This window comes from Myotis daubentonii, chromosome 11, assembly GCF_963259705.1.
Source record: "Myotis daubentonii chromosome 11, mMyoDau2.1, whole genome shotgun sequence".
Classification (NCBI taxonomy): Eukaryota; Metazoa; Chordata; class Mammalia; order Chiroptera; family Vespertilionidae; genus Myotis; species Myotis daubentonii.
In genome coordinates, this window is record NC_081850.1 from 79903585 (window position 1) to 80026312 (window position 122728).

General features: G+C 59.3%; 6 protein-coding genes across 22 annotated transcripts in view; 3 read left to right on the plus strand and 3 right to left on the minus strand.

Annotated features, from left to right (window-relative positions):
• LOC132212517 (bile salt-activated lipase-like) overlaps positions 1–10965 on the plus strand; it is an 18729-nt gene extending 7764 nt beyond the window's left edge. The window contains exon 12 of one of the 2 annotated variants that reach the window (XR_009447757.1): positions 10919–10965. The gene's annotated coding sequence lies outside the window, so the exon portion shown is untranslated. Of the gene's footprint in view, positions 1–10845 lie in introns of both variants that reach the window. The other variant, XM_059658408.1, reaches the window with a different exon arrangement.
• LOC132211744 (bile salt-activated lipase-like) overlaps positions 1–10965 on the plus strand; it is a 12174-nt gene extending 1209 nt beyond the window's left edge. The window contains 15 exon segments of the mRNA XM_059656240.1: positions 1–30; positions 5058–5205; positions 5315–5380; positions 5383–5473; positions 5567–5689; positions 5861–6058; positions 6914–7044; positions 7390–7497; positions 7612–7729; positions 8282–8465; positions 8636–8670; positions 8673–8838; positions 10110–10307; positions 10559–10811; positions 10813–10965. The exon segment at positions 1–30 is cut by the window's left edge and continues 56 nt beyond it. Coding sequence (XP_059512223.1) covers positions 1–30; positions 5058–5205; positions 5315–5380; positions 5383–5473; positions 5567–5689; positions 5861–6058; positions 6914–7044; positions 7390–7497; positions 7612–7729; positions 8282–8465; positions 8636–8670; positions 8673–8838; positions 10110–10307; positions 10559–10811; positions 10813–10875 — 1912 coding nt within the window. The 3' untranslated portion in view covers positions 10876–10965.
• Positions 10966–15937: 4972 nt separating this feature from the next.
• On the plus strand, positions 15938–67296 carry LOC132212513 (bile salt-activated lipase-like). The gene is given in 12 exon segments (XM_059658403.1): positions 15938–16044; positions 61762–61921; positions 62461–62583; positions 62770–62967; positions 63498–63628; positions 63788–63895; positions 64015–64132; positions 64997–65174; positions 65360–65563; positions 66237–66434; positions 66942–67161; positions 67163–67296. Coding segments are annotated over 12 exon segments (1812 nt in total). The 5' UTR covers positions 15938–15978; the 3' UTR covers positions 67271–67296.
• LOC132212511 (bile salt-activated lipase-like) lies at positions 41128–47655 on the minus strand. 2 transcript variants are annotated; one of them, XM_059658398.1, is made up of 11 exons: positions 47524–47655; positions 46574–46733; positions 45917–46039; positions 45534–45731; positions 44810–44940; positions 44540–44647; positions 44303–44420; positions 43260–43437; positions 42866–43069; positions 41989–42186; positions 41129–41484 (listed from the first exon to the last, which is right to left on the minus strand). In XM_059658398.1, the coding sequence occupies exons 1-11, from the start codon at positions 47587–47589 to the stop codon at positions 41256–41258; spliced, it is 1713 nt and encodes a 570-aa protein (XP_059514381.1). In that variant the 5' UTR covers positions 47590–47655; the 3' UTR covers positions 41129–41255. The 2 variants fall into 2 exon arrangements, with proteins under 2 accessions (XP_059514382.1, XP_059514381.1); XM_059658399.1 differs by lacking the exon at positions 42866–43069 and having other exon boundaries at positions 41128–41484.
• Positions 67297–71940: 4644 nt separating the features above from the next.
• Positions 71941–110491, minus strand: RALGDS (ral guanine nucleotide dissociation stimulator). 12 transcript variants are annotated; one of them, XM_059658424.1, is made up of 18 exons: positions 110357–110491; positions 84458–84568; positions 83440–83633; positions 82855–82953; positions 81918–82111; positions 81211–81701; positions 80307–80522; positions 79919–80022; positions 79495–79579; positions 78946–79014; positions 78465–78551; positions 77944–77976; positions 77538–77659; positions 77263–77358; positions 76834–77035; positions 76425–76667; positions 75413–75527; positions 71941–72920 (listed from the first exon to the last, which is right to left on the minus strand). In XM_059658424.1, the coding sequence occupies exons 1-18, from the start codon at positions 110372–110374 to the stop codon at positions 72745–72747; spliced, it is 2655 nt and encodes an 884-aa protein (XP_059514407.1). In that variant the 5' UTR covers positions 110375–110491; the 3' UTR covers positions 71941–72744. The 12 variants fall into 12 exon arrangements, with proteins under 12 accessions (XP_059514407.1, XP_059514406.1, XP_059514402.1 ...); XM_059658423.1 differs by lacking the exon at positions 110357–110491 and adding an exon at positions 98142–98285; XM_059658419.1 differs by lacking the exon at positions 110357–110491 and adding an exon at positions 97077–97290 and having other exon boundaries at positions 82855–82950.
• Positions 110492–111798: 1307 nt separating this feature from the next.
• On the minus strand, positions 111799–119698 carry GBGT1 (globoside alpha-1,3-N-acetylgalactosaminyltransferase 1 (FORS blood group)). 4 transcript variants are annotated; one of them, XR_009447759.1, is made up of 8 exons: positions 119560–119691; positions 118442–118610; positions 117857–117922; positions 115473–115523; positions 115352–115387; positions 115032–115166; positions 113331–114078; positions 111799–113267 (listed from the first exon to the last, which is right to left on the minus strand). XR_009447759.1 is itself a non-coding variant. In XM_059658428.1 (7 exons), the coding sequence occupies exons 2-7, from the start codon at positions 118516–118518 to the stop codon at positions 113394–113396; spliced, it is 1050 nt and encodes a 349-aa protein (XP_059514411.1). In that variant the 5' UTR covers positions 118519–118610; positions 119603–119698; the 3' UTR covers positions 111799–113393. The 4 variants fall into 4 exon arrangements, 3 of the variants coding, with proteins under 3 accessions (XP_059514411.1, XP_059514410.1, XP_059514412.1); XM_059658428.1 differs by having other exon boundaries at positions 111799–114078; positions 119603–119698; XM_059658427.1 differs by having other exon boundaries at positions 111799–114078.
• Between the last annotated feature and the right edge of the window lie 3030 nt (positions 119699–122728).

The window sequence follows — 122728 nt, forward strand, 5'->3', positions numbered from 1 at the left end:
GGGCTCCAGCCCGTCTACCCTTCAGGACCAGTGAGTCTATATTGGTCACAGCCCGAGATGAGGGCCTCAGACCTCACAGCCCTGGGTTCCTCTGGGCCAGCGGGGTGGGGGCAGGAATCAGCAAGTCTATCCTGCCAACCCGCACTCACCCGAGACTCCTCAGACCACGTGCGGGCAGGCGAGGGGGGCGGCCCAGCGCCTGGTCCTGGGTGAAATGGAGCCTGTGAAGAGCGGCAGCTCCTGGTTCCCGGGGCCCAGCTGTCGCCTTAAATGAGCTGCATCACAAATGCTTCCTGTTTCTCGCTCAGCACGGCCAGGGGGGAACCTGAGGGGGCGGGGGTGGTGAAGGATTAAAGAAGGACAGACAAGCCCTAATCAGTTTGGCTCAGTGGATAGAGCATTGTCCTACAGACTGAAGGTTCCCATGTTCGATTGGGGTCAAGGGCATGTACCTTGGTTGCGGGCACATCCCCAGTGGGGGGAGTGCAGGAGGCGGCTGGTAAATGTTTTAACTCTCTATCCCTCTCCCAGCCTCTCTGTACAAAAATCAATAAAATATATTTTTTAAAAGAATAGAAGAAGACGACAGACAGGAGAATAAAGCTGGGGCTGGGTGGGGTACTGCTCTCGGATGGAGCGACAGGGCCACAGCCTGCAAGCTGAGTCTTTCTTTAACAGCCAGTTTCCACGAGGCAAAGTAAGGGCTCAAGATGTTTACAGTGTCTCACAGGTTTGGAGTCTACTCAATTACATGCACCTGAACTCTATCAATGCTGCACCTCCTGCAGCCTCTATCACTGTGCCACCTGGGACCACAGGTTCAGACCATAAGGTCAAGTGTATAACTATAGCCTTTGGTTATAACTGTGCTGGGAGGGCTTTGTCCTCCAAGCCGGGACTTGCACGTGGCTTTGCCACGAGAGAACCTGCCCTCTCATGAGTTCAAGGTTTGATCCTGTCCAAACGCTGTAACCGCTCTCCACACTTCCCCAGACACACCGCCGACAGAGAGGCCTTCCCAGGACGGGTTCCAATCCGGTAAGGAAAAGCCCGGGCCCCTGAGAACACAATGCGAAGTCCCCGACAGTCCTCCCAGCCTCGCCTCCCCAGTGGCAGCTGTGATCTGTCCACACTCCCCCACTTAGTGCAGGTGGGTTCCTACTGAACTTGAAATCTACGAATTCCTCATGGTGGCCAGCAGAAACCACAAGCCCAGCCAAACTCCTCCCTCTTCCGCCAAAGGAAGGCAGCCCCGTCCTGGCTCAGGAGGTGGTCCTTGCAACTGTTACTTTTTAAATATCAGGGAAAGCCCTAGCCGGTTTGGCTCAGAGGACAGAGCATTGGCCTGAGAACTGAAGGGTCCCGGGTTGATTCTGGTCAAGGGCACCTGCCTGGGTTGTGGGCTGGATCCCCAGTGTGGGCTTGCAGGAGGCAGCTGATCAGTGATTCTCTCTCATCATTGATGTTTCTAATTCTCACCCCCTCTCCCTTCTTCTCTGAAATCAATAAAAATATATTTTTTAAAAAACCATCGGGGTAAAATATACATAACAGAAAATACTCTAGTTGAACAATTATAAGACTTCAATTCAGTGATATTAATTGCAATCACACTAATGTGCAATGATAACCATTATGTAGTTTCAAAACTTTGCATCACTAAAACAAAAACTTTGTACCATTTCACAGTAACTCCCTTCCTCTGAGTCCTATTAATATATTCTACCTCCTGTCTCAATCTATTTGCCTATTCTAAATATTTCAGTCTCTTTTTAAATTGATTTTCTTTTTAGAGAGAGAAGGAGAGAGAGAAACATAAATCTGATAGATACACTAGAGGCCCGGTGCACAAAATGCATGCACTGATGTGTCCCTAGACCTGGCCAGCGACCAGTGCCGATTAGGGCCTTCCTTCCCCCGTGCCCCCGCCTGCATGCCCTGCTGGCTGCTGACTCGGGCCTTCCTTCATTCCACGCTGCTCCCTGGTGGTCAGTGCACATCATAGCCAGCGGCCGAACTCCTGGTTGGTCAAAGTCCCGTGGGATCAATTTCCATATTAGCCTTTATTATATAGGATGGATCAGCTCCCTCCTGCGTGCCCCCTACTGGGGATTGAGGCCTGCATGTGCATTGACTGGGAATGGGAAGGGTGACCTGTTGGTGCATGGGAAGACGCTCAGCCAACTGAACCACACCCGCCAGGCTATTTTGTTTATTTTACTTTTTAAAATGTATGTATTTTTTATTTCAGAGAGGAAGGGAGCAAAGAGAGAGCCAGAAACATCAATGATGAGAGAGAACCTTTGATTGTCTGCCTTCTACACACACTCTACTGGGAATCAGGCCCACCACCCTGGCACCTGCCCCTGACTGGAATCAAACCTGAGACCCTTCAGTCCAAGTTCGAACCACTGACCCAAACCACTGACCCAAATAGAACTTCCGGATTCATCTCTTCCCGCCCTCCCTCCACTTTCACACCAAGATCTGTCCTTCTGTTCGATGCTTCCATGTCGATGGTTCTGTTTTATTTGTCTATTTATTTGGTTCTTTAGATTCCAAATGAGTGAGATCATGTGACACTTGTCTTTCTCCCACTGGCTCACTTCACTCAGCATAATAGTCTCCAGGTCACTCCAGGCTGTCTCAGCGGGTCAGTGTTCCTTCCTTTTTACAGCCGCATAGTATTCCATGGTGTGAATGTACCACAGCTTTTTATCCACTCATCTACTGATGAGCACTTAACAAACGCACCCTCAAACTCTTTGCCCCCAGGTCCTCACCCACAGGCCCAGCCTGCCCGGCTCCTGCTTCCCACTGTGGGTCCCTCCCCACCTGCATCCCAGGAGACCTGGGCTCGGGATCCGCAGGCAGCCAGCGTGGCCGGTGTCTGTGGATGCATGGGGTGCTGAGGACAGCCCCAGGCGTGACGTGAGCCGGGCTGTGGCCTGTGTACAAGCACGGCTACTGGTAGCAAAGGGCTGAGGGGCCGGGGCGAGGGGCCGCTGGCCTGGCAGGGCTCTGCGGTCCCCGGGCCCTGAGCGCCCCCATCCCTGGAGAAGGCAGTGCTGCCAGCTCCACAGAGACAGGAGCCCGGGGTTTGTCCATGCAGCTTCCTCTGGTTCCCGTGTGAGACACCCTCCCCGAGCCACACGCTGCCTTTCTGCTCTCACACACTCTGCTCAGACCTCTCTCCCTGTCCCTTCATGTCTCCATTATCTCTGTCTCTCCCTCTGTCTGTCTCTCTCTCTCCCTCCCTCTGTCTCTCTGTCTCTCCTTCTGTCTGTCCCACCCTCTATGTCTCTCTGATGCCCAGGTCGCAGTGCACTTCTGAAGCCAGGCCCTTCCTCTTCCTCAGGGAAGCCATCAGGCTGGGCGGGAGCCCCCCTCCCTCCACACCTGTGCCCACCTGAGCCTCCAGTCCTCCCTCCAGGGCTGCTGGTACTGAGTGTGAGGGGTGCCCTCCCTGAGGACAGGATCGCCCTGTGCTGCTCTGGGTCCCCACACCCAGCTCAGACTGCACAACCATGGGCCCTCGGACCCAGGCTCAGCCACGTGGCTGCCCAGGAGCACACAGCCCTCTCTGTCCGGAGGCGACATGCCCAATCCCCTGTGAACTCCCTTTGCTGGGCTCCGGAGCTCCAGGAGGGGGCCAGGCCAGGCCTGGAGGGAAGCAGGCCCCCTTCTCTGAGGGTGAGCCCTGGCCAGGGGTGGGCAAACTTTTTGACTCGAGGGCCACAATGGGTTCTTAAACTGGACTGGAGGGCCGGAACAAAAGCATGGATGGAGTGTTTGTGTGAACTAATATAAATTCAAAGTAAACATCATTACATAAAAGGGTTCGGTGTTTTTTTTCAATAGTTTTGTTCATTTCAAACGGGCCAGATCCGGCCCGCGGGCCGTAGTTTGTCCACGGCTGGCCCAGGCCCTTGTCAATGAGCCACAATTGCACCCGCCAAGGCCCCAACCCTCAGCCCCTGGCCTGGGCCACCTGACTATTTCCAGTTACCTGCCCAGGTGCACTGAGGGCACCAGACACCCACGAACAGCAGATCACGGGCAACTCGGACCATCCCTGCACCTGTGCACGTGTGTGTGTGTGTGTGTGTGTGTGTGTGCGCGCAAGAGCACACACACCTCTGTGACCTTGGCCTTGCCTGACCAGCCAGGAAAGGGCAGCTATGCGTGTGTGTGTGTGTCTGAGAGTGTGTGTGTGCCCACACCTGCATGACCTTGGCCCTGAGCCTGGCTGGAATGCAGCTATCATGGCCCCAGGTATCCTGCCTGGAGGGAGGGGCAGAGGGAGGGGAGGGGAAGGGAACCATCCACAGGCAGGTGCCAGCCCCAACTCCCGGATGTCTCCCGGATGTCTCCCGGATGTCTCCCGGATGTCCCGCCCCATAAATACCCCTGCTCAGAGGCAGGGGCCCCGAGACAGGCACACGCACCATGGGGCGCTTGGAGTTGCCTGTCTTAGGCCTTGCCTGCTGCTTGGCAGTAGTGAGCATCGCAACGGTAAGCGAGAGCCCAGCGGGCGAGGAGGGGCCCCTGTCTGCTCCCCTAACCTGGCCAGGGAACTGGTTCAGACACCTTGGAGGGTAGGTGTGGGGGTGAAGGGGGGCAGGCAGGTGAGGCGCTGGCAGGAGGAGCCCCCGAGAGCCCACACCCAGCAGGCACTTTCCTGGCCCTTCCTCTGCTCCTGCATCTGCGCTCACATGATGGTCCAGACGCAGCTCAAATACAGGACGCCCGAGAACTTGGACGTCAGAAACCACGAATAAGTTCTGGTACAGGCGCTCTCCAGGGCACACAGGGTGCACTGACGCCAAACACAAACAAAACCCCAGGGTCACTGGCGTCCTCAGTGCTGATTTGCGGAGTCCGCCTTGGCCACCAGGGCCCTCAGGGTGTTCCTCTGTCCGGGGATGGCCATGGCCCCGCACAGAAGGGAGCTGGGCCCTGAGCAGGCCAGCAGGTTGCCCATCACAGCCCCCAGCGTCGGAATAGGAGTCTGGACCTCGATCTATTTAACCTGCAGCCTGGTCATCGGTCCCCAGTCCCCGAGAGGGCAACACCTACCAGCTTGCCATTGGCCGGGGCCTCTCCAGGGTCACTCAGGAGTCTCAGGGCAGCTACAGGGTCTCCTTCCTCAGGGCCCTGCCACGGGGCGAGGAGCGGGGCTTCCACAGGAACCCACAGCTACAGGTGGGTGAGACTAGGGGCCCCACCAGGAAGCTGTCCTGGACTCCTAGAGCCAGCAGGGGTGGCCCCACCCCACCCAGCCTGCACCCCCTGAGCCTGGCCCTCTCCCCAGCTGGGCGTGGTGCACACGGAAGGGGGCTTCGTGGAGGGTGTCAATAAGAAGCTGGGGCTCTTTGGCATCGGCGGACCCTCTTTGACGTCTTCAAGGGCATCCCCTTGGCCGCCCCACCCAAAGCCCTGGAGAACCCCCAGCGGCACCCTGGCTGGCAAGGTGGGAGTGGGTTGGTGAGTGCCTGGCTGGCCCAGTGCCTGGGGTGGCTGGTGGGGCCACCATCCTCATGCCAGCCCCTCTGCCCTCCCACAGGGACCCTGAAGACCAAGGACTTCAAGCAGCAATGCCTGGAAATCACTCTCACCCAGTTAAATACCAAGGGCTCCGAGGACTGCCTCTTCCTCAACATCTGGGTCCCCCAGGGCCAGAAGGAAGGTGCATCCCCCCACCCCGTGCCCTCCAAGTCCCCGAACCTGCAGAAAGAGGCCCAGCCCTGCCCAGCTCCTTGGCTGTGTGTGGGCTCCAGAGCTGAAATTCCCTGAAACAAGCACCCAGAGAGGATAAGGAGGGGCAGCTGGGGTCACGGGGCCTGCTCTCCTGTCTCAGTTTCCCAGAACCTGCCTGTCATGATCTGGATCTACGAAGGAGGCTTCCTCATGGGGTCTGCCAAAGAAAAAAGCTTCTTCAATAACTATGAGTATGACGGGGAGGAGATCGCCACGCGGGGAAATGTCATTGTGGTCACCTTCAACTACCGCCTCGGGCTGCTGGGCTTCCTCAGCACTGGGGATGCCAACCTACCAGGTGTGCTGGGCGCCTTGGGCCAGGGTGAAGGAGCAGTTGGGGGTCCCTTCAGCACTGCTTTCTCCCAACAACTCCCAGAGAGACCCAGAATTCTACTGGCAGAGCAGGAAGCTGGGGCTGGACAGTGAGACACAGGAGCCCATCGGCAGCTAGAGTGAGAGAAGAGGCTGCCAACCAGCCTGGCAGGGACCCAGAGACACTAGGGAGCAGGTACAGGGACCCAGAGACATCAGGGATCAGGGACAGGGACCCAGGGAGACCAGGGAGACCAGGGAGCAGGCACAGGGACCAAAGGAGACCAGGGAGCAGGGACAGGGACCCAGGGAGACCAGGGAGCAGGAACAGGGACCCAGGGAGACCAGGGAGCAGGAACAGGGACCCAGAGACACTAGGGAGCAGGAACAGGGACCCAGAGACACCAAGGAGCAGGGACAGGGACCCAGAGACACTAGGGAGCAGGAACAGGGAGCCAAGGAGACCAAGTAGCAGGGGCAGGGACCCAGAGACACCAGGGAGCAGGAACAGGGACCCAGGGAGACCAGGGAGCAGGGACAGGGACACAAGGAGACCAGGGTGTGGGAAAAGGGACCCAGTGAGAGACAGAAGATGAGACACTGAGGTGGTGTCTAGCGGGACACAGGGCCATGGGACAGACAAGAGGGATGGTGTCAGGGAGAGCGATGAGCAGCCTGGCCCTCCTGCTCCTGGTCCCCTACCTGAGCCCCACACCCCCTCCAGCACCTCATTCAACCAGGTTCCTGGGGACCCGCCCTGCGCCATCCTGGGGCTTGACAGGGGCCTCCACATGGAGGACACTCTCCTACCACCCCAGTCCCTGATGGGCTCTTTCCCCAGGTAACTACGGCCTTCGGGACCAGCACATGGCCATCGTGTGGGTGAAGAGGAACATTGCGGCCTTCGGGGGGGACCCCGACAACATCACCATCTTTGGAGAATCAGCCAGAGGTGCCAGCGTCTCTCTGCAGGTCTGGGGACCCTGGGAGGGCAGGTCCTCCTCCCAGGATGTTGCGGGGGGGACCTGGAGGGTAGGTTATGAGAGCTGGGGGAGCTGATGGGGCCTCGGGGAGCAGATGGGAACTGGGGAAGCTGATGGAAACTGGAGGAGCTGATTGGGGCTGGGGGAGCTAATGGTGGCTAGGGGAGCTGATGGAAACTGGGGGAGATGACAGGGTGTGGAGAGATGATGGGGGCTGAGGGAGCTGTTGGGGGCTGTGGGGAACAGCATGAAGCTGCCAGTCTGGTTGTCCCTGGTGGCGCCCCGGTGAGCTGGAGAGGCGAGGCCATGGTGATAGGACCTCTGTGTGTCGCAGACCCTCTCTCCCTCTAGCAAGGGCCTCATTCGGCGAGCTATCAGCCAGAGCGGCATGACGCTGGTCCCCTGAGCCATCCAGAAGAACCCTCTCTCCTGGGCCAAGGGGGTAAATGGGAGCTGTGGTGGGGGAGTGGGGAGTGTTACCTCCTGTCCATGCATTGTCCCAATCCTCATGGCTCCCCGCACTGGCTTCACCTACCTGTCTCCTCCCAAACCCCAGATCGCCAAGAAGGTGGGCCGCCCCTTGGACAATACCGCCAGGATGGCCAAGTGTCTGAAGGCCACCAACCCCCGGGCCCTGACACTGGCCTATAAGATGCCCTTGTTGGGCCAGAAGTGTGAGTGGGGACTCCATATGGGGGAACAGCCATGCTCCCAAAGATGTGAGGAACTCCGGGTCTGCGGCCTGGCCTGTCACCCGCTCACTGGCGTCCCTGGGAGCCCAGTGCCGCCAGGGCCCTTGTTGCCTCGTGGCCTCGAATGGCTGTGCTGAGGGCGCCATCCCTCTCTCTGAGCCTCCCTGTGTCCTGACCCCCTTGGGAAGCTGGTGCACCTTTTCCTCAAAAAAATGGCCAGAAACAGTCATTTGCACCAAATTTTAGGGGCCTCAGATCCAGTGGCTGTCAGTGGGATGGTTTGGCCCCAGGGAGCCTGTGGCAGTCTGCACACAGTCTGGGTCGCCACACTGGGGCGTGCTGATCTCTAGTGGACCGGGCCAGGGAAGCTGCTCCACACCCGCAGGGCAGCCCAGGCCTTAGAACTATCCAGGCCCCATGTCAGGGGGACAGGCTGAGGACCCTGGTCTGGATTAGATGAGACAGGGCTGCCCCCGGGTCTAGGGCCTGGCACGGGGGTTCTGAAAGGTGTGAGGACCCCTGCTCTCCACACAGACCCCTTCCAGAACTATTTGGGCCTCCTGCCTGTCGTGGATGGAGACTTCATCCCCGATGACCCCATGAACCTTTTTGCCAACGCAGCCGACATCGACTACATCGCTGGCACCGACATGGACGGCTACATCTTTGCCAGCGTTGACTTGCCAGCCATCAACGTGGACTTGCTGACTGTCACAGGGTAAGTAGGACGCAGAGCCCAGGGCAGTGACTGGGGACCTCTTTGGGAGGCATCAGCTAAAGGAGGAGGCCAGTAGGTAGAGGGGGCCATTTGCAGCCCCAGGCAGGGGGCCGGGGGGTTGCCTCCCACTGGCCGGGGAAAAGGGTCCAGTACCGGCTTGGTCCCTGCAGGGAGGACTTCTTCAAGCTGGTCAGCCAGGTCACCATCGCAAGGGGCCCAGAGGTGCCAATGCCACGTTTGACTTCTACACGGCGTCCTGGGCAGAGGACTCCTCCCAGGAGGCCAAGAAGAAGACGGTGGTGGACCTTGAGACCGACGTCTACTTCCTGATGCCCACGAAGATGGCCGTGGCCCAGCACAGAGCCAACGCCAAGTGAGGGCCCCGGCAGGGGAACCCATCTGGGTCACACACCTACCCAGCGAGGCCTCCCCGGGGGGTGGTTCAGGGGGTCAGGGAGGTCCAGGACAGCCGTGATGGGGGCCCAGAGGTGCCTGCTCCATCTGCCTTGCCCAGGCCTGATGAGACTGAGAAGGCCTCTCCTCACCTCCCAGCTCAGGGGCCTTTACAAAACCTTCCTCATGTTACAGGGAAGCCCCCCGGTGGGCTCGGGCTGCCGGTCCCTGTTTCCAATCACAAAGGCTTGGTTGAACATATGAAGCGTTTATTGAGAAGGCCAGCCCACCAAGAAGACAGGGTGCTTGAAAGCATTCAAATCCTGTCATCCAGCAGGTGCAGGGGACAGGACTAAAAAGGGGATGGGCTGGGGTGCTATGTGCAGCCCTGGGGGTCCCCAGACGTCAGCTATTGTAGTCATCACATGATGAGATGATGGGGATGAGATGATGGGGATGAGACGAGGGGGATGAGATGATGTTTTGACTTCTGGTGGGTCAGTGTGTCCCTGCTTATCGGTTCTGCTTGCTGGATTCACAGCTGAGTCACCTCCATCATTGCTTTGCACAGGCCTTCAAAGGAAACTTAAGAAAACCTTAACCCCCTCTTCACATAAGTATGTGTGTTCTAAGATTGAAAATAATAGGGTTACCGTTCAGATTAATTTAGGTGCTCTATCTATCAGGTTATCAGTCCCCCATTCCCTCAGCCCATAGGCCTCCCTGCAGTGTCTGCAGCCTCCCCGCACCCCCCAGGCCAAGGGGGACAGAACACGGGATGATGGTCTCTGTTGTGGGTTTGGAGTTTGCCAACATTCATAACAACTTTGGACTGCGGCCACCTGGTAAACCTCCAAAGAAAATAAAAAGTACATTAGGGATGCCAACACGGAAGGGAGAGAAAACACCTAGGAAGTGTAGGATGAAAGCTTGTAGCAACTACATGAACTTGTGTTGTTCATTGGGCGGGTCAGGTATATGCCCGACGAAGAACATAAACTCATCTGCAGAGAAAAGGAAGGAAGACGCCTCCATAGGCTTTGGGGAGGGAAGTGTGGATACACGTGAAATCCCAGAACCACAAACCCCACGGCCTTCCCTTCCCCGGTGCAGGGACCCAGGTCCCTCCTGAGTCTGGGGATTTCCCGGTTCCTCCCTGCTCTCCCCAGGGCCTCCCTCCAGGGCCCAGCTCTGGACTGGGCAGCCCTGGTGAACTCCCTGCCAACCTGGGCCGTGTCCCTCCCTCCTCAGGAGTGCCCGGACCTACTCCTACCTGTTCTCCCACCCGGCTCGCAATCCGTTGTACCCGAGCTGGGTGGGCGCCAACCACGGTGATAACCTTCAGTACGTGTTTGGGAAGCCCTTCACCACCCCCCTGGGCTACCGGGCCCAAGACAGGACTGTCTCCCGGACCATGATGGCCTACTGGACCAACTTTGCCAGAACTGGGTAAGGCGGGTGAGGCTGGGCCAGGCCTCCTGCCACCTGGGCCCACATGCCTGTCCCCTCACGTACACTTAACCTCCCTGAGCCCCAGTACCCCCGTGTGTGAGGATAGAGCTCCTGGTTGAGCGCGGATCATATACATGCCAAGGCTGTGCCCAGGAGACAGTGAGGTGCCCTGTTGGTTCGGGTCAGCATGGAGGTCTCCAGCCTCCTGTGAACCCTCAGACCCCACACAGCCTTTTCCTCATCTGCAGGGACCCCAACCAGGGCCACATGGCTGTGCCCACCCAATGGGAGCCCTACACCCAGGAAAACGGCAACTACCTGGAGATTAACAAGAAGATGGATGGCCAGTCCATGAAGCAGCACCTGAGGAGCAGCTACCTGCAGTACTGGACCCAGACCTACCAGGCACTGCCCACCGTGACCGGGGACGGGGCCGCGCACATGCCCCCCTCAGACGACTCTTTGGCCATCACCATGCCCCCCTCGGACAACTCTGAGACCGCCCCCTGAGCTCCCCACTGGTGACTCTGAGGGCGCTCAGATGTCCGCAGCCATCGGCTTCTAATGTCCTGGCCCCAGAGGCCACAGGTGAGACCCAGGGAGCCCACCACCCTCCCCAGCTCTTCCTGAATAAAGCCGCTTCTCTCTCTGGCAACCCTCTTTGCCCTCATGACCTTAGCTGCCCCCACAGTCTCTGCCTGTGTTTGGCTCAGGAAGGTGGGTGCCCCCCTCAATTCAGAGGAGACAAGAGGGTCAGAGAAGGGTCAGCCCTGAGAGGGGCCCCGGGCCCCATGGGCAGTTGCCTCCGGACCAGTGGACCCAGCCTCGGCCAAGACTTCAGGATGCAGGGAGCGGGCTCTGTTTAACGGGACTGGCCTGGGAGAGAAACGAATTGCCTCCAGCTGGATCCCAGGAGAGATAGTACCCTGGGCTCAGAGCAGAGGGTACAAGGGCTGGGCCTTGGGTGCCCACCGGCAGGGCCAGGGGTGCTGCTCATTAGAGTCTGAAGCGGAGCAGAAGGCAGAGGTGAGACGCAGGGCCTTGGCCACCTCAGCAGGGTCTGGGACAGGGCACCTCCTGCACCGAGGGCTCCCCCATCGTGACCTCACATGGCCTGGGCGGTGGGCACTGTGGACACTCCCATTGTAGACAGTTACTGTGAGATATGCTCACCTTTCAAGCGAGACCTTGAATGCGCTCTGGAGAGCGGGTGTCTGCCCATTGCACAGGCTCACCTGGGGCGGGAACACAGTCCACTTAATCGGCCGTCCTCCGGTTCCTCATTGGCTGCGTGCTATGGGCTCAGCTGTTTCCTGACACGTCCACTAGGTCCTCCCACTGGGACATTTAATAAAAATGGGCTGAGGCCTTTTCTAGTTGCCTCCCCCTCCCCCTGTCTAGCTGAGGCCGGTGCCTGGAGGGTCTCCCACATGATGCCGGCCCACGCCCACAGGGCCTTGGTCTCCCATCCTTGTTGCTCCTCCTCTCTTCTCTGTGCCTGGGGAGGTTCAGGCACTGCTTCCATCAGAAGCTGGCCATGCTGGCCCATGTCCTACAGCGCCAGGGCTCCAAGAGGGCTCACGTGCCCCAGGCCCTCACAGCGAGGACTCAAGCCCAGGTCTGAGACTCCAAAGCTCACCAGGTCAGCTCAGAGCAGGCGTGAGGGCTCAGAGGAGAGAAGGTTCCTGCTGGGGGTGTGTGCATGGCAGGGGCAGCTCAGGACACCAGCCGGCCACCCTGATGCACACGGTCCAGTGTTTCCCTGGCCAGGCGGTGGGAACAGTGGGCAGTGTGGGTGGTGTTCCCCCTGCCCGCCCTGCCCCATCCTTCCACCTCCCCCATGAGAGGATCCAAGCGCCCACCTCCCCATAGCAGAACCACAGCACAGCCCTGGACAGCGAGGGCAGCCAGCCAGGGGCTGCGGGCTCTCAGGGCTCCAGCCCGTCTACCCTTCAGGACCAGTGAGTCTAAACTGGTCACAGCCCGAGACAAGGACCTCAGACCTCACAGCCCTGGGTTCCTCTGGGCCAGCGGGGAGTGGGCAGGAATCAGCACGTCTATCCTGCCAACCCGCACTCACCTGGGACTCCTCAGACCACGTGCGGGCAGGCGAGGGGGGCGGCCCAGCGCCTGGTCCTGGGTGAAATGGAGCCTGTGAAGAGCGGCAGCTCCTGGTTTCCGGGGCCCAGCTGTCGCCTTAAATGAGCTGCATCACACATCCTTCTCGGGACACAGCGCCGCCAGAGAGACCTTCCAGGACGGGTTCCCGGAGGGTTCTGTTGTATCATAAATCAGCGAGTGAGATACAGGACCCCTTAATGAGCCAATTAATTAGGAGTCATTTATTGCGCGCGGCCCAGAGGGAGGTGTCTCTTCCAAATCTCTAAGCCACACATACAGGAAGTTTCCCGTATGTATTCTTTTTGAGCCTCTTTGTTTGCAGATATTACAGAGAACTCTGTGTGAGTTACTGTTGGAGACACTTGTAACCTTGAATACAGAATGAGTTAGTACCTGGCATACGAGTAGGGGAATTGTTATCAGTATTAGTCTATATTAGTCTATTACATTGGATGGCTAGCTTGCAAGGTCAGTTACGTTTATCTTTTTCTATTGTTTGAACTGAAAACAAAGTAATAAGAGACGGTCTTAAAGTGACAGAATTTACAATGACAGTTTACAGGACTAGGGACTACGTCACAATAGCAGAGAGCTTCAAACAGCAGTTTTGTTATACAACATGGAGGTTATAATTCTTCAGATCCAATCCCGTAAAGGAAGGCCCGGCCCTGGAGAACAGAATGCGAAGTCCCCGACAGAGGCCCCTGGCCAGCGCTCCCCGCCTCGCCTCCCCAGTGGCAGCTGTGATCTGTCTACACTCCCCCACTTAGTGCAGGTGGGTTCTGTTCTGAACTTGAAATCTACGAATGGCTCCTGGTGGGCAGCAGAAGCCACAAGCCCAGCCAAACTCCTCCCTCTTCCTCCAAAGGAAGGCAGCCCCATCCTGGCTCAGGAGGTGGTCCTTGCAAGTGTCTTTAAAAATCGGGGTAAAATATAAATCACATAAAATACTATGGTTTAAGGATTTATGAGTTCAATTCAGTGATATTAACTGCAGTCACACTATTGTGCAACCATCACCACCATCTAGTCCCAATTCATTGCATCACTCCAAACAGAAAGTGTGTCCACTGATGAGTATCTCCCCTCTCCCAGCTGCTGCTATTCAACTTCCTGTCTCAGTCACTGCCTAGTCTAAACATTTTTCTTTATTATTGATTTTCTTTTCAGACAGGGAAGGAGAGAGAAAAACATGGATCTGATAGATACACAGATCGGCAGCCTCCTGCACGCCCCCTACTGGGGAGTGAGGCCCGCATGTGCAGTATTGTCAATGCGAAGGGTGACCTGTTGGTGCATGGGAAGATGGGAAGGCGCTCAACCAATTGAACCACACTGGCCGGACTATTTGAAATTGTGTTGTTGAGAGTATTGCAGATGTCTGCCATTTCCCCTCTCGGCCCCTCTCCACTCAGCTCCCATCCCAGCCCTGTCTCTCCCCTGTCTATTGTCTATGAATATATGCCTAATGGTTCTGATTAATCTCTTGCTGCCCTCCCTCCACCATCACTCCGGGATCTGTCCTTCTGTTCCATGCTTCCATGTCGATGGTTCTGTTTTATTCGTCACAGTTTATTTGGTTCATTAGATTCCACATGAGTGAGATCATATGACACTTGTCTTTCTCCCACTGGCTTATTAAGCTCAGCATAATACTCTCTAGGTCCGTCCAAGCTGTCTCAAAGGGTAAGAGTCCCTTCTTTTTCACTGCCATTTAGGATTCCAAGGTGTGAATGTACCACAGCTTTTTATCCACTCATCTGCCAAAGGGCACTTGGGCTGTTACCAGATCTTGGCTATTGACAATAACGCTGCTAGGAACATGGGGGTGCACACATCCTTTCTGATTGGTGCTTCAGGATTCTTAGGATATTCCCAGAAGTGGGATCACTGGGTCAAACGGCAGTTCCATTTTTAATTTTCTGAGGCAGCTCCATACTGTTCTCCATAGTGGCCGCACCAGTGCGCATCACACCAGCAGTGCACGAGGGTTCCCTCTTCTCCACACCGGCCAGCACTTGTCGTTTGTGGACTTGCTGACGGTGGCCATCCAGGCCGGTGTCAGCTGATTAACACTGCGGTTGTAATTTGCATCTCTCTGTGATGAGTGGCCTCCACGGCCATCTGTACATACTCAGAATTACTTCCTAGAGAACAGGTTCTCAGAATTGGACTAGCTGGCCAAAGGCCTGTTAACAAACACACCCTCAAACCCTTTGCTCCCCGGTCCTCACCCACAGGCCAAGCCTGCACGGCTCCTACTTCCCACTGTGGGGTCCCCTCTCCACCTGTATCTCAGGAGACCTGGGCTCGGGATCCGCAGGCAGCCAGCGTGGCCGGTGTCTGTGGATACATGTGCTGCTGGGGACAGCCCCAGGTGTGACGTGAGCCAGGCTGTGGACTGTGTACAAGCACGGCTCCTGGTAGCGAAGGGCTGAGGGGCCCGGGGGAGGGGCCGCTGGCCTGGCAGGGCTCTGCGGTCCCCGGGCCCTGAGCGCCCCCCATCCCTGGAAAAGGCAGTGCTGCCAGCTCCACAGAGACAGGAGCCTGGGGTTTGTCCATGGAGCTTCTTCTGGTTCCCGAGTGAGACACCCTCCCCGAGCCACACACTGCCTTTCTGCTCTCACACACTCTGCTCAGACCTCTCTCCCTCTGCCTCTGTGTCTCCATTGTCTCTGTCTCTCCCTCTGTATGTTTTTCTGTCTGTCCCACTCTCTATCTCTCTCTAATGCCCCAGGTTGTGGTATTTCTGAAGCCAGGCCCTTCCTCTTCCTCAGGGAAGCCCCCAGGCTGGGCGGGAGCCCCCTTCCCTCCATAGCTGTGCCCGCCTGAGCCTCCAGTCCTCCCTCCAAGGCTGCTGATGCTGAGTGTGAGGGGTGCCTTCCCTGAGGAAAGGATCTCCCTGTGCTGCTCTGGGTCCCCACACCCAGCGCGGACTGCACATCCGTGGTCCCTCGGACCCAGGCTCAGCCACGTGGCTGCCCAGGAGCACACAGCCCTCTCTGTCCGGAGGCGACATGCCCAGTCCCCTGTGAACTCCCTTTGCTGGGCTCCGGAGCTCTAAGTGGAGGCCTGGCCAGGACTGGAGGGAAGCAGGCCCCCTTCTCTGAGGGTGAGCCCAGGCCCTTGTCAATGAGCCATAATGCAGGGCACTGTGCACTCAGCCGAGTCCCTGTAGCCCCTTCCCAGGTCACCTGACCATTCCCAGTAACCGGCCAGGTGGGCTGAGGGCACCAGCCACCCGGATCTGCGGGTCCTGGCAAAGGTGGACCATCCCTGCCCGGGAACAGTAGCTATACATGTGTGTGTGTGTGTCTAAGTGTGTGTGTGTGTGCCCACACCTGCATGACCTTGGCCCTGAGCCTGGCTGGAAAGGGCAGCTATCCTGGCCCCAGGTGTCCTGCCCGGAGGAATGGGCAGAGTAAGGGGAGGGGACGGGAACCATCCACAGGGAGCTGCCAGCCCTGGCTCCCGGATGTCTCCCGGATGTCCCGCCCCATAAATACCCCTGCTCAGAGGCAGGGGCCCTGAGACAGGCACACGCACCATGGGGCGCCTGGAGCTGGCTGTCTTAGGCCTCGCCTGCTGCTTGGCAGTAGTGAGCGCAGCAACGGTAAGCAAGAGCCCAGCGGGCGAGGAGGGACCCTGTCTGCTCCCCAAACCCGGCCTGGGAACTGGGTCGGGCACCTCAGATGGAAGGTAGGGAGGGTAGAGGGGAGGGGGGCAGGCAGGTGAGGCGCTGGCAGGAAAAGCCCCCGAGAGCCCACACCCAGCAGGCACTTTCCTGGCCCTTCCTCTGCTCCTGCATCCACGCTCACGCTGTGGCCCAGGCGCAGGTCAAATACAGGACGCTCGCAAACCTGAACATCAGAAACCACGAATAAGTTCTGGTACAGGCGCTCTCCAGGGCACACAGGGTGCACTGACGCCAAACACAAACAAAACCCCAGGGTCACTAGTGTCCTCAGTGCTGATTTGCGGAGTCCGCCTTGGCCACCATGGCCCTCAGGGTGTTCCTCTGTCCGGGGATGGCCATGGCCCCGCACAGAAGGGAGCTGGGCCCTGAGCAGGCCAGCAGGTTGCCCATCACAGCCCCCAGCGTCGGAACAGGAGTCTGGACCTGGGTCTAGTTCAACCCGGAGCCCGGCCCCCTGAGGGCGACACCCACCTGCTTGCCAGTGGCCGGGGCCCCTCCAGGGTCACTCAGAAGCCCCGGGGCAGAGACGGGGTCTCCTTCCTCAGGGACCTGCTACGGGGCGAGGATCGGGGCTTCCACAGGAACCCACAGCTACAGGCGGGCGTGACTAGGGAACCCACCTGGAAGCTGTCCTGGACCCCTAGAGCCAGCAGGGGTGTCCACCCCACCCAGCCTGCGCCCCACCCCACCCAGCCTGCGCCCCCTGAGCCTGGCCCTCTCCCCAGCTGGGCGTGGTGCACACGGAAGGGGGCTTCGTGGAGGGCGTCAACAAGAAGCTCGGCCTCTTCGGCATCGGCGGCCGCTCTGTGGACATCTTCAAGGGCATCCCCTTCGCCGCCCCGCCCGAGGTCCTGGAGAACCCCCAGCCGCACCCCGGCTGGCAAGGTGGGAGTTGGTGGGTGGGTGCCGGGCTGGCTCAGTGCCTGGGGTGGCTGGTGGGGCCACCATCCTCACGGCAGCCCCTCTGCCCTCCCACAGGGACCCTGAAGGCCAAGGACTTCAAGCAGCAATGCCTACAAACCCCTCTCATCCCGTTAAATACCAAGGGCTCCGAGGACTGCCTCTACCTCAACATTTGGGTCCCCCAGGGCCAGAAGGAAGGTACATCCGCCCACCCCATGCCCTCCAGGTCCCTGAACCTGCATGAAGCGCCCAGGCAGCCAGAGGCCCAGCCCTGCCCAGCCCCTTCGCTTGTGGGGGCTCCAGAGCTGAAATTCCCTGAAACAAGCACCCAGAAGAAATAGGGAGGGGCAGCTGGGGTCACGGGGCCTGCTCTCCTGCCTCAGTTTCCCAGAACCTGCCTGTCATGATCTGGATCTACGGTGGTGGCTTCTTCTCCGGGTCCGCCCAAGAAAAAAGCTTCTTCAATAACTATCACCACGATGGGGAGGAGATCGCCACGCGGGGCAATGTCATTGTGGTCACCTTCAACTACCGCCTCGGCCCGCTGGGCTTCCTCAGCACTGGGGACGCCAACCTGCCAGGTGTGTTCGGAGCCTTGGGCCAGGGGTGAGGGAGCAGTTGGGGGGCCCTTCTGCACCGCTTTCTCCCAACAACTCCTGACAGTCTCCCAGAAAGACCCAGAATTCTACTGGCAGAGCAGGAAACTGGGGATGGACAGTGAGACACAGGAGCCCATCCGCACTGTAGCGAGAGAAGAGGCTGCCAGCCAGCCCGGCAGGGACCCAGGGAGATCAGTGAGCAGGCACGGGGACCCAGGATGACCAGGAGCAGGGACAGGGATCCAGGACAACCAGGGAGTGGGGACAGGGACCCAGGATGACCAGGGAGTGGGGACAGGGACCCAGGACGACCAGTGAGCAGGGACAGGGACCCAGGACGACCAGGGAGTGGGGACAGGGACCCAGGACGACCAGTGAGCAGGGACAGGGACCCAGGACGACCAGGGAGTGGGGACAGGGACCCAGGACGACCAGTGAGCAGGGAAAGGGACCCAGGACGACCAGGGAGTGGGACAGGGACCCAGGACGACTAGGGAGTGGGGACAGGGTTCCAGGATGACCAGTGAGCAGGGACAGGGACCCAGGATGACCAGGGAGTGGGGACAGGATTCCAGGAAGACCAGGAAGCACGTACAGGGTTCCAGGGAGACCAGAGAGTGTGGACAGGGACCCAGGGAGAGACAGAAGATCAGACAGTGAGGTGGTGACTCATGGGACAGGGAGCCATGGGACAGACAGGAGGGACAGTGTCAGGGAGAGAGATGAGCAGCCTGGCCCTCATGCTCCTGGTCCCCTACCTGAGCCCCACACCCCCTCCAACACCCCATTCAACCAGGTTCCTGGGGACCCGCCCTGCGCCATCCTGGGGATTGACAGGGGCCTCCACATGGAGAACACTCTCCCCCACCCCAGTCCCTGATGAGCTCCCCCACCCGCCCCAGGTAACTACGGCCTTTGGGACCAGCACATGGCCATCGCGTGGGTGAAGAGGAACATTGCAGCCTTCGGGGGGGACCCCGACAACATCACCATCTTTGGGGTATCAGCCGGAGGTGCCAGCGTCTCTCTGCAGGTCTGGGGACCCCTGGAGGGCGGGCCTTCCTCCCAGAGTGTTGGGGGAGCTAATTGGGGCTGTGGGGAACAGCATGAAGCTGATAGTCTTGTAGTTTCTGGGTGAGCCTGGGTGTGGCAGGAGAGGCGAGGCCATGGTAACAGAACATCTGTGTGTTGCAGACCCTCTCTCCCTACAACAAGGGCCTCATCCGGCGAGCCATCAGCCAGAGCGGCACGGCAGTGGCCTCCTGGGCCATCCAGAGGGACCCTCTCAGCTGGGCCAAGCAGGTAAAGGGGAGCTGGGGTAGGGGATGGGGGAGGGTTACCTCCTGTCCATGCCCTGTCCCGATCCCCATGGTCATCTGCCCTGCAGTGACATCACCTACCTGTCTCCCCCGAACCCCCAGATCGCCAAGAAGGTGGGCTGCCCCCAGGACGATACAGCCAGGATGGCCAAGTGTCTGAAGGCCACCGACCCCCGGGCCCTGACGCGGGCCCATAAGATTAACCCACTCGGCAAGGCGTGTGAGTGGGAGCTCCACATGGGGGGCCGGCCATGCTCCCCAAGAAGGGAGGAAGTGCCGGGTCTGCAGCCTGGCCCATCACCCGCTCACTGGTACCTGTAGGCAGCAACATGCCACCATGGCCCTGATGCCTGTGTGACCCCACTGGCTGTGCTGAGGGCGTCATATCCTCCCTGGGTCCTGACCCCTTTGGGAAGCGGGTGTGCATTTGGGCATACCCCCAACCATGCCACCTACAATCATTTGCACCCAATTGTAGGGACCAGACCAAGCGCCTTTGAACTAGTACCAGCAGTCACCTCTGGTGGTCTGTCAGTACTGAAAGGTTGGTGACCGCTGACCTAGCCGACTGCTGACTCTCCTGAGCCAGCCATGCAGTCTCTTAAGGGGACATTCAGGCTTCCGGGGGGAGGACGGGCAATGCGGACCTGGCACAGTCCCTGGCTCACAGACCAGCACAAGCCAGCCCTCACTCCAGCGGTTCCTCAATTGCTCTTGGCCTTCCTCCTCCCAATTCTGGCCGAGCAAGAAGAGAGGGAGAGAGGGATGCCCACTCCAGGACAGGACAGGCGCGCCTCAGGCCCAGTGGCTGTCAGCGGGACGGTTTGGCCCCAGGGAGCCTGTAGCAGTCTGCACACAGTCTGGGTTGCCACACTGGGGGGTGCTGACATCAGCAGGTGGGGTCAGAGAAGCTGCTCCACACCCGCAGGGCAGCCCAGGACATAGAATTGTCCGGCACATGTCAGGGGACAGGCTGAGGACCCTGGTCTGGATCAGAGGAGGCAGAGGACCCCCAGGCAGGAGGCCTGGCAGGGGGCCTCTGGAAGGTGCTAGAACCCGCTGCTCTCCATGCAGCCGACATATTGGTCCTTGTCCCTGTCATTGATGGAGACTTTATCCCTGATGAGCCCATCAACCTTTTCGCCAACACGGCCGACATTGACTACATCGCTGGCACCAACAACATGGATGCCCACTTCATTGTCAGATTATTCGTACCGGCTGTCGACATTGACCTGTTGCCCATTACGGGGTGAGTAGGGCGCAGGGCCCAGGGTGGTACCTGGGGGCCTCTTGGAGAGGCATCAGGTGAGGGAGGAGGTCGACAGATGTAGCGGGCCATCTGCAGCCCCCTGGGGTGGGGTGGCGGTGGAGGTGGGGGTATATATGGGTCTCCTCCCACTAACTGGGTACAGGGTCCAGTGCTGGCTTGGTCCCTACAGGAAGGACTTCTACAAGTTTGTCAGCTGGGTCACCATTGCCAAGGGGCCCAGAGGTGCCAATGCCACCTATGACTTCTACTCGGCGTCCTGGGCCCAGGACTCCTCCCAGCTGGCCAAGAGAAAGACGGTGGTGGACTTTGCAACCGACTACTTCTTCCTGATGCCCGCGAAGATAGATGTGGCCCAGCACAGAGCCAATGCCAAGTGAGGGCTGGGCCAGGGGAGGCCTGGGTCATGGACCTGCCCAGCAAGGCCTCCCAGTGGGCGGCTCAGGGGGTCAGGGAGGCCCGGGAAAGCCGTGATGGGGTCCCAGCAGTGCCTGCACCATCTGCCTTTCCCAGGCCTGACGAGACTTGAGAAGGCCCCTTCTCTCCTCCCAGCTCAGGGGCCTTTATAGAGCCCTCCTCAGCCCAAAGGCCTCCCCGGGCAGCGCCTACAGCCTGCCGCCTCCCCACACTGAGGGGAACAGAACAGGGGATGCTGGTCTCTGTTGTGGGTTTGGAGTTTGCCAACATTCAAAACAACTTTGGCCTGCGGCCACCTGGTAAACCTCCAGTGAAAACAAAAAGTAAGTTAGGAATGCTGACACGGAAGGGAGAGAAAACGATACCATCTGCTGAAGATCACAAATTCATTGCAGAGAAGAGGAAGGAAGACACCTCCATAGGCTTTGGGGAGGGAAGTGTGGATACACTTGAAATCTCAGAACCCACAACCCCTTGGGCTTCCCTTCCCCGGTGCTGGGATCCAGGTCCCTCCTGAGTCTGGGGATTTCCCGGATCCTCCTGCTTTCCCCATGGCTTCCCTCCAGGGCCCAGCTCTGGGCTAGGCAGCCCAGGTGAGTTCCCTGCCAACCTGGGCCCTGTCCCTCCCTCCTCAGGAGTGCCCGGACCTACTCCTACCTGTTCTCCCACCCCTCTCGCAAACTATTCTACCCCAGCTGGGTGGGCGCCGACCACGCCGATGACCTCCAATACGTGTTTGGGAGGCCCTTCGCCACCCCCCTGAGCTACCGCGCCCAAGACAGGACTGTCTCCCGGACCATGATCGCCTACTGGACCAACTTTGCCAGAACTGGGTAAGGTGGGGTAAGGCTGGGCCAGGCCTCCTGCCACCTGAGCCCACATGCCTGTCCCCTTACGTACACGTAACCTCGCTGAGCCTAAGTACCCCCTGTGTGTGAGGATAGGATGTACTGGAAGGGCCCTGGCTGGTTTGGCTCAGTAGATAGAGCCTGGACCAGTGTCCTGAAGGGTCCCGGGTTTGATTCCCGTCAAGGGCAGGTACCTCAGTTGCGGGCTCAAACCCCGGCCCTGGTGGGCGTGTTGGGGATGTCACTCTCACATCAATGTTGCTTTCTCTCTGTCTCTCCCCCTCCTTTTCACTCCATTGAAATAAACAGAATAATATCTTTAGTGCGGGTAAAACTAAGGAGGGGAGTCTGGCTGGGCCTCAGTTCACACACATGCCCAGCCCGTGTCCAGGAGACAGTGAGGCCCTGGTGGATCGGATCAGCATGGAGGTCTCCAGCCTCCTGTGAGCGATCAGACCCCACCCGGCCTTTTCTCTCATCTGCAGGGACCCCAACCAGGGCCACATGGCTGTGCCCACCCAATGGGAGCCCTACACCCAGGAAAACGGCAACTACCTGGAGATTAACAACAAGATGGATGGCCAGTCCATGAAGCAGCACCTGAGGAGCAGCTACCTGCAGTACTGGACCCAGACCTACCAGGCACTGCCCACCGTGAACGAAGACGAGGCTGGCCCTGTGCCAGCCTTGGACGACGCTGAGGCCGTCCCCTGAGCCCCCCACTGGTGACTCTGAGGGGCTCAGATGTCCGCAGCCATCGGCTCTAATGTCCTGTCCCAAGAGCCCACCTCCCTCCCCAGCTCTTACTGAATAAAGCCGCTTCTCCCTCTGGCAACCCCCTTTGCCCTCATGACCTCAGCTTCCTGTACAGTCTCTCCTCGTGTCCTGCTCAGGAAGTGGGGTGCCCCCCTCATTTATACGGAGGAAAGAGGGTCAGAGAGGTGTCAGTGCCAGGGCGGACCTCAGGCTGCTGGTCCTCATTGGTGCCCCCGACCCCATGGGCAGTTGCATCTGGACCAGTACAATGGACTCAGCTTCGGCCACACCCTCAGGGTACAGGGAGCGTGCTCTGTTTAAAGAGAATGGCCTGGGGAGGAAACGGTGTCACCTCCAGCTGGATCCCAGGCAGAGACTGTAGGGCATCCCGCTGGGCTCAGAGCAGAGGGTACAGGTTTGGGCCTTGGGTGCCCACCGGCAGGGCCAGGGCTGCTGCCTGCTGGATCTGGCAGAGTCTGGAGGGGAGCGGCAGCAGAGCTCAGATGCAGGGCCATGGCCACCTCAGCAAGGTCTGGGACAGGGCACCGCCTGCACCGAGGGCTCCCCCATCCTGACCTCACATGGCCCGGGCGGTGGGCACTGTGGACACCCCCATTGTAGACAGTTACTGTGAGACAGGCTCACCTGTCCGAACTCAAATAGGGACTCGGAGACAGAAGTGCGGTGAAATCCAGACCTTGACTGCGCTCTGGAGAGCGGGTGTCCGCCCATTGCACAGGCTCACCTGGGGCGGGAACACAGTCCACTTAATCGGCCGTCCTCCGGTTCCTCATTGGCTGCGTGCTATGGGCTCAGCTGTTTCCTGACACGTCCACTAGGTCCTCCCATTGAGCCATTTAATAAAAATGGGCTGAGGCCTTTTCTAGTTGCCTCCCCTCCCCCTGTCTAGCTGAGGCCGGTGCCTGGAGGGTCTCCACCATGATGCCGGCCCACACCCACAGGGCCTTGGTGTCTCATCCTCGTCCCTCCCCATCCATTCAGAAGCTGGCCATGCTGGCCCATGTCCTACAGCCGCTGGGCTCCAAGAGCGGTCACGTGCCCCAGGCCCTCACAGCGAGGACCCAAGCCTAGGTCTGAGACACCAAAGCTCACCAGGTCAGCTCAGAGCAGGCGTGAGGGCTCAGAGGAGAGAAGGTTCCTGCTGGGGGTGTGCATGGCAGGGGCAGCTCAGGGCACCAGCCGGCCACCCTGATGCACATGTTCTAGTGTTTCCCAGGCCAGGCGGTGGGAACAGTGGGCAGTGTGGGTCGTGTTCCTCCCGCCCTCCCTGCCCCATCCTTCCATCTCCCCCATGAGGGGATCCAAGCGCCCACCTCCCCATGGCAGAACCACAGCACAGCCCTGGACAGCGAGGGCAGCCAGCCAGGGGCTGCGGGCTCTCAGGGCTCCAGCCCGTCTACCCTTCAGGACCAGTGAGTCTAAACTGGTCACAGCCTGAGACGAGGGCCTCAGACCTCACAGCCCTGGGTTCCTCTGGGCCAGGGGGTGGGAGGGCTCAGGAATCAGCACGTCTATCCTGCAAACCCACACTCACCTGGGACTCCTCAGACCACATGCGGGCAGGCGAGGGGGGCGGCCCAGCGCCTGGTCCTGGGTGAAATGGAGCCTGTGAAGAGCGGCAGCTCCTGGTTCCCGGGGCCCAGCTGTCGCCTTAAATGAGCTGCATCACACATCCTTCCCGGGACACAGCGCCGCCAGAGAGGCCGTCCCAGGACGGGTTCCCCGAGGGTTCCAATCCCGTAAAGGAAGGCCTGGCCCTGGAGAACAGAATGCGAAGTCCCCGACAGAGGCCACTGACCAGCACTCCCCGCCTCGCCTCCCCAGTTGCAGCTGTGATCTGTCTACACTCCCCCACTTAGTGCAGGTGGGTTCCTACTGAACTTGAAATCTACGAATTCCTCATGGTGGGCAGCAGAAACCACAGGCCCAGCCAAACGCCTCCCTCTTCCGCCAAAGGAAGGCAGCCCCTCCTGGCTCAGGAGCTGGTCCTTGCAACTGTTTTTAAAAATCGGAGTAAAATAGAAATCACATAAAATACGATAGTTTAGCGATTTATGAGTGCAATTCAGTGATATTAACTGCAGTCACACTATTGTGCAACCATCACCACCATCTAGTTCCAAATCATTGCATCACTCCAAACAGAAACTTGTCTCCAGTCATCAGTATCTCCCCTCTCCCAGCTGCTGCTGTTCAACTTCCTGTCTCGGTCAATTTGCCTCGTCTAAACATGTTTTCTTTATTATTGATTTTCTTTTTTAGAGAGGGAGGGAGAGAGAGAGACATGGATCTCTCCCCTGGGACTCCTCAGATGATGTGCTGTCAGAGTGAGGGGGGTGGTCCAGCACCTGGTCCTGGGTGAAATTGTTACAGAATTTACAAGGCGACCCGCAGGGGTACCAGGAAACACCATTTATTTTCAGATGTTTCACATGGACCAGTATAGGCCTCAGGGGACGCTGTTTCTCTCCAAATCCTGAGCAAGTCAATATGGAGGACGCTTTCCCTTTATACCCTTAGGTTTCTTTGTCTCCCAAATATGGGCTGGGACTTCCGGACCTTCGGCGGGCTCTGCAAAAAGCCTCCTGTGCTGGGCTGAGGGCAGTGGGACCACATCTCAAGGCCTGGCCTGGCGCCAGCACTGATGACTCCCTCTGGGGGTTGTGTGTTGTTCATGGTTCATGGCCTCTCTAAAACGTGGGTAGTCCTTAGGTAAACAGGTCTTGCAGGACCAGATAAGTAAAGGAGGGCCAGTGACTAGACCAGTGATGGCGAACCTTTTGAGCTCGGTGTGTCAGCATTTTGAAAAACCCTAATTTAACTCTGGTGCTGTGTCACATATAGGAATTTTTTGATATTTGCAACCATAGTAAAGCAAAGATTTATATTTTTGATATTTATTTTATATATTTAAATGCCATTTAACAAAGAAAAATCAACCAAAAAATGAGTTCGCATGTCACCTCTGACACGTATGTCATAGGTTCGCCATCACTGGACTAGACCATAGATTAGCAAGAATGTGTATTAAATTACTGGTACATATTCAGATTCCTAACCCCCTGAAAATGTCTCATTTTCCCCATAATTCTTCCCTCCTCCTTGATCCTCAAGCTGATTCTCAGCCCTAGGGATTTAATAGAAGACTCAAAGCAAGGGAGTAGGGTGTTCAGCAACTCAGGATTTTTCCATCTTTATTACCTAAGGATTGTACTGGCAGTCCAGAGACCTGGTCTGGAGTAACATCTGGGGCTTCAGGGCTTCCTGGTTCTGTCTCTATTAGCTGTTTTAAGCCTGTTGGCTTTCTTTGAGGAAGGGACAGGGAATGTGCACAGGTTTCTTCATTTCCGGCTTCAGAGCTGGTGGAGTGGTGAGAATCACGTCTCAGGGTCCCATCTATTTCTTCTCCAGTTGGACCATCGTCCTCGCTCTGCTCATGTCTGTCTAACTGCCTAACCATCCCCTCAAGGTCCCTGGCTCTGAATTCTTTCAGGGAAAACGTACATCAGTGGGCTCCTCTGGCTACTCCATGCTGAAGAGGGATGGAGTTTTCTTTCAGAGCCAAGAGATCCTCCTGTCTGTCACAGGGACGATGAGGCCTGGGCAGAGAAGGAAGTGGGCTTGTGGCCTGGCGGAGACAGACTGTATTATAAAATTTAGTATTATTGAGCAATTAGAACTGCAAGAGTTACAACCAATGGTCTGGTGGAAGGGAAAGAAAACATTTCAGTTCTAATTACTTCTATTGAAATAGAATTGTTCTCCTTAAATTCACCCTTTTATTAAAACAGCCAAATAAGACTAACTTATTTATTGCATTCAATTTGGCCTGATTGCTTGCATAAATACAACAGGAATGGTAACTGACCACCTTTGCCGGAATTTCATGATTGAGTCTCAATGGGCCCCGTAGGGCACGGAAGCCATGCCATCCAGCTGCCCTCAGGCCTGCCTGCAGTTACTGCTGGGTTAGGTGAGTTCCTCATCTTCAGTGGCTGTACCCGGGCCCATGCCCTAGTCTTCAAGGCTCATTTCAGCAGCCCTCCTCCTCATCGCAGCCTAGAGTGTATGTGTGTGTGGGGGGGGGTGGGGGGGGGTTGTTCTGCAGGGACGCAGAGGCGCCCTTGTCCCTCCCCTTCCACTCAGGCCAACTGACAGCGATGGCAGGGTATGGGCCTGACGCTCCAGCGCCAGCCATTTTTAGGGCTACTGAGCAAAATATCAAGCTTTCTCTATGGCACTGTTTTGGCTTGAAGTCTTTTTATTTTTACCTAGGTCACAGGGGTTTATAAAAATTAAATGATTTAATTTATGCAAATGAATGCAGATCCGTGTCTGGCACACATTAAGCTCTCAATGTTAGCGATTTGAGCTTTTTCTTCCAGTTCTTTCGAAATCCTGGGGCGGCTGGAAGGGTCAGGATTACTGGTGAATTTCAGTGGCCTGAGGTCTGGGCGGGCATCGCTGCGTGCTGACCACCGACTGCGGCCGCAGCACCCACAGTCCTTCCAGGTGAGGCCCCAGCGCCCAGACTGATGCCCCCGACGCCCTCCCCAGAGGGACTGCGCAGCCGCCGCTCGGGCTCCTGGCCCATCGATTTTTCTGTTGACTTTTTCTGGCTTCAAGTCTTTAGAATCCAGACAGGTCTCTTTAAAACATGACACTCAGTCAAAGTTTTCGGTCAACAAAACCACCATTGGAAACCGGTCTTACTGAATTTATGCAAAGAAATGTATTGCCATGAATCATTTATTAAGAATTGCCAAATTTCGGAGGGATCATATAGGCAGAAAAATACACTGACCTGCTTTAAGATTTTCTGATTTTCCTTGCCAGTCCTTCCTATGGACTCTTCAAAAGATGTAATATTTTCCAAAGGCATTATAATAAAGCAATAACTGTCTCCAAACGACAAGAAGAAATTTAAAATGGCACGGTTATGGATTCCATTATCATGTAAATGACATGGAATGTTGTCCTTTCTGTGAAACCCAACATTCTGTAATATTACTAGAGGCCCAGGGCACGAAATCATGCACCGGTGGGGTCCCTCGGCCTGGTAGGCAATGGGGGCCTTCTCACCCAGTCCCAATCGGGGCCAGCTGTCTGAGGGGAGGGACCGCAGGAGGTCGGCAGGCCACGGGAGGTTGGCTGTGGGAGCACACTGACCACCAGGGGACAGCTTCTGGGTTGAGTGTCTGCGCCCTGGTGGTCAGTGCGCGTCATAGCAACCAGTTGACAGGTCGTTCGGTTGACCGGTCATATGGTCACTTAGGCTTTTATATGTATAGACTAGAGGCCCGGGGCATGAAAATTCATGCACTGGATGGGGAGTCCCTCAGCCCGGCCTGCCCCCTCTCACAGTCCGGGAGTCCCTCAGGGGTGGGAGGCAACCCGGCGATCAGGGGTAGGTGCCATCCACACCTCTGCTGCTGCCACTGCTGGCAGCGCACGTTTCGGCAGGCCCTCATTACATGAGCCTCGGGCGGCCCTTTGTGGCTAGGCAGCAGCCTGCGCCTCGGGCCGGCCCTGGGTGGCTGGGGGGCTGAGGGGACTGGGGGACTCTGGAGGCAGGTGCGCGGAGTCCCTTGCAGGGCTGAGGGGACTGGGCGCCGCCATCTTGTGGTTATGTGTGCCATCATCTTTGAGGGCGTGGCAGTCAATTAGCATCTTCCCTCTTTATTGGCTGTGGGTGCCGCCATCTTTGCAACCTGCTGCTCAGTCGTTTGGTTGTCCCTCACTAACACCCTGCCGGCCTGGTCACCCCATGCAGGCTGTTTGGTCGTCCATTTGGTTGCGATGGTTGCTTAGGCTTTTATATAGAGACATAATTAATAACCATTAGTTATAACAGTTATAACTGTTCCTATGTACCGTTAGTATAAAATTTTACTTTATGAGAAAGAAAACAAACATTTGAGGCATTTCAGAGCCTATTGGGATGATTTAAAGCTAATTTTAGATTAAGAGAAAGTTTCTTAAAATTCAAACCCTTGAAGGATTGTCAAACTTGATTTTACCAAAAGATTAAATATTAAAGTGTATTAGACAGGAACATAGGCCAACAAACTTCAGTTCCTATGATTGGAATATGGTCCTTTTTTATTAAATACCTGATTAATATAATTATTTTACTAGAAAAGAACTGACCAAAATAAGGCTTATTTCCTAACTTTATTTGTCCTTGGGTGTGGACAGCAAATGACACTAATTGGATTTCTTCTATTAGTCTCTCTGATCACTTTGGCATAAGTTACTGACCCTCTGTTTAGGGAGGCAAAATGCAAATCATTGACTTTTAAGTGTCCTTGGTTTAGGGAAGACAGAGTTTTCTAGGTGGTTGCAAATTGCTGTTTAAACATCTCAGTTTCCCTGTTCTGCTTGTCCTGGATTACTGGCCTGTCTCTTTTAATAATTTCCTTGTAACATTTCTCTTTTTCTTCTTATTACATATATAACCTTCACAAATTTCACACTTCCAAATTAGCCTTCAAACCTTCCTTCTATGTCCTTCAAAAATGCATAACCATGCCTCAGTCTTTCCATTAAGTATTTCTACTTTAATATTCTTTCTTTCTGGCATACCATCAGAAACTTGTACTGGCCTTCTCTTTTTTTTTCTTCTTTGAAATGTATTAGAATTGTTCACTTTTAGAAATGTTAATTTTTCAATGATTACCAGAAAATTATCAGTTGGCATTTCTCAGATTAACATTTATGAATGCACTTTAAATGCACTTTTGCTTTTAAGAAAATATACTTTAACAAAGTACAAGAGACCTTCTGTGATAAAAACTAAAAGCTGGCAAATTAAAACGTGTAAGATTATGTAAGTTTTGTTTTTGCCTTTCTTATTTTTATGTACATAGATATTCTGAGCTTCTTTTAACAGCTTTTCTGCACTTCTATCCTTCCAGTTCTCTACCTTTGCAGTTTTCTTGAGATGTCAGGCAAATCCGACCAACTGGGTGCAGGTGGGCTAGACTGAGGGGTCGTCGGTGAAGAGAACAGGGAGAGATAGGTTTTTATTGATTTTTGCTGGCTGCAAGCTGCTCTGCTGACGTAAAGTTCTGGTCCATCCTTGGTTCCTCCCATGCCAGGTGTCTTCTGGTTATCTGAGCTATGATGTGTTCAAGGCTGCAAGCTCTCTGCAAGATATCTGCTAAGCACAACGTGTCTTTTTCTGCCCCGTTTTATTTTATTTAACCCTTTCAATGTACACTAATAAAAGACAAAGGTGCTAATTGACCATACCTTTGCTATGCCCAAGCCACGCCCACCAGCCAATCAGAGCGACTATATGCAAATTAACCCAACCAAGATGGCGGCCAGCAGCCACAGACCTGGAGCAAGCAGGAGGCTTGGTTGCCCTGGCGATGGAGGAAGTGCAGCTTCCCGCCTGCCCTGAGCTAGCTGTGGCCTCTGCTCATGGCAACAAAGTTTCAATTATAGAAGGCAAATAAATCCCAGATACCTGCTTCCAGCCAGCCTTCACTGGGAGCTTGGGTGGCTGGGGGCCATGGCCAGCCTGCAAACAACCATCAGCCCCTCACCCAGACTGGCCAGGCACCCCAGCAGGACCCCCCACCCTGAAGGGGCTGTGGCAAGCCTGCAAACGGCCCTCAGCCCCTCACTCAGGATGGCCAGGCACCCCAGCAGGACCCCCTACCCTGAAGGGGCTGTGGCCAGACTGCAAACAGCCATCAGCCCCTCACCCAGGCTGGCCAGGCACCCCAGTGGGGATCCCCACCCTGAAGGGTCTGTGACCAGCCTAAAAACTGCCATCAGCCACTCACCCAGAGTGGCCAGGCACCCCAGCAGGACCCCCCCACCCTGAAGGGGGTGTTGCCAGCCTGAAAACAGCCCTCAGCCCCTCACCCAGGCTGGCCAGGCATCCCAGTGGGGACCCCCACACTGAAGGTGCTGTGGCCAGCCTGAAAACGGCCCTCAGCCCCTCACCCAGGCTGGCCAGGCACTCCTCTTATATAATAAAAGGGTAATATGCAAATTGACCCTAACAACAGAACGACTGGGAATGACTGGTCTCTATGACACACACTGACCATCAGGGGGCAGATCCTCAATGCAGGAGCTGCCCCCTGGTGGTCAGTGCACTCCCACAGAGGGAGCTCTGCTCAGCCACAAGCCAGGCTGACGGCTGCCAGTACAGCGGTAGTGGTAGGAGCCTCTCCCACCTCCTCAGCAGCACTAAGGATGTCTGACTGCACCTTAGGCCTGCTCCCCGCTAGCAAGTGGACATCCCCCGATGGCTCCTGGGCTGCCAGAGGGATGTCTGACTGCCAGCTTAGGCCCAATCCCCCGAGGAGCGGGCCTAAGCCAGCAGGTGGTCATGCCCCGAGGGTCCCAGACTGCGAGAGGGCACAGGCCGGGCTGAAGAACCCCCCTGAGTGCACAAATTTTTGTGCACCAGGCCTCTAGTGTATATATATAAAATCTCATTGTCAAGGTTGTTCAGGATCTGGATCTTAGGGTCCCCTGAACCAGCAGTGCTGCATTAAGCAAAGGCTCCCTCCCGAACCTCAGAGCGTCCAACTGTCACTTCCACACCAATTTCATAAATTCTATATCCTATAACATTTGGTGCATTGGCCCAACAGTTCCAAAGGGTCTGGCCAAGAGTAAGTTCTCATTTGATTTTTTTAGTCTTGGTAAATTCAGAAAACCCTTCATTGCCTTGCTGAATATTGAAGGCCTTATTCAGATTCTGAGTCTGGGGAACTGGTCCCCTAATCCCTTTAATTATTCGTTCCCTAAGAGATCTCTCATGTATCTCCTTCTTAATTTCCATTAGCACACATTCTCAGGAAGCAGGTTTACAGGAACGACTTCCCATGTTTGCAGCCAGATGGCACAATCTCCTCACAGTTAACAGAGACACAGGACAACACAAGGTAGCTTGGCTTCACCAGGCTCTCACACTCACATTCACAGAACAGTCAGTCCAAGTTGTGACTTTCACCCACAGAAAGTCCCTGAAGCAAATATTTTGCCTAAGTAGTGATCAGCTACTTCTTCTGTGCCTAAAGGCAGGCCTGACCACGGACTGGTCCCCTGGGGAAAAATTCACCCAACAGACGACAGATGTCTGGTGCAGAAAAGGGCTTTCTTGTCCTCTTAGGAGGACAATTCAAGTGGGTCTTGTTGTTAAGATTCCACTGGGGCTCCTGGGTTTGGAAATTTTACATCTGCTGGAAGCACACCAGAGCCAGCCAGGTGCTCCCTTTCCCAGATAGCCGTAGCCGACTTTCAAATCACTCCCCTTCTTTTAGTCTAGCTAGTCAACTGAGCCATGTGGGTCTTCCAGCAGAGGTTTTAACTCTTTTTTTTTTTTTTTTTTTTTTTTTTTTTTTTTTTTTTTACTGCTCCAACTCCTTTCGCAGCCTAGAAAAACTGGTTTCCTAGGCATCTCTGCCCTTACAGGGAGAAACAGGACTGGCTCCTTCCTCCAATAGAAAGCACTGTCCATCTCCTCTTGAGTGACTGGACTTTTATTATTACCATATTTATAATTATTACTAAAAAGCTTCATCCAAATTCTTCATCTTAGTTACATTCATTTATTATATCTTAACAACGTTGAGATGTTTAAAGCTAATTATTACCTAAAGCATTTTCTTGACCAATGACTATGATTGCCCTTTCTGTTCAAAGAAAGAATACACTAATTTTGCTGGGAGCCGTATGCCCATGAACAAGAACCACCCATTATCATGGAAGTTTTAATCTTGTTACCCGACCCAGCCAGCATAGCTTCATGTATTTCCTGATCTAATATCAAGTATATTGTATTGGTCTAATTTAGTTCAAAAATATTTCTTTTGGGGAAGAGAGTAGATCTTTGGGTCACCTCAGGGCCCTTGAGATGTTGCAAAGCTGTCTTTCAGTTAAATTCTTGAAATATTACATACATAAAAGCTGTAAAATGTACCCAATTTAAATATTATTACAACTTAAACCATTTGTAACATTAAAGATTTGGACTTGACCACAGAATCAATCCTTTTCTAGTCCGGCCAATAAAATATTATATCTTAAAGTTCCACTGCTGAATATTCTGATGTAGCTTACGAAGCACCCAGGTACCACATTCTGCTAAGCTCAGTGCCAGAAACCTCATGTTTCTCTACTTTAGAGTACAACGACATCTTTTTTTTTGTTTTGCTTTTTTGGTTTTGTTTTTACTGCTGCTCTTATCTTTCCCCCTCTCCCCTTCCCTTTCCGTATTAACCATTTACTCTGTCCTTAGCAAGGGATATACTGGCCTGTTAGTTACACACAAGCAATAAACTAGCTAGTGGTTCTTGGTTTAAATTTCCCTGAGATCATTATGACGCTTTTCCAACTCTTGAAAATATTTAACTTTAGAACTTATTTCTTCTCTCTCTTTGCATCAGGTGGGGAAAATAATGACTTGTTAATCAGAAGCAGTCTTGGAACTAGCCGGCCTTTGTTTTAAACTTTCCTGGGTTGCAATCTTTATAAATTTTACACTTTTAAATTAACGTTAGAACCTTAAAATTTTAACCCAGTATAACAAAATCATAAATCAAAGAACAGCAAATTAAAGTCCCTACTTTACAGACATAGACAGAAATTTCATTAGCTAACAGTTTCTGGCGGGCTAATACCCTGAAAGACCAGATGATCCCCAAGAATAAGGATTCTTGGCAGCTGCTGGGACACCCTGCAATCTCTATGAGGGCTTAGCCTCACCACACACAACTAGGCTTCCCCTAAAGTGGGACTTGCCCCATCTTTAAACAAATTAAACAACAAAGAAACATAAAACATTAAAACATTAACAAACACTCTCATGTTTCCCATCCTCATCCATAAGCTGGGGGCCCTTGATTTCGCGGAGAGACATCTACATTGCAGGCAGCGTTCTGAGCCCTTCTCAGTTTTCTTTAGCACACATTCTAATGAAGCATGTTTACAGGAACGACTTCCCATGTTTGCAGCCAGACGGCACAATCCCCTCCCAGTTAACAGAGACACAGGACAACACAAGGTAGCTTTGCTTCACGTAGGCTTTCATACTCACATTCACACCAGTCAGTTCCAGTTGTGACTTTCACCCACAGAAAGTCCCTGAGGCAAATATTTTGCCTAAGTAGTGATCAGCTCCTTCTGCGCCTAAAGGCAGGCCTGACCTTGGACTGGTCCCTGAGGGAAAACTCACCCATCAGACATCTGGTCCAGAAAAGGGCTTTCCTGTCCTCCTTGGAGTCCACTGGAGTGTTAGCGGTGGCCCCAGTCGCCAGGGCCCAATGACGACTGAGACCCAGTAAATCACTGGAGCAGGCTTTCCCATCATCATGGGCTTGGTTGAGTGGGCCCACCCGCCTGTTCTCATGAGGCGATGCCTCAAGGGGGCAAATTCGGCTGTGTCTTCTCGGTCAGGGGACCATATTTATGTTACAGAATTTACCAGGCGACAGAAAAATATGCAGGAGTGCCAGGAAAAAAGCATTTATTTTCACCTGTTTCACATGTACCAGTACAGGACTCAGGGGAGGCCGTTTCTTCCAAATCCTAAGCAAGTAAATATGGAGGAAGCTTTCCCTTTATACCCTTTTGGTTTCTTTGTCTCCCAAATATGGGATGGGACTTGCGCACCATTTGTGGGCTTTGCAAAAAGCGTCATGTGCTGGGAAGGGGGGCAGTAAGACCACATCTCAAGGTCTGGCCTGGCGCCAGCACTGATAACTCCATCTGGGGGTTGTGTATTATTCATGTTTTATGGCCTCTCTAAATGTGGGTAGTACTTAGGTAAACATGTCTTGCAGGACCAGATAATTAAAGTAGTGGCAGTGACTAGACCAGCCGTGGACAAACTACGGCCCGCGGGCCGGATCCGGCCCGTTCAGCTGTTCTATCCGGCCTGCGGAGCCGAAATAGGGGAGGGTTCTCTTGTTCTCCCCTCCGCTCCTTCACCAGCAGCAGTTTTAACATGGCAACGTCGGGAAACACGGCCGCAGCTCCTTCTCCTGAGTCCAGTTTAAGAACCCATTGTGGGCCTCGAGACAAAAAGTTTGCCCACCCCTGGGGTGGGGAGCAGGTGGCCAGATGCCCTGTTCTCACTTACAAAGAAGCCTGTGGGAAAGATCAAGGTCGCTGCCCAGAAAGAGGACAGGCAGGAAGGCAGAGGCCTGACGCCCAAGCCACGGTACTGGAGCGCTTTGCAGTGTGCAAACTTGTCTCTCCCTGCAGCCCAGGCTGTGTTTAGCTTACTGCTTAGAGCCAAAGGGATGGCAAGGCAGGAGAGGGTAAAGGGAAGGCACTCTCCCTGGACCGGAGAGCCTTCAGGACTTTGAGAGTCTCCAGGAGACAAATCTGACTGAGGCACTGGCCGAAACGCCGGATGGGTGGACAGGAGACTGCAGGATAAACTTGCTAATGTGGACTACAACTTTCTGGGGAAATGTCCAAGCCCAGTTATATAGGGGTTAAGCTGCCTGTGTACAGAAAACAACTTTTCCCTGCCAGAATGCATGTTAGGGAAATTGGACAGACTGTGTTTGTGGCTAGAAAGAAAAACTGGCCGCCACGCGCAGCCCTGACAGGGGCCTGCAGAAAACTGTGTAATGGACTTAGATGATGCCTGCGTCTTCATGGACATGATTCCGGAGAGACAAGGATAGATTTGCTTTGTGTGGGAGGGTCAAAAGTGGACTTTAGCTACCTCCCTGAGATGTTTGTATAGCCTACCGTGTGTCATGTTTGGTGGCAGAAAATTTGGCTGCCTCAGGTGGCCACAGTGCCAGCATTGTACTTCATTATGTTAATATGTTATATTGATCTTTGATTCTTTTACAGATTTTAATGCAGATGGCAGCAATTACTATAGACCTATGTTGGTCTACAGGCTTTAGTAGTCTTTGGGAGTAACTGGGGAGTGTCAAGTTTCCCACACTGAGCGCCATTGTTATAGCCATATATTAGCTGTCCTAGAAGGGGGTTACACATTTTAATTTTCTTCTTGTCATTTAAAAACAGGTACTATTTTGTTATAAAATATTTGGAAACATATTACTCTGGGAAGTCCATGAAAAGGTCTGGCAAGGAATATCAGAAGATCTTAAAGCAGGTCAGTGTATTTTTCTCCCTATCGGATCCCTCCGAAATTTGGCAATTCTTAATAAATGAATCATGGCAATGCATTTCTTTGCAAAAATTCAATAAGACCCATTTCCAATAGTAGTTTTCTTGACTGAAAACTTTGACTGGAGTATCATGTTTTAAAAAGCCCTGTGTGGACTTTAAATACTTGAACCAATAACAGTGCCATAGAGAAAGCCTGATATCTTGCTCAGCAGCCCTGAAAATGGCCGGCTCTGAAGCATCAGGCCCATACCCCGCCATCGCTGTCGGTTGGTCAGAGTGGAAGGGGAGGAACGAGGGCACCTCTGCGTCCCTGTGGAACCCCCACACTCTCTAGGCCGCGATCAGGAGGAAGGCTGCTGAAATGAGACTTGCAGCCTAGGGCACTGGTTGGCAAACTGCGGCTCGCGAGCCACATGGCGCTCTTTGGCCCCTTGAGTGTGGCTCTTCCACAAAATTCTGACTTCTGCACATGGGCCACGAAGTTTCAATCGCACTGTATGTGCACGCCCGCATGTGGTATTTTGTGGAAGAGCCACACTCAAGGGGCCAAAGAGCCACATATGGCTCACAAACCACAGTTTGCTACCACTGGCCTAGGGCATGGGGCCGGGTGGAGTCTCCGCAGGTGAGGGATTCACCTAACTCAGCAGATACTGCAGGCAGGTCTGACGGCAGCTGGATGGCCTGGCTTCTCTGCCATATGGGGCAATTAAGACTCAATCATGAAATTCCGGCAAAAGTGGTCAGTTACCATTCCTGTATTTATGCAAACAATCAGGCCAAATTAAATGCAATAAATAAATTAGTCTTTTTTTGGTTCTTTTAATAAACATAAAGGTGATTTTAAGAGATAAATTCTATTTCAATACAAGTTATTAGAACTGAAATGTTTTCTTTCCCTTCCACCAGACCATTGGTTGTAACTCTTGCAGTTCTAATTGCTCAATAACACTAAATTTTATAATACAGTCTGTCTCCACCAGGCCACAAGCCCACCTCCTACTGTGCCCAGGCCTCATCGTCCCTCTGACAGACAGGAGGATCTCTTGGCTCTGAAAGAAAACACCATCCCTCTTCAGCATGGAGTAGCCAGAGGAGCCCACTGATGACCGTTTTCCCTGAAAGAATTCAGAGCCAGGGTCCTTGAGGGGATGGTTAGGCAGTTAGACAGACATGAGCAGAGCGAGGACGATGGTCCAACTGGAGAAGAAATAGATGGGACTCTGAGATGTGCTTCTCACCACTCCCACTGCTCTGAAGCCGGAAATGAAGAAACCTGTGCACATTCCTGCCGGGGTCCAACCCCAGCGGGTCCAGGGGTCCCCAAAGGTGTGGACGGAGTCGGCGAAGAAGGAATGACACGGAGACAGCGTTCAGTTGATCAGCAGCCTAGCCAGGATCTCTAGCCCGGATCTCCAGAGAGGTTCTGCTTCGGATCTCCAGCGAGGTTCTGTAGCCATGTTCCCTCGCTAGGTTCTCCAGCCAGGTTCTGTCCAGGCTCTCCAGTCAGGTTCAGTGTCCAGGTTCCAGTCAGGTTCTCCTGCCAATCTCTGTAGTCAGGTTCAGTCCAGGATCCCTTGCCATGTTCTCCCGCTAGGCTCTGTCTCTAGGCTCTGAGGCCAGTCCCTCTCCAGGATCCTCCGGCATGCTCTCTCCAGCGAAGTTCTTCTGTCTCTAGTTCTGTGTTCTAAATTCTGTCTGTTGTTGTCTTGTTGCATCTGTATTTATACTAGTTGATTCTAATCCTGTCAATTTCTATTACAAAGGTTAGGGCGTTTCTTATCTCCATTCCAGGGAGAAAAGATTATGTAGTTTAAGCATGATTGTTCGTAGTTAAAGGGATTAATTACCCGCCTGGCACTTAGTTGAGGGGTTTTATTCCCTCCCTAACTTCAGGGGAAAATCCCTACCTGGGGATTCAACCTTTCTCGGAGAGGTGACCTTGGTTAAAACACAGCGCCAAGAAGGTGAGCAAGCATATTAAGAACCGTATGCCATATATGCCAGGTCCCTTGAAACAGCAAGGATGGACCGGCTCCCGGCACATTCCCTGTCCCTTCCTCAAAGAAAGCCAACAGGCTTAGAACAGCTAATAGAGATAGAATCAGTAAGCCCTGAAGCCCCAGATGTTACTCCAGACCAGGTCTCTGGACTGCCAGCACAATCCCTTAGGTCAGTGGTTAACAAACTCAGTAGTCAACAGAGCCAAATATCAACAGTACAACGATTGAAATTTCTTCTGAGAGCCAAATTTTTTAAACGTAAACTATATAGGTAGGTACATTGTTATGAACTTAATTAGGGTACTCCTATGGCTTAGGAAGAGCCACACTCAAGGGGCCAAAGAGCCTCATGTGGCTCGCGAGCCTCAGTTTGCCGACCACGGCCTTAGGTAATAAAGATGGAAAAATCGTGAGCTGCTGAACACCCTGCTCCCTCCCTCTGAGCCTTCTATTAAATCCCTAAGGCGGGGGTGGGGAAGGGGGGATGATGATGGGGAAATGGGAAACTTTTCGGGGAGGGGCTAGCAATCTGAATCTGTTCCAGTAACCTAATGCACATGCTTGTTAGTCTATACCAGTGGTCGGCAAACCGCGGCTCACAAGCCTCACGGGGCTCTTTGGCCACTGTAGTGTGGCTCTTCCACAAAATACCATGCGTGGGTGTGCACTACAGTGCCATTGAAACTTCCTGGCCATGCGCAGAAGTCTGATTTAGGCCTCGGCGAGTCTATTTTGAAGAAGTGGCATTAGAAGAAGTGGGGGGTGTCCGTCGGTCGGTCGGTCCATCGGGCGACAGGAGATGCAGCACAAGCGGGCCACGGGATACGCAGCGCGGGGGAGGCGCCAAATATCAACAGTACTTAAACTATATAGGTATGTTAATAACAATGTACCTACCTACATAGCTTAAGTTTAAAAAATGCGGCTCTCAAAAGAAATTTCAATCGTTGTACTGTTGATATTTGGCTCTGTTGACTAATGAGTTTGCCGACCCCTGGCCTATACTCTAGTCACTGGCCCTCCTTGAATTATCTGGTCCTGCCAGACCTGTTTACCTAAGGACCACCCCCGTTTTAGAGGGGCCATGAACCATGAACAACACACAACCCCCAGAGGGAGTTATCAGTGCTGGCGCCAGGCCAGGCCTTGAGATGTGGTCCCACTGCCCTCAGCCCAGCACAGGAGGCTTTTTGCAGAGCCCGCCGAAGGTCCGGAAGTCCCAGCCCATATTTGGAGGACAAAGAAACCTAAGGGTATAAAGGGAAAGCGTCCTCCATATTGATTTGCTCAGGATTTGGAGAGAAACAGCATCCCCTGAGGCCTATACTGGTCCATGTGAAACATCTGAAAATAAATGGGGTTTCCTGGTACCCCTGCGGGTCGCCTTGTAAATTCTGTAACAATTTCACCCAGGACCAGGCGCTGGACCGCCCCCCTCACTCTGCAGCACATCATCTGAGGATTCCCAGGGGAGAGATCCATGTCTCTCTCTCTCCCTCCCTCTCTAGAAAAGAAAATCAATAATAAAGAAAACATGTTTAGACGAGGCAAATTGACTGAGACAGGAAGTTGAATAGCAGCAGTTAGGAGAGGGGAGATACTGATGACTGGAGACAAGTTTCTGTTTGGAGTGATGCAATGATTGGAACTAGATGGTGGTGATGGTTGCACAATAGTGTGACTGCAGTTAATATCACTGAATTGCACTCATAAATCGCTAAACTATCGTATTTTATGTGATTTCTATTTTACTCCGATTTTTAAAAACAGTTGCAAAGACCAGCTCCAGAGCCAGGAGGGGGCTGCCTTCCTTTGGCGGAAGAGGGAGGCGTTTGGCTGGGCCTGTGGTTTCTGCTGCCCACCAGGAGGAATTCGTAGATTTCAAGTTCAGTAGGAACCCACCTGCACTAAGTGGGGGAGTGTAGACAGATCACCGCCACCACTGGGGAGGCGAGGAGGGGAGCGCTGGCCAGTGGCCTCTGTCGGGGACTTCGCATTCTGTTCTCCAGGGCCGGGCCTTCCTTTACGGGATAGGAACCCTCGGGGAACCCGTCCTGGGACGGCCTCTCTGGCGACGCTGTGTCCCGGGAAGGATGGGTGATGCAGCTCATTTAAGGCGACAGCTGGGCCCCGGAAACCAGGAGCTACCACTCTTCACAGGCTCCATTTCACCCAGGACCAGGCGCTGGGCCGCCCCCCTCGCCTGCCAGCACGTGGTCTGAGGAGTCCCAGGTGAGTGCGGGTTTGCAGGATAGACGTGCTGATTCCTGCCCCCTCCCCGCTGGCCCCGAGGAACCCAGGGCTGTGAGGTCTGAGGTTCTCTTCTCGGGCTGTGACCAATTTAGACTCCCTGGTCCTGAAGGGTAGACGGGCTGGAGCCCTGAGAGCCCCCAGCCCCTGGCTGGCTGCCCTCGCTGTCCAGGGCTGTGCTGTGGTTCTGCCATGGGGAGGTGGGCGCTTTGATCCTCTCGTGGGGGAGGTGGAAGGATGGGACAGGGAGGGTGGGAGTAACACCACCCACACTGCCCGCTGTTCCCACCGCCTGGCCAGGGAAACACTGGACCGTGTGCATCAGGGTGGCCGGCTGGTGTCCTGAGCTGCCCCTGCCATGCACACCCCCAGCAGGAACCTTCTCTCCTCTGAGCCCTCACTCCTGCTATGAGCTGACCTGGTGAGCTTTGATGTCTTAGACCTGGGCTTGAGTCCTTTCTGTGAGGGACTGGGGCATGTGACCCGTCTAGGAGCCCTGGCGCTGAAGGACACGGGCCAGCATGGCCAGCTTCTGATGGAAGTGGTGGCTGAACCTCCCCAGGCACAGAGAAGGGAGGGGGAGGGATGAGGATGGGAGACCAAGGCCCTGTTGGGCGTGGGCCGGCATCATGGTGGCGACCCTCCAGGCACCAGCATCAGCTAGACAAGGAGAGGGGGAGGCAACTAGAAAAGGCCTCAGCCCAATTTTATTAAATGGCCCAATGGGAGGACCTAGTGGACTTGTCAGGAAACAGCTGAGCCCATAGCACGCAGCCAATGAGGAACCGGAGGACGGCTGATTAAGTGGACTGTGTTCCCGCCCCAGGTGAGCCTGTGCAATGGGCGGACAACCGCTCTCCAGAGCGCAGTCAAGGTCTCGCTTTCACCGCACTTCTGTCTCCGAGTCCCTATTTGTGTTTGAACAGGTGAGCATGTCTCACAGTAACTGTCTACAACGGGGGTGTCCACAGTGCCCACCACCTGGGCCATGGGAGGTCAGGATGGGGGAGCCCTCAGTGCAGGAGGTGCCCTGTCCCAGACCTTGCTGAGGTGGCCATGGCCCTGCGTCTCACCTCTGCCTCCAGCTCCCCTCCGGACTCTGCAAGAGTCAGCGGGCAGCAGCCCTGGCCCTGCCGGTGGGCACCCAAGTCCAAGCCTTGTACCCTCTTCTCTGAGCCCAGCGGGATGCATTGCTGTCACTGCCTGGGACCCAGCTAGAGGCGATTCCGTTTCCCTCCTAGGCCATTCCCTTTAAACAGAGCACGCTCCCACACCCAGCGGTCATGGCCAAGGCTGGGTCCATTGCACTGGTCTAGAGACAATTGCCCATGGGGTTAGGGGCCCCACTCAGGGCCCACAGCCTGAGCTCCGCCCTGGCGCTGACACCTCTCTGACCCTCTTTCCTCCGCTTAAATGAGGGGGCCACCCCACTTCCTGAGCAGGACACGTGCAGAGACTGTACGGGCAGCTGAGATCATGAGGGCAAAGAGGGTTGCCAGAGGGCAAAGCGGCTTTATTCAGGAAGAGCTGGGGAGGGAGGTTGGATCCTGGGACAGGACATTAGAGCCGATGGCTGCGGACATCTGAGCCCCTCAGAGTCACCAGTGGGGGGCTCAGGGGACGGCCTCAGCGTCGTCCAAGGCGGGCACAGGGCCAGCCTCGTCTTCGTTCACGGTGGGCAGTGCCTGGTAGGTCTGGGTCCAGTACTGCAGGTAGCTGCTCCTCAGGTGCTGCTTCATGGACTGGCCATCCATCTTGTTGTTAATCTCCAGGTAGTTGCCGTTTTCCTGGGTGTAGGGCTCCCATTGGGTGGGCACAGCCATGTGGCCCTGGTTGGGGTCCCTGCAGATGAGGAAAAGGCCAGGTGGGGTCTGAGGGCTCACAGAAGGCTGGAGACCTCCATGCTGACCTGATCCACCGGGGCACCTCACAGTCTCCTGGACTTGGGCTGGGCATGTGCGTGAACTGAGGCCCAGGCAGTACTCCAACCCTTAGTTTAACCCGCAACTAAAGATATTATTCTGTTTATTTCAATGGAGAGTGAAAAGGAGGGGGAGAGACAGAGAGAAAGCAACATTGATGTAAGACACACATCCCCAACACGCCCACAAGGGCCGGCGTTTGAGCCCGCAACTGAGGTACGTGCCCTTGACGGGAATCAAACCCGGGACCCTTCAGGACACTGGCGCAGGCTCTATCCACTGAGCCAAACCAGCCAGAGCCCTTCCAGTACATTCTATCCTCACACACAGAGGGTACTGCAGGTCACGGAGGTTAAGTGTACATGAGGGGACAGGCATGTGGGCCCAGGTGGCAGGAGGCCTGGCCCAGCCTCACCCGCCTTACCCAGTTCTGGCAAAGTTGGTCCAGTAGGCGATCATGGCCTGGGAGACAGTCCTGTCTTGGGCCCGGTAGCTCAGGGGGGTGGCAAAAGGTCTCCCAAACACGTACGGGACATCCTCGGCGTGGTCGGCGCCCACCCAGCTGGGGTAGAATGGTTTGCGAGAGGGCTTGGAGAACAGGTAGGTGTAGGTCCGGGCACTCCTGAGGCGGGAGACACGGCCCAGTTTGTCAGGGAGCTCAGCTGGACTGCCCAGCCCAGAGCTGGGCCCTGGAGGGAAGCCATGGGTATTGCAGGGAGCACCCGGGAATCTCCAGAGTCAGGAGGGACCTGGGTCCCTGCACCAGGGGAAGGGAAGGCCCAGGGGTTGTGGGTCCTGGGATGTCAAGTATATCCACACTTCCCTCCCCAAAGCCTATGGAGGTGTCTTCCTTCCTTTTCTCTGCAATGAATTTGTGATCTTTATCAGATGGATGGTATTGTTTTCTCTCCCTTCTGTGTCAGCATTCCTAATTTACTTTTTGTTTTCACTGGTGGTATACCAGCTGGCCACAGGCCAAAGTTGTTTTGAATGTTGACAAACTCCAAACTCACAACAGAGACCACCATCCCCTGTTCTGTTCCCCTCAGTGTGGGCATGCGGGCAGGCTGTAGGCGCTGCCAGGGGAGGCCTGTGGGCTGAGGAGGGCCCTGTAAAGTCCCCTGAGCTGGGAGATGAGGAGGGGCCTTCTCAGTCTCTACAGGCCTGGGCAAGGCACATGGTGCAGGCACTGCTGGGACCCCATCACGGCTTTCCCGGGCCTCCCTGACACCCTGAGCCGCCCACTGGGGAGGCCTTGATGGGCAGGTCCATGACCCAGGCCTCCCCTCCCCGGCCCTCACTTGGCATTGGCTCTGTGCTGGGCCACATCTATCTTCGTGGGCATCAGGAAGTAGTAGTCGGTTGCAAAGTCCACCACCGTCTTTCTCTTGGCCAGCTGGGAGGAGTCATTGGCCCAGGACGCCGTGTAGAAGTCAAAGGTGGCATTGGCACCTCTGGGCCCCTTGGCAATGGTGACCCAGCTGACCACCTTGTAGAAGTCCTTCCTGTAGGAATCAAGCCAGCACTGGACCCTGTACCTGGCCAGTGGGAGGGGACCCACATGCACCCCCACCTCCAACCTTACTGCACACCAGGGGACTGCAGAAGGCCCGCTACACCTGTCGACCTCCTCCCTCACCACATGCCTCTTCCAGAGTCCCCCAGGTACCACCCTGGGCCCTGCGCCCTACTCACCCCGTAATGGTCAGCAGGTCAATGTCGACAGCCGGTACGAATAATCTGACAAGGAAGTGGGCATCCATGTTGTTGGTGCCAGCGATGTAGTCAATGTCGGCCGTGTTGGCGAAAAGGTTGATGGGCTCATCAGGGATAAAGTCTCCATCAATGACAGGGACGAGGACCACCACGTCGGCTGCATGGAGAGCAACGGCTTCTAGCACCTTCCAGAGCCCTCCTGCCAGGCCTCCTGCCCCGGGGGCCCCTGCCTCCTCTGATCCAGACCAGGGTCCTCAGCCTGTCCCCTGACATGGGGCCGGATAATTCTATGTCCTGGGCTGCCCTGCGGGTGTGGAGCAGCCTCCCTGGCCCCACCTGCTGATGTCAGCACCCCCCAGTGTGGCAACCCAGATTGTGTGCAGACTGCCACAGGCTCCCTGGGGCCAAACCGTCCCGCTGACAGCCACTGGGCCTGAGGCCGCGCCTGTCCTGTCCTGGAGTGGGCGTCCCTGTCTCCCTCTCTTCTTGCTCGGCCAGAATCGGGAGGAGGAAGACCAAGCGCAATTGAGGAGCTGCTGGAGTGAGGGCTGGCTTGTGCTGGTCTGTGAGCCAGGCCCTGTGCCAGGTCTGCATTGCCCTCCCTCCCCACGGAAGCCTGAATGTCCCCTGAAGAGACCGCAGGGTGGCTCAGGAGAGTCAGCGGTCAGCTAGGTCACCGGTCGCCAACCTTTCAGAACTCACGGACCACCAGAGGCGACCGCTGGTACTAGTTCAAAGGTGCTTGGTCTGGTCCCTACAATTGGTTACAAATGACTGTACGCAGCATGGTTTGGCGTGCGCCCAAATGCGCACCCGCTTCCCAAAGGGATCGGAAACTTGGAGGATAAGACGGTGGGATGGCGCCCTCAGCACAGCCAGTGGGGCCACACAGGCATCAGGGCCATGGTGGCATGTTGTTGCCTACAGGTGCCAGTGAGCGGGTGATGGGCCAGGCTGCAGACCCGGCACTTCCTCACTTCTTGGGGAGCATGGCCGGCCCCCCATGTGGAGCCCCCACTCACACGCCATGCCGAATGGGTTAATCTTATGGGCCAGTGCCAGGGCCCGGGGCTCGGTGGCCTTCAGACACTTGGCCATCCTGGCGGTATCGTCCTGGGGGCAGCCCACCTTCTTGGCGATCTGGGGGTTGCAGGGAGACAGGTAAGTGAGGCCACTGCGGGGCAGACGGCCATGGGGACCAGGACAGGGAGTGGACAGGAGGTAAACCTCCCCCCTCCCCCACTGCAGCTCCCCTTTACCTGCTTGGCCCAGCGGAGAGGGTCCCTCTGGATGGCCCAGGAGGCCACTGCCGAGCCGCTCTGGCTGATGGCTCGCCGGATGAGGCCCTTGTTGTAGGGAGAGAGGACCTGCGACACACAGAGGTTCTGTTACCATGGCCTCGCCTCTCCTGCCCACACCCAGGCTCAGCCAGAAACTGCAAGACTGTCAGCTTCATGCTGTTCCCCACAGCCCCTATCTGCTCCCCCAGCACCCTGGGAGGAAGGCCCGCCCTCCAGGGGTCCCCAGACCTGCAGAGAGACGCTGGCACCTCCGGCTGATTGACCAAAGATGGTGATGTTGCCGGGGTCCCCCCCGAAGGCTGCAATGTTCCTCTTCACCCACGCGATGGCCATGTGCTGGTCCCAAAGGCCGTAGTTACCTGGGGCAGGTGGGGGAGCCCATCAGGGACTGGGGTGGGAGGAGAGTGTCCTCCATGTGGAGACCCCTGTCAAGCCCCAGGATGGTGCAGAGCGGGTCCCCAGAACCTGGTTGGATGAGGTGCTGGAGGGGGTGTGGGGCTCAGGTAGGGGACCAGGAACAGGAGGGCCAGGCTGCTCATCTTCCTCCCTGACACCGTCCCTCTTGTCTGTCCCATGGCTCTGTGTCCCCCTAGGCACCACCTCAGTGTCTCATCTTCTGTCTCTCACTGGGTCCCTGTCCCTGCTTTCTGGTCTCACTGGGTCCATGTCCACACTCCCTGGTCCCCCTGGAACCCTGTCCCCACTCCCTGGTCATCCTGGGTCCCTGTGCCTGCTCACTGGTCTCCCTGGGTCCCTGCCGGGCTGGCTGGCAGCCACTTCTCTCACTACAGCTGCAGATGGGCTCCGGTGTCTCACTGTCCATCCCCAGCTTCCTGCTCTGCCAGTAGAATTCTGGGTCTCTCTGGGAGACTGTCAGGAGTTGTTGGGAGAAAGTGGTGCCGAAGGGTCCCCCAACTGCTCCCTCACCCCTGGCCCAAGGCGCCCAGCACACCTGGCAGGTTGGCGTCCCCAGTGCTGAGGAAGCCCAGCGCCCCGAGGCGGTAGTTGAAGGTGACCACAATGACGTTGCCCCGCGTGGCGATCTCCTCCCCGTCGTGGAGATACTGATTGAAGAAGCTTTTTTCTTCGGCGGACCCGCTGTAGAAGCCGCCACCGTAGATCCAGATCATGACAGGCAGGTTCTGGGAAACTGAGGCAGGAGAGCAGGCCCGGTGACCCCAACTGTCCCCTCCCCATCCCTCTTGGTGCTTGTTTCAGGGAATTTCAGCTCTGGAGCCCCCACAAGCGAAGGGGCTGGGCAGGGCTGGGCCTCTGGCTGCCTGGGCGCTTCATGCAGGTTCAGGGACCTGGAGGGCATGGGGTGGGCGGATGTACCTTCCTTCTGGCCCTGGGGGACCCAGATGTTGAGGTAGAGGCAGTCCTCGGAGCCCTTGGTATTTAATGGGATGAGAGGGGCTTGCAGGCATTCCTGCTTGAAGTCCTTGGCCTTCAGGGTCCCTGTGGGGAACAAGAGGGGCTGGTGTTGATGGGGAAAATGAGATATTTTTGGGGTGCTAGTAATCTGAATCTACTCACTGCCCCTTTAATTATCTGGTCCTGCAAGACCTGTTTACCCAAAATACTACTCCATTTTTGAGAGGCCATCACCATCCCCAGATGGAGTTATCAGTGTTGACGCCAAGCCAGGCCTTGAGAGGTGGTCCCACTGCACCCATCCAGCGCTTTTGCAAAGCCTGGGAAAGGTCCGGAAGTATGATTCATATTTGGGGGACAAGGATGCCAAAAGGGTAGAAAAGAAAGCTTCCTCCATATTGGGGGCTCGGGATTTGGAGAGAAACAGACTCCCCTGAGTCACTGGACCGGCACATGTGAACTGTCTGGAAATAAATGGGTTTTTCCTGTGCCTCCGGTGCTCCTGCATATTTTTTCGGTCGCCTGGTAAATTCAGCAAAAGCATGAGGATGGTGGCCCCACCCGCCACCGCAGCCACAGGGCCAGCCCAGCACCCACCAACCACCCACCGACTCCCACCTTGCCAGCCGGGGTGCGGCTGGGGTTTCTCCAGGACCTTGGGCGGGGCAGCGAAGGGGATGCCCTTGAAGATGTCCACAGAGCGGCCGCCGATGCCGAAGAGGCCGAGCTTCTTGTTGACGCCCTCCACGAAGCCCCCTTCCGTGGGCACCACGCCCAGCTGGGGAGAGGGCCAGGGTCAGGGGGCGCAGGCTGGGTGGGGTGGCCACCCCTGCTGGCTCTAGGGGTCCAGGACAGCATCCAGGTGGGGTTTCCCTAGTCATGCCTGCCTGTAGCTGTGGGTTCCTGTGGAAGCCCCGCTCCTCGCCCCGTAGAAGGGCCCTGAGGAAGGAGACACCGTCGCTGCCCCAGGGCTTCTGAGTGACCCTGGAGGGGCCCCGGCCACTGGCAAGCAGGTGGGTGTCGCCCTCAGGGGGCCGGGTTCCGGTTTGAACTTGACCGAGGTCCAGACTCCTGTTCCAATGCTGGGGGCTGTGATGGGCAACCTGCTGGCCTGCTCAGGGCCCAGCTCCCTTCTGTGCGGGGCCATGGCCATCCCCGGACAGAGGAACACCCTGAGGGCCCTGGTGGCCAAGGCGGACTCCGCAAATCAGCACTGAGGACGCCAGTGACCCTGGGGTGTTGTTTGTGTTTGGCGTCAGTGCACCCTGTGTGCCCTGGAGAGCGCCTGTACCAGAACTTATTGCTGGTTTCTGATGTTCAAATTCGCGGGCGTCCTGTATTTGAGGTGCGCCTGGGCCACAGCGTGAGCGTGGATGCAGGAACAGAGGAAGGGCCAGGAAAGTGCCTGCTGGGTGTAGGCTCTCGGGCCTCTTCCTGCCAGCGCCTCACCTGCCTGCCCCCTTCACCTCTATCCTCCCTACCTCCCCTCCGCAGTTCCCTACCCAGTTCTCAGGCCTGGTTTGGGGAGCAGACAGGGGCCCCTCCTCACCCACTGGGCTCTCGCTTACCGTTGCTGCGCTCACTACTGCCAAGCAGCAGGCGAGGCCTAAGACAGCCAGCTCCAGGTGCCCCATGGTGCGTGTGCCTGTCTCAGGGCCCCTACCTCGGAGCAGGGGTATTTATGGGGCGAGACATCCGGGAGACATCCGGGAGCCAGGGCTGGCAGCTGCCTGTGGATGGTTCCCTTCCTCTCCCCTCCCTCTGCCCCTTCCTCCGGGCAGTACACCTGGGGCCAGATTAGCTGCCATTTCCAGCCAGGCTCAGGGCCAATGTCATGCAGGTGTGGGCACACACACACACACACACACACACACACACACGCGTGCACGCAAGCACACATTCAAGGCTACTGTTCCCAGGCAGGCATGGTCCACCTTTGCCAGGACCTGTGGATCCGGGTGGCTGGTGCCCTCAGCCCACCTGGCCGGTTACTGGGAATGGTCAGGAGGCCCTGGGCAGGGGCTACAGGAACTCAGCTGGGTGCACAGTGCCCTGCATTGTGGCTCATTGACAAGGGGCTGTGCTCACCCTCAAAGAAGGGGGCCTGCTTCCCTCCAGGCCAGGCCAGGCCCCACTTCGAGCTCCGGAGCTTAATAAAGGGAGTTCACAGGGGACTGGGCATGTCGCCTCTGGACAGAGAGGGCTGTGTGCTCCTGGGCAGCCACGTGGCTGAGCCTGGGTCCGAGGGACCACGGTGTGCAGTCCGAGCTGGGTGTGGGGACCGAGAGCAGCACAGGGTGGTCCTGCCCTCAGGGAGGGCACCCCTCACACTCAGTACCAGCAGCCCAGGAGGGAGGGCTGGAGGCTCAGGTGGGCACAGGTGTGGAGGGAAGGGGGCTCCCGCCCAGCCTGGGGGCTTCCCTGAGGAAGAGGAAGGGCCTGGCTTCAGAAGTGCACCACGACCTGGAGCATCAGAGAGAGATCGAGGGTGGGACAGACAAAGACATACAGAGGGAGAGACAGAGATAATGGAGACACACAGAGACAGAGGGAGAGAGGTCTGAGCAGAGTGTGTGAGAGCAGAAAGGCAGCGTGTGGCTCAGGGAGGGTGTCTCACTCGGGAACCAGAGGAAGCTGCATGGACAAACCCCGGGCTCCTGTCTTTGTGGAGCTGGCAGCACTGCCTTTTCCAGGGTTGGGGGCACTCAGGGCCCGGGGACAGCAGAGCCCTCCCAGGCCAGCGGCCCCTCAGCCCTTTGCTACCAGGAGCCGTGCTTGTACGCAGGCCACAGCCTGGCTTACGTCACCCCTGGGGCTGTCCTCAGCACCACATGGATCCACAGACACCGGCCACGCTGGCTGCCTGCGGATCCCGAGCCCAGGTCTCCTGTGATGCAGGTGGAGAGGGGACCCCACAGTGGGAAGCAGGAACCTGGCAGGCTGGGCGTGTGGGTGAGGACCGGGGAGCAAAGGGTTTGAGGGTTCATTTGTTAACAGGTCTTTGGCCAGCAAGTCCAATTCTGAGAACCTGTTCTGTAGGAAGTAATTCTGAGTATGTACACAAGGCCATGGAGGCCACTCATCACAGAGAGATGCAAACTACAACCGCAGTGTTAATCAGCTGACACCTGCCTGGATGGCCACTGTCAGCAAGTCCACAAACGACAAGTGCTGGCCGGGTGTGGAGAAGAGGGAACCCTCGTGCACTGCTGGTGGCATGCGCACTGGTGCGGCCACTGTGGAGAACAGTATGGAGCTGCCTCAAAAATTAAAAATGGAACTGCCGTTTGACACAGTGATCCCACTTCTGGGAATATCCTAAGAATCCTGAAGCACCAATCAGAAAGGGTGTGTGCACCTCCCATGTTCCTAGCAGCATTATTGTCAATAGCCAAGATCTGGAGACAGCCCAAGTGCCCATCAGTAGATTAGTGGATGAAAAAAGGCTGTGGTACATTCACACCTTGGAATACTAAATAGCAGTGAAAACGAAGGAACTCTTACCCGTTGAGACAGCATGGAGGGACCTGGAGACTATTAAACTGAGTGAAATAAGCCAGTGGGAGAAAGACAAGTGTCACATGATCTCACTCATGTGGAATCGAATGAACCAAATAAACTGATGAATAAAACATAACCATCGACATGGAAGCATGGAAAAGGACAGATCCCAGAGTGGAGGTGGGAGGCAGGGCAGGAAGAAATTAAAAGATGGGGCGGGAACCGAGACAACTTGTGAGCTGTATAAAAGTGTTAATCAAGAACTATTAGGCATGTATTCATTGACAATAGACTCGGGAGAGGCTCGGCTGGGGTGGGAGCTGGGTGGAGAGGGGCAAAGGAGAAATGGTAGACATCTGCAATACTCTCAACAACACAATTTCAAAGTAAAGAAAGTAGCCCGGCCAGTGTGGTTCCATCGGTTGAGCGTCTTCCCATGCACCAGCCAGTCACCCTTTGCATTCCCAATACTGCACATGCAGGCCTCAGTCCCCAGTAGGGGGCGTGCAGGAGGCTGTTGATCTGTGTATCAAATCCCCGTTTCTCTCTCTCCCTTCCTGTCTGAAAAGAAAATCAATAATAAAGAAAAATGTGTAGACTAGGCAGTGACTGAGACAGGATGTTGAATAGCAGCAGCTGGGAGAGGGGAGATACTGATCAGTGGACACAAAGTTTCTGTTTGGGGTGATGCAATGATTTGGAACTAGATGGTGGTGATGGTTGCACAATAGTGTGACTGCAATGAATATCACTGAATTGAATTCATACATCGTTAAACTATAGTATTTTATGTGATTTATATTTTACTCTGATTTTCAAAAACAGTAGCCAAGACCACCTTCCTTTTTCAGAAGAGGGAGGAGTTTGGCTGGGCCTGTGGTTTCTGCTGCCCACCAGGAGGAATTCATAGATTTCTTTTTTTTTTAATTAAATCTTTATTGTTCAGATTATTACATTTGTTCCTCTTTTTCCCCCCATAGCTCCTCTCCACCCGGTTCCCACCCCCTCTCCATCCCCCCCGCCCCACTGTCCTCATCCATAGGTGCACGATTCTTGTTCAGTCTCTTCCCGCATCTCCCACACCCCTTTCTCCCCCAAGAATAGTCAGTCCACTCCCTTTCTATGATCCTGATTCTATTATAATCACCAGTTCATTCTGTTCATCAGATTATTTATTCACTTGATTTTTAGATTCACTTGTTGATAGATGTGTATTTGTTGTTCATAATTTGTATCTTTACCTTTTTCTTCTTCTTCCTCTTCTTAAAGGATACCTTTCAGCATTTCATATAATATTGGTTTGGTGGTGATGAACTCCTTTAGCTTTTCCTTATCTGTGAAGCTCTTTATCTGACCTTCAATTCTGAATGATAGCTTTGCTGGATAAAGTAATCTTGGTTGTAGGTTCTTGGCATTCATCACTTTGAATATTTCTTGCCACTCCCTTCTGGCCTGCAAAGTTTCTGTTGAGAAATCAGCTGACAGTCGTATGGGTAACTGACTGTCTTTCTCTTGCTGCTTTTAGGATTCTCTCTTTGTCTTTTGCTCTTGGCATTTTAATGATGATGTGTCCTGGTGTGGTCCTCTTTGGATTCCTTTTGTTTTGGGGTTCTCTGAGCTTCCTGGACTTGTAAGTCTATTTCTTTCACCAGGTACGGGAAATTTTCTGTCATTATTTCTTCAAATAGGTTTTCAATATCTTGCTTTCTCTCTTCTTCTGGCACCCCTATAATTCGGATGTTGGTATGCTTGAAGCTGTCCCAGAGGCTTCTTACACTATCTTCCTATTTTGGGATTCTTTTTTCATTTTGCTTTTCCGATTGGGTGTTTTTGCTTCTTCATATTTCAAATCTTTGACTTGATTCTTGGGATCCTCTAGACCGCTATTGGGAGTCTGTATAATATTCTTTATTTCAGTCAGTGTATGCTTAATTTCTAGTTGGTCCTTTATCACAACCTCGAGGGTCTCATTAGATTTCTTGAGGGTCTCATTAAGTTTATCGGTGGTTTCTAGAAAATTCTTGAAAAACCTTAAAGGTATGGTTTTGAACTCTATATCCAGTAGTTTTCTTTCCTCCATTTCTGTCATCTGTGTCCTGTTTCTTTGTCTCCGCATTTTTTCATGCTTCGCTGTGTCGATAGAGTGGCTTTCTGTGCTAGGTGTCCTATAGGGCCCAGTGGCTCAGCCTCCCCAATTACCTGTGGTAGACACTCTTGGTGCACCCCCTTGTGGGCTTTGTGCACAGTCTTGTTGTAGTTAAGCCTTCATTGTTGTAGTTAACACTGGGAGGGATTGCCCTCCAGGCCAATTGGCTGTGAGAATCAGCTGTGTCTGCAGTGGGAGAACTTCTGTGCTGGAAACACCCCTCTGGGGCAAGACTTGCTTCAGTGGGGCTTTGGTGCTCACTGAGTCTGCCCCCTGAGTGTGTCCTTTATGGATCTGAGGAGCTGCAATCTGGATGGTCCCACTCTGACCACTGTCTCCTGGATCTCTAAGGAGGTGCTAATCTAGCCTTTGCCTGAGGCTATCCAGCAGGAGCCAGCTGTGAAGCAATGCAAGTTGCCATAGGGCCTTGGGCCAGCTGCAGTTTGTTAGGTAATTATGAGATTGCAAAGGGCCAGGCCTTTCATATGCAAAAGCCTCCCTGCTCAGCTCGGGTGGGGCAGGGTCCCAGGGGATTAACAGGGTGGAAGGAGCAGTTATGGCTACTCAGTCCTGCCCTCAGAGGCCCCACTTCTCAGTGTCTCGACAATCGCTGCAAACACACCCGAGAGAAAGCTGCCCTGGAGTTCCGACTGATGCCAGACAGTCCAGTTCCTCCCGTATGAGTCCGGTTCCCCAGAGACTCGCCTGGAACTGGAGCTCAGAGCTTGAGACTCCCTCCCAATTGAAAAGGACAACCGTGTCCTCAGCCGCCAGCCCTCTCCGCATGCACCTCATACCTCTATATTTTACTTCTGCACCACTCCTCCTCTGAGTCTCAGTATGCTTTTCTCTTTCCTTCTAGTTGTAGAATTTCCACTCAGCCAGCCTTCCTGTGGTTCTGGGTGATGTCCATTCCATCTTTTAGTTTTATTTTTGAAATGGTTGTGGGAGGCAACAATCTCCAGTATTGACCTAGGCCGCCATCTTGGTTTCTCGGAATTCATAGATTTCAAGTTCAGAACAGAACCCGCAAGCACTAAGTGGGGGAGTGTAGACAGATCACAGCTACCACGAGGGAGGCGAGGCGGGGAGCACTTAGTTAGGCGGACTTCATATTCTGTTCTCCAAGGGCCCAGCCTTTCTTTACCGGATTGGAACCCTCCGGGAACCCTGTGTAGGGAAGGCCTCTGAAGCGGTGTTGTGTCCTGGGATGGATTTGTGATGCAGCTTATTTAAGGCGACAGCTGGGCCCTGGGAACCAGGATCTGCAGCTCTTCACTGGCTTCATTTTCATGAGGAAAGTGACACACTTGTGGGAGTCTAGCAATCTGAATCTGTGCCAGTAACCTAATGCACGATCTTGTTAGTTTATAGTCTAGTCCGGGGGTGGGCAAACTTTTTGACTCAAGGGCCACAATGGGTTCTTAAACTGGACCGGAGGGCCGGAACAAAAGCATGGATGGAGTGTTTGTGTGAACTAATATAAATTCAAAGTAAACATCATTACATAAAAGGCTACGGTCTTTTTTTTTTTTAGTTTTATTCATTTCAAACGGGCCGGATCCGGCCCGCGGGCCGTAGTTTGCCACGGCTGGTCTAGTCACTGGCCCTTCTTTAATTATCTGGTCCTGCCAGACCTGTTTACCTAAGTACTACCCCCATTTTACAGAGGCCATAAACCATGAACAATACACAACCCCCAGATGGAGTCATCAGTGCAGGTGCCAGATCAGGACTTGAGATGTGGTCTCACTATCCCCAACCCAGCACATGAGACTTTTTGCAAAGCGCACAAATGGTCTGGAAGTCCCATCCCATATTTGAGAGACAAAGAAACCAAAATGGTATAAAGGAAAAGCTTCCTCCATATTTACTTGCTCAGGATGTGGAGAGAAACAGCCTCCCCTGAGTCCTGTACTGGTACATATGAAACAGCTGAAAATAAATGTTTTTTCCTGGCACTCCTGCATATTTTTCTGTCGCCTGGTAAATTCTGTAACATAAATATGGTCCCCATGACCGAGCTCACACAGCCGAATTAGCCCCCTTGAGGCATCGCCTCATGAGAACAGGCGGGTGGGCTCACTCAACCAAGCCCATGATGATGGGAAAGCCTGCTCCAGTGATTTACTGGGTCTCAGTCGTCATTGGGCCCTGGTGACCGGGGCCACCACTAACACTCCAGTGGACTCCACGGAGGACAGGAAAGCCCTTTTCAGGACCAGACATCTGACGGGTGAGTTTTCCCTCAGGGACCAGTCAAGGTCAGGCCTGCCTTTAGGCGTAGAAGGAGCTGATCACTACTTAGGCAAAATATTTGCCTCAGGGACTTTCTGTGGGTGAAAGTCACAACTGGAACTGACTGGTGTGAATGTGAGTATGAAAGCCTACGTGAAGCAAAGCTACCTTGTGTTGTCCTGTGTCTCTGTTAACTGGGAGGGGATTGTGCCGTCTGGCTGCAAACATGGGAAGTCGTTCCTGTAAACATGCTTCGTTAGAATGTGTGCTAAAGAAAACTGAGAAGGGCTCAGAACGCTGCCTGCAATGTAGATGTCTCTCCGCGAAACCAAGGGCCCCCAGCTTATGGACGAGGATGGGAAACATGAGAGTGTTTGTGAATGTTTTAATGTTTTATGTCTCTTTGTTGTTTACTTTGTTTAAAGATGGGACGAGTCCCACTTTAGGGGAAGCCTAGTTGTGTGTGGTGAGGCTAAGCTGTGATAGAGATTGCAGGGTGTCCCAGCAGCTGCCAAGAATCCTTAGTCTTGGGGATCATCTGGTCTTTCAGGGTATTAGCCCGCCAGAAACTGTTAGCTAATGAAATTTTTGTCTATGTCTGTAAAGTAGGGACTTTAATTTGCTGTCCCCTGATTTATCATTATGCAATACTGCCTTAAAATTTTAAGATTCTAAGGTTAATTTAAAGGTGTAAAATTTATAAACGTTGCAACCCAGGCAAGTTTACTCCTCGTGAGGTGAAGCGAGAGGAAAAAAAATGAGTTCTAAGGTTAACTATTTGCAAAAGAGTTGTAAAGTCATTTAAATCTCAAGGAGATTTAAACAAAGTTATTTACAGCACCATTTCTCCCTTCTTACCAAGGATGGAGGGAATGGTTAATGCAACAAGGGACAGGAGGCAGGATAAAAACTGGGGGGGGGGGGGGGGAGGCTTTCACATTTAAACAGAGAGGCGAAGGTTTCTGTCTCTGAGCTTGGCAGGCAAAGGCTAATGAGTGCTTGTTAGACTGTGTAGAAATGTTCAAGCAGGGAAACTTTGGGATATAGTATTATATTGGCCAGATTAAAAAGGGTTAATCCTATAGTCCGGAAAGAAAAGGCCAGTACAAGTTACTAAGGATATGGCAGAGAGGAAAGACTATTAGAGTAGAGATACTCAGTAGAAGGATTGAGGCATGGTTATGCATTTTTGAAGGACATAAGAAGAAGGTTTAAAGACTAATTCAGAAGTGTAAAATTTATGAAGTTTATGTATGTGATGAGAAGGCAGAGAGTAATATTTTAGTAGCAGGCAGAAAAGAAGCAGTCAGAACAGGAGCCAGGTGGAGGAGAGACGGGGCTAAAGTCTGCAGCTGCTCTGGTGATTTGGAGCTGGTTGCAAGGCAGACCAAAGACTCAGCTCCCAAGAGCCAGGTGAAAGAAGGTGGAGGGGCTGGATGCCCAAGCCGTCTGCAGCCACCTGGAGAAGCGGAAGCTGCAGCAAGAGGCCTGGGATGCCAGTGAGCCGACACCCAAGTTGCTGCCCAGTGAGGTATAAGTGTTGTACAACATGCAACAAAAGACTTAAGCGTTTGGTTTGCTGGTTAAAGGGTGACAAGCAGTGAGCCCTGGGATCTGTGAAAGCGGGCAGCCTTGGAGCTAGTGAAACCTCCCTGTTTGCAAATGTGCTGAAAGTGTTAAAACTGCAGCACTTCAACTGCAGTTACTAGTACAGGGAGGACTTACTAGGAGTATAGAGAGAAAAGACATTCCCTTTGAGTGAGAGGGCTTCCAGTACTTTGAACTCTCCCAGAGAAGCAGATTTAACCCCTAAGACTAAGCGGTGGGTCAAGACACCGGGTTGGTGGGGGGGGGGGGGGAAGGTAGCGGAGATGGGGGTGGGGAGCAGATGGCCAGATGCCCTGTTCTTACTTACAAAGAAGCCTGTGGAAAAGATCAAGGTCGCTGCCCAGAAAGAGGACAGGCAGGAAGGCAGAGGCCTGACACCCAAGCCACGGTACAGGAGCGCTTTCCAGTGTGCAAACTTGTCTCTCCCTGCAGCCCAGGCTGTGTTTAGCTTACTGCTTAGAGCCAAAGGGATGGCAAGGCAGGGGAGGGTAAAGGGAAGGCACTCTCCCTGGACCGGAGAGCCTTCAGGACTTTGAGATTCTACGGGAGACAAGTCTGACTGAGGCACTGGCCGAAACGCCGGATGGGTGGACAGGAGACTGCAGGATAAACTTGCTAATGTGGACTACAACTTTCTGGGGAAATGTCCAAGCCCAGTTATATAGGGGTTAAGCTGCCTGTGTACAGAAAACAACTTTTCCCTGCCAGAATGCATGTTAGGGAAATTGGACAGACTGTGTTTGTGGCTAGAAAGAAAAACTGGCCGCCACACACAGCCCTGACAGGGGCCTGCAGAAAACTGTGTAATGGACTTAGATGATGCCTGCGTCTTCATGGACATGACTCCAGAGAGACAAGGACAGTTTTGCTTGGTGTGGGAGGGTCAAAAGTGGACTTTAGCCACCTCCCTGAGATGTTTGTATAGCCTACCCTGTGTCATGTTTGGTAGCAGGAAATTTGGCTGCCTCAGGTGGCCACAGTGCCAGCATTGTACTTCATTATGTTAATATGTTATATTGATCTTTGATTCTCTTACAGATTTTAATGCAGATGCCAGCAATTACTATAGACCTATGTTGGTCTACAGGCTTTAGTAGTCTTTGGGAGTAACTGGCGAGTGTCCAGTTTCCCACACTGAGCGCCATTGTTATAGCCATATATTAGCTGTCCTAGAAGGGGGTTACACATTTTAATTTTCTTCTTGTCATTTAAAGACAGGTACTATTTTGTTATAAAATATTTGGAAACATATTACTCTGGGAAGTCCATGAAAAGGTCTGGCAAGGAATATCAGAAGATCTTAAAGCAGGTCAGTGTATTTTCCTCCCTTTCGGATCCCTCCGAAATTTGGCAATTCTTAATAAATGAATCATGGCAATGTGTTTCTTTGCATAAATTCAATAAGACGGGTTTCCAATAGTAGTTTTATTGACCGAAAACTTTGACTGGAGCATCATGTTTTAGAAAGTATTGTCTGGACTCTAAATACTTGAACCAATAACAGTGCCATAGAGAAAGCCTGATATCTTGCTCAGCAGCCCTGAAAATGGCTAATGCTGGAGCATCAGGCCCGTACCCCGGGCATCGCTGGTGGTTGGTCAGAGTGGAAGGGGAGGAACGAGGGCACCTCTGCGTCCCTGTGGAACCCCCACACTCTCTAGGCCACGATGAGGAGGAGGGCTGCTTAAATGAGACTTGAAGCCTAGGACATTGGTTGGCAATCTGTGGCTCTGGAGCCACATGGGGCTCTTTGGCCCCTTGAGTGTGGCTCTTCCACAACATACCGACTTCTGCACATGGGCCACGAAGTTTCAATCGCACTGTATGTGCACGCCCGCATGTGGTATTTTGTGGAAGAGCCACACTCAAGGGGCCAAAGAGCCACATATGGCTCACAAACCACAGTTTGCCTACCACTGGCCTAGGGCATGGGGCTGGGTGGAGTCTCTGCAGGTGAGGGGTTCACCTAATTCAGCAGATACTGCAGGCAGGTCTGACGGCAGCTGGATGGCCTGGCTTCCCTGCCATACGGGGCAATTAAGACTCAATCATGAAATTCCGGCAAAAGTGGTCAGTTACCATTCCTGTTGTATTTATGCAAACAATCAGGCCAAATTAAATGCAATAAATAAATTAGTCTTACTTTGGCTCTTTTATTAAACATAAAGGTGATTTTAAGAGATAAATTCTATTTCAATACAAGTTATTAGAACTGAAATGCTTTCTTTCCCTTCCAGCAGACCATTGGTTGTAACTCTTGCAGTTCTAATTGCTCAATAACACTAAATTTTATAATACAGTCTATCTCCACCAGGCCACAAGCCCACCTCCTACTGTGCCCAGGCCTCATCCTCCCTCTGACAGACAGGAGGATCTCTTGGCTCTGAAAGAAAACTCCATCCCTCTTCAGCATGGAGTAGCCAGAGGAGCCCACTGATGACCGTTTTCCCTGAAAGAATTCAGAGCCAGGGTCCTTGAGGGGATGGTTAGGCAGTTAGACAGACATGAGCAGAGCGAGGACGATGGTCCAACTGGAGAAGAAATAGATGGGACTCTGAGACGTGCTTCTCACCACTCCACCAGCTCTGAAGCCGGAAATGAAGAAACCTGTGCACATTCCCTGTCCTTTCCTCAAAGAAAGCCAACAGGCTTAGAACAGCTAATAGAGATAGAATCAATAAGCCCTGAAGCCCCAGATGTTACTCCAGACCAGGTCTCTGGACTGCCAGCACAATCCCTTAGGTCAGTGGTTAACAAACTCATTAGTCAATAGAGCCAAATATCAACAGAACAATGATTGAAATTTCCTTTGAGAGCCAAATTTTTTAAACGTAAACTATATAGGTAGGTACATTGTTATGAACTTAATTAGGGTACTCCTAAGGCTTAGGAAGAGCCATACTCAGGGGGCCAAAGAGCCTCATGTGGCTCGCGAGCCTCAGTTTGCCGACCATGGCCTTAGGTAATAAAGATGGAAAAATCGTGAGCTGCTGAACACCCTGCTCCCTCCCTCTGAGCCTTCTATTAAATCCCTAAGGTGGGGGTGGGGAAGGGGGGATGATGATGGGGAAATGAGAAACTTTTCGGGGAGGGGCTAGCAATCTGAATCTGTTCCAGTAACCTAATGCACATGCTTGTTAGTCTATACCAGTGGTCGGCAAACCGCGGCTCGCGAGCCACATGGGGCTCTTTGGCCACTGTAGTGTGGCTCTTCCACAAAATACCATGTGTGGGTGTGCACTACAGTGCCATTGAAACTTCCTGGCCATGCGCAGAAGTCGGATTTAGGCCTCGGCGAGTCTATTTTGAAGAAGTGGCATTAGAAGAAGTGGGGGGTGTCGGTCGGTTGGTCGGTCGGTCGGCTGATGGGAGACGCGGCACAAGCGGGCCACGGGATACGCAGCACGGGGGAGGCGCCAAATATCAACAGTACTTAAACTATATAGGTATGTTAATAACAATGTACCTACCTACATAGCTTAAGTTTAAAAAATGAGGCTCTCAAAAGAAATTTCAATCATTGTACTGTTGATATTTGGCTCTGTTGACTAATGAGTTTGCCGACCCCTGGCCTATACTCTAGTCACTGGCCCTCCTTGAATTATCTGGTCCTGCAAGACCTGTTTACCTAAGGACCACCCCTGTTTTAGAGGGGCCATGAACCATGAACAACACACAACCCCCAGAGGGAGTCATCAGTGCTGGCGCCAGGCCAGGCCTTGAGATGTGGTCCCACTGCCCTCAGCCCAGCACAGGAGGCTTTTTGCAGAGCCCGCCGAAGGTCCGGAAGTCCCAGCCCATATTTGGAGGACAAAGAAACCTAAGGGTATAAAGGGAAAGCGTCCTCCATATTGACTTGCTCAGGATTTGGAGAGAAACAGCGTCCCCTGAGGCCTATACTGGTCCATGTGAAACATCTGAAAATAAATGGGGTTTTCCTGGTACCCCCGGGGGTCGCCTTGTAAATTCTATAACAATTTCACCCAGGACCAGGCGCTGGACCACCCCCCTCACTCTGACAGCACATCATCTGAGGAGTCCCAGGGGAGAGGTCCATGTTTCATTCTCCCCATCCCTCTCTAAAAAAGAAAATCAATAATAAAGAAAAAATGTTTAGAATAGGAATATTGAATGAGGCAGCGAGAAGAACAGCAGCAGCTGGGAGAGGGGAGATACTGATCAGTGGACACAAAGTTTCTGTTTGGGGTGATGCAATGATTTGGAACTAGATGGTGGTGATGGTTGCACAATAGTGTGACTGCAGTGAATATCACTGAATTGAACTCATAAATTGTTAAACTACAGTATTGTATGCGATTTACATTTAACCCCGATATTTAAAAACAGTAGCCAGGACCACCTCCAGAGCCAGGATGGGGCTGCCTTCCTTTGTCAGAAGAGGGAGGAGTTTGGCTGGGCCTGTGCTTTCTGCTGCCCACCAGGAGGAATTCATAGATTTCAAGTTCAGAACGGAACCCGCCTGCACTAAGTGGAGGAGTGTAGACAGATCACAGCTTCCACTGGGAAGGCGAAGCGGGGAGCACTCTGTTGGGTGGACTTTGCCATCTGTTCTCCAAGGGGCCCGGACTTCCTTTACCGGAATGGAACCCTCCGGGAACCCTGTGTGGGAAGGCCTCTGAGGCGGTGTTGCGTCCTGGGATGGAGTAGTGATGCAGCTTATTTAAGGCGACAGCTGGGCCCTGGGAACCAGGATCTGCAGCTCTTCACTGGCTTCATTTTCACGGGGAAAGTGAGGCGTTTGGGGCGCGTTAGCACGCTGAATCTGTGCCAGTAACCTAACGCACCTTCTTCTTAGCATATTGTCTAGTCCAGCTGTGGGCCAACTACGGCCCCCGGACCGGATCCGGCCCATTTGAAATGAATGAAACTATTGGGAAAAAAGACCGTACCCTTTTATGTAATGATGTTTACTTTGAATTTATATTAGTTCACACAAAAACTCCATCCATGCTTTTGTTCCGGCCCTCCGGTCCAGTTTAAGAACCCATTGTGGCCCTCGAGTCAAAAAGTTTGCCCACCCCTGGTCTAGCCCCTGCCCAGAGCCACCGGACCATTCCCAGTGACTGGCCAAGGTGGGCTGAGGGCACCAGCCACCCGGATCCGAGGGCGTGGCAAAGGTGCACCATACCCGCCTGGGAACAGTAGCTACGTGTGTGTGTGTGTGTGTGTATGTGTGTGTGTGTGTGTGTATGTGTCTAAGTGTGTGTGTGTGCCCACACCTGCATGACCTTGGCCCTGAGCCTTGCTGGAAATGGCAGCTATCCTGGCCCCAGGTTTCCTGCCTGAAGGAAGAGACAGAAGGAGGGGAGGGGAAGGGAACCATCCACAGGCAGCTGCCAGCCCCGGCTCCCGGATGTCTCCCGGATGTCCCGCCCCATAAATACCCCTGCTCAGAGGCAGGGGCCCTGAGACAGGCACACGCACCATGGGGCACCTGGAGCTGGCTGTCTTAGGCCTCACCTGCTGCTTGGCAGTAGTGAGTGCAGCAACGGTAAGCAAGAGCCCAGCGGGCGAGGAGGGGCCTCTGTCTGCTCCCCAAACCCGGCCTGGGAACTGGGTCGGGCACCTCGGATGGGTGGTAGGGAGGGTAGAGGGGAGGTGGGCAGGCAGGTGAGGCGCTGGCAGGAAGAGCCCCCAAGAGCCCACACCCAGCAGGCACTTTCCTGGCCCTTCCTCTGCTCCTGCATCCGCACGCACACAATGGTGCAGGTGCAGCTCAAATACAGGACGCTCGCAAACTTGAACATCAGAAACCAGGAATAAGTTCTGGTACAGGCTCTCTCCAGGGCACACAGGGTGCTCTGACGCCAAACACAAACAACACCCCAGGGTCACTGGCGTCCTCAGTGCTGATTTGCGGAGTCCGCCTTGGCCACCAGGGCCCTCAGGGTGTTCCTCTGTCCGGGGATGGCCATGGCCCCGCACAGAAGGGAGCTGGGCCCTGAGCAGGCCAGCAGGTTGCCCATCACAGCCCCCAGCGTCGGAACAGGAGTCTGGACCTCGGTCTAGTTCAACCCGGTGCCTGGCCTCCGGCCCCTGAAATGGGCGACCCCACCTGCTTGCCAGTGGCCGGGGCCCCTCCAGGGTCACTCAGGAGCTTCGGGGCAGCGACAGGGTCTCCTTCCTCAGGGCCCTGCTACGGGGCGAGGAGCGGGGCTTCCACAGGAACCCACAGCTACAGGCGGGCGTGACTAGGGAACCCCCACCTGGAAGCTGCCCTGGACCCCTAGAGCCAGCAGGGGTGGCCCCACCCCACCCAGCCTGCACCCCCTGAGCCTGGCCCTCTCCCCAGCTGGGCGTGGTGCCCACGGAAGGGGGCTTCGTGGAGGGCGTCAACAAGAAGCTCGGCCTCTTCGGCATCGGCGGCCGCTCTGTGGACATCTTCAAGGGCATCCCCTTCGCCGCCCCGCCCAAGGTCCTGGAGAAACCCCAGCCTCACCCCGGCTGGCAAGGTAGGAATGAGTGGGTGGGTGGGTGGGTGGGTGCTGGGCTGGCCCCTTGCCTGCAGTGGCGGGTGGGGCCACCATCCTCAGACTGTTGCAGAATTTACCAGGCGACCGAAAAAATACGCAGGAGCACCGGAGGCACAGGAAAAACCCATTTATTTCCAGACAGTTCACATGTGCCGGTCCAGTGACTCAGGGGAGTCTGTTTCTCTCCAAATCCTGAGCCCCCAATATGGAGGAAGCTTTCTTTTCTACCCTTTTGGTATCCTTGTCCCCCAAATATGAACCATACTTCCGGACCTTTCCCAGGCTTTGCAAAGGCGCTGGATGGGTGCAGTGGGACCACCTCTCAAGGCCTGGCTTGGCGTCAACACTGATAACTCCATCTGGGGATGGTGATGGCCTCTCAAAAACGGGAGTAGTATTTTGGGTATCAGGTCTTGCAGGACCAGATAATTAAAGAGGCAGTGACTAGATTCAGATTGCTAGCACCCCAAAAATATCTCATTTTCCCCATCAACACCAGCCCCTCTTGTCCCCCACAGGGACCCTGAAGGCCAAGGACTTCAAGCAGCAATGCCTGCAAATCACTGTCACCATGTTAAATACCAGGGGCTCCGAGGACTGCCTCTACCTCAACATCTGGGTCCCCCAGGACCAGAAGGAAGGTACACCCGCCCACCCCATACCCTCCAGGTCCCCGAACCTGCAAGAAGCGCCCAGGCAGCCAGAGGCCTAGCCCTGCCCAGCCCCTTCGCTTGTGGGGGCTCCAGAGCTGAAATTCCCTGAAACAAGCACCGAGAGGGGATGGGGATGGGACAGTTGGGGTCACCAGGCCTGCTCTCCTGCCTCAGTTTCCCAGAACCTGCCTGTCATGATCTGGATATACGGAGGAGGCTTCCGCATGGGGTCTGCCCAAGGAGAAAGCTTCTTCAATAACTATGACCACGACGGGGAGGAGATCGCCACGCGGGGCAACGTCATTGTGGTCACCTTCAACTACCGCCTCGGGCCGCAGGGCTTCCTCAGCACTGGCGACGCCAACCTGCCAGGTGTGCTGGGCACCATGGGCCAGGGGTGAGGGAGCTGGCAGGGGCCCTCAGCACCGCTTTCTCCCAAGAACTCCTTACAGCCTCACAGAGACCCAGAATTCTACTGGCAGAGCAGGAAGCTGGGGGTGGACAGTGAGACACAGGAGCCCATCTGCAGCTGTAGCAAGAGAAGAGGCTGCCAGCCTGGCAGGGACCCAGGGACACTAAAGAACAGGGACAGGGACCCAGGTAGACCAGTGAGCAGGGAGAGGGACAGGGACCCAGTGAGAGACAGAAGATCAACCACTGAGATGGTGCCTAGGGGGACACAGAGCCATGGGACAGACAAGAGGGACAGTGTTAGGGAGAGAGATGAGAAGCCTGGCCCTCCTGCTCCAGGTCCCCTACCTGAGCCCCCACACCCCCTCCAGCACCTCATTCAACAGCCTCCTGGGACCTGCCATGCGCCATGCTGGGGCTTGACAGGGGCCTCCACATGGAGGACACTCTCCCCCACCCCAGTCCCTGATGGGCTCCCCCACCCGCCCCAGGTAACTACGGCCTTTGGGACCAGCACATGGCCATCACGTGGGTGAAGAGGAATATTGCAGCCTTCGGGGGGGACCCCGACAACATCACCATCTTTGGGCAATCATCTGGAGGTGTCAGCGTCTCTCTGCAGGTCTGGGGACCTGAGAAGGCGGGTCTTCCTCCCAGGGTGTTGGGGGAGCAGAGGGGGGCTGTGGGGAACAGCGTGAAGCTGACAGTCTTGCAGTTTCTGGCTGCCTGGGTGTGGGCAGGAGAGGCAAGACCATGGTGACAGGACCTCTGTGTGTCGCAGGTCCTCTCTCCATACAACAAGGGCCTCATCCAGCGAGCCATCAGCCAGAGCGGCTCGGCAGTGGCCTCCTGGGCCATCCAGAGGGACCCTCTCCGCTGGGCCAAGCAGGTAAAGGGGAGCTGCAGTGGGGGAGGAGGGAGGGTTACCTCCTGTCCATGCCCTGTCCCGGTCCCCATGGCCGTCTGCCCTGCAGTGCCCTCACCTACCTGTCTCCCTGCAACCCCCAGATCGCCAAGAATGTGGGCTGCCCCCTGGACGATACCGCCAGGATGGCCAAGTGTCTGAAGGCCACCGAGCCCCGGGCCCTGACACTGGCCCATAAGGACATCCCTTTCGGCAAGGCGTGTGAGTGAGGGCTCCACATGGGGGGCCGGCCATGCTTCCCAAGAAGTGAGGAAGTGCCGGGTCTGCAGCCTGGCCCATCACCCGCTCACTGGCACCTGTAGGCAACAACATGCCACCATGGCCCTGATGCCTGTGTGGCCCCACTGGCTGTGCTGAGGGCGCCATCCCGCCGTCTTATCCTCCCTGGGTCCTGACCCCTTTGGGAAGCAGGTGCACATTTGGGCATACCCCCAACCATGCCGCGTACAGTTATTTGTAACCAATTGTAGGGACCAGACCAAGCGCCTTTGAACTAGTACTAGCGGTCGCCTCTGGTGGTCCGTGAGTTCTGAAAGGATGGCGACCGCTGACCTAGCCGACCGCTGACTCTCCTGAGCCACCCTGCGGTCTCTTCAGGGGCCATTCAGGCTTCCGGGGGAAGGGGGGGCAATGCAGACCTGGCACAGGGCCTGGCTCACAGACCGGCACAAGCCAGCCCTCACTCCAGCAGCTCCTCAATTGCGCTTGGTCTTCCTCCTCCCGATTCTGGCAAAGCAAGAAGAGAGGGAGACAGGGACGCCCACTCCAGGACAGGATAGGCGCGCCTCAGGCCCAGTGGCTGTCAGCGGGATGGTTTGGCCCCAGGGAGCCTGTGGCAGTCTGCACACAGTCTGGGTTGCCACACTGGGGGGTGCTGACATCAGCAGGTGGGGCCAGGGAGGCTGCTCCACACCCGCAGGCAGCCCAGGACATAGAATTATCCGGCCCCATGTCAGGGGACAGGCTGAGGACCCTGGTTTGGATCAGAGGAGGCAGGGGCCCCCCGGGCAGGAGGCCTGGCAGGGGGGCTCTGGAAGGTGCTAGAAGCCGTTGCTCTCCATGCAGCCGACATTTTGGCCCTCCTCCCTGTCATTGATGGAGACTTTATCCCTGATGAGCCCATCAACCTTTTCGCCAACACGGCCGACATTGACTACATCGCTGGCACCAACAACATGGATGCCCACTTCCTTGTCAGATTATTCGTACCAGCCGTCGACATTGGCCTGCTGACCATTACAGGGTGAGTAGGGCGCAGGGCACAGGAAGGTACCTGGGGGCCTCTGGGAGAGGCATCAGGTGAGGGAGGAGGTCGACAGGTGTAGCGGGCCGTCTGCAGGCCCCTGGGGTGGGGGTGGAGGTGGGCGTGCATGTGGGTCCCCTCCCACTGGACGGGTACAGGGTCCAGTGCCGACTTGGTCCCTACAGGAAGGACTTCTACAAGTTTGTCAGCTGGATCACCATCGCCAAGGGGCCCAGAGGTGCCAATGCCACCTTTGACTTCTACACGGCGTCCTGGGCCAATGACTCCTCCCAGCTGGCCAAGAGAAAGACGGTGGTGGACTTTGCAACCGACTACTTCTTCCTGATGCCCGCGAAGATAGATGTGGCCCAGCACAGAGCCAATGCCAAGTGAGGGCCGGGGAGGGGAGGCCTGGGTCATGCACCTGCCCAGCGAGGCCTCCCCCGTGGGCGGCTCAGGGGGTCAGGGAGGCCCGGGAAAGCCGTGATGGGGTCGCAGCGGTGCCTGCACCATCTGCCCTGCCCCGGCCTGTCCAGACTGAGAAGGCCCCTCCTCTCCTCCCAGCTCAGGGGCCTTTATAGAGCCCTCCTCAGCCCACAGGCCTCGCCTGGCACTGCCCACAGCCTGCCGCCTCCCCCACTGAGGGGAACAGAACAGGGGATGCTGGTCTCTGTTGTGGGTTTGGAGTTTGCCAACATTCAAAACAACTTTGGCCTGCGGCCAGCTGGTAAACCTCCAGTGAAAACAAAAAGTAAGTTAGGAATGCTGACACAGAAGAGAGAAAAAACAATACCATCTGATCAAGAACACAAATTCATTGCAGAGAAAAGGAAGGAAGGCGCCTCCATAGGCTTTGGGGAGGGAAGTGTGGATATACTTGAAATCTCAGAACCCACAACCCCTGGGCCTTCCCTTCCCCAGTGCTGGGATCCAGGTCCCTCCTGAGTCTGGGGATTTCCCGGTTCCTCCCTGCTCTCCCCATGGCTTCCCTCCAGGGCCCAGCTCTGGGCTGGGCAGCCCAGGTGAGCTCCCTGCCAACCTGGGCCGTGTCTCCCTCCTCAGGAGTGCCCGGACCTACACCTACCTGTTCTCCGAGCCCTCTCGCAAACTCTTCTCCCCCAGCTGGGTGGGCGCCGACCACGCCGAGGACGTCCCGTACGTGTTTGGGAAGCCCTTCGCCACCCCCCTGGGCTACCGGGCCCAAGACAGGACTGTCTCCCAGACCATGATCGCCTACTGGACCAACTTTGCCAGAACTGGGTAAGGCGGGTGAGGCTGGGCCAGGCCTCCTGCCTCCTGGGCCCACATGCCTGTCCCCTCGCGTGCACTTAACCTCTCCGAGCCTCAGTACCCCCTGTGTGTGAGGATAGGAGGTACTGGAAGGGCCCTGGCTGGTTTGGCTCAGTGGATAGAGCCTGGGCCAGTGTCCTGAAGAGTCCCGGGTTTGATTCCTGTCAAGGGCACGTACCTCAGTTGCGGGCTCAAACCCCGGCCCTGGTGGGCGTGTTGGGGATGTGTCTCTCACATCAATGTTGCTTTCTCTCTGTCTCTCCCCCTCCTTTTCACTCCATTGAAATAAACAGAATAATATCTTTAGTGCGGGTAAAACTAAGGGGTTGAGGGGGGGAGTCTGGCTGGGTCTCAATTCACGCACATGCCCAGCCCGTGTCCAGGAGACAGTGAGGCCCTGGGGGTTCGGATCAGCATGGAGGTCTCCAGCCTCCTGTTAGCGATCAGACCCCACCCGGCCTTTTCTCTCATCTGCAGGGACCCCAACCAGGGCCACATGGCTGTGCCCACCCAATGGGAGCCCTACACCCAGGAAAACGGCAACTACCTGGAGATTAACAACAAGATGGATGGCCAGTCCATGAAGCAGCACCTGAGGAGCAGCTACCTGCAGTACTGGACCCAGACCTACCAGGCACTGCCCACCGTGAACGAAGACGAGGCTGGCCCTGTGCCCGCCTTGGACGACGCTGAGGCCGTCCCCTGAGCCCCCCACTGGTGACTCTGAGGGGCTCAGATGTCCGCAGCCATCGGCTCTAATGTCCTGTCCCAGGATCCAACCTCCCTCCCCAGCTCTTCCTGAATAAAGCCACTTCTCCCTCTGGCAACCCTCTTGGCCTCATGATCTCAGCTGCCCGTACAGTCTCTGCACGTGTCCTGCTCAGGAAGTGAGGTGCCCCCTCATTTAAGCGGAGGAAAGAGGGTCAGAAAGGCGTCAGCACCAGGGCAGAGCTCAGGCTGCTGGTCCTGAGTGCGGCCCCCGGCCCCATGGGCAGTTGCATCTGGACCAGTGCAATGGACTCAGCCTCGGCCACACCCTCAGGGTACGGGGAGCGGGCTCTGTTTAAAGACAATGGCCTGGGGAAGAAACGGAATCGCCTCCAGCTGGATCCCAGGCAGAGACAGTAACGCATCCCACTGGGCTCAGAGCAGAGGGTACAGGGCTGGGACTTGGGTGCCCACCGGCAGGGCTAGGGCTGCTGCCCGCTGGCTCTGGCAGAGTCCGGAGGGGAGCGGGGGGCAGAGCTCAGATGCAGGGCCATGGCTACCTCAGCAAGGTCTGGGACAGGGCACCGCCTGCACCGAGGGCACCCCCATCCTGACCTCACATGGCCCGGGCGGTGGGCACTGTGGACACCCCCGTTGTAGACAGTTACTGTGAGACAGGCTCACCTGTCCGAACTAAAACAGGGACTCGGAGACAGAAGTGCGGTGAAAGCGAGACCTGACTGCGCTCTGGAGAGCGGTTGTCCGCCCATTGCACAGGCTCACCTGGGGCGGGAACACAGTCCACTTAATCGGCCGTCCTCCGGTTCCTCATTGGCTGCGTGCTATGGGCTCAGCTGTTTCCTGACACGTCCACTGGGTCCTCCCATTGGGCCATTTAATAAAATTGGGCTGAGGCCTTTTCTAGTTGCCTCCCCTCCCCCTGTCTAGCTGAGGCCGGTGCCTGGAGGGTCTCCACCATGATGCCGGCCCACGCCCACAGGGCCTTGGTCTCCCATCCTCGTCCCTCCCCCTCCCTTCTCTGTGCCTGGGGAGGTTCAGCCACCACTTCCATCAGAAGCTGGCCATGCTGGCCCATGTCCTACAGCGCCAGGGCTCCAAGAGGGCTCACGTGCCCCAGGCCCTCACAGCGAGGACTCAAGCCCAGGTCTGAGACACCAAAGCTCACCAGGTCAGCTCAGAGCAGGCGTGAGGGCTCAGAGGAGAGAAGGCTCCTGCTGGGGTGTGCATGGCAGGGGCAGCTCAGGGCACCAGCCGGCCACCCGATGCACACGGTCCAGTGTTTCCCTGGCCAGGCGGTGGGAACAGTGGGCAGTGTGGGTCGTGTTCCTCCCGCCCTCCCTGCCCCATCCTTCCACCTCTCCCATGAGGGGATCCAAGCGCCCACCTCCCCATGGCAGAACCACAGCACAGCCCTGGACAGCGAGGGCAGCCAGCCAGGGGCTGCGGGCTCTCAGGGCTCCAGCACATCTACCCTTCAGGATCAGGGAGTCTAAACTGGTCACAGCCTGAGACGAGGGCCTCAGACCTCACAGCCCTGGGTTCCTCTGGGCCAGCGGGGTGGGGGCAGGAATCAGCACGTCTATCCTGCAAACCCGCACCCACCTGGGACTCCTCAGACCACGTGCGGGCAGGCGAGGGGGGCGGCCCAGCGCCTGGTCCTGGGTGAAATGGAGCCTGTGAAGAGCGGCAGCTCCTGGTTCCCGGGGCCCAGCTGTCGCCTTAAATGAGCTGCATCACCCATCCTTCCCGGGACACAGCGCCGCCAGAGGCCTTCCCAGGACGGGTTCCCCGAGGGTTCCAATCCCGTAAAGGAAGGCCCGGCCCTGGAGAACAGAACGCGAAGTCCCCGACAGAGGCCACTGGCCAGCGCTCCCCTCCTCGCCTCCCCAGTGGCGGCGGTGATCTGTCTACACTCCCCCACTTAGTGCAGGTGGGTTCCTACTGAACTTGAAATCTATGAATTCCTCCTGGTGGGCAGCAGAAACCACAGGCCCAGCCAAACTCCTCCCTCTTCCGCCAAAGGAAGGCAGCCCCGTCCTGGCTCAGGAGCTGGTCCTTGCAAGTGTTACTTCTGAAGAATTGGGGTAAGGGGGTGGATAAGAGATCAAGCAAAGGGCTTGTATGCAGGCATATGCGCATAACCAAAGGACACAGGCAGTAGGGGGCGGGGACGTGCTGGGGGACGGGGTGGCTCGGGAGAAGTCAGTGGCGGAAATGGGAGACATATGTAATACTTTCAACAATGGAGTATTTAAATTTTAACAAATTGGAGTAAAATATACATAACATGAAGTGTGCCGAGCCGGCGTGGCCAGGGGTGAACTGGGAGCGGTGAAGGGTGGAGGAAAGACGGACAAGAGAAGAAAGCTGGGGCTGGGCGGGAGGCTCCTCTCGGGTGGAGAGAGAGCGCCACGGCCTGCAAGCCGAGTCTTTATCTTATCGGATTCCACGAGGCAAAGTAAGGGCGTGGTTCCAATTCGCGGGTTTCGAATCCACTCAGTTACATGCACCTGGTCAGGCTTTGTTGGCACCTCCGCAGCCCACACCACTCAGCCCCGGGGGTTCCACAGGTTCGGACCGTAAGGGCAAGCTCACAGCCACAGCCTTTGGCCATCATTGTGCTGGGACTTGCCCGTGGCTTTGCCACGAGACGATCGTGCCCTCTCACTGGTCCCAGGCTTGAACCTGTCCGAACGCTATAGCCCAGTGATGGCGGACCTTTTGAGCTCGGCGAGTCAGCATTTTGAAAAACCCTAACCTAACTCTGGGGCCGTGTCACATAGAGAAATTTTTGATATTTGCAACCACAGTAAAACAAAGACTTCTATTTTTGATATTTATTTTATATATTTAAATGCCATTTAACAACGAAAAGTCAACCAAAAAAATGAATTCACGTGTCACCTGTGACACGCGTGTCGTAAGTTCGCCATCACTGCTATAGCCGCCCTCCACAATAAAGCACCCTGGTTTAACTTCTAAGGTGACATTCATTGCAGTCACACTATTGTGCAACCATCCCCACTATTTCCAAATCTTTCCATCACCCCAAACAGAAACTGTGTACCCATTCAGCAGCATCTCCCCTCCCCCACTCCTGCTAGCCTATTCTATTTCCTCTCAATTTGCCTATTCTAGATATTTCTTTTTTTATTTCTTTTTATTTTTCTTATATTTTTACTGATTTCAGAAAGAAGGTAGAGGGAGTGATAGAAACATAAATGTTGAGAGAGAATCATGGACCGGCTGCCTCCTACACGCCCCCTACTGGGGATGGAGCCCGCAACCCAAGCCTGTGCCCTGACAAAATCACACCGTGACTGCCTGGTTCATAGGTCGATGCCGCTGAGCCACGCCAGCCGGGCTATTGATTTTTTGGGGGGGTGAGGGGGGCAGGGAGTGAGAGACAGGGGATCGAACCCACAATCCAGGTGTATGTCCTGACTGGGAACTGAACCCACGACCTTCTGGTGAGTGGGATGATGCTCCCTCCAATGGAGCCACTGGCCAGGCGTAGACACCCGCTGAAGGTGGAATCCTGTTTTCCGGGGACATCGTGTTGTCGTGGGGATCAGAAGCCACTCCTTTTTGTGGCTGACTGACATCCCAGTGTATGGTGTTTGAAGCAGAATAGCGCCTGTGCTCTCAGAAGCCTTTTTATTTCTGAAAAGTCCTTAGTAACGCCGCCCGCAGGGCCCTGAGGACGGAGCCTGGTCAGGCCTTTCCGCGTCCGAGTCTGTGAATTTCTTTCCCTGGAACGAGGCTGGTCTCCTGGGCCTGTCAGTTGCGGAGCAGCAGGGGCTGAGCACCACGGGCGGGAGTCTGAGGGCCCAGGGTGCAGCCCGTCCCTGTGGGAACTCCCCAGCGCAGCCTGCATCGCTGGTGGTGTGCGGTCCCTGGCTCCTGTCCTCTGGTCTCTGTGGTCAGCGTGTGACCCGCCAGAGACCTTGTCACCTGGTCAGGTGCAGCGGCACGGCCGAGTCCGGGCACCCCGGCTGCTGTGTCTGATGAGGTGCGAGAGCCCCGCATTTGGGGATTCTGGTAGGTTCCCCTCCCAGCTTAATGGCTGTCTCCTGGAGCGATGACCCCTGGAGCTTCTTACTCCATTTCCTGTCTCAATTTGCCTATTTTAGATATTTCTTTTCTTTTTTAATTGATTTTTTTTAGAGAGGGAGGGAGGGAAAGAAGCATCGATGGGAGAGAGACAGGGGATCACCAGTGTAATTTTTAAAGACACTCATATTTCAGAGGTGGTCGCTATGCCCTGTGAAAGCCCCTCGCCCCCTCCCACCGGGGGTCCTGAGGGTTGGGTCTCAGCTCGCTGCCCAGTTCATGATGCCCCAGTCACCACACACCCTGTGGAAGGTGGAACGGCGGGGGGGGGGGGGGTGTCTGTGGGAGCCAGAGACAGCTGCCTGTCTGCTTCCTGCAGAGAAGCCAACAGCCCCCCACCGCTTCTTGTCTGAACACAGACCGGGCAACTGCGTGTCTGGCCAGCCTGGCTCAGTGGTTGAGTATTGATCTGTGAACCGGGAGGTCACAGGTTTGATTCCTGGTCAGGTCACATGCCCGGGTTGTGAGCGTGATCCCCCCCAGTGGGGGGTGTGCAGGAGGCAGCCGATCCATGATTCTCTCTCATCACTGATGTTTCTCTCTCTCTCTCCCTTCCTCTCTGAAATCAATAAAAATACATTTTTTAACAAATAAAGGAGCACAGATGAAAGAACAAAAGCGCCACCTCCAGGGCTATCGTAGAAACAGGGTTTTAATATAATATCCAAGTCTAGCATTTACTATTTACAACAAATAAATATTGCCCCTCCCCAACTGGTAAACATGATTTTTGCCTTTTATACAAATATCCACCCCCTCCCTTCCCCGCAATCCTCCTTTCCCCCGGCCCCGCCCGTGTGGTCCCGAGAAGCCCGGGAGGCGCCAGGGGACTCGCGGGCCTGGTCCTCACTCACAGGTGAGGAGGGTCCCTCCTCCCCGAGGGGGCTGGGCTCGCGGGCGGGGCTCCCGCACTCCGTGGCCTGACGGTGGATCTTTGGTGCAGCCTGCGGAAGGCTCGAGTGGTGGAGGGGCCGGGCCCCGTGAATGGCACGGCCGGTGTCCGTGGGCGCAAGGAGAGAACCGCAGTGGTCAGATCCAGTGGATGAGCGGGTGCCCTGGGCTGCCCGTGGGCACAGGTGGCAGTGACCCACACCTGGGAAGGTGTGAGGGAGGTGTAGCGAGGGCGTGCCCAGTGGCGGCGGGGCTCCGTGCCCGTGGCAGCTCCTGGGCCAGGTCGGCTAGTCCTCTGGCTCCAGAGAGCGGAAGGCACCTAAGGCGGCGAGTGGTCCCGGGAGGCCAGGTCAGCCTGCTGACGGGCAGGCGTCAATCCCGGCAGCAGGAGGTCCAGGGAGAAACTGGAGTCGGGGCGGGCGGCCCGGTGGCAGGCTGGGCAGAAGGTGCCCGCCTGGCCTGGGCCAGTGTCGTCGGTAAGTGCTTGGTTGCCCAGCCTGCCGGAGCCTGGAGGGCAGCCCTGTGGCTGGGCAGCGCCAGGGACCAGCTAGAAGATGCCCTTGGCAATCCTGAGTCCCTTCTGCTTCATGCGGGGGAGAGTGGAGCTGGCGCCATGCCGGACCTTGGCCCCCTTGGTGAAGGCCCGTTTCTTCAGGACAAAGTCATAGTTGGCGGCAGAGTTCATGGCGTAGAACACGTTGGCGTTGTCCGGGATCTTCAGCTCTGGTCGGGGAGGGGAGAGGGGTGGTCAGTATGAGAGCCCCCAGGACAGGCCTGGGCTCAGCACCGAGGCCTCCAACCCACCCCCAGGCCCACCAGGGACCCCCTCAGCGACACGGGCCGAGGAGACTGCGCAGGCGGGACGCCGATGGAACCTGCGACTCCTCTCCACGGGTCCGACTCTGGAGCTGGGGGAGGGCCGCCCAGGCTGCCCCGGGCCCCGCTGCCTTCGCTGACCAGGATCTCAAGCAGGAATAGGTTCTGTAGACCCCAGAACACCTCCGCGAACCCCGCCCTGCTCAGCACGAGAGCGCTGGGCCCAGCGAAGGGCCGACCGCTGTGCTGCCAGGGAGCCGGGCACCCCCAGGCCCTGACGCTTGGCTCCTGTTTCCTACCCGCCCAGCCGGGCCCCCCGCCCGCTGGAACCTGTGCCCGCTGCCCCGCGTGGCTCTCTAGGCCAATGATGGCGAACCTTTTGAGCTCGGCGTGTCAGCATTTTGAAAAACCCTAACTTAACTCTGGGGCCGTGTCACATAGAGAAATTTTTTGATATTTGCAACCATAGCAAAACAAAGACTTCTATTTTTGATATTTATTTTATATATTTAAATGCCATTTAACAAAGAAAAATCAACCAAAAAAATGAGTTCGCGTGTCACCTCTGACACGCGTGTCAGAGGTTCGCCATCACTGCTCTAGGAACTTCACCTGGGTCGGCCTCGCGTCCCACCTCACGAAGACGGTGCAGGGAGGTGAGAGGGGATTTAGAAACCACCTCTGAGATCATGGGGGCCTGGCTGATGGTCGGGGCTCATGTCGGGGAGCAGGGGAGCAGCTCAGGGGGGAGGACGTGGGGGGTGACGTTTACAGTTAACCTTTATGGTACACGTATGTCCCAGGAGCGTATACCGGGGTGGGCAAAAGTAGGTTTACAGTGCCCACATGGAAAACAAAACAGTAATCAACACTAATAAAAGAGAAAAATGGTAATTGGCGTATGAGCTACCCTCTTCATTGGCTAATCAGTGCTATACGCAAATTAACTGCCAACTAAGATTGGCAGTTAACTGCCAACAAGATGGCGGTTAATTTGCATATGTAGGCACAATGCAGGGAGGCGAAAGGGAAAGCAGGAAGAAGCCCCCTGCCACTGACAGTGATCGGAAACCCAGGGGGGAGCTAAGAGCTGGGGGGCAGGGCAAAGGCGGCCCTGGGGCCGCCTTTGCCCTGCCCCCCAGCCATGATCGGAGAATCAGGCGCCTTTTCCTCCCTGGCCAGTGATAGCAGGAAGTAGGGGTGGAGCCAGCGATGGGAGCTGGGCATGGTCGAAGCTGGCAGTCCCAGGAGCTAGGGGTCCCTTGCCTGGGCCTAAAGCGAAGCCCACGATCGCAGGGCCGCTGCAGCTGCGGGTCCGCGCTGCCCAGGCCGGACGCCTCAGCCAGAGGCGTCAGGCCTGGGCAAGGGGCCGATCCTGCGATTGGAGGGTGATGGGGGTCAACGCCTGAGGGCTCCCAGTATGTGAGAGGGGGCAGGCTGGGCTGAGGGACACTCCCCCCCACACACACACCCAGTGCATGAATTTCGTGCACCGGGCCCCTAGTTAAACAATAAAAGAACGAAGGCTGTGCTTGGTGTACTCACAACTGTAAGCCTACTGCCCGCCCTGGCTGTGTTACGTCCCTGTGGGAGGTGGACACGGGAGCTGGCTGGGATCCTGAGCCCTGGCCTCTGCCTCAGAGTCTGCTCTGCCGGTCCCTTCCCCGGGGTTTAGGGTCCCGAGCTGCCCTCCAGCAGCCTCTGCCTTGGACTGAATGTCTGTCTCCCCCCAACATTCCTGGTGAAAGCAAACCCCAGGGCGACAGGATCAGGAGGTGGGGCTCTGGGAAGGTGGTGCGGTCGTGAGGGTGGAGCCCCTGTGAAGGGGGTTAGCGCCCTCGGAAAAGAGCGCCGAGAGCCCCCTCCCCCACGTGCGGGCACCGCCAGAAGTCAGTGTCTGCCTCCGGGAGGGGCCCTCGGCCGACACGGCTGGCACCCTGACCTTGGACTTCAGCCTCCAGAACCGTGAGAAATAAGCTTCCGTGGTTTATAAGGCACCCGGTCTGCGGTGGCTTGTGACGCGTGCGAGTGGGTGTTAACATATGACACTCCAGCCCACGGCAGTCACAGCTCTGCTGGCGCACACGCTTCCCGTCCCAGCCAGAGGGTGCCCCGGGGCGGCTGTGGGCTCAGCCGCCTGGCTGCTTTGCCCAGGAGGAAAGCCTTTCTCCCTCCCTGCAGCTCTGGACGGGGTTCGAGACCCGGGCCCAGAAGTCCGGGCGGCACTGAGAAAACTCTGGGGTGTCCAGGCCCGGCCAGGAGCAGGTCGGTGTGTGCGCGAAGCCTACCCCTCCCCTGCTGGTGCGAGTTCGGGGGGTGGGCCTGGTGCTGCTGCTGCTCCCGCCCTGCCGTGCCGCCCCCCCCCCTCCTGCCAGCCCCTCACCCCCGGCCCCGCTTACTTCTCTCGTCGGAAATGACCTGCACCAGCTCATACTGCTCCGGCTGCTCCTCGTCCAGGTGGTGCTTGTCCATGGCCTTGCGGATGACAGCCGGAGCCTTGTCCTGGCTGGTCACCTGGATCGGGCGGGTGGGGCCATCAGGGGGCTGCGGCCAGGGGCCCTCCGAGCCGCCCTGTACCGCGCACAGGGGCTCACAGCCTCTGGCCGGGTGCTCGGTCTGGGGGAGGCCGTGCAGTGACGAGGGGTCTTTCCCGATTGTTCCTGCTCCCTATCCTTTCACAGGCCTGCCACCCCCTCCCACACTTCCTGGGCAACCAACTGCCCCTCCACAACAGCACCCACGAGCCTGGGGCCAGACAACCCTGGAGGTGGGGACCACGGGCCGGCCAGGGGCCGCCAACGTGCCAGGCCCGCCAGGGTGGAGGCTGCCGCCGTGGTCCGCACAGGCCAGGCGGCCCCTGCTGTGTCCACCCCAAGGGCCAGAGTGCAGCGGCTTCAGACACGGTCATCCAGGCGACTGTGGCACGGGGCACCCTACCCAGTGGTGGGGTGTGGCGGGGACCCCCACAGGTCAATCCCACTGGATGGATCTCGACCTTCAGATTCCATGCAGTGTCTGATCGCTGGCCACCCCCCCACACACACACCCGGCCACCAGCCTGGCACCAGCCCGTCCCCCGGAGACAGTCATAGGTCTCTCTGCCCTCCTCTGCTCCAACCTCCAGTGACTCCCATCCCCCCAGTCCCCGACACTTCCCTGACCCTCTTACCCCTGAGCCCCGGGCCTGCTCGCTGCCCCTCCAGCCCCTGGGAACCCTCCCTCTTTGGGACACTGCCCGGTGCTCCCCGAGACCTGTTCCCTGGCTGTGATCGGATGTCTACTGCCCTCATCCGTCCGCCGAGCCTGGCTTCACTCCTGTCCTCCCTGACCCGCTGGACGGAGGGCGGCCGGACGGGCGTCCAGTCCGGTGCTGCCTGGCAGAGGGGGGCCCGGGCACCGCCGCCCGCTCACCAGGATGCTCTTGTACATGTTTCCGTTGTCCACGTCCAGGCTGACCCGGATGATGCAGCAGTCGCCCACCTGCTGGTTGTAGAGCGGCAGCGAGGCGCTGTAGCTGCTGACCCCCGAGACGGAGCGCTTGTGGGTGCGGGCGCTGGCCACGGGCGTGGTGGAGGCCGAGGAGGAGGAGGCGCTGCTGGACGCCGAGCTGATGCCCGAGGTCTCCGGGGACGACTGGGAGGCCGACTCCCAGAACTGTGGGGACGGCACGGTCAGCAGAGGCCCCGAGCCCTGCAGGGCTCCCCAGGCGGGGGCCCAGCTCTGGGGGCTTTGGGGGGCTTCCTGGCCCCTTCTGTGGGTGTGGAGGGGGGGACACTGGAACCCGGAAAGGAGGGGCTGCAAAGGGCCGGGGGGCAGTCACCTTCTTTTCCTGGCCGTCGGGGGACTCAGGGACAAAGCTCATGGTGATCTCCTCCACGTCGGAGCTGGAGGAGCCAGCCGAGTGGACGCTGAGCGCGTCGGCGATGTCCCCGCCGCTGAGGTAGGGGCTACACCTGAGCTGGTCGCAGGACTTGGAGTGCGAGCTGCCGCTGGCGCTCAGCTCCGTGCTGGGGGCCTGGCGGCTGGAGGGAGCGCTGGGTTACTTGGGGGAGGCCTCCCCTGGGACACAGCCCATCCCCGCCCCCCCACACTCTGCTCCAGGCACCCCACTGGCTCAGGCCATGTGACATCCTTTAGCATTACCCCCGTGTCAGAGGAGGAAACTGGGGCCCGTGGAGGAGCTGGGATCTCAGTTCCAGCTGGCGGCCTCCCGCTACCCCCCAGGGGACCCCCAGTCCGTGGCACCCACTCGCTCCAGCGCTTGACGATGGCCGTGCTCTTCCTGGCCTTCAGGGTGTTGCTGGCCGACTCGGAGGGGGGCTCCAGCTCACACGATAGGCTGTAGCTACGGGACAGGGCGGCAGCTGTGAGCTACTGGAGCCACGCTCAGTCTCCCTCCCGGCATGTGCCAGCGGCTGGAGGGTGGGCACCCAGCCACCGCACCAGGCAACAGGGTCAATGCTGACAAGAGCCCCTGCCGCAGGCCCTCGAGCCTGTAACGCGCCCGATCCCCGCCCGCCTCACCTCTCGGCCTCGCTGAGCCGCGCCATGGCCCGGAACCAGGCCCCGAACTGCTCCTCGGGCTCGATGCTGTAATTGTTGCAAGCGGACTGCAGCAGCTTGATCTGGGCGATCACTTCGAATTCCTGAGGCCAGAGAGCAGGGCGGGGCGGGGAGGGCCTGAGTGGGGTGCTGGGTCACCTCCTCTTCTCTGCCCCCACCCAGGCCTGACCCGATCCTCAGCTGGGTTCCAGCAGCCCCTCCCCAGGAAACTGTCCTGGGTGCTCACTCCTGCTCCCCACCCTCCTCTGGGAGAGGGTCCCCCTTCTGCATCCAGCTCTCCCCATTAATACAACAGGAAGGGGGAAGCCAAGAGGGTGCGCTGGGGCGTCTGATTTCCCGCCCCAAAGTGAGGGCAGTGGCTGCTCACCTTCCTCCTCTTCTCGAAGTTGATCAGTCTCCCCTGGAAGGCAGACAGCCAATGCCCATCAGAAAGTGTCCCCATGCCCATGACCACCGGGCTCCCCTCTCAGACTGCACTACCGACAGCGAACACCAGGGGGCAGGGCATGCACACAAACTTGGACCTTGGGTGGGTCCTGGGAGCTGGGAGCTGGGCGCTGGGGAGACCTTCTCCTCCAACTCTCTGAGGACAGATGGAGCGACTGAATCCTCGGACAAGAAGACCCTGCTTGGCTACCACGTGCCTGACCTGGAGGGTGTGGCCTCTCTTGCCCATGGGCACGGCTTGAGGGAGGGGTCGTGTCCAGCTTAGCTAAACTCTCCTGCAGCTCTGAGCCCCACGGCCAGATGGTGAGCTGGTTACCCACTGCTAAGAGGGGCAGCTGCACCGACGCACGGACCAGGGGCTGGGGCTCAGGGCTCGCTGAGGGGCGCTCTCTCCTCAGGCTTCAGGGGCCGCCCCACCCCACCCCGCCCCAGCTCACTCACATACAGGTAGTCCTTCATCGCGGTGTCCAGCATCACCAGGTCCGTGAGAAACGTGCCCAGGTAGGGGATGGTGCCCTGGATGACACCCTGTGACATCGAGGTGTAAGTGGGGTCCACGCACTCCCCCGGGAGCCCCTCAGCCTCGGCTCCTAGCCCCAACCCCGGGCTCCCACTCGGAGCAGCCTGGGGACCCTTAAATGCTCATCCCCCTCCTAGTGCCCACGGCCCCCAAACCCTCCAGTAACCTTCCAGGCCTGGTATCTGGCAAACCCCCAAGATGATGGGTCCCTGACCCTCCCCGCCCCGAATCCCCCAAGCCTGGGTCTCAGGGCCTTGCCCTGGTGGCTGCAACTAGTCCTCCTCGACAGCGGCTGGTGAGGGACGGCCCTGCCAGGCCAGGTCTAAGGGGCGTGTGAGGCAGGAGGGCAGCGGGCGGGGGACTCGGGAGGCCACCCCGCGCTCCGGTCCTGGGCACACTCACCGTCTCCTTCGGCCGCTTCTGGGCTCTCTTGGGGTTCATCTCCAGGGTGGCAAACTTGGAGGTCCCCTCCTGCCAGGGTTGAGCATGGGCTCAGTGAGGCCTTCTGCCCTTTGCCCTTCGCCCCCACATGCACCCAGATCTGTCTAGTCATTTGGACCCACACCTGGGCAGCCCCTTTGGGACCTGTCCCCTGGGCAGGCACGTGCCCTCCCCTGGGAAGTGAGTTCAGACAGAAGGGGGTGACAAGGGCCTGCCCAGGGCACAGGCTGGACTGGGCAGGGAAGGGATGCCCACCCAACGCCATCACCACCAGCCCGGAGGGCGCTGTAGGAGGGGATCGCACGGGAGCAGGAGACCTAACCCTGCCAGGCCGCCCACCTTCTAGAAAAGCCTCCCCTCTCCCAGGCCAGCCCATTCCCCGGGCCTCCTGTCCTGAAACTGCCCCCACCTGCCCACGGCCCAAACAGGTCCCCCTCTCCCCAAAGGTCCAGACAAGACAGGCCCAGAAGTTTGCAAAGACCTTCTGCTGCGAGGCTCCGCCCACCTCACCTTGACGAGCAGCTCTCTGCTCAGCGAGTAGTTGTTCTCATCCGAGAAGATCTCCGACAGCTTCTGGAAGACGCGCACGCTGTCCCTGGGGGCGGGGGGGTGTGAGCGCAGACCCCTCTCCTCTTAGAGCCCAAGGGCCCCGAGCTGCCGAGCTGCCGGGCGCTAGTCCCGCGGTCCTAGGGCTCCGTGGGCCTGGGGGTGGGGCTCTCAAGTGGGTCACCTGGGAGCTGTTCCCAGTTCTACTGAGGCCTCTGTTGGGACCAGTTTTGACTTTGTGGCTCAGTCCAGGGCCTGACAGATAGGGAACCTGAGTCCTGAGGCAGAATTGCTGGCCTAAGGCCAGTGGAAGGCTTGCCCCCCCGCTCCCCACCCCACATGTGGGCCCTGCAGGTCGTAGGCTCCCTGAGGGCAGAGCCCAGCCCACCTGGACACTTCCTCCCACGTCTTCTTCAGCCGGTGGATGGAGTTGCTCTGCAGAGCGGAGAGGATGGCGTAGAGGGACGAGAAGTTCTTGAGGACCCGGCACTCCTGGGGGCAGGGGAGCAGCGTGAGGGGGGCTGGCACCTCTCCTTCTGGGTGACATGCCCGGGAGCCCCCCTCCCAGGGGACCCGTGCCCCATGAATATCGCTGGGGGGTGGGAGGGACCTGAGCTCAACCCAGGAAGGAACCTAAGGAGGAAGTGAGCACAGGGTAGGGGGGGAGCGGGGCTGGGGGGAGACAGTCAAGGTCATCGAGGCCCTGAAACGGAAGGGCTGGTGCCACAGACCACAGCCCTGGGAGGGGGTGAAGGCGGCAAAGGGCTCCCACATACCCTGGCCACCTCGATCCAGTGCTCCACCACCCTGGCCCGGGCCCGGGCCGTCGCGCTCCGGTCCCCGAGGCAGGTGGTGATGACGCAGTTGGCCACGCTGTTGAACTGGCTGACGGTGGCCCGGACGGTGGGAGCCAGGTGCTCCTTGCCCTTCTTGTCCCGCTGGGACCAGATGGAGCCCAGGCAGTGGTAGGGCACCACCTTCTTGAACAGCTCCTGGGGGGCAGGGGCGTGTCACTCGGCTCCGCCACACCTCAGCACAGCACCGGTCCCCCCCAGTCCCAGGCAGGGCCCTGGTCAGTGCTGGGGACCTGAAAGCTGAGGCTGTGGCTGAGCGGTGGAGCCTGGGGCTTTGTTCCCTGCCCCGTGGGCACCAGCACGCGAGGGACCCGGGATGAAACGCCGGCGGGAGAGTGTGACGTCCTCACCAGCCACACCCTAACTGCGGGCACCACACCAAGTGGCACCGGGTGGCCCTGAGCCCCTCACACCTGTGCCCCTCCCTGTCCAGATGCTCATCCATGGGGGGTCCACAGCTGGAGGTGTGGCCAAGGCTGCCCTGGGGCCAGTACAGGTGCCTATTAAGTGGTGAGGCCTCCTGGGCAGATGGGGGAGCTCCCCTCCCCCCCAAACAGCCCGGCTCCCCAATTTTCTATTGTTCCACTTCCTTTAACCCTCAGTTACTCTGTGCAGAGAGGGGGTGGGTGGGGTCCCAGCTCCACAGTCCGCAGGGAAATGGAGGCTTGGGGATAAGAAGCTCGCCCGGGTCACACGGTGCGCAGAGCTGGAGCTGGGGGGGCGGGGGGGGGGGGGCAGGGCACCAGCTCGGACCAGGGAACGGCCGTGTGGGCAGCAGATGCCGGAGGAAGGTGCGCCCTCCTGCCCGCTGAGCAGAGGTGCTCACCGCGTCCATCAGGGTGAACTGCTCCGCCACCAGGTAGGGAGGAAACGCCAGGAGGTGAGGCCTCTCCTCGCTGAGCCCGTTCTCTGCAGCCACAGGCGAAGGCCAGGAAGGCTCTGGCGCTGGAGCCGGCTCTAGCTCCAGAGTTTGCGACAGAGCCGGTTCCAGCTCTGCAGCTGCTGTTGGAGTGGGTCCCGGGGCTGGCTCTCGCTCTGGAGCTGGTTCAAGAGCGGGCTCAGGCTCTCCAGCCAGCACTAGCTCTTGCTCTGATGCCAGCACTGGACTGGACACTAGAGCTGGCGCTAGACTGGACGCTAGAGCCGGCGCTGGAGCTGGCTCCTGCTCTGAAGTTGGCACAGGACTGGACGCTAGAGCTGGTGCTAGACTGGGTGCTGGAGCTGGTGATGGAGCTGGCTCCTGCTCTGAAGTTGGCACAGGACTGGGTGCTAGAACTGGTGCTGGAGCTGGCTCTAGCGCTGGAGCTGGTGATAGAGCTGTAACAGGAGAAACGTTCAGCAACACGCCTGCTTTCCCAAGACAAAAACCATGCCACTGCCTTCCAGAGAAGCCTCAGCCCCGGACGCGTCCCCACCCGCAGTCAGGTGGGTGGTCCGAGGCCAGTCTCTGCTCCGGGCCTGCCCACGCCAGCCTCTGGAGGTTCCTCTGTGTCCAGCACTGACCCCGCCCCAGGGCCCCCCCATTCTCCTCACCCTCCAGCTCTGCCTCTGTGAGCTCCGTGCGCTCCAGCTGAGCCAGGAGCAGGTGCGCGCGGCGCTCCAGGTCCGAGCCAGGCATGTTGAGCTGCACGTAGGCCACCAGCTGCTTGAGGCAGGGGAAGCCCGGGGGCTGGTAGAAGTCCTCCGAGTACTGGTCCAGCCAGGTGCCCAGGATGGAGGAGATGGCACTGGGCGGGGGAATGGGGGCAGCAGAGTCAGAGGCCTGGCTCCCCCTCCATGCGGCCCTCCCATGGCCCCTGTGGGGGTTGGACTCTGGGCCCGTCCCTGTCCATCCAGAGGCCAGTGCCCCTGCCCACCCAGCCTGGTGAGCAGGCAGGGTGCCCTCCATTGACCGTGTGACCACTTCCCCTGCCCGGAAAGCCTGATACCCTCTCTATCTATCTCCAGCACCCCCCACTGGACCGTACGCTCCACCAGGCCAGGGAGGGGCTGCCTGCTCGGTCCTGGCACAGACTGGCACACAGTGGGTGCCGCCTAACCATGCAGGGAGGAGGGACCAGCAGCGAGTGCCCTGCCCAGCTGTCATGGCCCTCGTGGCAGCTCAGCCTCAGCTGCTGCCCGATGTGCTGCCCTATTCTCTGTGCCTCCTCTTCCCTTGACACTGTCCGCGGGGAACGGGCGCAGCTGGGCTGGGAGGACGAGGTGGGGCCGGGTGTGAACCGGCGCTCCCACACCACCTGTCCTGGGCACCCAGACAGGGACAGGGCAGAGACGGGGCGAGCAGGGCTGGGCGGGCTGTGGGAGGACGGTTCTCTCCGGGGGGTTCTCTCCCTCTGCTCCCTGGAGCCCGGGGCCCACCCACAGCTCCCCACTCTCCCTCCTGCTGGAGCCCTCAGCCCCAGGGGAGCGGGGCCAGGGTTCTGCCCACCCCGCAGCCTCGGAGGCCCTCCCAGGACCCGAGCGCACTCACTTCCTCAGGTGGTCCTGCGGCCCGCCGTCCTCGTGGGGGTAAGGGAGGATGCATCCGTATCTAGAGGAGGCGGTGAGGGCGTCACATCTACGGAACCTGCTGGGCCGGCCGCTGTGACGGGCCGCCCGCCCCCCGCTGGGCCAGAGCCTGGAGGGCCGGGGTTTCGCTGCGTTTTGCACTGAATTATGTTCTGTGCCCAGAAAAGTGCCCGCACACAGGACGGGCCTCACAAATACGTTTGTGGGATGAATGAACCCCAACGGGCACCTCACAGATATCCAAGTGGGCCTGGGGCCCCCAGCCTGCCCCCAGGGCCCTTGTTCTGGCGCTCAGGCAGGGGACCCCCAGAGAGAAGCCGGAACCTCTACTCAAATGAGAGCTGTTCACCCCAGGGCACAGGGCGACGAGGCTGGAGGCAGAGAGAAGCTTTGGCGGGAGAGTTCAGTCAGCCCCCAGCAGTCCCGACAACCTGGGAGGTGGCTTGTGTTCACATGAGCAAACTGAGGCTCAGAGAGGGCAAGTCGTTTTCCCGGAGACACACAGCAGCAGGTGGGGGAGTCCGTGCTGCCAAGGACGGGCGCTCACCGTTTGAACAGCAGGTCCAGGACCTGCTGGGTGGTGGTGAAGGTCCGGTAGGTGCACAGGAAGATGGTGACGTAGGAGAGGTCGCTGCCCTGGAAGGCGGGCACCAGGTGCTCCACCAGCTTCTCCAGCGTGCCCGCCTTCACCGTGCGCACCTTGCAGGTCTCGTACAGGCTCAGGGCCGACTCATTTTCACACTGGGGTGGGCAGAGGAGGGCCATGTGGGCAGGGGCAGCAGCAGGGACCCCCAGAAGGGTGAGGGCTGGAGCGCAGATGAGCGCCCAAGCTCGCGGGGACTTGTGGCAGGTCGGACGTAAGTGTCCCCCCAGAAAAAGGTTCTCATGTTTAAAAGTGGATCTGAGGGGGTGACGGGAAAGGCCAGGCCTGCCGACCATGTGCTAACTGAGCAGGACAGCCCCTCCCTGTGGGAAGAGCATCACCCAAGCGCCCTGGCGGGAGGGAGCAGCACAGCAGGGCACCGGGCATTCAGCGCAGGGCGGTGCCAATGGCCACAGAACCTGACCGGGTCCCAGGCCCAGAGGGGCTGGATCACGTGGTAACCGGCCGCCCTGCTGGAAGGCCGGCCTCGGCTCCGACCTGGAGGGGCCACGGGCTGTGCTCGCCAAGAGACCAAGTTACAGGCAACTGTACCGAGCAGCCAGCCCCCACCCCACCCTTTTTGGGGTGAAAACAGCCCTGCCTAAGTGTGGGGATGTTAAGGCTCAGAGGTGTGGGAGGACAGACAGGAGGACAGCTCCACGGGACAGCGGGGAGCAGCAGCCAAAACAGGAAACACGGGCCAGACGCACAAACACTCCCAAACCAGCACGGAGGGAAAAGGGAAGCCAGTGGAAGTGGCCTTTCTGATGTTCGCACAGATGTGCCAGCAGCGGCTGCACCTGGCGGGGGCGGGGCTGATTCCTTTGGGAGCAGGACTGTGGGGCCCAAGGGCAGGAAAGCCCTGGGAGCAAGTGGGTGCAGTCCCAGGGCGGCATGTGGAACCCGGGCGCCCCACACTCACCCCGAGCCGGCGCTGGCCCTTGCTGGCCGCGGGGTGCACCTGCACCTTGCGCAGGGAGATGGAGTAGACGACCCCGTTGACCAGCTCCTCGCCGATCTCCTGCGTGGAGCTCTGCAAAGACAGCGCCCGGCGCGGGCGGGGGTCAGGGCCCTGCCGGCCGACGCTGCAGGGGGTGCCCCCTGCACCCTGTTCCCCGGGGGAGGCCCCGATCAGTGGCCACACACACCTCAGACCCAGAACGAAACAGGAGGACAGCCTGAGAAGGGGACCCATATCAGGGCCACCCCCTCCGGCCCTGCCGGCCAGGAGCTGGGTGTGGACAAGACGAGCCCCCCCCCAACAACCTGCCCCTGCCCAGGGTGCCCCCCAAGACAAGCACTGCTGCTGGTCACCTCACAGGTGGCACGGGGAGGCGGAGAGGAGAGCAACCTGTCGGAGTCACGCTGCTGCAGGCGAGTGGCCGCTGGGACCCGACAGCCAGGCACCCAGGGGGACATGCGGCCCTCCCTCCACCCGTCCTCCGCGCCGCCTGCCCCCGACCCCAGCAGCACCCGCAGGAGAGCCGCTCCTCCCCGCCCAGCCCTGGAGCCAGCATCACGGGTCTGGGCAGGTGCGGGGCTCCCTGGAGGCCACTTCCTTCCCGTTCTGCTCATTCATGGCCTCGCGCCTTCTTGGGCAACAGAGGAGTTCCCAGCTCCCTGTCAGCATGTGCGCGGGGACAGGGTGAGGAAGAGGACAGTGCTGACGTGCAGGCTGCCGGCCAGGGTTCTGCAGGACCCAAAGCCACGGGACTGGCTGGGCCAGGAAGAGGGGTCAGCCGGCTGCAGCCCGGACCCCGGCAGAAAGGAAGGCCCTTGTTTTCGGAGGCAGTGGCCCCACCCCGCTGTCACCAGGGCCAGGACGAGGCCACTGAGTCACGGCGCAGCCCTCTCCCCGCCGGCCCTGTCCAGGGGAGGGTGAACTTGCAGGGGGGGGGGAGGGGCCTAGGAGTAAAGATGCCAACCTCCGAGGGCTCAGGAGGAGCCGGCTGGGAGGTGCCAGTGGGCACACGGCCATCAATCACACGGTCAGTGACAGCAGCTGGGACCAGGCACAGGTCACTGCCCCAGGTAGGGTGGGCGTGGACCTCAGAGGAGGCCCACTGCAAAGTGCTGACTCAGCCCGGGCCACTGACAGCCCTGTCCTGACGCCCGGGCTGCGTGGGGCCCGGGGCCGGAACCAGGAGGGCTCTGGGGGGCCCGGGAGCCATCCTCCGGAAGCCCACTTCCTCTGACCCGAGGCCGCCCCCGACTCCGGGCATCGTACCAACGGGAAAGCCGCTGCAATCACACCGGCTCCTGAGCCTTCGCCGCCTCCTCCAGGGAGACAGCCGGCCGTTTCCTGGAAGTTAGCAGGGAGCAGCACCTCCCACACCCACACAGCCCACAGCCCACGCTGGGGAGGCCCAGCCCTTCCAGCAGGGAGGGGAATTCCTCCTGCTGAAGCAGAAAAACAGAAACAGATGCTTCCATCCTTCCCCGCACCCGCTGCCTGCCTGGAAGAGGCCCTGGGGGAGGGGGCCTGTTAGCCCTGCCACCCCCACATCTCCTCCAAGTCCCACAGGCTGCCTCCCACCAAGGCCGGGCCCTCTCCTGGGACTCCAGCCACATCTGGCCCAGCTGAGCCCACGGTCCGGCCAGTCTGGAAGCCGTGCAGGACCTGCTGCCAGAGGGCACTGGGCTCGAACCCCTCCGGAGCCCACACAGCACCTGGCTGCCCCGGCCTCCATCCAGGCCTGCGGACAGGGCACTCCCTGGCCAGGCTAACGTGCGGGCAGGGCCAGGGCCTTGGGTCTAAATAGCGGCTCTGCACTGAGCCATGGGCCTTGCTGGCTGGGAGCAGCTGGCTGGCCCTGCCTGGGCGTCATGTGATCCCTGAGCCCTGCCCCCACCCCAGGGGCCCCCTCTGCCAGCCGACTGGGGGGCAGGGCGGGATGCTGAGCACACAGGCTGGGCTGGGGAGTCACTGGCCCAGCGGAGCTAACCCCGTCCTCCCTGTCCCCTCCCGCAGCAGCCGCAGGGACAACCCAGACCATGACAGCACCTCTGAGTGCAGGCACCATGGAAGCCGTCGACCGAGAGGCAGGCGCAGGCTCTACGGGGAGTTCCAGGGTCCCGGGCGGAGTGGGCATCTGTTCCCTGCCTCACCCCCTTGCCAGGGGAGGAAAGCAGCCGGAGCCCAGGCATCTGCCCCCAGAACCCACACATGACCCTGGGCCACCCCGTGAGCAGAGCGGGCCGCCTGGGCCAGAAGCAGCCGTGGGCAGCAGGCCCCGTGGACACTGGCAGGGGCTGGGAGCCTCGGAGAGGAGGGGATGGCCTAGCAGACAGATGTCCTGAGGGTCGGCGTCCACGGGGCAGCACTGAGCTGTTAGGAGGAAAGACTGTCACGTGAGTGGACAGAGCCTCCTGTCCCACCCATGCAGGCACCCCAGGGCCCTGGGACCCCCTCAGAGCTGTGCCTTCCAGCACCTGGGTCCAGTGGAGTGAAGGTGGCGGGGTGCCCCCAGGCCCTGGTGAGCAGAGGCCAGCAGAATGGGCACCCGGGGTGTCCCACAGCCCCGAGCCCTGGGGGGCATCTGTTAATGTGTCACCGGATCAGCCTTTTCAGGGTGGCGGGCCGGCAGGGTGCTGCCCCCAAATGACTGCAGGCCAAGCCCAAATGCCCTCAAGGTACCACGAGGGGTTCGCCAGGGCTCCCGTGTGCATTGGTCACCACTGTGAGCTGCTGCTTGGGTCCACCGAGTCACCGAGGCCACCCTGCGGCCCTGACCGGCCACCCACCAGCCCCCGCAGCCCTAGGTGCATGAGGCCCCTCCCCAGAGCCCAGCAGACCCGAGCACGGTCCGCACGAAGGGCTCTGACTCCCAGCTCTGCCGAGCCTGCGCCCTCGGCCTCAGTGAGCTCGCCTGTGAAGTGGGGGGAAGAGCGTCCCTCTAACAGGGTCACAGTGGCGGCCGCGAGGCTGGAAGCCCAGACGGGCGCCTGGCACCGGAAGTGCCCAGGAAGCGGGACCTGCTGCTGCTGTGGGATGGCTGGCACGCGCACCCCACCACCACCACCACCACCACCACCACCAGCTGAGGCTGAAAAACCTCCCGGGAGAGCTGTGGGAGACCTGCCAGCGGCTCCGGGAACCCAGAGGGGGGCCGAGTCACCCTGGAAGCCTGAGGGTGGAAGCCAGCCGTGCAGCTTTCCGACTTTTTCACCTTCTGCTCGAAAGCAGGAGCTCCAACGTGAGACAGACCAAGAGGGAACCCCAGGAATTCTAGGGGCCAGGCCACACTCCTCCTCAGCCGTCAGGAATCCCAGGCACCCATTACACAGAGCGGGAGACTGAGGCCAGGAGGGTGACCCAGCGGACAGTGTCCAGGCTGAGGAGAGAACCAGGACTGTTCAAGTCCAAGTCCTGGCTCATCTCTTAGACCATCAGCCCAGGGCCCGGAGGATGACCCTGCTGGTGCGCTGCACTGAGCCCCAGGGCACAGAGGGGACTCAAGGTCAGCCCTGCATAAGGGAGGGCCACTCTCCTGGTCCAGACACCGCAACCCACAGAGGCAGCCTTGGCTGGACACCCCTCAAGGTGTCTGGTTTCCAGGGCAACCGCGAAGCTCAGTGATCCAGAAATTGGAGTTTGGAGGCTGTGCTGAGCCCCCAAAGAGGCTGGCCCATCTCCCCAAGAACCCTCCCGCCTGCCGGAGCCCAGCTCTTTAAATGTGCCTCCGTGGGGAGGAGAGATGGCTGGTGACGGCTGAGGAGGAGGGTGGCCCGGCCCCTGAGGTTTGGGTGGGGCTGGCTGAAGGTCCAGTCCCCACAGCAATACCACGGACCAGTGTCCAGCACACGTGGGCACTTCCTGGGCGCCAGGCCCTCAGCACACGCGTCACGGTTAGTCCTCCGCACACCTCACTTGATGGATGAGGAAGGAGCCGGGGGGAACGCGCCCAGGCCGGGAGCCAGGAAGTGGCAGTTGGGGCAGGGACTTGAACCCTGGCCTGTGACGCTCCTGTCCTGTGGAGACACACCCAGGCCCCGCTCCACTGGCGGCCGCTCCTGCTCACACGGATGCGGGAAAGAGACCGGGGCTGGGAAGGGCTTCCCGGGGTCACACCGCCAGGCGGGGGAGGCAGGCTCACCGTACCCACTGCTCTCTCTGAGGGGACGGCCAGGGCCCCCAAGCCCGAGGTTCAGCTACAGGACACCCTGGAAGCACCAGGCTGACCTCCCCGGAGCCGGGCAGGACACGCACCCGGGGGCCCCGCCTGTCAGGCCGCCCCTCGCTCGGTCCTCCCAGAACCCTCGGCGGAGGAACCGGCACAGGCCCATTTTACAGAAAAGGAAACCGAGGCTCAGGGCGCAGGAGCAGGTCAGGGCTGCGGGCCGAGCCAGCCCTCCAGCGCCCACGCTCCCGCTTCAGCCCCCCTCTCTACCCCCCACCCCACCGCCCAGCCCCCCACCCCCTCACCCCCCACCCCCGCTTCCAGAGGACAGCACACGCCCCAGGCGTGACTGAGAGCAGGCCTTGCGGGCGGCCCACCTTCCCGGAGAGGAAAAGTGCCAGAGCAACCCCCGCGCCTGGACTCCCCACACGCAGCCCTGTGCTGGGTGCCACCGCCCTGCCCACCCAGCCACCGGGCTCTCGTCCACGCACTCCCCCGTCCGGCCGCCGCCTGCTCTAGGCCGCAGGTGTCGACTCTCAGACCCTCAGAGGTGGATCGGGAGTCGCTTCACTGGACCTGTGTGTCCGGGAACACGGCGATTCTGGGCCTGCGAGGCTGGAGGCCCCAGCCTGGGGCAGGGGGCCACAGGCCACCCAAGGGAGCCGTCAGGGCCACCCGCCAGCAGCCCCTGAAACCGCCCCCACTGCTCGTCCAGGGGCCACCGAGGGCCAGTGCTAAATTGATTCCAACAAAGACAGGGCCTGGGTCCGTCCAAATCTCAGGCGGTCCAGCATCTCCCAGGGCCGACCCCCATCCCCCACTCCCACTCCGGGCCTTCCCTGAGTGTCCGGCACCTACAGCCCACCTGAGGCCATGCCTCTGGGCCCCCGGGTCAAGGCCCTAGGGGTTAAACTGAAGATCTGCACACAGTGTGGTCAGGAGGCCAGAGGACCCTGAGGAGGCGGGGAGCCTGGAAGGAGACCCCCTGTGTATCTCCACCCCAAGAACAGAGGAGCCCCCCTCACTCCATCCCCCCCACAGACGCTCTCAGGCCTTGCAGGCCCGCGGCCTGGGTCAGAACCCTGCCTCTGCCACCTGCTCGCTCGGAGAGGCTGTGCAATCTAATGAACCTCTAGCGCCTCAGTTGTCCCTTCTGCTGAATGGGCTGCTGATAGTCCTGAACGCAGAGGAACAATGCATGGAATCGCTCAGCACTGGGCCTCCCACAGCGTTCCGGCTCCCATGCGCTGTTACGTCAAACCCTGGGGGGCTTGCTGGGGGCTTGCTCCTTCCTGGAGGCCCCCCAGTGTGCTCTGGCCCCAGCACTTGGCCTTCCTCTGGCCTCTAAGCATCCCTGCCCCTCACTTGGCCACGGCTTCTGGGCTGCCTGGGCCCGGTTCCATTTTCCCACAGCTCCAGCGTCCTCCTCGTGAACTTAACGTTGCCTCGATGGCGAGCCTTCTCTGACCCCTCTGGTCTCGAGTACACAGTCGGCGCCCAAGAGGACACAGCCCAGGGTCAAGTCCTGGCTGCGTCCTTCCCGGCCGTGCATACGTCTGGCTAGCTCAGGGGCTCTGGTCCCCTAGACAGTGGGGCTGGCACCTGCCTGGAGGGCTGGATGGGGAGGTGGCGCCTGCATCCAGTAGGTGCTACAGGCCAGAGAGCTGCCTGGCCGAGGAGGGGCCTGCCGGAACACGGGGCATGGGCCGGTGACCCCCAGCGAGCACAGAACCGCACAGGCTTAGAATCAAGATGACGAGGGAGCAGATGCCCAGATGTGCGAGGACATCTGGCAGCCGGGCGAGGGAAGCACTGGCTGGAGGCTGGTGGGGAAATGGGGGGCAGGGGAGGAAGGCAGAAACTGCCTGGGGGTTTCCAGAAAGGACAGGGCCCACAGCAGTGCTGCTGCCGCACGGCACGACAGCGGCCAGGAAACCAGCCCAGGAGGGGGGGGGGCGGGGGGGCATTGGCAGGAGGGACAGGGACTTCCCCGCCCCCTCCACCGCCCATGGTAAATGGTCATTGTGTTTGGTTTCCGGCAGTGGACTCCTCTTCTGCCAGGACCCTGGTTTTCCTGCTCCAGCCAGAAGCTTCCCCTTTGATTCTAAACAGTGGTCGCGGCCTGGATCTGGTGCTGAGTCCCGGATGGCAGCAGCAGGAGGGGGAGAGAGGGAGGGAGAGGGGGAGGGAGGGGAGGGGAGACAGAGAGAAGGCCACCCCTGGGCAAGGCTAGGGCTCAGACCTGCCTCTCCCTCAGGTCCCCAGGGATGCACACGGTCAGAGAGAGGGAGGGAGGGAGGGGGGCAGGGAAGGGGCTGAGCAGCTGGCCGCACCCTGGCCAGGAACCTGCCGGGCGCTGAGCTGAGAGCTGAGAGCGTGCAGGCCAGACCCTCCAGCACACAAAGGCCGCCTGGCTGCCAGCTGTAATGCAAGTCAGATGAGGACTGGGCTGGTGTCAGGCCTCCCAGGGTCCTGCTGCAGCCGCCAATGAAAGCCAAAGCTTGGGGTGGATGAGGGTCCCGGACACGCCGAGCTCAGGAGGAAAGTGTCCCCAGGCTGGGGTCCCCTCCCCCCGCCCCCAGAGCTCCCCCCACGCCGGGCACGGAGACATGATTTGTCCTTGGGCAAAATCTAGGCCCTGGCGAGATACTGGGGACACGCAGAGGCACAAGACCCAGGCTGCAGACTGCCAGCAATCACAGCACACCGGGCCTACAGTGATGGGGGAGGGGGTGCAGGGCTCCAAGGGGCCCTAACCAGCATGGAGGGGGCGGGGTGTCTCAGGAACTTCACTGTTAAGGCTCTGGCTCAGCCTTAACATGCCGAGCCCCTCCATCCAGGGCTGGCCTCTGCCCGGGCCCCGTGCCCAGGCAGAGCGGGTGAGGGGCGCGTCCCTGGATCTGCTCTCTCTGTTGCTGGGGCAGGTGCACAGGCGGGCGTGAGGAAGGTATCGCTCCCCCCAACCTGTGTGACCCCATGACCCACTGAACCCCACTACACAGAGCGCATCAGGAACAAGAGTCCCGCCCCCGTGGGCGACAGGCACAGCTCCCCTTCTCTGAATCCTTCCAAACCTACGGTGTGGGGGCATTTCCTTTTCCTTTTTAAAAAAATGTTTATTTATTGGTTTGAGAGAGAGAGGGAGAGAGAAACATCGATGTGTTGCTCCATTTATTCATGTGTTCGCTGGTCGATCCGTATATGCGCCCTGACCAGAGGTCGAACCCTCAACCTTGGCGCATTGTACGACGCTCTAACCAACTGAGCTCCGGGGCCAGGGCTGGCGCTGGGCATTTTCTAACCAAGCAGCAATGAGTCGGTCACCCTCTGGGCCTGAGCGGGCCCTGTCCCAACCTCCCTGCCGGACACCTGGCCCCAGAGGCTGCAGACCTGCTTCCCCTCCACCGGCCCTCAGAGCAGTCCTGAACAGCAGCTCTACCTCTGACCCTAAAGGGGGGTGTCTGAAAGGCACTGTGGTCCCCGCCACCCCTGGCCATGCCAGGGGCTTGCCCCCCGAAGCACTCGGCCAGGACTGCGAAGCTAACTGCCTGTGCAAGCCGGGGCTGGCAGCAGAGACGAAACAGGGCCCAGCCCTGCTCGCAAGGTGACAGCCCGCGGAAACAGGTCTGCCGGGCTGCAGGCGCGAGGCTGGCACCGGCTCCGCGAGGCAGGCGCTGCGGCGGACGAGGGGCAGGCAGACCAGCGCCAGTCCCTAAACTGCTGGACCAGCTGCGCGGGCGGCCCCCACGTCCTCCCGGCTGCCCTGGGGTTACCGCGAGGAGGGGGGTTTCTGCAGAGGGACCCTCCCTCCGGACCGATCGGGACCCTGGCCCCCACCCCACCCGCTCACTGGGCCGCGGGCCGGACCCGGGCTCACCCACCTCTAGGCGCGGCAGGTCGGGGTCGAGCTGCGTGAAGCTGTGCAGCACCACCGGGCAGCTGTCGGGGCCGCCCACCTCCAGGCGCACGGCGTCCCACACGCTGCGGCTCCGCCGGGAGCCCGGAAACAGCGGCTCGGCTCCGCCCGCAGGCCCGGCCGCCTCGGCCCACATGCGCTGCACCATGGGCGGCTCGCAGCGGCGCGGGCGGCCGGCCGGGCCGCGGGACCCGGGGCGGCGCGGGCGGCGGAGGCCCCCGCGGCTCCGCGCTGCTGCGCTCTGCGCCCGCCGCCCGGCCCGCTGAGGTCATGCCGGGGGCGGGCCGGCCGGGGCGGGGCCGGCGGGGGAGGGCGGGGCCGGCGGCGGGAGGGCGGGGCCGGCGGCGGGAGGGCGGGGCCGGCGGCGGGAGGGCGGGGCCGGCGGCGGGAGGGGCGGGGCCTGGTGCCAGGGTCGGGAGTGTGAGCGCGGGCGCCCCGCGAGCCTCCGTTTCCCTCTGGTAAAACGACGGCGGGACCCCACTACACACCCCACAAGCACACGCTGCGCACCCACCGAACGCCGAGCCTCAGGTGTCCACGGGCAGAGGGGCCCCGGCCACTCCCACCCTCTGCGCGCCCCCTGGGCACCCGGGGACGGTCGGGGGGACAATTGGCAGTTTCTATTAGGACATTAAGAACGATATGCCCAAAAAAAAAAAAAAAAAAAAAAAAGAACGATATGCCCGCCCTGACCGGTGTGGCTCAGTGGATAGAGCTTCGGCCTGCGGACTGAAGGGTCCCGGGTTCGATTCCGGTCAAGGGCACAGGCCTGGGTTGTGGGCTGGATCCCCAGTCGGGGGTGTGCAGGAGGCAGCTGATCAATGATTCTCTCATCATTGATGTTTCTGTCTCTCTATCCCTCTCCCTTCCTCTCTGAAATCAATAAAAATATATTTAAAAAAATAAATAAAAACGATATGCCCGTTGGCTTGGCAACCCCATCTTAGGAATTCACCCTCAGGTGGCGGTCCGGGGGGTGCACAGGGATTTCTGTGTGAGCACATTTAAGGAAACTTGGGGTACACCCCTGCCAACACAGTCACGCAGACACCCCGAGCGGACTGCCAGGCCCCTCGCAACCACACGGAGCCGTGAGAAACCGGATGCTCGCCAGGCTGCAGACATGACACCCGCCCGGTGACCGAGGGCCCTGCCCCTGCTCGCCAAGCCGGGGCGCTCTTCCTATTCCGGCGGCTCGTTTCCCCGCCCTTCGCTGAAGTCTCCAGGATTTCTAGAACATTTCTATAATCACACACCTGTGATCAATGCTGGTTTTGTCTGTTCTTAAGCGAGATGGGTAGACTGGGTTGGAGTGGGGGTCCCTAGGAGGCGGGTTAGGAAGGCTCCATGACCTGCCCTGGGGCGGGGAGGAGGGCGGGGGACATTAGAAGGACGTCCTCAGAGAGCAGAGCAGCAACGCGGGGACGGACCGGACACTGCCCTCGGCTGGAAGTGCTTCCTCCGGGCCTCCTCCCGGCCCAGCTCTCAGAACCTGCCAGGGAAGCCGCACCTGCCGGGGCTCCCTTGATCCTTCTCCCAGGGAGGCGCCTGGGAAGCAAGCTCACAGCTGGGCAAGGGCGCCGAGCGGCCAAGCAGCTCATCAGGGCACAGACGCCGGCCCGGCACGCCACCGCTCTGGCTTTGAGGTGTCCGGTAGGCGGGGAGGTGAGGCGCGGGCAGGTCATCACTACAGAGGTATTGGGGCTCCCCCCTGGGGTCCCGGTGAGCCTGTTCACGGCTCAGCTGTGTGCGCACATGCACACACACACACACACACACACCTCTGGTTCCCAGGGGGGCAGTGTGGCCTAGGCAGGTTCAGGCACTGAGCTGGGTCCGAGCCCAGCCCCTCCCCTTCTTACCGTGTGACCCCAACCCCCTGCAGGTCACCTCACCCTGAAGGAACATATTCTGTGTGAAGGCATGACTAACAAGACAGCACCACCGGGCACCTGGCACAAAGGGGCTGCTGGGAGGAACAGCGTGCAAAGCAGCGTGGGGCGTGTGGGGCGGTGATAAACGGGTCACTCCTTTCCTCCTCACCCTGCTCAGTGCACCCCGACCCAGCTGCCCCAGGCTCCCGCCCTTTCCCTGGGGGTGCACCCGCCCCTCCCTGGGGGTCCCGAGAAGCCCCCATGCACCCCGCTGCGCTGCAGACACCAGTCCACAGGCCAGGGCCCTGGGACAGGTGCCGCGAAGACCGGCTGCGAACTGGCCGCCGGGATGAGACCCAGGCCAAGTCCAGCCCCACGTTTTGTTTGGCTTGCAAAGTGTTTTTCAATGTTTGAGCCAAAGTGAAAGGTCAGGTGATTTCACATAAAAACCCACATTTCTGGCTTCTCCTGCAACTTTGGACGACCTGGCCACACAAGGTCCGTGTTTCCGTGAGCAGCGGGAGGCTGGGGGGAGCGGCCCACAGCTGTCCCTCCGGCCGGGGCAGGTCTGGGTCTGCCACCGGCCGCACTGGCCTCCATCACTCCCTGCCCCCTGAGCAGCCTCCCCGCGTTGAGGGGAAAGGTGTGCTCAGGCCAAGCCTGGGCCCCTTTTTCTTCCCACTTCCATCCCTCCACATCCCCTGACACGGGCAGCAGAGAGGTCATGACCCTTGAAAAGCTCCCCCACCTGCCCACAGACATCCTGGGGCAGACCACTTGCCAGGGGAGGCCCTGGCCGCACCTCTGGGTCTCTGGCCACGCCCAGCCAGGCTGGCGCAGAACTCGCTCAGAACGGCAGCGTTTCCAGCATCGACCTGGGCCTGGGGATGCTTCCCACCCCCACCCGCCCCTGACGGTACCTGACAGGTGTGTCGCGGGACTCCCAGGGCGGCTCAGAGCAAGACTGGGCTCAAGGCCATGTCTGGGTGAGCGCGGGCCTTGGCCATCATCTCCTCCAGCCTGCGCTGGGCCAAGGCCACGGAGGATGCTGTGGCCCAGCGAGGACCAGGGCCCGGTACCCAGGCCCGGCCGTGGGGGAGGAAGGTAGAGGTCACCCGTGGGGCTGCCTTCTGTGGCCTATATTTAGAGCCCAGGGCGGACACGGAGAGGGTGTGGCCTGGCCCGGCTCCTCAGTCACTTCCCCGCACACACGTCACCATTCCTGGCCTGCCCGGGCCCTGGGGTGGCCCTCTGTGGGCGGGTGAGCACACAGCTTGGCAGGAGGTGACACACCTGGGCCGCGTCTGGGAGCTCCTGGGACAGCGGGTGGCCTGGCTTGGCCCCACCTCCTCTCCTGCCAGGTTCTGGGAACCAGAGAGGATCCCACAGGCAGGAGGCAGAGCCCAGAGGGGCTCAGGTGGCGGGAAACGCCACCTCCAACCTAAGGAGACTTTCCTGGGTGGAGGGTGTGGCGTCATCATCACCACAAATCTCTGACCTCATGGGCGTCCCTGTCCCAGGACAATCAGAACAAGAGACATCCACGCCTGGAGCCGTGGAAACGGCGGCATGGGGTGCCAGGAGCTCGCCGCGGGCCCTGCTGTCCCCCGGAAACGGCGCTCACAGCCCTGCCTCTGACCCTCCGGGGCTGATGGAGACGCTCAGAGCACACGCACAGCCCGGGGTCCCTGAGAACTGCCGCCTGCAGAGTGGGAACCGGGCTGCCCTGGGGACCGTCCCCCACCCGCACCCCCGGGGGGCTCCGTGCCCCACACGCCAGCGGGCCCTGATCTTGACACCAGGCCAACAGGTGACAGCCTGGGGTGGAAGGCAGGGAGGAGAGAGGAAGAGAAGCAGAGGGGACACAGACAGACAGACAGGGGCCCGCAGGTCCCGGTCTCAGCCCCAAACCTGTCCCCAAGGGGCGGGGGGGCACTGATCGGGAGGCAGCAACGTCCCACAGCAGTGCCAGTGGGAGATGCCACCCCCTGCCTGAGAAGCGCCCACCACCCCGAGGGACCCAGCGTGCCCCTGACCGCCCCCCTTGCCGGGTGTCAGCCAGCTGCCACCGCACCATGGGGCCTGGGACGACCCAGTCCCAACAGCACCGTCTTCCCTGTACGTCTGGGAAACTCTCTCTCAACATCTGGAGCTGAAAAAATAGGTCTGGAGCTGAGGCTTATGTTCAAGCCCCGGCCCTGCACCTTCCTAGCCTCAGTGGCACCTTCCTGAGCCTCAGTGTGTCCATCAGTAAGATGGGAACAGCAACAACAACAACGCCGCCACCTGGCTCTCGGGGTGCTCAGCAGAGCAGGCGATACAATGCAGCACGAAAGCCCTTTGTAACCTGAGAGACCCCATCCCCCCCCCACAGGAGCCCTCACCCAGGGCCACCCACCCACCAGGAGAGGTAGACAGGCCGCGGGACGGGCACTTGGGCACCACAGGCAGCGCCCCCCCCCCCGCCCCCCCCCCCACACGCACCCAGGTGGCAGGTGGAGACTCCCCTGTAGCAGCTTCCAGCCAAACTCCTTCAACCAGTTCCCACGGGGGGGGGGGGGGGGGGGGGGAGGCGGGGACAGGGGAACCACCCAGCCTCTCGCAGAGGCACCAGTTGCCCTGGAAACTCACCTCGGTGGCTGGGGCCAGCAGAGGCGTTGGCCAAGGCGTGGGGCTCGGGACAGTAGGACTAGGACGGTGGGCGATGGCCCACCTCCTGCCAGTCACCACAGAGACGCAGGCGAGGAACACCCAGCCCTTCCTGCCCCTGGGCACGGCGGGCCTGCCAGCCCGGGCCATGGCGGGTGGGAGCCGGCCTCCCCGCGCAGCCCTCTGCCAGTCTGCCCGTCTGTCCGCCGGCCCCAGTGGAGTCGAGCACCTGAGTGCCTAGACCTGGAGTCACCCACATGGCTGTCATACCTGCTCCCGTGACGGGCAGGGCCAGGAATTCCCGCTTGTACCAGGCCACGGGCCAGCCAAGGGCGTGCGGATGGGGCTCCGTCCCGAGCTGGGCCCAGGCTCCAGCTCAGGCCTGCTCTCGTGGGGTGCGCCCCGCTGTCTCCTCCAACACCCCAGGCCCTGCACCCGTCCCCCTGCCTGCGGAGAAGGCACACCCCGGGTCAGAAAGGTGGCGGGTCCAAGTCACCGAGATCTAAACAGGGCTCAGCCAGTGGGACCGCCAGGTGAGCGCGAGCCCGCCAGGCGCGTGGGGGGAGCGCCGAGGGTCCCGCTGGCTCCGGCCCCGCCCCCCACTACTGCTCAGGCACCTCCACCCCTGGCACCCGACACGGGATCTCATTCTAAACTGCAGAACCAAACCAGGGTGGCCCTGTCTACTGTGCCAAGCAGGGAAGCAAACAACATAATGCTGTCACCACAGTCACCACACTTCAGAAAAGCCTGCAAAAACATGAATACATTTCAGAACCATCCGGACCTGTCTCCGTTTCCCTCCCTCTGCTGCGAGCACACACTGGCGGCCACGGGACAAACCTGTCTCCGTTTCCCTCCCTCTGCTGCGAGCAGACACTGGCGGCCACGGGACAAGTCCAACACCCATTTGACAAACGGAAAGGCTGAGGCCGGGGAGCAGGGACAATGCAGAGCCACGGCGCTCCTGCCACGGCGCTCGGAGCTCCCGTCCCCCAACCCAGAGCCACAGGGCGACCCAGAGCCAGAGCCGGGCTGCTTCCTTACCCTCCTGGGACCCTCGTGGGCAGCCGGCGGGGCGCGCAGGACCACGGAGATCGGGGGGAGAAGGGCTCCGGCAGAGGCTCCGGAGCCGGCCTGTCGGCACATGGTGGGCCCTGCTGGGCCGGCCGGGGCCCTGATGCCACCCTGCCGCCCAGCCCAGCCCAGCCCAGCCCAGCCCAGCCCAGCCAGCACCGGCTCTGGCTCTCGAAACGTTTCACATCCTGTTCCGGTGGCTTTGTGGGCGCAGGGGACCCAGCCGAGCAGGCAGCTCGGGACCCGTGAGCAGAGACCTGCTTCCCTGTGGGCGTGCAGGTTCCTCTTCTCACTGAGCCTGTTTCCTGATCCCTCGTGGAGGGAGAAGGGGGGGTACAGAGGTCTTCAAACCCCAATTCCTTGCAGGTTCTCCCCTGCACCCCTCACCCCCACAGCCTGCTGTGCACGGTGACACTTAACCCTGACCTTCAAGCAACAGCAGAGGTAACAAGGCTCTGAATCAGCCAGCTCTGGACCCCGGGCCAGTGACTTAGCATCTCTGAGCCTCAGTTTCCTCATGTGTAAAATGGGCACATGGGTGCTGGAGGCTCCGACAGGGACTCGGCACGGGCCTGGCTGGTGGTCGGCACTCAGGGGGCCTGCACTCTGATCCTCTCCCACGGTCACGTGCCTGCCCCGCACCTGGCACGTAGTGAACACCCAGTGCTGGCGGGTGCTGCCCTGCGCCAGGAGTACTGTCGCCGTCTGCGGTCTGTCTGCTCAGCGTGGGCCCTGCCACGGATCCCAGTGGGTAACTCAGAAATGTCCGTTGTCGAAAAGCATCAAACCGTGCCGGGCGCTGCAAGCAACCTGGTCCCCAGGCGGGGAGGCCACCAGGGTGCACAGACCATGTTCAGGCCCTCCCCCCGCCCCCCCTGGCCAAGTTGGCACCAGGCTGGAGGGCAGACTCCAGCAGCACCGGGTGAGACAGGGCTCAGCAGAGCTCCAGGGAGCGAGACAGCCGTGGGCACCTGGGCTGTCCCCAGCCTGACCTCTCACCCGTGTGGCCAGCTGCCTGGCATGTGGCCTCGGGCATCCCTTGTGGCAGTCTGCCCCCCCCCCCCGTCCGTATACCAGGGAGCTCTCCGGAGCCTGTGGGGCCGTTAGATGAAATGGGGGCCTGCCCTGAGCTGTGTGGCCCCCTCTCAAGCTGAGACCCTGGCCGGTGATGTGGGAGGGGCAATGGGAAACTGGCTGGGACAGCGTTTCCATCCGGGTGTCTGAGGATGGGGGAAGCGTGAGAGGCCCTGGGGCACAGGACCCACAGCGAACCAGGCTGCCCTGCTCTGTGTCTGGCTGGTAATGCCTTTGATTCAATAGCGTTTACTGGGCCCTTCCCAGGAACAGGCCCCGTGCAAGGAACCACATCTCTCTCCCAGAAGGCTTCCTGGGCTCTTCTCCAACGACCCCCAGCCTCCCAGCCTGTCACCCCCACATCTCCCCTGCCCCAGCCGCCAGCACAGGTCGGCCTGACCTCAGCGCCCAGAGGATGGCTATTCCTTTCAGAGCCAGGCCAGGCCCAGCGGCCGCAGGCAGTGGGTCTGAGTCACAGCCAAGGGGCAGGATGACCAGCTGCAGGCAAGAAAGGTGGGGCCTCACGAGGGGAGGAGCCTGCAGAGGAAGGGGCCTGCAGAGGGGAGGGGCAGGTGCAGAGGCCCGTGCTCCCTGCAGGCCTGGTGTCCCCCGCACTGTGCACCACATCACTGCCACCACTTGGAACTAAGATCAGACTGGCCACCGACAGCCAGGGCTCTGGGGGCTGGGGACAGTCAGGGCCGTTCCATCTGACCCCCCACCACTTTGCCCCGTGTGGGGGCTGGGCCCTCCTTCACACCTGCTGTGCATGGAGCCATGGCCTCTGGGAGCACTCACACCAGCCCTGCCCCGGTCACCGGCCCTTGTAGTAGGAGGTCAGCCAGACATGAGCAGAGCAAGGACGGGCCAGGTGCAGAAAGGTCACCAGGGCGGAAAGCCCCGGTGCCTACCAACCAGCACAACCGGGAAAGCAAGGCCCTGACCCCCAGGGTACCCTTTCCTCCCCGACATATCGCTGGTCGTGTGGTTTAGACCCTCTGAGCTTACATATCGCTGGTCACACGGCTCGGACCGGAGGAACAAGGGCCCAAGAGTGGCCTCATGGACTCCCATGCCGGCGGGCGCTGGCACCACGGCTCCCTAGAGCACTGACCCCTGGAAACAGTATCAGGGCCTCGGTGGGGTTTAGCTCCAGGCCCAGAAAAGCAGCAAAACCAGACAAGTGACCCGTGGCTGACCTCAGGACCAGCTGCACTGACTAGTGACCCCTGCCCAGCGCCCGCCAATCAGTGGAGACCAGACCCTGAACCGCTGGAACACCTGGAACGCAGATGAATATTCTACTGGACCCTCCCTTGGGGCCTCCCCTAAAATCCCTGCCTTAAAGGCCCTTCGGACAGGACCGGCCACTCTCCTTCCCCCTCCTCTCCCACCTGCTCATCACCTTCCCCTCCTCTCTCCTAGACTCTAAGGCCCTTCCTTCCTCTGTACCTGGTTCCTGAGCCCATCCCTTCCGCCTGTGACTTTCTGAACAAACTTTCTCTTATACTTTGAGTCTTGGCTCTGAATTCTTTCTTAGCTGAACGGCCCGGTCTGACTCTGCCGGTAGATCACCTGGTGCCGTGGTCACCACCAACACCCTGGCCTGTCCCAGGACACCGAGGTCATTGCCTCCATGCCAGGTGGTCACGGGAGAGCACACCTGGCCAGCCACACAACAGCCCAGACATAACCAAACACGGCCCACGGACACGTGAGCACAGATGCGCACCAACGCTCCCTCTGCCCAGGCTCAGGCCTGTGTGGGGGAGGAACAGGGTGGAGGGAGGGGGCGGCTGCAGCCCACATCTGCGGGCGCCTCTCCCTTCCCCAGCTGCTGGGGGCAGGCCCTGCGGGGGTGAAGCCGCTGTTGATAAACAGTTCGCGGCTGTCGCTAGGAGCTGTGACTCAGCCGAAGGGTGACTCCTTTCCAAGCTGTTTACAGCACCGCGTCCTGTCCAGGAAGCAGAGGGGAGGCTCGCCCGCCCGGACTTCGCTCCTCTGCCTGCAGCCTCCTGACCTGACCTGGGGTCTGGCTGGGGCCCGGCTCAGCCCAACTCCCACCTCCTCGTTTCTGGGAACCTGAGGCCCATGATCCGGTCACTTAACACACAGCCCATGCCAGCCCGGCTCTGCGAGGCAGGGAGACCCGCAGCTGTGAAGGCCAGTGGCCCAGCCTGGGCAGGAAGAGGGCTTGGGTCTGGGCCGCGTCTGCACCCGGCCTCTCCCTCCGGCTCTGACCGAGGCTCCTGGGGACAGGGCGCAGAAGACACCCCCGCCCCCTGCAGCCTAAAGGCGAACCCTTGCTCCCGCAGCCCCCGCTCCCCGGAGCCCAGCCTGGCCAGGCCTTGGTGCTCCTCATGGGGCCAAAGCACTTTCATTTTTAAAACATATTTTCATTGATTTCAGAGAGGAAAGGAGAGAGAAGGGGAAACACCAATGATGAATGAGAATCACTGATCGGCTGCCTCCTGCACGCCCCACACTGGGGATCCAGCCCGCAACCCGGGCCTGTGCCCTGACCGGGAATCAAACCTGGGACCCTTCAGGGCCGACGCTCTATCCACTGAGCCACGCCAGCGAGGGCGCACGAAGCACTTTCCATGCAGCATCTGCTGAAGCCACAGTAATTACCTCTGTGGTAAAACAGAAAATCCAGGCCCAGAGGGCAAACAACGTGCCCGAGGCTGCAGGGCAGGCCAGTGCCAGGCAAGGAGCCAGCAGGCTGGTGCCCCAGGGCTCTGCACGGGTTCAAGATTGCAAGCGGCTTTGTTCCCGCCAGCACAGGCGGGCGTGGGGCTGCTGGGGTCCCTGCCAGTGGGGGCTGGGGGGGGGGGCGGTCTGACCCCTGTGTGAAGCCCAGCCAAGGATGCCGACTTCTCTCTCCCGTTCCCTTCCCACCAGCCCACGCCTAAGCCCGAGCCGGGGACCCTCCGTATTTCCACTCCTCACTGCCGTGCCCGTGTGGGTACCACTTAATGGTCACAACATGCGAGACCGGCTGGCAGGTGAGCTCGGGGACAAAGCTTGGAGGTGGCACCAAACTCACCCAAAGCCACACAGCAGCCTGGCATTGAGGCCGCTTCCAGCTTTTTTGGGGTTTTTTTGGTGTGTTTTTTAAGTTTATCATCTTTTTAAAGTTTTTATTTTTAACCTATTTTATTGATTCCAGAAAGAAAGGGAGAGGGAGAGATAGAAACATCCACGATAAGAGAGAACCATTGATCGGCCGCCTCCTGCACACCCCACACTGGGGATCGAGCCCACAACCTGGACATGTGCCCTGACGGGGAACAGAACCGTGACCTCCTGGTTCATAGGTCATTGCTCAACCACTGAGCCCACCCCCGCCCCCCCGCCAGGCTGCTCCCAGCTTTTACAAGAGGCCAGGACGCGTCTGTGCCCAGGGTGCCCTCGTGGCAGGGGCCCTGCTTTCCAGGAGGGCTGACGGGGGCCGCGGCCTCAGAGTGACTTGTGGAAGGACAGCTGCCAGAAGGGGGAGACCGAGGGACCCCCAGAATGGCAGCACCACAGGAAGCACCTGCCGGGGCCAGGCAGGGAGGGCTGGCCCCCCTGCAGGCCGGCGAGTAACTCCCGCCGCTGCTCAGCGCCAGAGGGCTCCCTGTGCCGGCCGCCTCTTCCCAGCCACTGAGTCACGCAGGTTGCCAAGAAGCTGAGGATGCGAGAATCCAGGCCCTGCCCCAGCCGCTCCCGCTGGCATCACGCCCGGCAGGAGCCAGCGCTGCCAAGGCCACGGGCAGCCCCCTCCGGTGGCAGTGAGGACAGCTCCCTGGGCCTGCCCCCACATCCCGCTCCCAAGGACCCAGTCCAACCCTAAGAGCCAGAGCGGCAGCTACAAGTGGAGCCTCCGGGCGAAGCGAAACATGGGCTGGAAACCTGGGGACGGGGCGTGAGGAGCGTGGGGTGCTGCAGCTTGAAGCAGGGCAGGGGAGCCGAGGAAGCGACAGGCAGCGGAGACATTAATAAAATAACGCACCGGCCGCCCAGCCACCGCCCTGGGCTCTAAGCTCCCAGAGGGCACCGGCCACATCTGTCCCGGCCGCGCCACTACCCCAGCGCCCGCGTGACGCTGCCCGCCGGGAGGGCGCGGGCACGCACATCACAGGCTGGAAGGCGCACTGGTGCTCCGCCTGCTCTTTCAGTTCTTCCCTCTCTTTTTTTTTTAATGTGATTTTATTGGTTTGAGAGAGAGAGGAAGGGAAAGGGACATAGGAACATCAATGAGAGAGAAACACGGATCGGCTGCCTCCTGCACGCCCCACACTGGGGATGGAGCCCACACCCCGGGCCTGGGCCCTGACGGGGAATCGAACTGATGACCTCTCGGTGCTCGAGTCAACGCTCAACCCGAGCCACACCGGCCGGGCTCTTCCCTCTGCTAACGCTGGGAGGGGTGTGAGCTCCTCGAGCGCAGGGGCTTGTTCCCTGATGTCCCTGGCACGGCCCCTGGCACTCGGGGCTCCACCCAGGACCCGGATGAACAAGTGGACTTGATCGTCCAGATGGTTCCTCCAGCGTCACGGTTCCGGGACCGGGAAATACTCAGAGTCCAGGGCCCAGGAGTTCCTGGGGGAAGATCACCAGGAAGGCTTCCTGGGGGCGGGGACGGGGCTGGAGAGGAGCCTGAGGGTGGCCAGGAGGAAGAGCCGGGCCCTCTGCCACGACAGTGCTTTCCAGAGCGCACGTCACGTGGAGAGCGGCTGTCACGTCGCGAGCGGCCGTGGAGGCAAGCCCAGGCCCGGGAGCCGGGCGGGAGGCAGCCAAGCTTTCTGGGGTGGGGGACCCAGACGCCAGGCGGCCTCGGGGTGTCGGGCGGGGGGCAGGCAGGCAGAGTTCACCTCTGGCTCCACCTGCATTTGTTCTCCTTCCTCCATGTGTGTGCCCCACGCCCCTGCGTGGGGATGGGTCTCTGCTCCCGGGGAAGTGGAGGCGGCCTCAGGGTTTGGACGGGGCTAAAAGGCCCTCCGAAAAGCACGCCAGGGCCGGCCGAGGCTGGGAGGGGCCGAGCCCCCCGTGCCCATCAGAGCCCGGTCACTCGGGGTTTCAGGGCCAGGGACGCTGGGACAAACGGGCCCTTGTCGTGAGGAGGCGGCCGGCCGTGCCAGGGACACTGCGTGCCCGGCACCGCCACCCGCCGGTGGGGGCTCAGGGGCCGGGAAGCCAGGCTGTCCTAGCAGCGGGACCTCCTGCGGGGCCTGGCCTCGGGAGCGGCCCCGGGGCTCCAGCTGGCTGCCGGGAGGAGCCGGGGCTGCTGCCCGCTGCCCTCTTTCCCACAGCCCTCTCCGGGGGCGGGGCAAGGCCTTGGGTTCCCAGGACCCTGGGTCTGAATGTCCCGGATGAGAGACGCGGCCTTTGTCCCACCCTCCTGCCAGCCACTGTCCTTCTGCCAGGCCTCTGACTTTGCCATGCACACGGCCCACGTGGCCCACGGTAACCCACGCGTCACAGTCACTCAAAGGTGCACACAACGACCAGAGGGTGATGTCCCCCGACGCCCACACCCGCTCCCCGTGCAGGTGCAGGGCTGTTCCCTCGGGGCCCGGCCCGTGCCCACCCCGTGCCCACCCTGTGCCCGGGCCGACAGGGGGTAGGCGGCACGTGCTCTGTGCCGGGATTTTCCAGTCCTGAGAGTCTGGGAAGGAAACTCCCCTGAAATCCTGAAGATTCTCGATCGTCTGCGAGGAGAGGGAGGCGGCGAGGCCAGCTCAGCCCTTCCCTGCCCGACACTAGACACAGCCCGTCCCGACAGCCCACACCTGTCACCTCTCCCACCCAGGGCCTCAGGCCAGGTCCACTGCCTCACCCTTGAATCTCAACCCTGAGCAACCAGAGGGTCAAAGGGCACCCCCGGCAACTTCCTTGCTGCCACAGCCTGCGGGGCTCAGGCCTGGCCCTCTGGCCTCGGGAGCGGGCAGTCCAGGTGGGGCTCGCTCTGTCCTGGGCAGTTTGCTCAACTTCTCTGGGCCCTGGTGCCACCTGGAAAAATGTGGATTCAACTCGGGCCCGCCCCCCGCTCCCCAAGAGCAGCGGGGGCTGCCCCTCTTCACAGCGGGTGGGCCTCAGGGCCACCTGTCTCCCACTGAGGGAGCAGACATTCCCTGCCACCTGCAGAGGGCCTGTGGTGACAAGTGCCAGCTGTTTCGGGAACATCTCACACACCTGAGATCCCCGAGTCCACGGGGGAGGCGGCCGAGGCAGGAAGCGAGGAGGCGAGCTGTCTGGTCCTGCCCACCCAAGCGGGGGGCCCCCACCGACTCTGTCTTCTCTCTCCCACTTCACCCCCGGGGCCAGGCCCCTCCCTCTGGCCCGCAGCCACGCCAGACGGGGTGGGCAGAGTGAAAACCCCACTGGAATGGAGGAGTTCCGGTGATGACAGCCCCAAGGCCTTCAAGACCCTCCGCCTCCCCATACACTCTTGCCTCCCAGTTTGGGGCTGGACAACGACAGGGAAACGGCCTCCTGGGCCAGAGGCCTGCGCTCAGAGGAGCCCTGATGGGATGTGTGGGGGGCGGGGCGGGGGCGGGGTTGCAGGTGGGGCAGCTCCTGGACTCCGGCCACTCACTGGCCAAGGGCACTTTCCTCCGCACTGACCAGCTGTGCAGTCAGGTGGACACACCTGGAGTCTCAGGTGGTGTCCAGGGAAGAGGCCCTGGTGCCTTCCCAGGAGAACCAATTCTGGGTCCCAGGAGGCGGGGAGGACCGGTTTGCCCTCCCGCCCCAGGGTGGACTCTGCCCCCTCTTCGGTGGGGAGGGCTGAGCAGCCTCATTTGGGTTAATTATGCCCCCACCACTCAGGGAGCAGAGTGGGGGGGCAGCACTCCCATATTTTAGGATCTTAATTCCCTCTTGCAGCCAACCACCTCCGGCCCCATCACTGTCACCTGTCACTCAGGTATCCAGGAAACAGCCTCTGTTGCTAGGGGGCTGGCCTGGTACCAGGTGGCTAGCGCAGAGTGGGGCGATGAGGCGTGAGGAGCAGGCTGGGGTTTTCCCCAGGAAGCACCCGGGGGCCGCGGGAGGAGGGGCTGAGTGGGGGTGGATCATCCCTGAGTAGCTGAGGTCCTCACACAGGCCACCGGAAAGCCCCAAGCCCTGAGCCTTCCTGCAGGCAAGTATTTTGGGGTCCTGTGGTTGCTAAGCAACTGCTCCGGGTTGCCGTGGAAACTCTCCCTTCTGGGGCTTGTCCTTTTTAGGGGGATGCCCTCTCTCTGGCGTGGCTGCCCTGGGAGGACGCTCTGAGGCTCATGCTCCTTCCCTCACCCCCACAGAGAGCCCCCGCCAGCTGTGACCGCAGAGAGGACTCCTTGAGGTTCAAAGCCCAGAACCTGCCCACCTCCTGCCCCCTCACTGAAAACGCCACGCCCAGAGCCCAAGGCCTTCATTAGCGGGGAGAGCACGGAAGGGCTCATTAGCCTCCACGCCCACTGCGAACCGCCACCTCCGGGCCTGCCCGGCCCTGACCGGGGCCTGCCCGGCCCTGACCGCTGGACGCTCACTGTCATTGGAAGAAATCTGGTCCCAGCACCCAGGCCCACCCCTGCCAGGTTTGTCTGCCCCAGGGACTTGCCCACCAGCCCTGCCACTACTTAGCAGCGGGAGTCCCTTCGCCTTCCAGGGCCTCAGCTTCCCCCCCCGCCCCCCCCCCCCCCCCGTGAGGATGGCGCTGGCACCTGCCTCGCAGGCACCGTGAAGCACTGCACCCCCAGGCACCCCCAGGGCACAGGAGAGGCGGGGAGCGGCCCACAGCTGGGCGCCAGGCACCGCTGTTGTTCTGTTCCGGTCCCCACACCCCTGCTCCAGGTCTCGGGCCTCAGACAGGAGCCGAGGCGCTCTGCCCCTCGGATAAGTCTATCTGCCCGGCCGGATAAGTTTCTGTCCAACCAATGCCCTGCTGTCAACAGCCAGTGGCATCGGGACTGTGGCGTCAGCAGCGCCCAGGGTCTCAGTAAGAGATGGCCTCCACTCCAGGACTTTGCCCCCTCAATGATGTCCACGGGAGCCCCCGCTCTGGTACAGGACAGGGTGGAACCCCACCCCGTGAAAGGGGGAGTCAAGCAGCACCGCCCCACTGAGGGGCAGGTCTCTGGGGAAGGGATCCCTCCAGCCTCGACCTGCCCCACAGCCCACCCATTCCCACGCTGCCTTCCGAGCGCCCCAGACCCGGGACCCGCCCCGCCCGCCCCGCGGTAACAGGAGAGCTGCCTGGAAAGCGCAGGTGGAGCCAGGGCTGCAGGACCCGGGACCCTCTGGGAGGGCCGGCTCAGCCTGCAGGTGCAGGAGGCCATCCCGCGGACCCCTGGCTGCCCATCCGCGTCGCCGCCGCTGCCGGCACTACCCCTGCCCCGCCTCGTCTGACCTCCTCGGGAGTATGTCACCCCTGAAATGACTGTGCTCCGGTCTGTTTACAGTTGAGTGTCGTCTCCTAGAAACTGGAAGGTGAGACCTTTGTCTACGATGCGGGCTGCAGCCGCTCACAGCCACGCTGGGGTGGCCCCCGGGTCACAGCGCCACCTGCTGGCGCTGCTCCAGGCTTGCGGGGCAGGGGAGCGAGCTGTCCCCCAGCTCACCCCCAGCTCACCCCAGGCTCCACTTACACCCGCAGCCCGAGCTGCCGGCAGATGCCAGAGACGCCTCAGACCCCAGCGCTCCTCCTGCAGCTGGGCCCGGGTACCTGGCCTGCAGGAGAGAGTCACTCATGTCCCCGATGTGGGTGGGACTGTGCCTCGCCTCCTACTCCCCAAAGATATGGACCCTAACTAACCCCGGGCACCTGGGAATAAGACTTTATTTAGAAATAGGGTCTTGGCAGGTACAACCAAGTTAAGATGAGGTCACACTGGATGCGGGTGGGTCCTCACCAAAGGCAAGTGACTGATGCCCTCAGAGGACGAGGGGGAACTGGGCAGAGACCCAGAGGCCATGCGCAGGCAGAAGCAGAGTCCGGAGCGACGGCTCCAAAGGCAAGGACACTAGGGAGCCGGCCACCACCCTAGTGGTGGAGGAAGCGGGGAGGCGAGAGGCTGCTCACACCCTGACGCTGGGTTTCTGGCTCCAGAACTGAGAGAGAAGAAACTTCTGGTTTTTTTCTTTTTTGCAATTAATTTCAGAGAGGAAGGAGAGGGAGAGAGAGAGATAGAAACATCAGTGATGAGAGAGAATCATCGATCGAGCCTCCGGCACCTCCCACACTGGGGATCGAGCCTGCAACCCGGGCCTGTGCCCTGACCAGGAATCGAACTGTGACCTCCTGGTTCATAGGTCGACGCTCAACCACTGAGCCGCACCAGCCGGGCACTTCTGTTTTGAGCCACCCCGTTTGTGGTACTTTGTTAAAGCAGCCCCACTGAGCCCACCTCTGCTCCCCCCCGCCCCCCCACATCATCCTCAGCATTGCACCTCCTCTAACCAGCCCTGACCACAGGGCAGCTTCTCAGAGTCTCTGCACCGTGAGCCCCCCTACCCCCCAGCTACACACTGTTCCCAGACCTGTGCAGGGCGGGCTCCTCTCGTCCTGGGGGTCACAGCATAAATGTCACCCTGGAGGCCGTTAGGCCCACCTAGGGTCCCGCCCTCCCTCGGCACCTGCTTCCTGCCCCCGCAGCACTGCTCTTCTCTCCCACAAGGACTTGCTCTTGTGCTTTTGTCCCTCTGCCCTTCCATGGGGCTCCTGCTCCTGGGGTGAGGGCTGGGGGCGCAGAAACTGGATAATGAGAGGGCCTCAGAGCCCCTCCAGCCTCTGAGCAGCTCACACTGGACATGGACACCAATAATAAAAGGTGCACGCTGTGTCCGAGGCAGCCGGATGCCCAGAATGACCCCTGGGTGTCCCTTCCCTGCTCCGGTGGCTCCATTGAGCACAGTGTGCACAGCCCGCCCCCTGGTGGTCATCCCCGGCCCTGCAGCCCCAGGCAAGGAAACCAGAAAACAAAACACACACCTTTGTTTGGACGTAGTCAAGGCAGCTGCTCTCCCTGTCACCGGAGGGCTGAGGGACAGGACCTGCGAGCTCCAGGAGCAATGCCGGGGACCCCAGGACCCTCTCTCGCTCCCCTCTTTCCGCCCACCGTCCTGGTGTCTAGTTCATTCACGAGGCCGCCTCACCCCAGCCAGGGCAGTAACTCCGGACCCACTTCCAAATGAAGACCCCACGGCTCCTGCAAGGATGGCCTGGTCCTTGGTCCCCAGAGGAACAGCCCAGTGCTCGGCCATGTTCTGCTACCCAGGCCCCAGGCCCCTCAACCCCCAGGCTGCACAGAGGACCTCACGGGAGTAGAAAGCATTTTCCACGGACGCGGAGCACAGGGGTCACCGATGGAGAGCCAGGGGCAACAGGCTCTTCTAGGGCACCCTCTGTGCACCCCAACTTATAGAGAAAGAGACTAAGGCCTTTTCTCCTGTAGCCCCCCCATAGTAGAGAGGGGGTCTCCTTCTAGTTCCAGGAGCCCTGAATGGAGGACGAAGGGCTCCAAGTCCTCTCCCTGCTGCCCTCTCCATGGCCCAGCCCAGGCAGGCCCTGGGCACCTTTGGGACCCCTGGCCATCAGCCTGCATCTCTCCCCTCCTCATGTATGGGCCCCAGGCGTGATGCTAGGAGACCAGAGGCTCCTGCCTGATGGCGGGGCTGCCTCCAGCCTCCTCTCCCCTGCCACCTGCGCCCTCCTCTGAACACACTCCGTGGCCCCACCTGGGAAGTAAGTCACTGTGTGTACGTGTGCCTGTGCCCACGTGGGGATGCCTGGAGGAAGGGCCCCACAGGGGAGTGGTGAACAGGGTTCCCCCGGGATCTTAGGGGTTCTCATTCCCAAAGGAAACCCCACGGGAGAACTGAGGCTGGCCTAGGAGGCTGGAACCCTCCCTGCGCCTGTGGATCCTGCCCACCGCGTGAGCTCCGGGCCAGTCCCTGCCTCTCTCCTGGCCTCAGTTTCCCTATTGTACCAGGAGGGGTTGAACGCGGAACTGCGTAAGCGCGCGCGGAGCGTGAACGCAGTGCCGCGCTCCCTCCCCGCCGGATGGGGTGTGGCGGGGGACACGCGGTCCTCCCTCCACCCGCGACGCGCCGGGGAGGGTGGCCAGGCCGGGCGTGGCACTCACCTGGCAATCTACCATCATCCTCAGCCCTGGCAGCGCATCGCCGGCCCCGGGGTGGGGCCCGGGACTCGCAGAGGCCGCTCGCCTCGGCCCGCGCGCCGCACAGGGGGGCGCCCGGCGGCGAGGCTCATGGCGCGGCCTCCCGTCCCCGCCGCGCCCGGGGAGCCGCCGCCGCCGCCGCCAGCGCCGCTCCCATTGTCTGCGCCGCCCGCCGGCCGCTCGGGCCCCGCCGCACGGTTCCGCCCGGCTCCGGGCCGCCGCCGGGTGGGCGGGGTCAGCCAGGCCCCGCCCCGCTCGCCGCAGGTGTGAGGGGCGGGCCCGCGCGAGCTCGGGCGCGCGCACAGCCTCCCTCGGGCCGGTGGACTCGGGCGCCGCGGGGCCTGCGATCCGCCGCGGGCGCGCGCACCCAGGAGCCCCGCCTCGCCGCGCGCGCCGCGCACCCGGGACTCCGCTCGGCGGTCCCGCGCCTCCCGCCCTCGCAGCCCGCCGCGTGCTCCCTGCGCCCCCTTAAGGCCTCCGACCACCCCAAACCCAACCGGGCCGAGTCCGCCGGTGTTGGGCCCGGGGGTCATGGAGACCTGAGGACACGGGAGTCATCGCAGGGGACACCCCCATCCTGTCGTCCTGGTCCCCATTTGCCACCTGCAGAGGTAGTTGGGTGGATGGCTGGTCCAGGGGACCTGGAATGGGAATGGACACGAGGAGGCAGCCAGGTGAGGCCGCCCCTTCTACCTTTCCTTGAACCCCTCCGCTTTCTTCCTGGCAGGACCCCAGACGGTGGTCCATCTTGTCGCTGCGGCGCCCTGGCTGGAGTGAGAGGGCTGCGCGGCTGTGGGGGAGAGAGCTCCACCCCAGATGGGCCAGTGCTGGGGGTAGTTACTGTTATTGGGGAGCCCCCTGGACCCTCAGTGCTTTCACCCACTTAAGAGAGAGCGGTGGCCCCAGTACTTAGGACCTCTCAGCTCTTCATGACCAACTCCAGCTGTGAAGAGGTGGGGGGCCGGTCAGAATCATTGCTCTTTGCAGCCCTGAGCCTGGGCTGACCTTGTCTTCTGTTGGGGCTCCCTGGCCAGGGAAGGGCCGGGAGGAGGTGGCCCTGAGCCAGCCCCACTCCCAGCTCAGTTTGGGCCCGGTGCCCCTCAGACCTGGAGTCTTCCCAGCCGGGTCTCACGCCCCTGGGGACTGGCTGACCCTGGTCCCCATCCCAGGGCATGGCCCTGAGATACCAGTGACAGAACCCAACTCCTGGGACCTAACCAGGGGCCAGGCTCTCCCCCCAAAGGAGCTGAGGGCCGGGGGCCGGGGTGCTCCACGGATGGGAAGGTTGAGGGGGTGGGTTGAGGCCCAGCCTGACCCAGTGGGGAGCCGGAGGGCCTGGAGACAGCCCAGCAGCCCTTCTGACAGGCTCAGATCTGAACTGCAGGTACCAATCTTGCCAGGACAGATCAGTTTGGGGTTTCTGAAGTTTATTTTTAAAAATTTTAATATATATTTTTATTGATTTCAGAGACAAAGGGAGAGAGAGAGAAATATCAATGATGAGCTAGAATCACTGATCGGCTGCCTCCTGCACGCCCCTACTGGGGATCGAGCCCACAGCCCGGCATGAGCCCTGACCAGGAATCAAACCGTGACTGCCTGGTTCATAGGTCAATGCTCAACCACTGAGCCACACTGGCCGGTGGTTCTGAAGTTTTCAAGTGGCAGACGCACTGTAAGCGAGGGACAGATTACAAAATCAAGGCTGTGCACGGGCTCCGGGGCAAGCACAGCCGCTGGGGTCAGACTGGCCGGGGTTCGGGCCCGCAGTGGGCAGGGCCTGCTCCTTCCACAGCCCTGCTTCAGACCTGCCTCCCGGGGGACACACGGGCCACGGGCCCACCCTGTCCCTTTGCCTCGGAAGCACCCCAGGGCCTCGCCAGCCCAAGCTTTCTCCTCATACTGGTCCCTCGGTCTGCCCGACCCTGGTGATCACCAGCCAGACCGCGTGCTGCAGGAGGAGTGGGCTCTGGGCTGGCACCCAGCTTCTCCAGGGTGGGTGCCCATCCGGATGTGGCTAGAGCGCACCCCTTCCTGCTCTCCACCTCTCCTCTCCGCGACAAAGGTGCTCTCAGATGCACAAGTGGGAAGCCCTGGTTAGGGCCCAGCAGGCTCCACCTTTATGCAGCTGGACTGGAAACCAGACGGGGTCCTGAGTGAGGACTGGCTGGGGGACATCGCAGTGCCGGGAGCCCTGCGGCCGGGGAAAAGGGGACCTGGGTGCCCTTCACAACCAGCAGTGAGAAGTGAGCTCGAAGGGCAACAGGCAGCAAAAGGGGGCAGGGGTGGGAACGCAGGCGCTGAGCAGGGCAGGCCGCAGAGCCGCCGAAGGCACGTCTGTGGGAGCCTCTGGGCCTGCCCTCTTCACCACTAGTCTCCCCTCCCTGTCCCCCTCTTAGGCGACATTCGAGGTTTGGGTTCTCATGTGGGCACAGCCCTTTATGGTGTATAAAGGCCCTTCCCGTCTTTCCCGTTGGATTTTCCTGACAGGGAGGCAGGCCGGGCAGGGCAGGTCTCAGCTAAGGCGTGGGAAGTGAGGCACTGACGGGCGAGCTGGGTGCTCCTCTGGGGCAAGTTGGGTGCACCCCTGAGGCGAGTTGGGTGCTCCCTGGGGCTGCTGGGTGCTCCCCTGGGGTGAGCTGGGTGCTCCCTGGGGCTGCGGGGTGCTCCTCTGGGGTGAGCTAGATGCTTCCCTGGGGTGAGCTGGGTGCTCCCTGGGGCTGCTGGGTGCTCCCTGGGGCTGCTGGGTGCTCCCCTGGGGTGAGCTGGGTGCTCCTCTGGGGTGAGCTAGATGCTCCCTGGGGCTGCTGGGTGCTCCTCTGGAGTAAGCTGGGTGCTCCCTGGGGCTGCTGGGTGCTCCTCTGGAGTAAGCTAGGTGCTCCCTGGGGCTGCTGGGTGCTCCCTGGGGTGAGCTGGGTGCTCCTCTGGGGTGAGCTAGGTGCTCCCTGGGGCTGCTGGGTGCTCCACTGAGTCCCCGTCCACGGCAGCCCCGACTCTACCATCAGCTCCGCAGCCAGCGGGTGTTCTTGTCCAGCGTCGAGAAGCGGATCAGCTTCAGGCTGGGAGGCTGGGGCTTCCTGTCGTCCCAGAGGTACTCGGGGGACAGCACCTTGGTGGGCTTGTGCGAGATGAAGCGGCGGTTCAGGTGGCTCTCCTCCTGCCAGGCCGCCATGATGCCGTTGGCCTTGTCCGCCAAGATGGCCATGTGGCAGCCCCTCGTGAACTCGTACACCCTGTCCACCCGTCCCCCAAAGACCGCCCCGCCATAATAGAAGTCCCCCTCGCCGTCGGCCACAAAGGCGGTGGAAACATGCCTGCGCTCGTAGGGGAAGTGCTGGCGGGACGCGGCGTAGTAGCCGGGGTGGATGGCGGCCACCAGGTCTCCCAAGGTCTCCGGGCCCCAGGGGTTCCGGAACACCATGTCCACGTCCACGCAGAAGAGGTAGTCCACCTCCCGGTGCGCCCGCTGGGCGATGTGCTGGCTGATGGTCTCCATGCGGCGCGTGGAGATCTCCTCCCAGCGGGAGTGCTTCTGGACGGGCAGGACGCTGAGGAGGCGGCCGGGGCCCAGCGGGACCCGGGGCACGGCCGCGGGCTTATCGGTGAACACGTAGTAACGCACCCGGTGGCCCTGCATGAAGAACTGCTCGGCCGACTCCAGGAAGCGCTGGACGAAGCCCGTGTACCTGGCGCAAGAGCCTGTCATCCCGGTGGCCCGGCAGCGCCCTGCCCAGGCCCCCACGCGTGCTGGCACCTCTCCGCTCCCCACCGTGAGCTGTCACTCACTCTGACCCTCGGAGTCCTCGTCTGTCAAATGCCACCATCATAGCACCTGCCTCTGCAGAATGATTGAGTGGCGCTGACGGTCACATCACAAGCCCACCTCTTACCGAGCACTTTCTCAGTGCCAGCGGGTCTGAGGGATTCCACCGTCACCCACTGTACAGGCAGAGACGCTGCGTCACGGAGAGGGGAAAGGGACCAAGCAGGGCAGTGGCTGCTTCAAGGGAAGGCGAGTGGTGCCGGGGGCCCAGGGCAGGTGAAACGACGGGGCTCCCCGCTCCAGGCCACAGCTGATTGGACCAGGGCTCACCCACCATCTGGCCAGCACTTCAGGCCATAGGGGCCCATCACGGTCCCTCTCTCACAAGTCCTAGCAAGGGACCCAGAGGGAAGCTGCCAGGTGGTGGCTCTTACAGGAAAAGCCACCTGGGAGGAGAGAGGAGAATAGGAGAAACCCAGAGAGCAGGCAGCAGAGGGTGGGGAAGAGAGGGGCCTGGGGGCGGGGCCGGCTCAGCGTGGGTCTGTGGACCTGCTGGTGGCCTGGACATGGACCCCCACTTCTATGGGGTGGTCTAGGGGGTTCCCACTCCTTCCTGCCTGCCTGACTGTCCAGGAGAAGCGGAGAGGGGTGCGGGGCCTCTGACACAGGCTTCTGCTGTTCCCTCCCCGGGGCTGCCCCGTCCCCTTCCTCCAGGAAGCCCTGTCCGCCAGCCCCCCGCTCCTCTCTGCCGCCCCCTGCGCAGCACCTGGTTCAGGGAGGCTGCGTGGGCTGCTGCTCCAGGCCTTGCCTCACCCCAGACTGGAAGCTCCCGTGGCTCAGAGAGGACCACCCCTCCCCCACCCGCCCCCGACTCACTTCCCGACGGCGAACACCGTGAGCCCGATGGTCAGGTTCAGCGGCTGGTAGATGAGCTGCAGGAGCTCCGGGTCGAAGGTCCCCTCGGACACGATGGGCGCCAGCCAGGGCGTGAGCGTCAGCAGCTCTGTGGGCCTGGCAGTGGGGTGGTCCCTCCTCGTGAGCACCGCGGGCTCACCTTGGCCCTGCCACCCACGCCGTGGAACCCTGGGCGGCTTCGTCCCTGTCTCCGGGCCTCAGCATCCCCAGGTGGAAGAGGGGGACGGTGGTAACTACAAAGCGCCTCCCCCTTTCATCGCGGGTCTCCAGGCTGCACCCACCTCTGCTCCAGCAGCTTCGGCTGAGGGTACTGCGACCTGCGACCGAGAAGGGCCAGTGGTGAGGGAGGCGCCCCCCACCCCCACCCCCCGGGCCACAGAGCGGGGAGGACAGTCTGCTTACCGTGCCACGGGCTGGAACGGCTTCTCCCCCCGGAACTGCAGCTTCATGTTGCTGTGGGCAGAGGCGAGAGAGCCGTCAGTGCCAGGCGGTGGCAGATTGCAGCTGAGGCTAACCCAGCACCCACGGGGCAGGCACAATCCGGAACCTTCCCCACGGCTCTGCCCGCTCTGCAGGGGCTGGGCTGCGACAGAAGCATCTGTCCAGGGTGGTTGGTGTCCAGAAAAATAACTCGGTAAAACCCAAAGATGGACAAACCAGAGAAAGAAAAAAACGTAGCAAAAATGCTCGGCCAAGGGTGATGACGGGACCGCAGGCGGGCCAAAGGGGGGTGGTGCTGGGAGCGGAAAGGGGACCCATGGAGGCCTGTGGGAAAGAGGCCTGGGAGCCATCCATGGGGAGCTGTGGGGAGGGCTGGTCTTAGTTTTTCTAGCTCCTGGTCCTGCCAGTAGGGGCCCAGGGGCAGTGTCAGGGGGTGTGGGGTGTGCCCTGGCCATATCCAGTGTGGCTCAGTGGATAGAGTGTCGGACTGAAGGGTCCCAGGTTCGATTCTGGCAAGAGCAGGTACCTCGATTGCAAGCTTGATCCCTGGCGCTGGTGAGGGCACATGCAGGAGGCAACCAAACGATGTCTCTCTCACATCGATGTTTCTCTCTCTCTCTGTATCTCCCCCTCCCTTCCACTGTCTCTAAATTAATCAATGGAAAAATATCCTCAGGTGAGGAGTAACAACAACAAAAAGAACCTCTCCCGCCCTGACCGGTTTGGCTCAGTGTATAGAGCATCGGCCTGCGGACTGAAGGGTCCCGGGTTCGATTCCCGTCAAGGGCAGGTACCTTGGTTGCAGGCACATCCCCAGTAGGGGGTGTGCAGGAGGCAGCTGATCGATGTTTCTCTCTCATCGGTGTTTCTAACTCTCTATCCCTCTTCCTTCCTCTCTGTAAAATAAATCAATAAAATATATTAAAACAAGAACCTCTCCATGTCCTCTGGCCCAGGAAGGGAACACATCAAACAAAAGGACCTTGAATACGGCAAAGGCTTTATATCCAAGGCTGCTCATTCCGAACTCGTGCAGCACACTGGGGAACCGGGAACCCGGCCCCCGTGGAATGAACGGGCGGGGACCCCAGAGAGGATGAGCACAGGCCGGAAAATAAAGCCACTTCCGGGAAACAGGACAAAATCGCGAAAACATTACAATCACAACGTTCCTGTTTTTAATACTGTACCCCCCTTGCATCCCGCAGTAAATCCCACTTGGGCATGATGTATGATCTTTTTAATATAGCGCCGGATCCGGTTTGCGACTATTTTGTTTAGAATTTTTGCAGCTATGTTTATCGGGGCTATAGACCTGTACTTCTCTTTCTTTGTTGTGTCTCTCTCTGGTTTGGAATTAGGACTATGCTGGCCTCGTAAGGTGAGCGTGGGAGTGTTTCCTCTTGATTTTGTTGGGCTGGTTTAAGGCGTGTCGTCCTGTGAATGTTTGGTGAAGTTCACGTGTGAGGCCGGCGCGGGCTTCCCTTTGCTGGGAGGTTCCGTTTACCACTCCCGTTCCACCGGTTGTCATCTGAGGCCACAACCATTTTCACCGGCAAGGAGCCTTTCTGCCTTCAGAACCAACTAGATGCCAATCTGTTCCTTTAGAAAGCACGGCAAGCAACACGCCACAGCGAACTTTGAAGCGGGAGCAAAATTCAGGTCAGTGGGACCCACCAGGGCTGCTTTCCAGCGTCCTAATTTACTATATTCCGTGCTTAAAATGTTTTTAATCTTCACCTGAGGACATGTGCTTATTGGTTTTACTTTATGCAATATTCATGTTTTCATGATAATAAAGCACGCCTTGTTCCTCAATAGTCTGTGCTCAGATTTTAAACTTCCCTTTAGTTGTCATGGAACACAAGGCGGGGGCCGGATGCCCCCGGGACTCTGTCCCAACCCACTTCTGCACTGTGAGCTGTCAGAGTCAGGTGTCTGTGACGGGCGCCAGACTTCGGTCACATGTTAATTTGCTCCCTGAGTCCACAGAGAACAGAGCTGAGCAAAATGGTCAAGTCCTCAAAGCACTTGTTTCCTGAGTGCCCACTCGGAGGCCGGTGCCACCCCAGGCTACTCAGGCACCTTGGCACTCCGTGACCCCAGGAGCCGTGAGGGGCACCTGGACCATCCCATCTTGAAGATGCGGCAAGTAAGGCCGGGCTGTGGAGCGGGTGTTGCAGGGACAGACACTGAAACAGGGCAGCCCATATTTTACCAAACACTCATCACACTGATTGTGAGCTTAGGACCCAAGACCCTGCAGACAGAGTGGCCTTAAAAACCCCCATCCCCCCACTCCGTGCAGCCCTCCGGGCCCCCGGTTCTCCCAGCCCCGTACTTACAAGATCTCTGGGCAGGGGAGGTAATAGGGGACATAGGAGAACGGCAGCCAGTCGTCGGCATATACCCTGGGAAGGAAAACCACCGCTGATTCGAGGGCCCAGAGGCTGGAACCCCCTTGGTGCACACTGGTGGGGGGAGCAAAAGCCCCGGGGAGCATCTGCGGCCCCCATGGCGCCTGGGTCTGGCTGACCGCGGGGGACAAGGCCTCCTGGTCGTCCAGCATGCAGGCACTAGTCACCCCTGAAGTCATTCATCCCTGGGGCAGGGGTGTTCTTGACTCCAGCCCCGCACACACGAGGGAGGCCGGTGTGGTGAGGGGCAGCCCAGGAACGCATAGGCGAACTGGGAGCATCACCAGGAGTTCCTGGTCAACGGGGCTAGGACAGCGAGGCAGAGGGAAGAGCACGTGCTAAGGCCAGGAGGCCAGTCCCAGGCAAAATCTAGAAGCCTCGTTGGGTCTTCCTGGGGTTGGGGGACAGCTGTGCCGGGAGAGGTGGGCATGCCCTGAACGGGTCAGGTTTGGGGGCTGAGATGCCAAGAGAGGAGTCTGAGGTGGGGCTGGAGGGCGCCCTGGGCATGCTCACCACAGAGCGCAGAGGGCCGTGCCCACCAGCAGGCAGAGGCCCAGGCCCAGGCCCAGGGCCAGTCTGCGGCAGCGCATGGCGGGTGCCGCCCCCTCTAGGCACCTGCGGAGGGTGGGTGTGCTGAGCCGATCAGCCCTCCTCTCTCAGAGCCTGTGTCCTGCGGGAACACCTGCAAAGAAGTTCCCTACTCAGAGGCAGGGCCCATCCTGGTGGGCCTGCCCCCTCCTCCCCTCCCCACTCCCCCCAACCCCACCGCCGTGGCCTGCCAGGGGAATGTGGACCCCAGGCGCCAGCCCTCACGAGCTCAACGCTCAGCTGAGCCTGCAGCTGTGCCAGCCTGGGCTCTCGGGTCTCCCTCAAAACTCCTCCCACGACGGGGAGAAGAGACCCCCGGAGTGGGGCGACAGCGCGAGAGCCGGGCGTTTGGGCAGGACTTGGAGAAGCATCCCAGAGAGCAACCCCGAGGCCCCGGAGCCCGCACAGCCCGCACACGGCCGCGATTCCCGGGCGGCGGGTGGGGTGCAGCAGCGCTTTCCTCCGGGAGGCGAGGCCCGGTCCCTGCAGGGGCCGCGGGGCCGCTCCAGCCCTCACTGGCTCAGCAACGCGACAAGTCACTCTGGCCGCCGCACGCAGCCTCGGGATCTCCCGGGTGAAGGGACTGGCGGCGGGGAGGAAGGGCAACACGCCCCGCCCCTGAGGGTGACGCTCGGGGAAGGGCTAAAGCGCTGGGCGGGCCCGGGTCACAGCGATCCAGGGACCCAGGCAGCCCGGCGGGGGTCCGCCCGAGGTCGGAGAAAGATCCCGGAGCTGGAGTTTCGGTGGCCCGCTCCCGCTGCCTCCCTCCGCGGGCCTCGGTTCCCACGCGGCCAGGGCGCGCAGCGTCCTCCAAGCCCCTGCCTCCTCTTCGGCTCCGCCAGACCCTACCACCCGCGGGGCCCAAGACGCCGGGGCCGCTCCGCTGACGCAGAGCCCGGCCGGAGCCCAGTCCGCCCCAGCCCGGGGCGCCCCCAGGAGCCTGGGCCGAGCGCTCACTCCGACTTCCGCCGGTCCGTGCGGGCGCGGGGCGCGCACAGGGTGGGGCGGGGGGAGCACACACTCCCGGCGGGGTGCACACTCACCCCTAGTGGCCAGACCGGCGTTAGGACGGACGCGGGGGCTCACCCTGACCTGAAGAGCAGGCTCGGCTCAGCTCGCCTGGGCCCCCCGCATGACCCCGTGGCCTCGGGCGCCCGGGGCGGAGCGCCGATGGGCGGACGGAAGGCCGGCAGCCGAGGGCGGGGCCGGGTGGGTCAGCGAGCGGCTCGTCCCTCCTACGGACGCAGCCCCGCCCACCAGCCCGCGCGCCCCGCCCGACGGCCGCCGCTCCTCCCACGGCCGCGGACCCGCCCCGGCCTCCCCGCGCGCGGGCTCCGCTGGGCTCTGCTCTCCACGGCCTGTCTGGTCTGCGCCCTCCCAGGCCGGGCTCAAGGGCGAGAAGCGCGGGTCCGGGAACTCAGGGCCAGGCCTGAGAAGCAACGATGGGGGCGGGGAACGGGGGGGTGGGGTGGGGGGGGACCTTAATGTGTGCAGAAGAGCATCGGAGCACCGGGAGAAAAGCCGCTGGGCGTCGCCTGCCTCTCCGTTAGGGTCGGTCCTCCTTGGCCCAGGCCCCAGCCGGCGCCGAATGCTGGCCCGGCTGTGGAGGACAGGGACTCCAGGCACTCTCAGCCGTAGCTGGTGGGAATGCAGCATGGAACCTCCGCTTGAGAAAAAAAGTTTGGCGGTTTCTTCCCAAAGTGGACAAATTCTTACCATAGGATCAGGCAATGGTGCTCCTTGGTATTTATCTAAAGGAGCTGAAAACCTTCACCTGCCGCCCTAGCTGGTTTGGCTCAGTGGATAGAGCGCTGGCCTGCGGACTAAAGGGTCCCGGGTTCAATTCTAATCAAGGGCACGTGCCGGTTTTGCAATCTCGATTCCCCAGTGTGGGGCCTGCAGGTGCAGGTCAATGATTCTCTCTTAGCATTGATGTTTCTCTCTCTCTCTCTCTCTCTCTCTCTCTCTCTCTCTCTCTCTCTCTCCCTTCCTCTCTAAAATCAATAAAAGTATGTTTTTAAAAAAACAAAAACCATTTACCTGCCCAGGGATGTTTATAGAAATTTTATTCATAACTGCCAACACCTGGAGGCCTTCAAGACGTCCTTCAGCCCTAGCCAGTTTGGCTCCGTGGATAGAGCGTCAGCCTGCGGACTGAAGAGTCCCAGGTTCAATTCCGGTCAAGGGCACATACCAGCCTACCCTTGGTTGCGGGTTCCCCAGCCCTGGTCCGGGTGCGTGCAGGAGGCAACCAATCCATACGTCTCTCTCCCATTGATGTTTCTGTCTCTCCCTTTCCCTTCCGCTCTCTCTAAAAATCAATGGTCAAATATCCTCGGATGGGGATTAACGACAACAGAAAAGATGTCCGTCAGTGGTGACTAGGTAAACTGCAGTGGGTACTGACGGTGGCCTGGTGGCCTGTCCAGCACTGAGAATAAATGTACTCCAAGCCATGGAAAGTCATGGAAGAACATTATATGCACATGACTAGGTGAACGAGGTTTACCTAAAAATCCTACTAGATGATTTCAACTCTATGACATTCTGGGAGAGGCGAAACTATGGAGACAGAAAAAAGATCAGTGGGTTCTTAAGATGGAGCTGGGGGGGACAGAAGGAGGGCGACCCTGTGCGGCTGGCGCTCACCCACGCATTCTCCCCACAGACGCTTAGGGGACTCCCACAGGCACAGTGTGAATGCTGCCAGCAGAACACACCCCGCTCGGCCGGCGGGCGGATGGGCTCTGCGCCCTGAGACCCGTTTGCCCGCTCCACAGACTCAGTGCTCAGGTCGCTCAGGCAGAGGCCCGAGCAAGGTTCCTGGGGCTCCGGGCACGGGACGCCCTGGGGTCGCGAGGCTGTGCTTTCTGCCGCGCAGCCAATAGCGCCCCTGGTCTCTGACCCGGAGCCCTGTCTCCTGCCAGCACAGAGGGCATGGTGGCAGGCTAGGTTGTTAGTTGGCAAGTGGGGTCAAATCTCAGGCCCTTCCCAGTTCTCAATACACCCAACAGAAGCTGCCCCCGAGACCCAGCCAGCGTTGGGGTGCACAGCTGGGGCTGAGGGCGAGCGGGGTAGTCTTAGTGCAGCTTTTTTGAGAGCCATAAGATTGGACAAGAATTGGGTTGGGGGATGGTGGGGTGGCCTCCAGGCCAGCTCTCCTGTCCAAATCCTGGCTCTCCGCTCACCACGTGCAGTCCCTGCCCCTCTCTGTGCTCTGTACCTTTTAAAAGATATATGTGTTTATTGATTTCAGAGAGGAAGGGAGAGGGAGAGAGAGAGAGACATCAATGATGAGCATCATTGATCGGCTGCCTCCTGCACGCCCCCTACTGGGGATGGAGCCCCGCGACTCCGCATGTGCCCTGACCAGGGATCCAAGCCTGACCTCCTGGTTCACAGGTCGAAGTTCAACCACCAAGCCAGCCCACGGGCCTGAGCTCTGTTCCTCTTAAAGGCAGGGTTCAGGTGGAGATGAATGAGTTCCTACAGGAAAAGCGCTAAGCCAGTGCCCGGCATAACGGAGTGCGACAAAGGTTCCCGTGACTCATTCAGCAGAGCAGGGCCCTGCCAAGAACCAGGGAGTGAGGCGTACCCTCCCCAGAAGCTCCCTGCAGGCCGGGGACCCCTAGCAGGACAGAGCCCTTGCTCCTGGGGGAGGGGGGCCTCCTCTCTTCCTCAGGATACAGAGCCCCAGGGGCCACCCTGGTTGGTTTCCTGCGGGAGGGGACCTGGTCCTCAGCAGGTAACCGGGGGCAGGAGAGGCGGGAGGGGCTTGGGGAGGAAGGGGAGCCCCGAGCCCCCGAGACCAGGCTCCTGCGGGCCCTGTGCGCCCGGGGCAGATGCAGAGAACGTGAGTGGAGGCGGGGGAGGGAGGAATACGAACTTGAGCACCACGCCTGACCTCACCTCCCGGCCCTGCCTCAGTTTCCTCCTCTGGAAAGGAGCGGGGTCACTAGCACTTCCTGGGTGCGCCCGGAAGAGCATGGCGAAGCCTCGGGAAAGGCGCCGGAGCCGGCTGGGAGGGGAGGGGAGGGGAGGGCTCTCACGGTCCTCCCGCCCGCCACTGGATGCCCCTTCCTCCCCGACCTCCGCCTGGGCGGCCGCCACCTCCGGACAGAGGCCCCGCAGGCCGAGCGCAGCCCGAGGGCAGGGAGCAGGCGCTCCACCGGGTCCCGGGACAGCGAGGGGCCCAGGGGGCGAAGCCGGGGA

Excerpts from the sequence above, each read along its gene's own strand:
- LOC132212511 (XM_059658398.1), bottom strand. The coding sequence starts at position 47,589 with ATGGGGCACCTGGAGCTGGCTGTCTTAGGCCTCGCCTGCTGCTTGGCA. Across the intron at positions 44,941-45,533 it reads TGGGGACGCCAACCTGCCAG|GTAACTACGGCCTTTGGGAC; the intron begins GTGTGCTGGGCG and ends CACCTGCCCCAG. Across the intron at positions 42,187-42,865 it reads CAGCACAGAGCCAATGCCAA|GAGTGCCCGGACCTACACCT; the intron begins GTGAGGGCCGGG and ends CTCCCGCCTCAG.
- RALGDS (XM_059658416.1), bottom strand. The coding sequence starts at position 92,719 with ATGGTGCAGCGCATGTGGGCCGAGGCGGCCGGGCCTGCGGGCGGAGCC. Across the intron at positions 77,660-77,943 it reads ACTTCGAGAAGAGGAGGAAG|GAATTCGAAGTGATCGCCCA; the intron begins GTGAGCAGCCAC and ends CTCTGGCCTCAG. Across the intron at positions 72,921-75,412 it reads GGTCATTTCCGACGAGAGAA|AGCTGAAGATCCCGGACAAC; the intron begins GTAAGCGGGGCC and ends CTCCCCGACCAG.
- GBGT1 (XM_059658428.1), bottom strand. The coding sequence starts at position 118,518 with ATGCGCTGCCGCAGACTGGCCCTGGGCCTGGGCCTGGGCCTCTGCCTG. Across the intron at positions 115,524-117,856 it reads CTCCCCTGCCCAGAGATCTT|CAACATGAAGCTGCAGTTCC; the intron begins GTAAGTACGGGG and ends CTCTGCCCACAG. Across the intron at positions 114,079-115,031 it reads ACGGTGTTCGCCGTCGGGAA|GTACACGGGCTTCGTCCAGC; the intron begins GTGAGTCGGGGG and ends CTCTTGCGCCAG.